General features: G+C 47.2%; 3 protein-coding genes and 2 long non-coding RNA genes across 14 annotated transcripts; 3 read left to right on the forward strand and 2 right to left on the reverse strand.

Moving 5' to 3' along the window:
• Positions 1–17,025: 17,025 nt before the first annotated feature.
• FAM43A (family with sequence similarity 43 member A) lies at positions 17,026–22,363 on the reverse strand. Its single transcript, XM_059163100.1, has one exon. It carries the CDS (start codon positions 21,365–21,367, stop codon positions 20,087–20,089), a length of 1,281 nt encoding a protein of 426 aa, XP_059019083.1. The 5' UTR covers positions 21,368–22,363; the 3' UTR covers positions 17,026–20,086.
• A 12,921-nt stretch (positions 22,364–35,284) lies between these two features.
• On the forward strand, positions 35,285–67,300 carry LSG1 (large 60S subunit nuclear export GTPase 1). 2 transcript variants are annotated; one of them, XM_059163101.1, is made up of 14 exons: positions 35,286–35,441; positions 36,920–37,046; positions 42,178–42,298; positions 42,468–42,554; positions 43,059–43,145; positions 47,507–47,567; positions 49,087–49,263; positions 54,044–54,460; positions 57,627–57,728; positions 57,859–58,002; positions 59,836–59,959; positions 62,175–62,254; positions 63,578–63,751; positions 66,825–67,300. In XM_059163101.1, exons 1-14 carry the CDS (start codon positions 35,343–35,345, stop codon positions 67,002–67,004), a joined length of 1,980 nt encoding a protein of 659 aa, XP_059019084.1. In that variant the 5' UTR covers positions 35,286–35,342; the 3' UTR covers positions 67,005–67,300. The 2 variants fall into 2 exon arrangements, with proteins under 2 accessions (XP_059019085.1, XP_059019084.1); XM_059163102.1 differs by lacking the exon at positions 54,044–54,460 and having other exon boundaries at positions 35,285–35,441.
• LOC131824705 (uncharacterized) lies at positions 58,707–81,737 on the reverse strand. Of its 5 annotated transcripts, none has more exons than XR_009350940.1 (5): positions 80,799–81,737; positions 62,124–63,649; positions 60,786–60,830; positions 59,536–59,653; positions 58,707–58,917 (listed from the first exon to the last, which is right to left on the reverse strand). It is a non-coding gene; the product is annotated as an uncharacterized LOC131824705 (long non-coding RNA). The 5 variants fall into 5 exon arrangements; XR_009350942.1 differs by lacking the exon at positions 60,786–60,830 and having other exon boundaries at positions 62,124–63,100; positions 63,213–63,649; positions 80,799–81,736; XR_009350943.1 differs by lacking the exon at positions 60,786–60,830 and having other exon boundaries at positions 62,124–62,523; positions 63,213–63,649; positions 80,799–81,728.
• On the forward strand, positions 80,462–114,352 carry TMEM44 (transmembrane protein 44). 5 transcript variants are annotated; one of them, XM_059163104.1, is made up of 11 exons: positions 80,472–80,887; positions 83,268–83,394; positions 85,498–85,591; positions 86,915–87,081; positions 87,268–87,354; positions 91,293–91,463; positions 93,237–93,365; positions 95,350–95,454; positions 100,637–100,795; positions 109,725–109,757; positions 112,307–114,352. In XM_059163104.1, exons 1-11 carry the CDS (start codon positions 80,745–80,747, stop codon positions 112,493–112,495), a joined length of 1,404 nt encoding a protein of 467 aa, XP_059019087.1. In that variant the 5' UTR covers positions 80,472–80,744; the 3' UTR covers positions 112,496–114,352. The 5 variants fall into 5 exon arrangements, with proteins under 5 accessions (XP_059019089.1, XP_059019086.1, XP_059019090.1 ...); XM_059163103.1 differs by lacking the exons at positions 109,725–109,757; positions 112,307–114,352 and adding an exon at positions 104,551–104,871 and having other exon boundaries at positions 80,463–80,887; XM_059163105.1 differs by lacking the exon at positions 109,725–109,757.
• Positions 114,353–116,228: 1,876 nt separating this feature from the next.
• LOC131824706 (uncharacterized) lies at positions 116,229–118,618 on the forward strand. The gene is made up of 2 exons (XR_009350944.1): positions 116,229–116,688; positions 117,253–118,618. It is a non-coding gene; the product is annotated as an uncharacterized LOC131824706 (long non-coding RNA).
• Positions 118,619–141,664: the final 23,046 nt, after the last annotated feature.

Genomic DNA, 141,664 nt, shown 5'->3' on the forward strand with positions numbered 1-141,664 from the left:
CTTCTCCCTCTGCCCCTTACCTTGCTGGTACTCTCTCTTGCTCTGTCCCTCTCAAATACATAAATAAAATCTTTTTTTTTAAAGAAGATTAATATGAGAGAATAAATGTTTTTTTTGTTGTTGTAAGCCATTTTTAACTGTGGTTTTATTTATTTATTTATTTATTTAGGTTTGGGGGAAATTTGTTCTATAGCTCACCATAACAATCCAGGTTTCAACTCCAAAGCTCTACTTTGATGAGGGTCACTAGCCAGCTGTGATCTTGAGAAAGTCTTTGAAACACACACTTGGACTCAGTTTCCTCCCCTGCTAAATAATAGTCTAGGAGAACTTCTGAGTCATTCTTAAGGTAACTAACCAACCATTACAGGGATTCAGGGAATGCTATCAAGATGAACTTCTGGCACAAAGAGGCCAGTTCATGACCAATGTCCTCATACACTGTATTTAAGGGACATTTCATGTGTGCATCTGATCTATCAACTCATAGAAATCTAATTCAAGACTCTGCTAGCAATCACCTGCACATGGTCCCTGAGCCTCTCTTTACTCCCCTGCTCTGTGCTGAGGCTCTCCAGAAACAGGTGAGCCTTTGCTCACACTGTGGTTCGCCGAAAATGCCTTCCCAGCCCACCATCTCCCCAAACCTCTCCCCTGCCGAAGGCCCATCTCAGATGCCTTAGACCCTGTGACTCGGGACCACCCACAGCAGGAGAAGCAGCAGGTTTCTCGGCAATGGTGGGCTGGTAAATGTGGAACAACCAGCTCTCTGGGGAGAAAAGGTTCGGATTTGCCATCTTTCTTGATTTCTGTGGTATTGGCCCTCCTCCCACAGCCGGTTTGAAGCTCCCAACAGGGCACCCCTCAGCACAGACTTGGGAGGGGACATGCACGGTCAGGTTACTCTGCCGGTACGGGCTGGCCCCAGGGCACCCCTGCATTTTGGACACCTCACCTTCCCTGACTGTCCTCTTCATCATTTTGGAATGTCGCTGGGGCCTGTCTCCCTCTCCCATCCCAGCATTTCCCTCTCAGCCCAGACCTTCTTCATCTCCTGCCTGGACTACTGGGACAGCCTCCTCCCTGTTCTCTCTGCCCGCACACCCTCCTCACTCCCCTCTCTCTCCCCTGACACCACTGAGGGAGCCTTCCTCTACCGTCACCTCATGGCCCCATGTTGCCCATCCTCGAAGTCCTTCAAAACCATGAGTTTCAAGGGGAAGGTCAAGGTTGTTGAATATGCAAGCCCTCTACGACCTGACCTCTGTCCACCTCTCCATCTTCTCATACACACACACACACACACACACACACACACCCATGCGCACACGCGAACACACACTTGCGCAGACACCCAAAGCACTTCTCTGAGGAACCATGGCGCTCTTCATGCCCCCGATATTCCTACAGCCTTCTGGCTTCTCTCCAGTCACAAATCCCACTCCCCACCCTGGGCTCATCAGCTTCACTCTCTTCCTCCAGCCCCTGTGTCTACACATTCCCATGGTGTTTTGTTGAGAACTCAATGAGGAAACTACCATGGGAAATCACAGCCCATTCTGTGGCCCACTGCCTTTCTCTCCCCTCTCAAAGCCACAAGCTCCTGGCGGGCTGAACCCTAGAGCAAGTCTCCTATTCTTCAGTGCCTGGCACTGTGTCGTGGCCTGATGGAAAAGCCTCTCTGGGTCTGGAGGAGAGTGGCACCAGGAAGTCAATGGGGTGAGGCAGTGGGAAAGGGCAGAGCCAAGGAACACTCCCACTAAAGCCTAGAATGGACCCCAACAAACAGAGATGTAGGCTGCTGAGGCCAGGGGTTGTAGAAGGAAGGGACTGAGGACTCTATAGCGGCTGCAGCTCCCAAGACCCCAGCCCTATCGATTCTCCCTATCCCTCTCCCTGGCTGGACAGGGACCCCACTCTTCCTAGTTAAAACCCCATCTCTTATGTTCTGTGTTCTTTCTGTTGCTTTAAATTGAATAATTATGGGTTCAAAATAGCTACTGGACCACATGTTAGAGGCTCTGGTCCAGGCCTGAGCCCAAGGGTGAAGGGCAGCCTCTCCCCTTTCCCCCCAAAATATTCAAACCTAGGTTATGGATCACCTAGACAATATCTCAGAGTTTAGGTAGTTTCCTTAAAATAATTACAAAAGAACCACCCTTGGCATGTCAGCTCTGCTCCACTTAGTGAGAGACCAGTTTCTTCACTCCAGCTGGTTTTCCATCTGAAAAAGGAAGTTAGTGACCAGCTGATCACAAAAACCTCTGACACCGTGGTTCTAAGTCAGTTCCTCCTCTCTGTGCCTTTTCTCATCTGTAAAATGGGACTAATAGTATCTACCCATCTCAGAAGTCTATTGAAGATTAAATGAGATAATGGTTATAAAAATACCATTGTAGGGGGATGCCTGGGTGGCTCAGCGGGATAAGTCTCTGCCTTCGGCTCAGGTCATGATCCCAGGGTGCTGGGATGGAGCCTGGCATCAGGCTCTCTGTTCAGCAGGGAGCCTGCTTCCTCCTCTCTCTCTGCCTGCCTCTCTGACTACTTGTGATCTCTGTCTGTCAAATAAATAAATAAAATATTTTTTAAAATTAAATAAATAAATAAATAAATAATACCATTGTAGGGATGCCTGGGTGGCTTAGTACGTTAAGCATCCGGACTTTTTTTTTTTTTTTCTTTTTAAGATTTTATTTATTTATTTATTTGACAGAGAGAGACATAGTGAGAGAGGGAACACAAGCAGGGGGAGTGGGGGAGGGAGAAGCAGGCCTCCCGCAGGGCAGGGAGCCCGATGTGGGGCTCGATCCCAGGACCCCGGGATCCTGACCTGAACTGAAGGCAGATGCTTAATGACTGAGCCACCCAGGTGCCCCACACATCTGGACTCTTGATTTCAGTTCAGGTCATGATCTCAGTGTTGTGAGATTGAGCCCCGTGTCAGGCTTCATGCTAGGAGGGGAGCTTGCCTAAGATTCTCTCTCTCCCTCTCCTTCTACCCATCCCCCACTCTCTCCCTTCCTCTCAAATAAATAAATAATAAAACAAAATAAAAATAAATAAAATACCCATAGTTATATCTATTAGTTATTACTTGTGAAAGTTAATTATTGTGCTGAAAGTCCTTTATAAACATTCCTAGGTGATTTAACTAAACTTTAACATGATCATAGGCATCTCAGAAATGTTAATTTAGAAGAAATACAAGAATACATTAAAGTTTCCCAAGTGAGGACTCTTCTCATCATTGGGCAAATGCAGAGATGAGACTTCAACTGGGTGAGCTATGGCAGAACTGCAGACCAAGCCCATAGCTTCATTGCTGCAATTTTATTCCCCCAGATCTAAACAGAGGACTGGCCATTAGAATCCAGGCATGCCTGTTTATTCTAAGGCTTGTCCCGAATGTTCAGTCAGCCTTTTAACAGAGCTGCTGGAGAGAATCAAAGTAACTCATGCCTGTTTGCCTTTCCCAGGTAGAGCATAACTAGGTCACTCTGGTATTCCAGAACGTCCTCTTTCCATCATCGTCGTTTTATTGGAGGTGGTGTCATTATTCAGCCCTTCGGAAGCAAGGTCAAGTTTCAGAAGTTAGCCAGGACTCACTTTGATCTTCACGATCATGGTCACACTCTGTCCAGCAGCATGCCCTTTATCTCCTGGTCTCCAAGCACAATAAAAGTCTAATTAGGAAATCTCTATAATGTCTTTGAGAACTAGTACTCTTGGAGTGGCTGAAGCCAGGGACAGCGTGACACTACACAGCTTCGGCCTGAAAATTACTGCTGACCACTGCCCCAAGCTGCCAACCAAAGAAGGCCACTCCCTTTCATTTTGCTCTGTAGATAGGCAGGGAAGCTTTATGGAGTAAACATCTGTGAGTAAATGACCATTGGCTCACGCCTCCCTGGGCCCCTGGCCACCCAGGCCCTCCCTCTGGAATCCTCCGGCCACTATACCCATGGCACGGGGAGTACAGTTTCTGTTACAGTCATTCCAACTGATGTTCAGAATAAAAAGGTGAATTCGAAGCAGCTTACTTTTTCATCAGTGTACGCTTACTCAATCTAGAAAGGTAGACGGGAATGGACGGCCAGATGACCTAGCTACAGGTGACCATCTTATCTTGCAACAGTGCGAAAATCCCTGCGGGTGTAAGACACTGAGCAGGAAAGACTGCCTTATGTCTCCCACCACCCCCAAAGCAAGAGTTAGCCAAGGCCCACAGTCCCCTGAGAAGCAGATCAGAAACCTCCTCTTGGGATTAGGAAAGCAGCTCGTTAGATAAAAGGCATGACAGCAGAGCCCACCGGTGCCTCTGTGATCAGATGAAATATCATTATTAATAAGAAAATGTTAATATTATGATTATAAAAGTTTTGATATTTGTCAATCAATTTACAGATTGAAAAACAAGCCGTTCTCAAGATTGACATCCTGCTAATACAGCCATGCAGGTCAGTGAAATGTGGAATTGTGTCCGTATCTGTTGGTAAACAGCCACTGAACCAAGCTTCTTACTGTGCTCCTCCTTCTTGTGTTACCTTGGCCATCCAGCCACCTCCTCCGGAATCCCCCTGAAACACACTCCTGGCCAAGACCCAGCAATCAGAGTTCACGGCTGGCACCAAAGGGGCCCTCAGGACATGTCCTGGGCCAGTGCCATGGCCCATGGCCATTCAGATGGGTGGGTGAACCCACCACACTGGTTGTTAAATATTTTAATGCCTCCCCTGCCTATCTGCACTGAGATGTTTCCAATGGACCAGCCTTCAGGGTTCTTGTACTCTGCACCCATGCTCTGCTCTTTGGCTTGGTGGCAGCCCCAGTCTGGGAACACAAGTCAGGTGGCTCCAGAAAGCCACAGGGCAAATGCTGAGTACCTGGCCAGCCTTTCTTTAACTGCAAGGGAGGAGTGAGAAATGTCCGCAGTGACTAGCACTTAAAAGTGACCTTCCCCCTCCACAGTGCCCCAAAGCCCCGGGTTGGGTGCCTCTTAAAAACCAGAAATAATAACACATCACAGCCACATGGGCAAGTCCCCAACCTGCCATCTGCATCCATTTCCCTCTGTTCAATCCAATGGAGAGAGATAATAACCTATCTTCGGCTTAATTAACATCTGGGCCCGCTGCTGGGAGATTCCCAAACCCACGTCTCCCTGTAATTGCAAACCTTTATTTATCTGGGCACTTTGATGACAGCCTCATAATGGGAGCTGTGGCCCCAACCCCACCCACATCCTCTCCCTTGCCATCTGCCCACCTCCCCTTTGCATCCCCCCCAACCAGCCCTCTCTATTTCCCTGCTGCCTCTCTACCCCCAGGCCCTCAGGATCCCTTGCCCCTAATCCCTCTCTCCTGTGCCGTTCTGTGCTGAGAGCGCTGGGAATGTGGAGACCGGGACAGCAGTCCCAGAGCTGCCCATGACTTACTCCCCACCATGAGATACCTGCACTTAAAGTGCCCAGCCCTTTGCTTTGCACTCAGTAGGTGCTAAAGCTTGTCAGCAGTCCTCCTTTCTCCTCCATTCTACTCTTTAATCCCCAGATCTCTCATCTGAAAACTGAGTTATTGCTGCTTCCCATGCCTGCCTCCCTGGGTAGCTACAAGCATCAGGAAAGAAAGTGGCTGAAAACTTCCTTATGTTAAGTTTTTAAGTACCACCGACACAGAAAGTCAGCCTTCTCGGAAGGAGAGGGGGTTCGGTCATGGCCAGACAGGCCTTGCACAGGGCTGGCACCTGGTGGAGCCACCCCAGGTCACGTTCTGGCCTCCCATAGTACAGATCTTGAGGAAATATTTGATCTCCAGCCCCAAGAAGGTTGGAGAAGCAGCACTCCCAGGAAGTAACAAGAGAAGGCCAGAGCAGGCTTGGCCTCCATGTGGCCCAACCTGCCCGAGACCCAGCCCAAGCCTGCCCTTCAAGTCCCTCCAAGAGGATAGCAGTGAAAATGCCTCACATCTGTATCACACTTTTCCATAAAAAGTGGTTCATAGTCTTGATATTCTTTGAATTGCACAATGGCGTAAGGTAGCATAAGAATCTCTATTTACAAACAAGGGCACTAGACCTCAAGGAATTGAACTTCTTTGTGCCAGGTCACACAGGGAGCCTTGTAGAAGGGGGTTCAATCCAGGCCTCAGAGTTGGAATCCTGTGCTTCTCCCTGGTGGTGGTGACCTCCAGAAAAGACACCACTTTGTCTTTCTCCCTCCCTTCCTTCCTTCCTTCCTTCCTTCCTTCTTTTTCCTGCCTTGATAATAGTACATTTATTTCTACTATTTGCAGGTTTATCCCTAAACTTATCAAAGGATAATGACTGAGAAGCTAATGTCATATTCCATTGGCACGTGTAACGGTAAATTTCCAGAAAATTCTGTTAGATCCCACAAGCCTTTTATAAAATACCATTTTGAATGAAAGCATTTCTAAAATGCTTTAAACAGTTCTTTCTTTTAAAATTAGATTGGGGGGCACCTGGGTAGCTCGGTTGGTTAAGCATCTGGCTCTTGATTTCAGCTCTGGTCATCATCTCAGAGTCCTGGGATCAAGCCCTGCGTCCAGCTCTGCACTCAGTGGGAAGTCTGCTCGAGGCTTCTTTCTCTCTCCCACTGCCCCTCCCCCTACTCGTGCTTTCTCTCTCTGTCTAAAATAAATAAATCTTAAAAATAAAAATCTATAATGAACTCCTCAAACTCAACACACACAAAACAGACAATCATATCAAAAAATGGGCAGAAGATATGAACAGACACTTCTCCAATGAAGACATACAAATGGCTATCAGACACATGAAAAAATGTTCATCATCACTAGCCCTCAGGGAGATTCAAATTAAAACCACATTCATATATCACCTTACACCAGTTAGAATGGCCAAAATTAACAAGACACGAAGCAACATGTGTTGGAGGGGATGTGGAGAAAGGGGAACCCTCTTACACTGTTGGTGGGAATGCAAATTGGTGCAGCCTCTTTGGAGAACAGTGTGGAGATTCCTCAAGAAATGAAAAATAGAACTTCCCTATGACCCTGCAATTGCACTCCTGGGTATTTATCCCAAAGATACAGAAGGGCCATCTGTACTCCAATGTTTATAGCAGCAATGGCCTTGGTCACCAAACTGTAGAAAGAACCAAGATGCCCTTCAACGGACAAATGGATAAGGAAGATGTGGTCCATATACACTATGGAGTATTATGCCTCCATCAGAAAGGATGAATCCCCAACTTTTGTAGCAACATGGACGGGACTGGAAGAGATTATGCTGAGTGAAATAAGTCAAGCAGAGAGAGTCAATTATCATATGGTTTCACTTATTTGTGGAGCATAACAAATAGCATGAAGGACCTGGGGAGTTAGGAGAAGGGAGTTGGGGGAATTTGGAAGGGGAGGTGAATCATGAGAGACTATGGACTCTGAAAAACAATCTGAGGGATTTGAAGTGGCAGGGGTGGGGGGTGGGATACCAGGTGGTGGGTATTACAGAGGGCATGGATTGCATGGAGCACTGGATGTGGTGAAAAAATAATGAATACTGTTATGCTGAAAATTAAAAAAAAAAAGACTAAATTTAAGTTCAAAAAATTTTTTTTAAATTAAAAAATAAAATTAAATTAAGTGTACCTGGGTGACACAGTTAGTTAGGCCTCTAACTCCTGGTTTCAGCCCAGTTTGTGATCTCAGGGTCACGAGATCAAACCCTGGGTCAGGCTCTGTGCTCAGCATGGAGTCTGCTTCAGATTCTCTCTCCCTCCCCTTCTGCCCCTCCAGCTCATGTGCGCTTGCTCGCTCTCTGTCTCTCTCAAATATATAAACAAAATCCCTTAAAAAAAATAAAATAAATTAGATTAGGTTATTACAAATGTAACACACTAATAAAAAAAAATAACCTCACCAGTACAATACAGTATAAAGTATAAAGTAACAGTTCCCCTATCCTTTCTACCCCCTGGGCCAGTGTGCAGTCTTGGCTGGCTGGTAGAGATGTTTCTGACAGGAGACAGCAGGACCTCTATTGGACCACTGGGTAGGGCTTGGAATTCATTTCAGCCCTTCCAGGAGCACTCAGCAACCACTCACACACCTGGCCAGGTCCCCCTCTCGCCTGGAAAGCAGAGCTTTCCCTCTTCCCCAGTGTCTGGGCTCCATGGAGGGAGGAGCTGAGCCTTCAGTGGGAGAGAAGAGCACAAGCATCTCCCCTCAGGTGGCCGGAAGTGAGTGAAGAAGGAACCTCCTTGTAGGGATTCTGCTCTGCCCGGCACACTGGGGAAGAATGAGTCGACCCATTCTGCAGTCTCACAGAAAAGTGTGACAGATGGCAGAAAGGCAAAACTTAGAAGAACTTTTCAAGAACCACAGCTGCCCCTCCAGGTACGGGGCTGTCTCAAGAGAGAGGTCTGCTCCCAAAGATGGTAGAAATTCCCAGACGCCCTACGGAGGAGAGAGCCCACCTCAAATGTTTCCTTTAGTCTTGAGCAGATGTTTGCAGCCTCTGTGTCTGAAAAGTTACTTGAGTTCTGGGTCCTGAGCTATTCAAAACAACCCTTAGGACCAGGTGTCAACTGAATGATGCTTCCCTTCATAAACTCTTATAAATAGCAATTTCCTCTTGATCCTCCTAAGATCTTTGCTCAAATAAACCTGACCTAGACTGCATTTCCAAGCTGTTCTTGTAGTTATGTGTAGCTAGGGGCTGAGTCCTAGCCACACACATAGAAGTTGTGTTCATCACTGCTAAGCATGCCTATTAAAATCTCCAAAAGATCATGCACTTTCTTTCTCTGTCCATTGGAAGACATTGTCTGGTAGAAGCAGGTGACCCAGAGAGACTTCTGAGACACTGGGGTAAGGGTCAGCACATGTTTTCTGTAATGGGCCAGATAGTAAATATTTTAGGCCTGTGGGCTATGATCTTTGTTGCAAATACTCAACTGTGTAATGCAAAGCTGCCATAGAGAATACATAAATGGATGAGCGAGATTGTGTTCCAATAAAACTCCAGATACAGAAACAGCCAGCAGGCCCAATTTAACCAACTCCTATTCTAGAAAGTGGTGGAGTCACAATACAGACAGAGCCTGGGCCCTGACTGATGGTTTGGCAACCAAGACTCTTCATTCAGAACAGTGCATAGGTGAGAAATAAACTCTTCCTATGTTAAGCCAGTGATTGTGGGACCTGTTAAAGCAGCTAGAATTCTTTATCCTGGGCGCCTGGGTGGCTCAGTGGGTTAAGCCGCTGCCTTCGGCTCAGGTCATGATCTCAGGGTCCTGGGATCGAGTCCCGCATCGGGCTCTCTGCTCAGCAGGGAGTCGGCTTCCTCCTCTCTCTCTCTCTGCCTGCCTCTCTGCCTACTTGTGATCTCTCTCTGTCAAATAAATAAATAAAATCTTAAAAAAAAAAACAACTTTAGAATTCTTTATCCTATTTAATTATACCCACCATATTCTATTACTTCTGGTTCATGGGTTAGGAAATAGACCAATGAGAAAGAAATCCCAAATATTAATCTGGCCTTCAGAAGTACAGGGCTGGAGAGAGGTTGCAGGTAGGAGATCTTCAAACACATCCTACAACCACCTCCCCCATCAAAAAAAAAAAAAAAAAGTTATAGAAAACTATGCTTCCTCTAGAACCTAGATCAGGCAAGTTTTGATGACTCCGTCAGAGCCTTTGAGGAGACCACTTTGACGGTTGAACAGGATGATCATCTCTTATGTGAAGCCCTCTACAACTACATCCCCTCCCCTGGATGGATTGGGGTGGGGGGGATGCCCTTCCTCTGTGTTCCCTCAGTACTTTACACATAAATTTACTATACCTCTTTTGATGTTGGATGGATATCACATATTTTGGTCTTTCCCTCTGGATTATGAGCTTCATGAGGGCAAGAACTGCTTGTGGTTTCCATCCTTGTTTCCTTCTTGTTTCCCACCTCCATTCTGCCAATTCACACTGCCCCCATCTCTCCCCCACAACTAGCACAGTGCTCGGCACACAAATAGGTGCATTATAAATGTACACAGTATGGGTTGCCCAGGTGGCTCAGTTGTTAAGCATCTGCCCTCCACTCAGGTCATGATCCCAGGGTCCTGGGATCGAGCCCTGTACCAGGCTCCCTGCCCCATGGGAAACCTGTTCTCCCTCTCCTACTTCCCCTGCTTGTGTTCCCTCTCTTGCTGTGTCTCCCTCTGTCAAAAATATAAATAAAAATCTTTTAAAGTAAATAAATAAATAAATACACACAGTAGATGCATTATAAATGTTTCTTCAGTGAGGGAGAGAAAGGAATGAATGGATGGAGACCTGCGAAAGTTAAGGTCAATATTACCTGAGTTATAGATTGGGAAACTACATCATTTATCATCCAAACGAGGACACTTTGAGAGTGAAGGGTGGCTCTGTTATAATTATGTGATGACCTCGGGCATAACTGGGACCGTCCTGAGCAAACCAGAATCAACGGCCACTCCAGCAGTAGGCTTCTCTGGATCAAGGTCTCCAGTGATACCGAGCATTCTTAAAGGAATTTGGTGATTTCTGTTAGGTTAAGGACTTTTTTTAAGCTTAAAAATAAACAAAAAAGAAACTCAGGGTACAATGGAAAGGAAAGGGTGATGTGATTTGAAGTTTTTCTTGGCAGAAATGTGGGAGGAACAACATAGCTCTCTCATTGCGCTATGAGTTTTCACTGATCATTTCACACTAATGCCAACCACAACAGCTTGAGTTTACAGTACAGCTCATATTCACCCTTGAGCACAGTCCCAGGCATACCCACAGGAACATACACACACACACACACACACACACACACACCAGTTCCATCAGGACAAGAGGACCCTAAATTTTCCTGTGTGTACTCTAACTATATAGAGGATTTCCGATAAAAACCTTGAACATCCCCATTTCTTTTTTTTTTTTTTTTAGGATTTTATTTATTTATTTGAGAGAGTGATCGAGAGTAAACATGAGTAGAGGCAGAGGGAGAGGGGGAAGAAGACTCCGCTGCTGAGCAGGGACCCTGGTGCGAGGCTCGATCCCAGGATCCTGGGATCATGACCTGAGCCGAAGGCGGGCACTTAACAGGCTCAGCCACCCAGGTGCCTGAACCTCCACATTTGTACAAAACAGTGTATAGAATTACTTTAAGAGGACTCTGTCCTAGTCATAAACATCTATCTGAAAGGTGAATTAAATTATGACTGCAAATATTTGTGGAACGTTTTGGGGAAAGGTGGATGTGTGTGTGTGGGCGCGCGCCTGAGTATAGAGTACTAACCATAGTGGAATTACTGATCTGGGCTGATAATCTCATGCTGATGAAATGAATCCCATTACAAAGAACAAATAAAATCCCTCCAGAGAGCGCAAGCAGGCACCATGCTCTCCTGCCACGCCTGATGGAAGAGATTGGGCTGTACACAGAGCCACATGGTACATGTGGGTATCTAGAGCTTCAGACGGAAAGTTAGCCCCTAATCTTTCCACATAAAGCACCCCATTTAGAGACCCACCTACTGTTTCCTATTCTTAATAGATTACTTCTCATTTTGCCTTGTTTTCCATCCTTCAGTCCTGGGAATATGTTTCATGGAAAATGTTCCTGCCCACGACACACTTGCACGATGAGGGAGCCCCACCAAGGCTCACTCATCCCAACTGTGTTATTTCAATCGGGATATTTCAGTAGCAACCACTCCTTTCCTGTACTACCCTTGACAAAACATCTGCTCTTTCATCCAAATTTTAGATTTTTGAACCTCAAAACAATCTGAAAGAACATTTAAATGTGACTGTCTCCATCTCACAGAAAGAACTGGCCCCCAAGGAGACTTGCTCAAGGTCAAGGAGCTACTGTACAGGAAAACCAGAGCTCGAACCGAATCAAGTCCAGTTCTCTTTCAGCCATACCTTATAGCCTTGTCCACAGGAAGACTGACCGCCATCCACCATAGCTACCCAGTCCTACATCTTTCAGTTAATATGGGACATTTGCTAAGACCTGAGTCAAGGCATAAGACTAATACCTCTTTTAACTTCAGCGTGTGAACATCTCCAAACAGGTCTGACCAGCCGTGGTCTCTGGGAGCTTTCTTCCGTGGCAGCAACTGCTGCTGATATGAGAGGAAGGGTCCCCCACACCTTGGTATGTTTACATATCACTGTCGGACAACCATTATGTGGTTTGGTCGAAGCACAGATGGGAGCAGCAAATCATGTGATGCTCTTTTAAAGAGATGAGCTCCTCTGCTGGAAACCAGGTGGTGAACAGTTTTCCCTGAGAATCAGGGAACATTGGGGGCAATTTGACATGCAAAGGCTAAGATATATTTCTCTACAGAGGAGGCCTTGGGGGAAGACAGACAGCAGCCATAAATAAGGAAGTGCTCATGGTTTTGCCGTTCGGTAGATGGTACTTGGGAATCATTTGCAAGCCCTGAACTGGAACACAGAACTGAGAGTGTGCTGATGCAGGACCCTGTGGACCTCCCCACCCATCCTCCTTGAACTCACATGACCTTGGAACTATCACTTTCTCTTTTTCTATATAGCCATTCAGCTGCAAGAGTGGAACCTTCAGGAATATGGCTTATGGGGTCAGAACATCTGTAATGTGAATATTTCTTCCTGCCTCCTTCCATCATGGTGCCCAAAACATCCTTCCTATTTGGCATCTTATATCTCAAAGGCTTTGAATATTCAAGAGTCCCCTATTAGAATGTTAAGTCCCTAAAAAGGCCCTTTAGGTATGGGACAGCCACTGTAGACTGAGGAACTACAGCTTGAGAAGACAAAATTGCAGACCTTACCTCTTGCAGAGAGGAGGGGAGTCCTACACATCAGACACACACCGTGGGCCCATGGCACGAAGGGAGAGGGACTCCCCACATTACTGTTGAGTGTTTCTAAAAGAGGGTAATGTGGTGTCTTGGAAAGAGATGAGGGGAAAATAGAAGCCTGCTACAAGCTCTGATCCCTGTGACACCTGTCTTTCCCTCTCCTGGGCCTCAGTCTCCTCATCTGTAGAGAGAAGGGACTGAGCTGGAGGAGTGCTAATGTTCTGTCTGGCTCTCAGGCTTTCAGCGCTAGGGAGTCAGCTGGTGACCCTTTGAGTTGAAGGTTAGCCAGTCCTGGAACAGAGCAGAGGGAGAATCCCTGACAAGCAGCTAAGAAGAAATTCTCCTAGGAGAAGGATCTTGAATTGGGGTGGGTCCTGGAGCAGGGAGTAGCTTGTCACCAGGGGAGGCAGGCAAGCATGCCCCAGGTTATCAACCTCCTCTTATTCCCAGACTTGCTGCAAGTGGGTCCTGGTCTCCATCCTTAGGAGAACAAACACTCTGCTGCCTGGTGCCCTCAGGGCCTTTGAAACTCTGCCAAGTTTCTCTCTAGTGGCTGGGTTGCTTCCAAACTTAACCTATCTCAACCCAAAAGACACAGGGAAAAGAGTATAGGACTTAGAGTCAGGAGACCTGAATTCCGGCCCCATCTTGCTGAGTGATCAAACTTAGGAAAGTCCTTTTATGGTCCTTTACCTGGCCCTAACCTGGTCCTTAGATTCAATGTGGGTCCCCATTTTAGGACCCACTATGGACTCCAAGCTTTGAGGTAGTGAAAGGGCTGCTTAACAAGCAAGTCTTGCTCTGGCTTGGTCGAGAAAACCTCTGCATTAAACTCCAGTGGGGGGGATACAGGCCACAGGGGGCTCCCAATGATGAGCCCTGGTCCCTAGAGCCCCAGGACAGAGGTTTCTTCTATTCTTCCCACTAAGGGATGGAGGAAGGCAGAAACACACTTGAACTTAACCTTTACTCCTTTTTCAATTCAGAACATTAATGCTGAAAGTCTTACTATTATATAATCCAACACAACCATTTCATTCATGAGGTCCTGAGACTAGAGGGGGATTAGTGACTTGATTAGGTTAATGCGAAGGGATTCCAGGTCACTTCAAGGCCTGCATCCAAGGCTCTTCCTGAAGGCTTTCTGCCATACCACATTATCTGAGCCTTCATTTGACTCAAATTAAAGGAATTGGGGCCATAACCTTGGGGCTGGGATGAGCAGGAATGGGACTCCAACTCCATCCAGAGCCAATTCCAAATAAACTTCCCTTCTCCAGACCAGAGTCACCCCTCCCTAGGAAGTTCAGGGAAGTTCCAAGGAAACTCTTGAGAATTGAATCTACCTCATGTAGAGACGAGGAGTCAGTTGAACCCCAATCTTCCCTCCTTCCCAAACATATGTCCTCAAAACCACACAGGGGCACCTGTGTGGCTCAGTCAGTTAAGCATCTGACTCTTGATTTCAGCTCAGATCATGATCTCAAGGTCATGATCACACGGTCGTGAGATTGAGCCCCGCATCAGACTCCTTGCTGGGCCAGGAACCTGCTTAAGACTTTCGTTCTCCCTCTCGCTCTGCTCCTCCCTCCCTCCCACCTCAAGCACACACACACTCTCTCTCTAAAAACAAAAAACAACAACAACTACAAAAACCAAAAAAAACCTTGACTCCTCCATCTAGGTAATGCCCTTGAACTTTATCAGGCCTATTCTCTTAGGCTGAAATAGAATGGTTCCTTTACTCCTTCACTGCTGTTGCCTGAGTACCAACTAGGTGCAAGGCTCTGTGTTAAGTTTGGTGAATCAGAGACACATGCCTGTCCTTGGAGTATTCAGCCAACCAGAAAAGATATGGATAATTAATAATCATGATGCAATGGGAAGATCTCCCCCACCCTCAAATTAGACCTGCTCTTCTAGGGTGAGATCTCACCAGACCAGATCTCAGGGTAGGAGCAAGAGGAGACCAGGTTCCTCTGGGGGTCGCCACTCCACCCACCAGGAACATTCTTGCCAGGAGGACACCACCTGCCCTTTCTATCTCCAACATTAGGCATCCAGCAGATACTCATTCACACTTGGTGGCAAGAATGGCATGTTTAAGAATGACTTGACAAGTGTTTATCATCAAGCATCTACCAGGCATGAAATGTAGAGGTATCAAAGAAGAAGGGGGGAGCGAATCACAGAAAAATTCCACTGCCAGTTTCTGCCATCCCAAAGTGAAAAATTTGGTTATAAGCCATGAGAATGGGAGGAATGTGAAAAGAGCATGGGTTTCAGAGTTTGGACCCTTGGGTCTTGGTCCCTCCTGTGTAACCTTGGACACGACATCTCCCCTCTAGGGCTCAGTTTGCTCATCTGTAAATGAAGGACAGAGCCCAGGGATTGCAGGACCAGGGCCAACTAATGACTGTGTGTTTGTTTGTCCTTTAAAGTTTGGGCTGCCTTTTCTTTTAGGTTTGGTTTCAGGTCTGAGCTAGGCTTGGAGGAAGGAGGAGACATGAAGACAGGATCATGAGAGAAGCCAGAGGGAAATGAGGCCTTACAGGAGGAAATGGGATGGGACAGAGCTGAAGAGGAGATGTAGAAGAGGGGGCTGTCAGAAGGGCCACCGTCTGGGGGGTAGAAACATGACCCTTGCTGGTGCCACTGAACAGACCTAGAGAGGGGAGGGAATGGGTGCCACGTTCCAGGGCCAGCGAGCCATTCCAGCCACCAACGTGGTGGTTATTCAGAGCTGCTCAAAATGGGATCACCTCACAGCGGCTCATGGTGGGGGCGGGTGGCCCCAGGCAGCCTGTGGCCTGGGATGGGCCAGCAGGAGCAGAAAAGGCCCCAGCTGACAAAAAAGCCAGATCCAGTTGTGGCCATATGCTGGAAAACCTGGTACTGGGGGTCCAGAGTGCCCTGACCTGTGGCTTCCCAGCCCTCCCCGAGCCTGGAGTAGTTTCCCGCATGTCACAAATGATTCCCAGGCGCCGGTTGCACACACACACGTCTCGCTCCGTCGTGCATCACTTCCCAGCAGATGCGAGGACCACTGATGCATACCACGTGGAGGAAAGTGTTCTGCTTATTAAATTACTAAATCCTGCTAAAAATGAGGGCAACTGGCTCCTAACAGAATTTGCATGTTTCTCATGATCCTTGGTGGACTCCCGTGCAGTTTTTTCCTGTCTCGAGTGTGATGCCAGGGGTGGGTTCTACCAGTCTGTTCCCTCTCCTTTCAAGAGCAGGGCCCTTGAAAAGCAGCTCTGTCTCTGGGAGGGAATTGTGCTTTCTCAGTCTAAAAGAACCTTTCTCATTTGTTTAAAATCTGTTCTGCTGACTCTGGGGGCAGTGGGTGGGAGGTTTGCTTTAGGAACCAGCGTGCAAGTGCGTGGAGTGGGTGTTCTCTGCAACTCTCAGTGCTGAGAAGGTTTGTAATACTACTGTTTATTTCATGCTGTCCCATCTTTCCCTCGCTCCCCATCAACGCACACCACACATGGTACAAATGAATAGGGGAGGATGTTTTTCCAGTCCAAGAAACCGTCCTCTGGGGACTCGCGCTGCCACCCGACAAGACCTCTCTTGCCACCGGAAGTCACTTCATTTTTCACGCAGTCCGTGGTGTGTTGTTGGACACAAAGGATTACTTAGGCTCGGGGAGAATGTGGAAAGTGTCTCGCAGCATTTAAAGTACCATCAGGTTACGCAGAGGAGGAACCTGAACCCCAGCTCGCAGGAAGGTAAAGCTAGATAGGATGAGTAAGCCAGACCTCAGTGCTCTCTGGAAGGCAGGTTTTATCTAAGGGCTTCGTTTTGCTTTGGGCACCACTCTTTCCCATCCGAGTGTCAGGAGCAAAGCAGTGTTTCGTTTTCATTTTTGTTTTTTTCATTCAGACTTCTCTTCTGATGCTAGTGATATCATCCCTGGAAGACTGAGATGTAAGAAGAGGTGAATCGTGTATCACCTTCGGATCTCTTCTAGAATTACAGCAGCCAGAGTGCTATGGGTGCAGTGGGGATAAAAGCCAAAAGGTAGAGCAGAGGAAGGAGGGAAGGGGAGGGCACCAGGAGGGAGGGAGGGAACTGGTTCTTTTGCAGGCTGCTTATTTTCTTCTTCCTCCTTCCTCAACCCCTAGACCCCCCTTCCCTATTTATAAATCAAATAACTGGAAAAATCAGACTTAAAGAAACAGTTGCCTTCCATTTATTGATGGTGTTGGTTTAAATGTCATTTGTCTGCACTTTCTGACCAATCGCCCTACCCCCATCAGTCACAGATAAAAGCCAACCTTGGCATTGGCATTAAACCATTAACTGGTTAAGAATGAAAACACACAGGGGCACCTGGGTGGTTCAGTTGGTTACATGCCCAACTCTTGATTTCGGGTCACGTCATAATCTCAGGGGCATGAGATGGAGTCCGGCATCAGGCTCCGTGCTCAGTGGGGTCTGCTTGAGATTCTCTCTCCTTCTGCCCCTCCCCCCACTCTCTCGCTCTCTCCCTCTCTCTCTCTCTCTCTCTCTCTCACACACACTCTCTCTCTCAAATAAATCTTAAAAAAAAGGAGGGGGGGTGAAGACACACAGACCCTGCCCCACCACCATGTACCAGCCACGTGATCTTCACCCTCTTTAATGTTCTTATCTGTTTCAAAGAGCACAGGAACTTGGCAATGTGTGAAAATAATTTCAAATGTGAAATCCAGTCATGCAAGATAGTGATGGGCCACACAGCTGCCTGCCAGGCTGGTGAGAGCTGTACAGAAAGCACATGGTGTGAGTATCTGGGGAGGGGAGGACTAGACTCTCCCGACCTCTCTCTACATGGGGGTTTTAAAGCTCATGCAATGATGTATATCTGAGGTATTTGGGCAGAGGGGTAGGGACTCTGAATCAAACCAAAATATAAGATTCAAAAGCCTGGACCTTGTCTTAATGCCCTTAAAAAGTGAATCTGAGTATTTTTTTAGTTATTTCCCACCCACTTACACATTGCTTTTCGTTCCTCAAGGTAATCTTTTCTTTATTTTCAAAGATCTTATTTATCTATTTGAGAGAGCAAGTGAGAGAGAGCATGAGAGGGGAGAAGGTCAGAGGGAGAAGCCAACTCTCGGTGGAGCTGGGAGCCGGATACTGGACTCAATCCGGACTCCAGGATCCTGACCTGAGCCGAAGGCAGTCGCTTAACCAACTGAGACACCCAAGCGCCCCACGTTTCTCAAGTTAATCTTATGCCCAAACCAACTCTGTTAATTAGGAAGACAATCTTTCACCATCCCTCTATGGTTCTAACAAATTCCAGACTCCTCAGGATCTGTGGGTCTAGCTGTCCAAAACATAATTACGACGAAAACAAAAACAGAACGGCCTCAGGACAGCATGGAAGGCCAGAAGCGGGATCATTTCTGCAACACAGGAAATGGAGCCCAAAGGGGCAAAGGGAAGAAAATAATTTGAGGAAGGCACAGTTTTGGCAGTGTCTCATTACAACTTCCGGCTGATCGGGTATAGCCAAACCAGAGACATCTGTTTGGAGTTTACAACAGAAACAAGCTCACAGAAAGCCTGCACACACACACACACACACACACACACACACACACCCCAAGCTCTACCAGTTCTTGTCTGCCTTGACCTCCACACTATTCCCCCACTGGGTCACGCTGGGTTGTAGAAGGGAAGGAAATAGGTTCTTCCGCTGGCCTCCCCACCGGCCCCACCTGCGTCATGACTCATTCGCGCCATGATCAGAACTTACCAACCTTCCCCTCTCTTGATTTTCCTCCAGGAAAAACAGAGATGGCCCCACTCCTCACAGAGCCCCAGGACACTTTCTTGAGGTCTCCGGTTGATCTTTAAAGCCCCTTGTGCTGTTTGTAAGGGAAAAGGTGACCCACAGAAGAAGGTGGTAAAACCTCAGAAGACCTTGAAAGTCACTCCTTCCTAAATTACCTCACAAGTCTGAGAGTGAGGAACAGAACTCACCCTGTACCTCCAAGAATTAACTCCGAGAGACCAGAAAGTCCACACCGCCACAGTTTACTGCATGAAGAATATGGGAGGATAGGCTCAAAGAGAAAGCAAGGGCTGGCCCCAGCCGCAGCGCCCACCCTGCTGGAGAGCGACAGAGGCCCTGGACTACGCAAACAGCGGGTTCTGGAATCACCTCCAAGCACCGTGAAGGCCAAACCCTGTCCTACCGCGCCATGGCACCAATGGCCAGGCCCTCTTCCAGCCCTGTGGCCCCCCAGAATTTTCAGCAGCACTTCCAGACGCTCACCTGTTCTGTGACATTGTCCTCTTTATTCTCTCCCCACTGGCGTGCAAACACAACCAGAGCAGTGCTACTCTTAAAAAATAACAAAATGTTTTATACCCATTTCTGTATATACAGCTGAACAACATTTTACATGTCCCTTTTGCACAGCAAAAGATATAAACATTTAGCTCTGGGAACACAGTTATATACAAAAAAAAAATGTCAAAAATACTTCACAACAGTGCAAAATATTTTACACAGTATCATGGAGGGAGATCTTTTGAGCAGAAGGAGTGTTTTTAAAGGAAAACTCCTTTTTTGTTGTTTTAAAGATATTAGACGTCTTTAACTGTAAACAAAATGCAACTTTCTTCCATTTTCCCCCACCTCCATCCCCAAACAATTATTTGAGGAATTTGGCAGAATTTCAAGGGTCTGAGTCTGAGGTAAACAACCCAAGCTCTCGCACCAAAAAGACTGGGGGCAAGGAGGTGGCATTACAGCCTAAAACGTTGCGAGAGAGAGAGAGAGAGAGAGAGAGAGAGAGAAAATGTTTTTTAATGACATGTCAATGACAGCGCTAGGCCGCTCCCTGTTACTGGGTCCGGTCAGGGGAGGAAATTAACCCCTCTTCCTCAGGCCCCAGCTGCCCCACAAACAGGAAACTGGCCAGCTGGCAGGCATCCCTTGCTAACCAGCGGGCCCTTTTCTCACCGTCTGCCTGCCCTCCACCCTCACGCCCCCAGCCCTGTCTCTCCCTCCATGCAGTCTGACCTCTCGCACATCTCCACACGCAACCTGAGCCCCGCTTCAAACAGAGCCAAGTGTGCTGAAGGAGAGGGCCAGGGTAACTCTGGGCCTCAAGTGTCCCATTTCCCCTTTCCTGAGGGCGGGCGGGGGACGGAGGAGATGTGCGTTGTCCAAAAGACAGGTGGGGAGTCACGGTGGGGCGCGAGAGGTGCGCGCAGGGGGCTGCTGAGATCTCAACCCGAGTGGGGCTCCTCTGGGTTGGCGCCGTCGTTAGGACCCGACCGGTCCGCTGCGGTAGCAGGGGAGGTGGCGTCCGGGCCCCCGCCTTCGATGGAGCTCTCGCTGCCGGTACTCTCGCCGGACAACAGGCGCGTCACCCGCAAGTCGGCCTGCAGGCTGCGCACGTCGTTGCCGAAGCTGAGTTCTCCCAGGTCGTTAATAAGCTGAGACAGCTCGGCCTTCATGTCCGAGGCGCTGCCCAGCAGCAGAGGCGGCGGCCCAGCCCCAGGGCCCAGGGAGACCCCGCCACCCCCTAGTGCCTCCTCGCGGCCACTTTCCAGTGTGTCCAGCAAGTCCCCGCATTCCAAGTGCATGGCCACCACCAGCGCTCGCTGCGCCTCGGCCTCTTCCGCTGCCGCGTCCCCCTCCTCAGCACGGTCCACCTCCTCCTCCTCCTCCAGGCAGCTCTCCGTGCGCTCCTCTTCCTCTTCCTCCTGCAGCTCCTGCTCCTGCTGTTCACCGAGCAAGTCCTCGGTGATGGAGCCCAGCTTAGGCGCGCTGCGGCTGCGTTCCACCGGTGGCTTATAGCAGCAGGGTCCGTGCAGGAGCAGCTTGCGCAGAGGCACTAGCGGGATGGTGTGCGCGCCCACCAGCTCCTGCTGCTGGTGACGCGCATCGTCCCTCCGCTTGAGCCGTTTAAATTCCGCCAGCGCGTTGGCCGACGTCTGGTACAGCAGCAGGGCCATAGCCTGAGCCTTCTCGGGCTTGGACACCAGCACCGCGTGGCAGCGCAGCATTACCGCCTTGTGCTTGAGCTCGTGCCGGTATACCCAGGCGAAGACCTTGGGCAGCCGCGCGTCTGCCACGCAATAGGTAACGCGGTGCAGTAGGTAAAGGTGGCCCGGGCGGCGCAGCGCGCGCTCCTCGGCATGCACCATGCGGATACCCTGCGCGCTCACAGTCAGCTTCATCTTGGTGCCCTGACGACCAGCCTCGCTCTTGCTCCAGATCTTGCCCACCGCTAGGTCAGTGCAGCCGTCGCCGCGCGCCTGGATGGTGGTGGCATTGCCCAGGTAGAGCACAGTGTAAGTGGGGTCCTCGCTGGTGATGTGCAGCTTCTTGCGCTTGGAGCGGAACATGCTGCCCACCCGGCTGAGCGCGCCTTCGGGGCACGCCCGCGCCAGCGAACTGAGCGCCGAGTAGTGCAGGCTCACCGCGTAGCCCTTAGGCTTGGACGCCTGCCGTGGCGGCGCCTCGGCCAGCAGCTCGAACTTGTGTTTCTTCCACGGCAGCATCTCCGGAGGGCGCCCCCGCGCAGCTGGGCGGCGGCGACGGAGCGCCAGGTACGAGCCCCGTTGAGCCACCCGCCCTGGCCGGGCTCGGCCCGGGCAAGACAGAAAAATAAAACTAAGCTGGGAGTGGCCCACTGGTAGAGAGGGGCTTAGGGAGTATCGTCCTCAGGGACCCCGCCGAAGTGGGTACGGGTTAAAATTTTAAAAGAGAACAAAATAATCAGCTGCGAGTTGGGGGCGGGGGGGAGGGCGGGGAGGAGCGTGCACAGATTTACCCCAGCCAGGGCAAGGACGAGCGCAAAGAGTCTTAGGCAAGCAAATTGAGAGAAAGACGAAATCAGAGTGGAACGTTAAAAAGAGATGCGCGCGCGCAGAGGGAGCCCCAGCCAAAGCAGCCGGGACGGGGCGAGAATATGCAGGAACTCCTCGGTGAACCTGGAAAGGGCCCCCGCGCTCGCTCGCGCTCGCTCGCGCTCTCTCTCTCTCTCTCTCTCTCACACACACACACACACACACACTCCCCAAGGCTGGAACTAGAAAGAGCGGAAACTCGATAGCGAGTGTGCCCAGGGGTCCGGGCTCCCTCCCCCAGGGGGTGCTGGAAACCGAGAGCCCCTCGGCGGGGTTGATCCCAGAATGTGCGGCTTGCCCCGAGTGCGGTCAGATGCTGCCCCGGCTGGCCGCGGCGGGCCCGGCGCAGCACTCCGGCGGTGGCTCACTGCATCTTCGCTCCGGCCGGACGCAGGGACTCGGACTCGGCGGGCTCACTGTCCCGGCTGGCTCCGCCAGGGCAGCGTGGGGCGCCGAGGGCGGGGCGCGCGCATCGTCGGCTCCGGGGACGGTCGCTACCTCATTTCTTCCCTCCGGGGCGGGGGGGTCCGACTCCGCTCCCGAGGTCCCCAAGGTCTGCTGCCCGCCCTTGCGGCGCGCCCCTCCGGTGCTGCAAGCGGTAGCCGGCTCGCCAGCCTCACATCCTTGCGGTCCCGGAGCAAGATCTCGGGTAAATATAGGCCGGCGCGAACCATTCGCTGCGCGGGGACAGGGGAGGAGCACAGAAGAGGATGCGTTTCGGGCCCGGACGCCCGGCGAGTTCCTGGTCTCTTAAAGGGACCTAGTTGCAGTCATTCGTCGAAGGAAAGGGGAAACCGGTCCAATCCCGCAATTACATCTCAAATTTACCAGCATCTCATTTATCTAGGGTATCGCCCAGACCCGGGGTTACCCCCTCGGGAAAGGCGACTTGAATTCTGACACTCCACCCTCCGGCTGAATTGCAACTCACTAAGTAAATGTGTGTCTACATCGAAACTTCTTCTTCTTCTGGGGGAAGTGGTGGAAGATGGGATTTAGACTAATTTACTATGTAAAGAGGTTGGGGAAAGAGTGGTTCTTTCCTTGTGTGACAGCTCTCTGAGAATGACTGGTGTTGTTTAATAATGTAGTTTTTCACAATTTATTTTTCATTAAAGGAAGCAAGGAAAGCCGGAAGCAAGGAAAACAGCGAGACTTATCTTTTAGGGTCTTGGAGCCCTTTCTCCACAGACAAGCAGATAGTGAGAAGTGAGATGTCCTGATGGGGGTGAACAATATTGTACAGAGTCCATAAATAAAGTGTTTCTGTCCTTAATCCCTAGCAGCGGCCCTTCCTGCTCTGAGGCCTCAGAGAAGACTAGTTTTCGGAGACCTATACCATTCCTAAGTAATTCTTATGTGTGGTTAGAATTCATTTTGTTTTCGCAGGCCAGTCATTCCGTTTTATTACATCATTGACACATTTTGGGTGAGAATTCCTAGTGAAAATCCAAATGACGTTTTTTATTTCACTAATAATACTCAGCCACCATCTACTAGGAATGCCGATCACATTATTATCCTTTTCTCCTGGGCTGCCTGAACAGCATAGCCTCAGTCCTCTAACCAGCTTGACCCTTGGCTGGTAACTCATTTCTGGGATCCTCAAACAACAAGCTTGCCTCGGTGATCTGCTCAGTGAAAGCAAAAAGACTTCAACTCTGAGTGTGGGATAAATGTCCAGATGATCCTACATCAAACTGCCAAGTTTGTCCCAGAAGAGGACAATGGAACCCCTTTCCCCAGCAGCCTCATCCCCTGAGGATCTTGGATATCTTTGGCTTCCATGCCAAAACCACTGATTTCAGAACCCCTGCAGCCCCTCCTGGAAATTCTCTGGAGCCCTACCTTTGCCAACTTTTAGCCTTTCTTTTAAATTTAAATAACCTTTCTTTAAATTCTAACCCAATTTTCTCAGACTCATTGGTGCTGAGTTTCAACGTACCTTTCCTGAGTACTTTTTGGTGTCAGGCCCTGAGCTAGGAGCAGACCCAGTTCCTGTCTCCAAGGAGCTCCCAGTCCAACAAAGGATGCAAACTGCACCCAGCTCAGGCTTCCGCTAAATCTAGGAGAGCACCCTGTGTCCTCTAGTGCCTGGTACACAAATAGGCACTACTTGATTGCTGAATTAATGAATGAGATGTGCGCGTGAACAGGAAGACAGAGCAGGCTATGTGCCCTGAGAAAGACCCAATGTACTATGAGAAGCAGGAAGAAGAGAAAGTTCGTTTTGAGTAGGAAAATCAGAACAGGCTCTGCAGAAGGTGATGTGTGAGGAATGAGCAGGCTTTCTCCAAGCAAGAAAAAATTAAAGGGCTTTCTGGATATAGAGGACAGCAGAATTCTAGAACATGAAAATGCATGCACACATGCAGATGAGGGTGGAGTTTAATGATTATAACAAGGAGAGAAGAAAGTTTCCCGGTGGCCTTTTCATGGCTAAGTCTTGCCCCAGGGTGTGATGCCTTACTTCCCAGCTGCACTAATGGGCTAATGGAGGGACACCAGACCTGGTGCTGGAATGAACTAGTTAGGGACAATAATAAGCCACTTAAGTCAAGGTGAATTCCTCTTCCGCTCGAATTCCTGGAAAATCTTGCAAAGGCATCGGGTAGACGGCATGGGCTCCAAACCGAAAAGTCTGGTAAAAAGCACACCAGATTCACCTGTGTTAAGTGACCCTTAGATGGTCCATAATCTCCAAGTCTAAACTCTACAAGTAGATGTCATGTTCAAGCGGGTACCATTTCCAAGTTGCTCAGAGGTCTGAGGGCCAGAAGGGCTTGGCGAAGACAAGAAAGGGCCAGTGGTAGGAACTAAGGCTGGTCTCAGCTTCCACAAGGGCACCCCCTTCGGCATCAGGTGGTAGCAGGGAGTGCTCGGGACTACAAGGGCAGGGAGGGTTCCACTGGCCAGCCTGGCTTCTCTGAGGCAACGAGGACATCAGTTCTGGGGGCAGAGGCCCACAGAGCTGCTCCTCTGGGCTGGTCTCTGCGACACCTGGGCTGCCTTCTCAATAAGTTTGTTTTCAACCTTGGGAGGGCAGAGAGGTTCTAGATGAACGTGAACAGTCTGACGTGTGAGTCACAGTCTGTGCTGGGACTCACAGACCCAGGAGGAGGAGGGCCAGGCTGTCTCTTGCTAGCCTGGGCCCAGGGCCTGGACCTGGGCCTGGGCCTGAGCCTGGGCTGGCTGGCGGAGTTTCTTCAGCGGGGAAAACTGGTAGCACCATCTATGAGCCCACACCATGGACCTGAGACACAGGGTAGTTCCAGAACAGAACAGGAGCCACGGCCATTGGGAAACAGGTCAGCAACTGCATCAGACCTTGGACTGGGCTTTTTGTGTGTGATGCTGCCCCATCTACTGGTGCCAGGCAGAAGTGCCATTTCATGGGCTGGTTTCTCTTCCAACCGGGTAAGGGTAAGGCAGCGGTTGAATCAACTCACAGCCAATTCACAGCAGGTTAGAAACCTGGCCTCAGACCTGACATCGAGAGTCAGCCTTTGAGCTCACAGAAAGCATTCCAGGCCAGCTCTCTCCCACCTTATTTCTTACATCATGGTCCTCGCTCTCGGGTTTCCTCCCCCAACACCCCATGGAATGCCTGTTGGCTTCGGAGATAACAAATGACTAATCTAGGATCCTCGAAGTCATTCAATAAACCTTTGTTGTGAGTCTACGATGGTTGTGATGTAGTTGCTGGGGATACCATATGAAAGCAGACAGACAGGTCTTTGCCCTCATGGGATTTATATCCCACAGATAATACGCAAACAAATAATAAAATCTCAAACAGTGATAAGTCTCAACACACACAAAAATTCAGGGCTAGGAGCAGAAGGTGGCTAGTTGAGACCACATGGCCAGGAAAGGAGTCTCTGGGCAGTAATCTCAAGGAGATGGAGTTAGCCATGCAGGAACATTCTAGCCTGTGCTGATGAGTAAGGAGGTCGCAAGGCACATGTGGCCATTGCACACATGAAGTACAGTTGGTCCAAACTGAAGTGTGATGCAGGTGTGAAACACATGTTGAATTTTTCAGACTTAGAAAAAATGAAAATGTCTCAATTGTCTCATAATAATTATATGTGGAATGATAATATTTGGGCTATGTTATGTTAAATATGCCATATTATTAAAATTAATTCTGCCTGTTCCCTTTTACCTATTTATTGTGGGTTCTAGAACACTCACAGCTATAGATCTGGAGAGCATTGTGCGAGGCTACCATGCAGGCCTGAAGGTGGGAATGAGCTCAGGGGGTTCAAGGACTCCCCAGCTTCAAAAATCCTACTGTGTGATGACGGCCTCTGGCCTTTCAGCCCTCCTCATTTCTAACTCCTATTTTATCAATTCTTTACCCTCCTCAAGACCTCCAGGATTGACATCAGCATCTGTTACAGGCTGAACTCACCCACAGGCCACACCAGGAGCCCCTGGGCCAGTTTCTGGGTCCTTTAAATCAGAATCTCCACTGAAACACCTCTGTGGTTGAACACATCCTGAAGTTTGGGGAGCCCCCTGCCCTGACCCACCTCATATCTTCCACTACCGACTTTCCTAGCCTCTTAGCCTTCCCTCTCCCCCTTTCCAGGCTCCCTCAAAGTGGAGGGGGAACCCTCAAGGAGAGTGTGCTAAGTGAGAGAAGCCAGACATAAAAGGTCACACATCATCGGAGTCCATTCATAGCAAGTGTAGGCATTAGGTGAATGCACAGTGACAGAACACAGGTGGGTGTTTGCCAGGGGCTGGAGAGAGGAAGGAACAGGGAACAGCTGCTTAGTGGATATGGGGCTTCCTTCTGGGGTGATGAAAATGTCTTGGAACTACATAGGAGTGGTGGCCATACAACATTGTGAACATTAATTATTGTTTCGTTGTTGACCTCAAAATGGTTAATTCTATGGTATACGCACCTTATCTCGACATTTTTTCCAGAATGGAAGAAGGAGGCAGAGAGAGGTGAGAGCGATGTGATGTGAGGAGCCCACGCTCCCTTGTAGGCTTTGAAGGTGGAGGGAGGGGCCACATGCCAAAGAAGGCAGGCAGCCTCTAGAAACTGGAAAAGGTCAAGACAAATTTTCCCCCAGAGCGTCCACAAAGGGGACCCTGTGACACCCTGATTGCAGCCCACTGAGACCTGGGTTGGGCTTCTAACCCACAGAATTGTCAAGCTCCCGTTGACTTACACCAAGCGTATGGTCATCTGTTACAGAGGTCGTACTCCTCCCTGCCAGCTATCTCATCTCTTCTCCTAATTCCATTTCCTCCCCCACTCACCTCAGTGAGCACCCTCCATCCTCATCACCCTTCCAAAGCTGCCCACTCCCCAGCAGAGCCAAGTTCAGGACCTAGAGCTTCTTCAAGAGAACCAAGGCAGTAAGAGCAACGTCCATGGTGTGCTAACCCCAACTAACCCACTCGCTTAGCCACATCCATACCTTCTCCCACCCCTTTCCTCCAGGCACCCTGGGGCGCATGGGTGGCTCAGTCGTTTGAGCGACCAACTCTTGGCTTGAGCTCAGATTATGATTTCAGGGTCGTGAGATGGAGCCCCACGTGGGGCTCCGTGCTCAGCACCGGGTCTGCTCAAGATTCTTTCCCCCTCCCTCTCCCTTCCACGCTGCTGCTTATTCTGTTCTCAAATAAGTAAGTAAATAAATAAAATCTTTTTTAAAAAGAAGTCTCTTTTCCTTTTAACCTGTCACTCCCAAATCCACCCCCCCACACTGATACCAAGCCACAGATTTCACCTTATACCTCCTCCCACTATAACCACTTGGTGGGTTCCTACCAACACAAGTTGCAGCCTCAGCATCTCAGCAGAATACATGAGAATTTTCAGGTCTGGTACCTGCCTACCTCTCCAGCTTCATTTGCCGACTTCCACTGGCTGACCCCTTCTCTCTTTTAAAAAGCCAGCTCAGGCACCATCTTGTCGAGAAAAGGGGCCCAGGCCTCCCTAACTCCTTCTCCATGCTCCTTGTATCTCTACCTCTGCACTTGCCTTTTATAATGTTATTGTCTTTAACTCTGCCTCCCTCACTGGACTGTGAGCTCTTGGAGAGCAACAACTACACTGAATTCATCTTTCTGTCCTCAGCTTCTAGCACAATGCCTGCCACCAAATCAGTACTCGATAAACAGTGTACAATGAACGAACATTAACCCCGTGTTTATTTTCACAGCAAGTGAACTATCACAAGCTCAGGCTGTCAGAACTGGCAGGGCTCTTCAGGACAATCTTTTTTGTTTTGTTTTGTTTAAGATTTTATTCCTCTATTTATTTGAGAGAGTGAGGGGAGGGAGAAGGACAAGCTGACCCTATGCTGAGCATGAAGCCTGACACAGTGCTCGATCCTACCCCCCTGAGATCAGAACTTGAGCTGAAATCAAGGGTCGGATGCTCAACCGACTGAGCCACCCACGTAACTCCTTCAAGGACAATCGAGTCCCCCCTCTCCTGGCTTCACAGATGAGGACACTCAGGTCCAAAGAGTGCACATGCATGACTGTACCCATTATTCAGCAGCCAAGCCCAAATCAGGTAGGACCCACTTGGCCTGAATCTCCATTCAAGGCTTTCTCCTTCAGCTAAACATAAAGCCAGAGACTTTTAAATACACAAATATGCACATTTCCTGCTCCCTCCTTCTATGAAGGGCTATATCTGGAGGGTGGGGGGCTCATGGCTTCATTTGGTTGAATGGGCAGACTCAGCCCTCATCAACCAAACACTTCCCCCCATAACCTAAGCTGCCATTTGCCGGGTCCCTTAATGGAAATTCCCCTTGTTATTAGCTGTCGCTGCCACCAAAGAAGTTGGAGTCAAGCATGACTGTCATGGGATTTACACAGTGAGACTTTGGTCTCTCTAGCAGTCAAAATCACGTCCAGGTCCATGAGACTCTGGTGGCCCACTGGGCTCCTCTGCTCAGCCTGGTGACCCTTAATTTCTCTGGGGTTTTCACTTCAAAAACAATGAGAGTTGTAGCAGTTCTTATCTTACAGGAAATGGCATAAAGAAGGACCAATGAAATTAAATGTGCATGGTAAATGCTTGGAGGTTTTCACACTGAGAAAGGATATTATGCAACTTGTGTTTTCGTTTGTCTCTTGTTTTGGAACGTCTCTCTGGGCATGTTGACCTGGTGCATCTTTAGCGAGCCTATGCAAATGAGCTGGCAAAGTTACAACTATTCCATCACAAACGGTAAGGGCACTGGCCTCGCCCCACTAGGTGCTGGGGGGATGCTCAAGGTCTCACCTTGAAGGTTCTAATCCAGTATCCGTTGTTTCTGAAAGAACTTGAGGTACTTTCGGTATGCTGTAGGAGAGGAGATACAGGTGCAAATAATGTGATCTGAGCTAACACAGGCTGAGCTGAACACAAAACACTGGCTCGGAGGGGAAAAACAATCTGCTCAGACATTGAAGACACTCATCAGGGAGGGGGAAGGCTTCACGCTCCACTGAAAGACAAGCAGGTTGCTATGGACAGAGACAGAGGAAAGGAATCCAGAGGGAGAAAATGGCCCATGTAGACAGTGGTTAGTGTTGAACACTAAACAACTAGGCCAAAAGCAGGGAACTCAAGCATACTGAGCACTTACTAGGTGTCAGACTCTGTGTTAAATGCTTTGGATCCCTCCAGATGTTTCATTCTCCTAAGAGTGTGGTGAGGTCTGTGATGTTCTCTTCACTAGAGGGAAAGGACTGAGACTTGGAAGAGTTCAGAAACTGGCCTAAGATTGCCCAGCTCTCTGGGTGTGAGTCAGGTGAAGACCTGACCCTGGAGGGCCTTGAATGGCAGATGGAGGCATTTCCCAAGCTGTGGTGAGTCACTAGGCATCTGAGCAGGGACTTGCTGTGATCAGAGCCATGGCTCAGACACCCCCATCCCCGCCCTGACTCACTGAGGGTCTCAGGTCCTGCCCCTCACTGAGCCCTGTCCTCCCAGTGTGTTGAGCCGAGAAAATTCCCTTCTAGTCCTTAGTTGCAGGAGGCTGGTTTCCGAGGGGTGCCATAACAAATTACCATAAACAGGTGGCTTACAACAACAGAAACTTTTTTCTCTCACAATTCTGGAGGCCAGAAGAAAGAAGCATTTTCCTTGCCTATTAGCTTCCAGCACTAGCCAGCAATTCCTGTACTCCCGAACTTAAGAATCTTTGTCTCTGTCCTCACAGTCCCTGTCCCCCACCCCCGTGCTTTCTCTGTGTGTGTCCAAATTTGTATCTTCTTATAAAAACACATTATTGCATTAGGACCCATCCTGATTCAGTATGACCTCCTCTTCACTTGATTACATCTGTAAAGACTTTCCAAATAAGGCCACATTCACAAGTATCTAGGGTTAGGACGATAATCTTTCTTCTTGAGATACACCATTCAACTCAAAACAGACGCCATGACAGGAAATTGCAGGAAAGAGAGAGGAAATTAACAAGTCAGACACCTACAAACTCCCGAAGTCACCCTGTGGCCCATGTTGGCCATGACGCCCCTCCTTTCACGGACCGCTGGCCTACAGTGTCTGCCGCCTAGACAGCACCCAGCCAGAAAAGCAAAGGCATGACAAAGAAATCAAAAGAAGCAAAACCTTGAGCCTTATGAGAGAGCCTTTCTCATCAGTGCCACCAGAGGCAGGAACCCGGTTGGTTTGTCCCCTCTGGAGTTGGAGGGAGGAGAAATCGTTAGCCCCTGCATGGTTAGCTTTAAAACACACAAAACCTAGCCCCTTAACATTTCACTTGTGATAACAGCATTTGTAATGAACGTTGACTGAATTTGCTAGATGGCGGTTCACGGTGCCCTCAGCCTTCCCAAGACAAGCACTGTGGGATGTCATCTTCTCCCCAGGCTATATGGTGAAGTCATGCCCTGCGATTGCCAGTCTGAGCACCCTTCCTGAGACCACCCTGTTATGTCAAATACTGGGGTGACATAGGGTAGTGAGAAGAGGAAGGGAACCTTCCAGGGTAAGAAGTCTGTTAAGCACCTTAGTGGTCATCTATTCCAGCCCCCACTTCGGAGCATGAACCTGCTTTAGAACATCCTGATGCTTGCTTGAATACCCCTGGTGGCAGGGAGCTCACTATCTTATAAAGCCGTCCACTCCATTTTTGAACCACTCTGATTATTCAAACAAATTAAACCTAAAATTGCCACTCTGTAGCTTCAACCCATTTGTTCTAGTTCTGGCTGCCTTGTGTCTAACTCAGAGCAATCTTCTCTCCCTTTCTTGTAACAGTCCTTCACATAAATAGAAATGCCCCCCACATATCCTTGGAGTCCCCACTCCCAAGGCTAGTCATACTTCCTTCACCTTTTTCTCATTCCCTTACCATCCAAGTTGACATGCTAACACTTGTTAGCATATTAGAGTAATTTAAGGGGAGTGGTCGGAAGTCCATTCTGGTTGAGTAGGGTCTAACTGGCAGTGTAGGTCATGGCTCCACCACTGACCTGAGCTATTTAACCTTGGTTGAGTCCCTCTACAGTGATTGGCTGCAGGACAACCACTAAAATTTAAGCTCATAGGGGCAGGGTGTTTGTCCAATACTGAATCCCTGGGCCTAGCGATGAACAAGTGAATGAATGAATGAATGAATGAGGAAAACCTAGCACTTCCTAGCTGCAGTAACGACATCTACTCTCCTTTACTTTGCTTCACTTTATTGGGTCTCAATTTGTGCAACTAAACGTTCAGAAAAATAGGGGCGCCTGGTTGGCTCAGTTGGTTAAATGTCCGATTTTTTTATTTCGACTCAGTTTCTGATCTCAGGATTGTGAGATGGAGCCCCAAGTTGGGCTGCGCACTGAGTGTGGAGTCTGTTTAAGATTCTCTCTCTCCCTCTGCTACTTTCCCACCCCAGAAAAGAAAAACAAATGCATAAGGTGGGAATGAGAAGTTATTGTTTAATGGGTACAGGGAAAAAAGTTCTGAAAAATAAAAGTTCCCTTTCTCACTTGACTACTGGAAGGACAAAAATAATTTCAAAGTCATCTGTGAGTAGAAATCCCTGGCTATTCCACATAAAACTACAAGAGTTTGGGGGGTCCCCTGGGTGACTCAGTCACTTGAGTGTTTGACTCTTGATTTTGGCTTAGGTCATGATCTCAGGGTCATGGGATTGGGCCCCATGTTGTGTTCCATGCTTAGCAGTTTGCTTGTCTCTCTCCCTCTGCTCCTCCCCTGCTCTCGCTCTCTCTTTCTCTCTCTCTATCTCTCTCAAATAAATAAATAAATAAAATCTTAAAAAAGGAAACTACAAGAGTTTGGGAAAAATTCATAGGTTCTAATATAATATATATAGGCTCTTGTAGCCTTTATCACCAAAGCAAAAGGTATTTTACACTTTTCATTGCACACAGAATGACTTGCACCAGCAGGCGATCAATGTTTGTTTGAAGCGATTTAAGTTAGTCACTTACAAGAACCCAATTAAGGGCTGCTAAGAATCCACCCACTTTTTACAGGGATAAATTGAGAATGGCAGATGATCGAAGGGAGTTTTCCTTACTGACTGAATGACTGCAGACACTGCCAGACTTCCATTTTCACAACCCTCAGCTTCAGGCAAACAGCTTTACTGTCCCGATGGAATGAGGTGCTGTAGAGAATGGGTGAGAGGGAGGAGCAGGGCTGCAAGCTTGCCTTGGAACCAGGTTTCTGCCACTGACCTGTTTTTGACCAAAGGGTAAAAAGAAAAAATGGAAACCCACCCACTCTCCCTTCTCCCTCCCCAGACAGATGTGGGGTCCAGGGAGGCACAGCAGTGTGGAGATGGTGAACAGAAAGCCACTCCAAAATTTGTTCCTGGGTGTGGGTGTCAGGGTTTGTAACTACATTTGTTTAGCCGAGGTAAGTCAAGGATTATGCAACACTGTCAATGAGGAACACTCACTCTCTGTTGCTATTTGGAAGCTGGATATGAATCAATATCAACAGAACCTCCTCCAGAGGTCAGCTGTGCAGAGAATCTCGGCTTCAACAGAAGATCTCAGCTATGTGGGGAATCAGGAGGATCTGACCAGTTTTCCAACATGGACCTGGTAGATGAGCATTTCCACTGTCGTGTCAAAGTGATGAGAGGAGTTTGGCTGGGTTGTGTTGTTCCCCAAAGTGTGTGGGTAGAATGGCTTCTACGGTGGGAGGGCAGGAACCTGGGCTGATTCGTCTTTGCAACACCTTCCATTTGGTCCGTAGCCAGCACTACCCTCACCACCACTATCACCACTACCAACTCAATGTCACTTTCCTCTCAATTTGGATCCCATAATCTTATCTCATCAGGACCCTCAATTGCCTTCCTCCTTTTTAATGAACCAGTCTCATAATCCCACATGTGGATTTTTACCTGCATCATCCAGTTGTTCGGGAAAGAAACTGTTCAGCTGTGAAAATTGGTACACCATGAACTACGAGGCAATGATCCTTCAGCATTATCTTATTTACTACTTCTGCAGGACAGGGATTATTCTTACCCCAATAAATAAACAAGAAAACTGAGGCTCAGATAGTTCTTTTTCCACAGTGAGAGATTTGAGAAATGTCTTGAGGGAACTATTAGAATTATTTTTGTCTTACTTATTTGTCAGGTAAGAATAATTGCTGCTATTGTGATCTTACAATGTCAGTGTCTGTCTGACTCTCTGCTAGTCTCGATTAAATTTTCACTTTATTTGGTTAAGATTTTTTGGAGCCTGTAGATAATGACAATAGAACCTCAAAGTGCTTGCTCTCTCTAAATCTCTGGAGATGACAAAATCTGGAAAAGGAAACGAGGGTGCAATCCCAAGTACCTGACTAAGCTCTAGGAATGAGATGGCAGGCTGCTCTCTCACCTACTGTTGTAAAATCCATGCAATCTTACTTTATGAATTAAGCCTTACTTTTTAAAAAAGATTTTATTTATTTATTTGACAGAGATCACAAGTAGGCAGAGAGGCAGGCAGAGAGAGAGGAGGGGAAGCAGGGAGCCAGATGCGGGGCTCAAACCCAGAACCCTGGGATCACGACCTGAGCCAAAAGCAGAGGCTTTAACCCACTGAGCCACCCAGGTGCCCCAGAGGTAAGCTTTCTTTTTAACCACTCAGCTTCAAGAGAATTCCAGGAACTGTCAATTTACTCTCTTCCATGGATCCTTCCCATATCTTACCATGGAGATTATGCAGTATTTAAAGATACACCATTTCTATGTTAGGAAATGGGAGGGAAACACATTCTGATTCATTCCTTCACTGATCTGCGGTCACTGACTTCCGGAAGCTTTGCCAACTACTACATTGCTTTTCAGCAATCCCCTGGCTGTTTCCCGAAGTTCACTCCAACTCAGTTAAGAGTTAGCTCATGGTGGGCTGGGCAGGGAATCCAGAGATGGTGGGTGATATGGTCCCAGCAGGTCATGCCCCTAATTCGCTGTGGTTGACCTTTTAGCCAGTCCAGTGCCTTCCCCTACACCGAAGGGAGTGGACTCCTCTTGCTACCCAAACCGTGGTGGTCCTTGGGCCAGAGCATTTGCATCGGCGTCACCCGGACACTTGTTAGAAGTGCAGATCTGCATTTTGAGACGCCATTCCACGGAGGATTCACAGGCATGACCAAGTCGGAGAAGCACTGGGTTCTGAAACGCACGCTAACAACCCTCATGCTTCCCTTTTCCCAGCAACATAACGAGATGACTGATGAGATCTGGGGTTTGATACCTGACGCCATACAAATTCCATCCATGGCGTGAGCAAGCTTCTTCCTCTCTGAAGCGGTGACACTGCGGTGGTTCTCACGATGTAAGCAAAACGCGCAGCACCCCACAACCCTCACCCAGCCTTCCATCTGCCCGTCGCTGGGCCATGAACGATGGAGTGGGCCCCAAAAGCCCAGGTCGCAGAGCGAGCCGGCTCCCTGTTTTCACTTTAATAATAGGAAATGTTAGTGCAATTCTAAGTGGAGTTGTTGTTGTTTAAATAAAGCATTTAAGTCATCCGGTTGGCTTTCCTTGCAACCTTGCCAAGCTCTGGAAACATTCCTGACGCTTCCTTTCTGAGCTCCCATCCGGGCCGGGATTTTTCTCCCCGGTTCACAGCTAGGAAAGACTAAGTAAACAAAAACTATTTAGCTTCTGGGCTTGACGGCGTTGGGGCCACACCTCGTGGCGCAGGCGAAAACCAGCGCCAGCCTGCGACGGCACTTGGCGCGGCAGAAACGTCCTTCACCCGTGTCTCCGCCCTTTAGTGACAAAAGCAGCTGGGAGGCGGGACTAAGACGCGGAGTACGCTCGGCCATGTTTTTCAGGTCTCCTCGTTCCTCACCGGACGTTAAAGATCGACGCACGAATCTGGAAGGTACCATTATTTTTGATTCAATCATTCTATCCGAATTTGAGATATTCGTAGACATAGCTATAGAAATTAAGTCCCTTGGACATTTTCATATTTATATTCCGTATCGGTGGCAAGGAGAGGTATACGAAGGGTAGCTTGGAGTAAGTCATTCCGCCTTCTTTTCAACTCGGGCCTCCGCTACTTGGGCTCGCTTATACGTCACTTCCGGGGACCGAGCTCTTGATACCGGAAAACGCGCGTGCGGTGCCGGGAGCGTTTTTGCCCGCGCTGTGCTGCCATGGGCCGGCGGAGAGCGGCGGGTCCCGAGACCCTCGGCCGGGCCCTTATCCGCCAGAAGACTCAGCGAAGCCGTAACCCCCGTCACAGCGACGTCTGGGTAAGACAGAGCTTATCGTGTTTCGTGGCCTTTTTTTCTAGCTATGAGAGTTTGGATGCTGCGAAGCCTCGGGGTCGGAAGTCACAGGAAAACTTTGTAGGGAAAACGGCGCCTCAGGAGGGCTCGGAGAGAGGAGTGTGTGTAAGTTCCCCCTCCGGCGGATAAGCAGGCCCAGGGCCCCGAGGTGGAGGCGGGAAAGGACGGCTAGTGTGATGATGAGGCTGTTGGGAGAGCTTGAAGCGCTGTGAATGTAGGGAGCGTCTGATAGTTGCGGAGCAGAAGACACGTAAAAGCTACTTCTTTTGGTATTGTCCAAAGGACTCCTCCTGGAGCGGCCGGTTGCCCCCAGAAATACGAAATAACTCGGATGCTTGCTGCATCCTTTTTATTCCCTAACGGTGTCGGTGGACGAGGAGCCCTGCATCTCCAGACTGTGGTGAGCCGGCCCCGGACTTCCCTGGACCTACGGATGAACACAGTTTCAGGATCCTAGAAAAATGGATGAAGTAGTCTGATGCTTGCTTTTCGGACATACCCCCTAGGTGTTTGAGATTCACTGTGCTGTGTGCGCGCCACTGTAATACCATCTGATGTCCCGCCATTGTGTACACAGTAAAGGCAGACGGGGCTCTTCCGTAGTCGTCAGGTCCAGGTGACTCTAGACACTAGATTACATTAGATCGTTTTTAGTTGATTTGGAGGGAACTTGTTACAGTATGACCTTTAGGAAGTGGGAGGAAGATTGAATATGAATTCTTAAGAATTGGATTTTGATTCTTACTCTGATTTTTTTTTTGTGGCCTTGAACCCACCACTTGCTCTTTTAACCTTCGGGTTTTTTATTTATTTGTACCTGTAATGAGCATGTAGATAGAATAGTGTTGATCAAGCTCTGGATTGCACCTGGAAATCAGTTAAGTAGGTTCCAACTAGTGGTTTTTTAACCCAACAGGATAGAACTCAAAATATCAGAGTGTATCATATGCAATAAGGTAACTTCGTTTCAGCATTTTTTTTCCCCCCGCATATTTTACTGCTTGGCACAGAATTGTACCATTTTGTGTATCACAGCATTTGAGTCACTGTGTAATCTGTATTTTTTACTGTGGGTCTCCATAAAAATTTTCAATTATGTCTGCCAGGATCAGGAGTCTAGATTCAGATTTTCTCTCTACCATTTATTAGCAGAACCTATAGACAAATTATTTTTATCTATTTGAAACTGTTTTCTTGTCAGCAAAATAGTTACAGTAAAATTTATTTCAAAAGGTTTGAAAATTAAATGAAATAATGAAGAGAACTTGCCTGTCGTATCTAAATGTTTACACTACTTAAATGTTAACTGGTATTAGCTTTGACTGTAAAGGGGCTGACACCACCCTCACGACCACGGAACAGTTCCTTGGGAGGTTAGAGTTTGTTCAGATGTCAGAAGCAGAAGAGAACAGCTGTATTATTACCCTGTGTTTTATTCATAGCTACACACAAGTGAGCTCAATGATGGCTACGATTGGGGTCGTCTTAATCTTCAGTCAGTGACTGAACAAAGCTCCCTGGATGATTTCCTTGCGACTGCAGAACTTGCAGGAACAGAGTTTGTAGCTGGTAAGTTGTTTATTCCCAAGTACATAAGACACACTGGTCATTCTTCCAGCTTTGCTGACTAGATGCAGATTTGTCTACTTGGAAGTGTTTTGTGGACCCTACTAAACTCATAAATGGGTAGTCTTTAACCCAAAGCCAGATATCCCAGAAGAGTGTAGGAAGGTCTGTCTAATCAAGTAGAATCAAGCTGTGACATTCAGAATGTACCACAGTTTTAAAATTAAACTCTAAAAAACCTTCAGATTATACATTGTATCGAGTTCAAGAAACTCAGTCTTTGTAGAAAAATGACCAATCAGCATTGTGGCGGGCAGTACCAGAATTTTCCAGAAAATGTTTTCTGATACCATTGTTAGAAGCCAGCTCCCCGGGTCTGCTGTTGTTATGTAGGCAGTTTGAATTGTATTTTAAAGCACTTGTTGACACACTGTAGTGAATTTTCCATGCATGTAATTTGTTTTAATCACTGCTCTCCCATGTTTTTCTGTATGTCTTCTGAGCACTAAGAAAAGTACCTGGCACAGGTAGCATTATAAACTATTTCTGTTGCTCTTTTGTTGTAAACCTTATTGTGCTGTTCAGCGAATTCATTCATTTATTTAAATGTTCTTATTGGGCTCCAGCTGCTCTCAGGAATTGTACTGGCTACTGAGAGTACAGTGTTGAATAAGATAACTTTGTTTCTGCAGAATTTTGTTTTAGGGGCTATGAAAGAAGTCTGTAGCAAACAATGGGATCATAAAAGATGTAGTTAGTATTCATTCTGTCTGAAGGACGGCTAGGGCCAAGCAAGGAAAGCTTTACGCTGGGACTGAGTCTCAAAGGATGAGTAGGTGTTAAGACAGGTGAGGTGACACAGGACGACGTATCCAGGCAGGTGGAGGACTCAAGCTAGTATGTGAGCAGTAGCTTACCTTATTCAGAAAATGGTTGTAAGTTGGCCTTGCGGGTACTTGAAGTACACAGGGACAAGATGTGATGCACAAACACTAGGGGGTGGGCAAGGGCTAGAGCCTGAGAGAATAAGGGCTTTAAAGGAATCTTTTGACAGGTTTAAGCAGGTGTCAAACATGATTTTAGATTTCATTGTTTTGAAGGATCACTGATGGGTTTTGAGGAGGAATGACCAGTTACATTAGTCCAGCAAGAGAAGTAGGCCAGACTGAAATAGTAATGATGGAAGAATGGCACAAAGAATCAGAACAAGATTAATAGGGAGATGGAACAAACCAGATGTTGTAGAAAGGCATGGAGTAAGTGCAAAAGAGTGAGGAGCGGTAGAGCCAGCATTGGAAGAGAGAGAAAAGGGCATAGAAAGAGAGGAAGGTGAGGAAGTAGAGTTCGTGAGCATATTGTATTCTTTTTGAGATGGTTGACTATGGCAGGGAGAAGTGCATGTGTGCATGCGAGCTTATCTGTGTAATCCAGGTTAATACCAGCAGGTGGGTAGGCTCTGGGGTAAGAGCCAGCAGAGAGGGGGAGGTTGAAAATACAACATTTGGTTTCACAGTATCAAAAACGTAAAGTGCATATTTTATGACCTGGTGTTTCCACAATATCTACACTAGATCAGTGGTTCTCAGGTGTTAGCATCAGAATTACCTAGAAAGCAGATTCCTGGGCCCCTTCTCTGGAGATTGAATAGGTATGGGTTGAGCCTGAGAATTTGCATTTCTGAGAAGTTCCCAGATAATGCTGTATTTAAACAGTGAATACTTGGAAACAACCTAAGTCTTCAATAGGTGGGAAAATGGATAAACTGTGGCATAGACATGCTATGGAATACTATGTGGCAGGTAAAAGGAATGAGATAAATGTGTGGATACTTAAGTGAAGGATGTCCATGTCCTGTTACCATATGAAAAGACCAAGTTGTGGAGTAGTACACATGGTATGGTACCATTTGCATTAAGAAAATAATCTGACTGGGTCACCTGGGTGGCTCAGTCAGTTAAGCATCTGACTCTTGATTTTGGCTCAGGGCCTTGTGATCAAGCCTCACATCAGGTCCTGCATCGGGGTGTCTGCTCAAGATTCTCTCCCCCCTCCTCCAAAAAAAAGTAAAAGGAAATAATCTGACCAATCTGTATATCTATGTGTATATTAGGAAATAACTTAGAGGCCTTCTCATTTAATCAGTAATCTCCAGGGAGAGAACTGAGATTGCAGGGGTGGGCAGAAGAAGGTTGGGAGTGGGTCAAAGAGAATGTTTGCCTTTATGGTTGAATTTTTTTAAAAGGAGAGTTTCTGGGGGCACCTGGGTAGCTCAGTGGGTCAAGCCTCTGCCCTAGGCTCAGGTAATGATATCAGGGTCCTGGGATCGAGTCCCTGCTTGGCAGGGAGCCTGCTTCCTCCTGTCTCTCTGACTGCCTCTCTGCCTACTTGTGATATCTGTCAAATAAATAAATAAAATCTTAAAAAACAAATAAAAGGAGAGTTTATGAATTATGTAGTTAAAAATTTTTTAATTTTTAGAAACATGAGGGGAAATAGAGTTTAATGAGGAAATGGAACAAAGTCTGAGTCTGGAAGGAGATGGGAATAGAATGGGGTCAAAAGGAAGCTGAAGGTTGGTGCACACAATAAGAAATGTGTAGATGAGAAGATAAAATGGTGGGTATCTAATAGTTTCAATTTTTCTATTAAGGTAGAAGATCATCTGAAGGGAATGTAGTTAGAGTTCAGGGAATGGGAGAACCAAGAATATAGAGAGATTGTCTTCCTTCTAGGTCAAGTCCTAGGACTTACCTAATGTTGAGCCCATAACATTTGTAATGACACTGAATTGTCATGTAATTAATATATATTTTACGTATCTTTGGAATGTCTGTAATGATAAGAATGTCCTTCTGTATGCTAGTAAGATAGTTGGTGCTTGAGGAATCTCAGGATAGCTTCAGGATGAGGGTTGGTCTCTAGACAGACCTAGTTGGTAATTAGAGGATTGAAATTTTTTGGCACTACCAAGTTAATCACAAAGGTAATTTAATCAATCATACCTACACAGTGAAACCTTCATAAACCTTTCAAAAATCCATTAAAACCTCATTGTTTCATACCTTCTCATCCTTTCCCTTGGTAATGCAGAGGTGATAGAATTCTGTTTCAGTTTTCTACAGTCTGAAGATCCTACTGGACATACAGAGATAGGGGTTCTTAATCTGGAAACTACATATTTCACTTGTCTGTGTGAACCCTGCAAACTGCATGCCAAATTTGTGTGTGTGTGCATGTGAGAGAGAGAAAATGCGTGTTTTTGGATGGGTCAGTGGTTTCTAAATAAATTTTTATATGGGCCCCTGGCCTAACCAAGGAGGGCAGAGTAATAAGAAATGCTAAATGTTCTTTGGGAACTCTACTTTTAAAAGATGACACAGGTAGTACTCTTTATTTTCAGCAAATAAGTAAGCATGATGTTGCGCTGTTTTGTCTTCACCCCTGGTTCCAATAACTGGAGCTTCTAAAACCCTTCCTGAGTTGGGGGTGAGAGGAGTGTCTTTTGTTATTCATTATAATCCCCTTACAGCCATTCCAGAGTTTATGTTCATGGGGTGACTTGTGGACCCTAGGTAGCTTCTGCAGGAGGCTCTTTGCACAAGGAACCAAACCTGTTATTAGAGGCTTGGAGTTCTGAAGACTTCAGTAGAGGTGCTAGAATTGAGCTTGCCACTGGTAACCAGTGATTAAATCAGTCGTGCCTGTGCAATAAAGCCTCCATAAAAGCCCATTCAGAGACTTGGCATCTGAAGTGCAACAGTTTTGGGGGACTACGCCTTTAAACCTTTGGAGGCTCATACAACTCTTGATAGTGTCAGAATATAATGGAATTGTAGGACATCCAGTTGTTGTCCGGAAAGCTGGAGAGCTCATTCCTGGTGTGGGAAAAGACACATTGGGTGTCAGGAGTATTCTGAGTAAAAAGAGTTCAGAGCCAAGAGGCTGCATTATCGTGCTACTTGGCGCAGCCCTCAGAGTAATGCTGCTGAAATGAGAACGAGAATGGATAGTTGGCTTTATCTGAGGGTTGGGAGATGAGGCAGTGGGTGCAGTGGGTAAGGAACTTTGATGTTTAGTTGGAGACTGGTTGTACTATATGGTTTTGGCCAAATAGGAAAAGAAATGAATCTGTGAGCCGGACGAGGGACTAGGAGAAAAGGAAAGACTCAAGGGGCTAGAGGCATGTAGAGATTAGACAAAGCAGAGTAGGAACATCAGCTGGGAGATCACCCTTGGAAGGAGGAATTCTGTGAAAGAATTACCAGATATGGGGCTTGAGGCATGTGTTTTTTGACTCTTGGTTGAGGATGCATGAATGAAAATATGGTTGGATGGACTGGACTAGACAGATGGAGTTCCTAAGTGGTGTTGATGGTCTGACAAGGGTAGCAGACTAATCTGCTTAAAGATCAAGAGAAACATTGCTGAAGATGTTCTGTTATCTTTGAATAGGACCTTCCCTTAGCCATTAGGTAAGAAGCTTAACTGGCTTCTCTCAGTGAGTCACCTGCCCATGGAGACTAGGTGGCTGTGTGTGAAATAGAGACCCAGAGCCCTAGAGCAGAGAGCTCTGTAGTTTGTACATGGACATGGCTTTTTTTATTATTATTATTATTATTCCTTTGAATTGTTATATAGTAGTAATTGTGAATTGAGTATTCATCATAAAACATCCTACATAAATGATGGCTGTGTGATAGCTCACCAGTTATAGTTCACCAGTTTTAACTGGAGTGAGTCTCCTTGCTGAATCTTTACTTCCCCACCCCCTCCCATTGGGTGATAATTATTCCCCATAAGTAAAATGAGATGGGTTGTACTCAATCTTTGCAATCCCTTCCCACTCCTACGGTTTCTCTTTCCTTGAAATGCATTTAGTATATGGAGTTTTATAAAATGAGTATTTGAAAAAAATGATTGGCTTTTTGAAAACTTTAGTAAAGATTTTTCTCTTTCATTCCTTTTTTGGTAGATAACTTCACTTGGAAATTATTTATCCAAGGCTGGAGGTATCTACATCAAGAAAGCTCAAATTCTGTTTTAGATGCTATATTTTTTCATTTTAAGGTAATGACTAATACCACTCAATAGATTGCCACTTTAGTTACAATACTTAATTTTCTTCTCTAAACAGAGAAGCTTAATATCAAGTTTGTGCATCCTGAGGCTAGAACTGGACTGCTGTCTTTTGAGGAGAGCCAGAGAATTAAGAAACTCCACGAAGAAAACAAACAGTTCTTGAGTGTGCCACGGAGGTGAGTTGAGCAGAAATGTAGGACATTACAAGGCATCCTAAGTATAAAATTTTTCATTTGATGTTCTCTCTTTTCCTGTTTCCTTTTATCACTGCCATTATTAAATCCAAATCCCCTGTTTTATTTTGGTAATTCACATGGAATTTTTTTTCCTCTGTGATTGTTTCAGACCAAAGTGGGACAAAAACACTAGTCCAGAAGAACTCAAACAGGCAGAGAAAGATAACTTTCTAGAATGGAGACGTCAACTTGTCCGGTGAGTGTTGGAATATAGAAAGATTGGTCTTGAAATTCTGAGCCTAGCATTTTGGTGTGTTTGCATTGGTCTTTGCATTTTGAAGGCCTGATTCTTTTAAAAAGGAAATGGTAGATTTCTTCTTTCAAGTGCAAATTCTGTGTGTGACCAGCGTTATACTGGGTACATGTGCATCTTTGCATAAAGATGATAAATTGATTACTCCACTCCATTCCTGGCCTTCGTTCCCTCATACTCTTCTCTAGCCATTAGTCACCCTGGAGTTGATCACTGCTCTCTTAAGCATTCTTCCAGAAGGAGGTGTGTGGGAGAAATTTCATTTTGAATGTCTAGGGCTTAAATAAATTAAGTATAAAATTTCAAGTTTGATTTTCATTTGGCTTAGCAGAAATTAATAACAGTTTGATAGTTAATAATTGCGATGCAGTAAATATGAGTGTTTCTACTATTTGAAACCTTCGATTATAATCTGGCAAAGATAAAAACTTTTCATTCTAAAGCCAGGCTAGAAGAGGAACAAAAATTGCTGTTGACTCCATTTGAAAGAAATTTGGACTTTTGGCGCCAGCTCTGGAGGGTGATTGAGAGAAGGTAAGTTACCATTTTCCTTTTGTGTAACTAAGACATTAATGGTATTAGATTAGATTCAGATGTTGGTAAACGCTCATAGACCCCGGGAGCGGGGGTGCTCAGGGATTAAACTATGCAAATGGCTATTGAGAATTATTATAAAAACCGAAAGTGTAATGCTGTATTTCTTTCAAGTATAGATTTTTTTTTAATTAGGTAAACATGTTAATAAGCGTGTGAGAATGGTGAATGTTCTCTGTAAGATGAGTTCTGAAGTACCTACAGTTATTTCAACAAATGTCTGTTGATTCCTATTGGAAATATGGGTGTGAAAGAGGTAGATGTCTGCTTGCAAAGAGAAAATATGTTGTGGGGGGGGATCAGGAACACAGGAATGAAGTGCAGTCTTTGTACTCAGATGATCAGTACATGGTAAATCCAGAGTGTGATTCCTGCTATGTTACAGATAGAAAGACAGTGGGCCGAGTTATATCAGAGGAAGGAGCACCTGGTAAGGATTGTGGGACTCAAGGAGTGATTTGTTTTAATTGGAATTAGTAGTGATGGTTGCACAACTTTGCAAATATACTAAATACTACTGAATCATAAACTTTTTTTTTTTAAAGATTTTATTTATTTATTTGACAGAGATCACAAGTAGGCAGAGAGGCAAGCAGAGAGGAGAGAGTGGGAAAAGCAGGCTACCTTCTGAGCAGAGAGCCTCATGTGGGGCTCCATCCCAGGACCCTGGGATCATGACCTGAGCCACTGAGCCACCCAGGCACCCCTGAATCGTAAACTTTTAAAAGGTTTAAATTTGGGGCACCCAAATCTCTCTGCCTGCCTCTCTGACTACTTGTGATCTCTCTCTGTCAAATAAATAAATGAAATCTTTTTTAAAAATAAAATAAATAAAATAAAAGGGTTAATTTTATGATGTATGGATTATATCTCTCTCTCTTTTTTTTTTTTTTTTTTTTTAAGTCACTTGCATACCTTCCCCATCCTGCTCCTGCAAGGGCAGAGAGAAGGCTGTTGGGCTGGAATATAAGGGTGTCAGGGTAACAAGGCAAATCTCTAAAGAGTCTAGAAAGTAGAAGCTTGCTGCTGACTCCCAGACTCTGTGCAGGCCCCTTTGATTCAGTTAGGCTTGAACGAGGCTCGGGAAGACCCACTGATCTCCTGGGGAACTTTTGTGGAGTACAGTGGATCTCTTCTTTAGGAGCTCTTGAGCAGTTAAAGATGTGTACTGCTGCTTCCAAAGAAAAATGGTAACAAGGTTTAACATATGGAAACTTGGCCTTGGAATGCCCCCATCTTCATATTTAACAGTATTGTTTTGTTTTTCTGCTTGTTTTTTTTGATTTTAGGTTTTCTCCTACTTCCTACATTGCCTGACTTTACTCCCTATTCCTTTTTTTTTTTTTTAATTTATTCTGGTTTCTGACTTTTATGTAAGAGGCTTTCCTCAGGTATCAAGTGACCTTTTTAAAGATGTTTATTTATTTATTTGGGGGATAGAGAGAGAGAGCACAAGCGGTGGGAGGAGCAGAGAAGGGGGTAGGGCAGGGGGAGAGGGAGAAGCAGGCTCCCCACTGAGCAGGGAGCCCAAGACAGGGCTTGATCCCAGAATCCTGGGATCATGTGTGACCTGAGCTGAAAACAGATGTTTAATCGACTGAGCCACCCAGCCAGTGTGATTATATTTAGGAATGAATTGTTAGGGCACCTATGGGGGGCTCAGTAAGTTAAGCGTCTGCTTCAGGCTCAGGTCATAATCTCAGGGTTCTGGGATCAAGTTCTGCATCGGGCTTCTTGCTCAGCAGGGAGCCTGCTTCTCACTCTGCCTTGCGCTCCCCCTGCTTGTGCTCTCTCTTGCTCACTCTGTCTGACAAATAAATAAAATATTTTTTAAAAAAAAGAAGAAGCAGCAGAAGCATTATAAACGTGATTGACAAGACTACCTGTTTGGTTGGAATTTGCCGACTGTGGACTTCACTGTATGGGACCAAGTAGGGGTCAATTTTATTCTGTTGGAATACCCCTAAGATGTTAGGATTTGTAGGGTTTTTCCCTAGAGCCAGTCAGTTTCTTAAAGAGAATGGTCTCCTGCCAAGAGCATGGCTAAACATGGTGGGTGTTAGGATGCAAAGAAGTTGTACATTTTCACTATTTGGTACATAGACTTGTTTAATCCCCTCTTCTTCTGTATGGCACCTTTTTCTCACCTTCTGTGCTTGAGGTCCCAAGTCTTCAGCTTCTCAGGTTCATTTTCTCCATAATAGAACCTAGCCTTTTGCCATTGGGATAGGAGATTGAGGAGGTATAGTTGCCTGCCTCGAAGGCACAGGGAAGCAGACCTAAGAGCTTCTCATTCAGATTGATTACAGTTCTACACTTCACCCTTGCCTAGAGACCTTGCATCGGACACTTCTTACCTGCTCCCTCAGGGCTGAGGAATATGAACAGGCTACCATATACCATATACCCAGGAATATGACTGGGCTACCATGTCTCAATTGCTGCTGTTCTTTCTCTTTGTCCTAATAAGCTTCAGAGTTTACTTTCATTCTTAGAGGTTTTGAGAGGGAAGCATATGTGTTCATTCTTTCACACTTGACAGAATGGCCCTTTACCCATGTTTTATGTCCCTAAATAAGCACCTGGTTTCCTGAGAGGGAGCTTGTTGTACTTGTTGAAACTCCTCAGTTCAGTTATTTTACAATGTTACTTGCTCTGTTACTTTCATTATGAGGTATTTCTTTTTTTATAAAAGAGCATGTTTGTAACTTGCGGTATATGGTTTTTATCACATGGAAGTGGTTCTGATTGACATAGAAATATTATTGAAGTGACTACTGCCACATTTTTTAACAGGAAATATTTATTGATGTGTTTGGTACAACAGATGCCTCCTGTTTGGTAACAGGCTAGCTAAGCCATCTGCCTCTTTAATTTCAAGCATAGTTATTGGAAAAGATTTGATGTATACCCTGTCACTGAAATGCAGGAAGCTGCTGGGACACGGAGGGCAAAACTCTGTATTCAGGAAGATAAGGCACTATTGTACTGCGGAAGCCTTTCCTGGTACACGATCAGCACTTTGCTCTGCAGCCTCAGGCAGCACATGAAGCAAGCGGTCTGAAGTTTGTCTTCTCTTTCTGGTGTCTGCTTGTTTGCGGGTAGACCTGATGTTGGTGGACCTTGCAGTTTTAGTTTATTAGACTTTGTCCATGTTTTGCACTCATTGTTGCATTTACTGTTAAATCCTCACAGTTAGAAAGTGGTAGGTAATACCTTAAAGAAGAAATACTGGGACCCACTTAATTAGAGAACTTAACAATTTGTCATTAATTAGCAAGTCTGTGAGTTCTTGGAATCACAATATTATGCTGGAAATTTATTCTGAAAGAAAATGCACTTGGATTCTTAAAGCCCTGCCTTAAATGGTAAGTTTGATTTAATACATTTCCTCCGTGTCCAGTCTAGTTGCATAAACATTACCTCAGAACAGGCTAACCAGACTCGGCTTTTTAGGAGACCGCTGTGAGCATGCCTGCAGCTTATTTCCTTCTGGTGGCAGCTGGCCACTAGCGCATCTTTCCTAGCCATGGAGGCAGAATGAAAGGAGGATCCTCCCAGAGCAGTGGGAGATTTATTCTCAAAGCGCTTGGCTACTCTAGTCCCCAATGCATTTGTGAGGGCTCTGAGGAGCTTGCTGTCGGCTACAGAAAGTTTTCTTGTTGCTGCATCTTCTGTGTGATGCAGAAGTTGGACTCCTTGGTCCTGCTTCAGTGTGCCATCTTAAGTTGATATTTTTCCCGTTTTGTATTTTAGCCATTTAAATGCCGCGTTGTTGAAACTGGTAGATGATGAGTTGCTAGATTTGTTTTTTTCTCTTCATCCCTGGGCTTAACTAAGATACAGGCTTTGATAGTGGCAGCTGTCAGCAAGTGATTTATTCATTTTCTTTTGAGGCCTGACCACCAGTGTAGATTAGGTACTGAGTACACAGTAGACCTCCCCTTGGACTGAAGTATTTGGAATACTTTTACCTCACCAGAAGAGTTTACTAGAAGATACAGTTGAAGCTTTAGAATGAAACATCAGAGGCTCTCTAGCAAGAGAATGTTATGATTACAAGCATGTCCTCTGGTCCAGACTGACTTCCCATTCCAGCTCCATCACTTAGCAGCTGGTGACCTTAGACAAGTGACTTCACTGTCCTATGCCTCAGTTTCCTCATAGATAAACTGGGGGTAATTGTACCTTAAAACGTTAAATGTGTCAAATGCTTAATGTGCGGAAACTGTTTGCTATTGTTATCATATGGTCAGTGTTGCACCTCACAGTGATTAGAGTATCTCCCCTTTCTTTTTCAGTGATATCGTGGTCCAGATAGTAGATGCTCGAAACCCACTCCTGTTTAGATGTGAGGATTTGGTAAGTGAAGTGTGACAATTCAGATGTGGAGTTCTTGGAGCTTCAGCGGGAGGACAGCATCACTGGTAGCAGTCCCTGCTGGCAAGCGTTCAGTTCTGTCCTCTAGCTGTGGTTTAAGGAGGCCTCCTCATGCGTACTGCTGCTCCTTATACAGGTGTCTTCCTTCAGAAACTAATATTACCATCTGCAGGAAGGACAAACACATGACTTTTCTAGCTTTTAGTTTAGAAGCCAGTTTGTTAATAGACATTTACCAGTGTTTCTCATTTTTTAAGAGACATCAGCTGAACTGGCATTGTATTTACTAGTCACAGCTTACCCATACTATTAAGTTCTCTCTCTTCACACCTTAGTTATTTCCTCTTGTGATATTTTATAAGCAAACTAAGTTTGTAAAACACCAGCAGGAGTAACAATTAAGGAGTAAAGGCTACATGAAATGAAATACAGGTTGTAAATTAATAAAACACTGTACACATGTGAAGTATTCCTATTAGTGTTTGAGTCTATAATAGTAATAGTCCAGAATATTTTTTTTAAAGATTTTATTTATGGGATGCCTGTGTAGCTCAGTTGGTTGAGCATCTGCCTTCGGCTCAGGTCATGATCCCAGGGTCCTGGGATCAAGCCCCACACAGGGCTTCTTTCTCAGCAAGGAGACTGCTTCTCCTTCTACCTGCTGCTGCTCCTGCTTGTGTGCTGTCCTCTCTCTTTGACAAATAAATAGACAAAATCTTAAAAAAAAAAAAAGATTTTATGTATTTATTTGATAGTGCACAAGCTGCGGGGAACAGCAGGCAGAGGGAGAGGGAGAAGCAGGCTCCCCACTGAGCGGGGAGCCCAGTGTAGGGCTCAATCTCAGGACCCCAAGATCATGACCCTAGCTGAAGGCAGATGCTCAAACAGCTGAGTCACCCAGGCACCCTGCTGCAGAATATTTTTAAATTCACTGGTGAGGGACAAAAATCAGAATGCTAAAACTCTTATGAAGTCTGCTTTTATACCTTGTTTCCTAATGAAGAGCTGTGGTTGGGAATTAATTTCAATTACTGGGTCTTGTTTTTCTTTTAGACTTCAAAAAGTATTTTTACATGAAAAGATGAGATTATATTGGCTGTCATCACTTGGCTGAAAAATAGTCCCTGCTGGCTGGGAAATATCCTAATTTTGCATTTCTTAAACTTTTGTATAAAAGAAACAACTCAGCACTATTAAAGAGAGGAGCTACATTATTTAAAGAAAAAGAATCTGTTATACTTCAGCAGGGTAGGAGAGTATTTCCTTTTACCCTTTCCAGTTGCTAATGTTGAGGGTATTTTTAGGTATATATTGTCTAACTTTTTCAGAGCTTGTTGAGAAGGATCAGTAGAAAAGTACCAGGATGGAAAATCTTTAAATTAGGATTGACTTAAAACTGAGGGCAGTAAAAGCTTTTAATACTATATGGGGGCTTTCTGTATAATTAGCCCAATTTTCACTTGTTTGAAGAGGCTTTTCTAAATACCTTTGTCTTGCCTAGGAATGTTACGTGAAGGAAATAGATGATAATAAGGAAAACGTCATTCTGATAAATAAGGCCGATTTGTTGACTGCTGAGCAGCGGAGTGCTTGGGCCACATACTTTGAACAAGAAAATGTGAAGATTATCTTCTGGTCAGCTTTGGCTGAAGCCATTCAACTAATTGGTGACTCTGAGGTAACCCTGCGAGACTTTTTAAGGTTGCGTTTCTGGGAAGAAGATTTCAGTTTCTGGTTAGTAAGCTTTGTTTACTCTTATTGAAGATTATTGGGAATCCAAATGCTCTGATAGTAGGGTGATGTATAGAAAAATGAGCCACAAGGTTACTTTCCCTGGTTGTGAACGTCTCTGGGGCTGTATGGTACACACTGATACAAGCTATAATTTTTATTTTTTTAGATTTTTTTTTAAGATTTTTTTATTTATTTGACAGAGATCACAAGTAGACAGGCAGGCAGAAAGGGGGGGGGGGGGAGAAAGCTGACTTCCTGCTGAGCAGAGAGCCCGATGCAGGGCTTGATCCCAGGTCCTGGGATCTTGACCCAAGCCGAAGGCCCAGGCTTTACCCACTGAGCCACCCAGGCACCCCTATTTTTTTAGATTTTTGACAGGAAATTGTATAGGAAGTCTAATAATGACTTTGTAATTGTTTTTAATAGGAGGCGGTACAACCGAAGGGTTTAACTCTACTTCTCAGGACTTGATTAGAATCTCTTTTTCAAAACAAACAAGTGAAGTAATCCTAAAGATATACCATGTTATCTTGGTTTTTTTCTTTTAAGATTTTATTTATTTTTTGAGACACAGAGAGAGCACAAGCAGGGGGAGGGGCAGAAGGAGAGAGAAAAGGAGAAGCAGACTTCCTGCTGAGCAGGGAGCCCCATGCGATGATGCGGGGCTCCATCCCAGGCCCCTGGCCTTATGACCTGAGCCAAAGGGAGATGCTTAACTGAGCTACCCAGGCGCCCTATACCATGTTTTGTTTTCTTTTGTTTTGTTTTGTTTTAAGATTTTATTTATTTATTTGACAGAGAGGCAGGCAAGGGGCAGGGGGAAATAGCCTCACTGTTGAGCAGAGAGCCCCGTGTGGGTCTTGATACCAGGACCCCAGGATCATGACCGGAGCTGAAGGCAGAGGCCTTAAGCCACTGAGCCACCCAGGCGCCCCAATATACAATGTTACTTTTTAACCTAAATTTTACAGAAACAGTTTGGAGTGTTTTTGTTTTTGTTTAAGTAATTTCTGCACGCAGTGTGGGGCCTGAGCTCATAACCCCAAGATCAAGAGTCACATGCACCATCAACTGAGCCAGCCAGGCACCCCTGGGGTATATTTTCTAATAAAAAATATAACTATTAGCTAATAATAGCTATGAAGTACAATTAGTAGTAGAATCTTAGAGCTGAAAGAGACTTAAAGTGATGCCTTTTTCCCTAGCCTTTTCCTTTCATCTCTGTCAACCATCTGTAGGCTATTTTGTATGTTGAGCTGAGTGCCAGTGAACAAAATGCCCTCCCCTTGATGAGTTTACAGGTAGCTCTATGAATTCCTTCCCTCACCTTCATGGCAGACAGTCATATAATCTCTGTTATTTATCTGTGTTAAATGATAGAGACTAGGTAGCTCACTCTTTCTTTCTACCTTTAGAAAGTTCTTCAGTTCAGTGAAGCCAAGGCAGCCTCCCTAGCCTTTGATCTATGGACTCTTCTTTGTCCCCTTAGTTCTCTCTGTGTATATTTTCTGGTGTCCTACTCATCATGGACACAGTGTCTGGGACACTGTTCATCTCAAGTGCCTGTCTCCCTGTGTCAGGAAACACTTAAGAGTTGGTGGCACCTAATTGTGTGTGTTAATATTCAGAGGGATGACTATGTCCTGTGACCAGAATACTCCCAGTAATTCTGTTTTTGTTTTTGTTGGTTCACCCCATTTCAGAGGAGCTGAAGCTCGTGGCTCATTTAACCTGTGAACAACAAAATCCCTCAAATATTTTTTAAAAAAGAAAAAACTTATGCAAATCTGATCCCATATTTACATGTGGAACAAGTTTTTCATTTTGTGTTTACCTCAATTTAGGACATGTAATTACTCTGAAATATTGTTAGAGATTTAGGGCTAAGATAGAGAATTCATTTTGGTTTTACGGTTTGCTTTTCTCTCCTCTTAGCTTTGAATCTACAAGTTTTGTGTGTTTGTCCTCTATATTCTTTCCAGTCCTTAATAACATTGGTTTTTTTTTTTTTTTTAATATTTTATTTATTTATTTGACAGAGAGAAATCATAAGTAGATGGAGAGGCAGGCAGAGAGAGAGGGAAGCAGGCTCTCTGCTGAGCAGAGAGCCCAATGCGGGACTCGATCCCAGGACTCTGAGATCATGACCTGAGCTGAAGGCAGCGGCTTAACCCACTGAGCCATCCAGGCGCCCCCTTAATAACATTGTTAAACAGATTAGGACCAAGGCTTTTATGAACTTACTGAGCCCCCCTGTAAGCATTTTGATGTGATGAATACAGGTGTGTTCACAAGGATGTAACAATAATAATTATTCCATTATTACTACTGTTAATAAAAACTACTAATATTAACTACTGTTAATAAAAACTAAACCATAGGGCAACCTGGGTGGCTCAGTGGGTTAAAGCCTCTGCCTTGGGCTCAGCTCATGATCCCAGAGTCCTGGGATCAAGCCCCGTATCGGGCTCTCTGCTCGGCAGGGAGCCTGTTTCCTCCTCTCTCTGCCTGCCTCTCTGCCTACTTGTAATCTGTCAAATAAATAAATAAAATCTTTAAAAAAAAAAAAAAAAAACCTAAACTAAACCATAGAAAGCTTATTCTGTGCCAGTTACGTTGTCCTAAGCACTTTATACATTGTATTCATTTAATCATCTCCGCAATAACTGTAAGTGCTTATTATCCTCATGCAGTCAGTCTGGCTTCTTGGGTTGTCTTCTTAACGGTTATTTCTGTGTTTCAACTCTTTTCTGGAGATGAGTGTTTTAAGGAAATTTTTTTTAATAAATACTTATCACTGTATTACTTAGCCCTGATGTATCAACCCCATAACTATAAAAAATGGAAAAAAGATAGTTTCTATATAGGTGGTATTCCCTGAACTGTTTTTTTGTTGTTGTTGTTTTTTTTTAAAGATTATTTATTTATTTATTTGACAGAGAGAGATCACAAGTAGGCAGAGAGGCAGGCAGAGAGAGAGAGAGGAGGAAGCAGGCTCCCCACTGAGCAGAGAGCCCGATGCGGGACTCGATCCTAGGACCCTGAGATCATGACCTGAGCCGAAGGCAGCGGCTTTACCCACTGAGCCACCCAGGCGCCCCTTCCCTGAACTGTTAACCAACTAGTACCTTGGTGACTGTCTTTCTAGGACTCCCAGCTGCCCTGTAGACTTGCTTCCATACCCAGTTCTGAGTTGGCAGAGCCTGGTTAATGGAAAATACTGTTTCTCCCTTTTTAAGTTAGCCGTCTTTTACTTCTCTCAAGTCTTCTGAAGTGTCTGCCATTTTTCATGATCTCCTGAGACCAATAACCAGCTACTGTTGTGATATCAAAGCTAGCATCACATCTGTCATTTGACTGTCAAACATGAATTTATTGGAAATAGTTTGATAGTCACTGTTTCCTCACCTATATGAAATTTGGTTCTTCCTTTGCAATTGTTTGACCCCTTCTTACTTGGGGAAAAAAAAATTTTCAGATTTCAAGCTGAGTACTTTTGTTTTCTCTTGGCTATCTGTTAAATTGCACTCTTTTCCCCCCACTAAGGGATTGATTTTTCCCATCTTTTTATTTTTAATATAACTGGCACAAAGTTCTTTTGTTGTCTTTATCATTTTTTCTGAACCTAAACTGCTTCTAGTTTTAGTAGTTTTTTTAATATACATTCACATTCAGTTCACATTATTGTTTTCTGTTTCTTTGATATTTTAAACAATCCAGAAGAGCTCATAATGAAGACATACCGTCTTTATATTCATTGCTCTCATAGAAATTGCTTCTAGTTCTGTAGTTCTATTATAAGCCATGCTGCCATGTTTCTTTTTGACCTGCCAGGCCTGAGCATGAAATCATGCCTATTTTTCCTAACATTTTGTTTATATCTCTACTTTCCTAAAATTTAGGATACTTGTTTAACTGAGTTCATAGTGTCCTCTTCTGTGATGGCTACTCATTCTAACACTAGGTAATTTAGAAATGATTTAAAGTTTGCATCACTTCTAAATCCAAACCCAGACCTCTTGTTAATTCAAATTAATAATACTGTATATTGTCTTGCTTTTGCTTTATTATCAGTAGGAATTCAAAAGAATTAACACATCCTTGAAGAGTAAATGATTCATATCTTTCTCTTTGCTTATGTGCGTAAGTTTCACATGTGGAGTTGAGTTTTTTTGCTTCTGCGTTTCATCCAGAGGGAGCTGTGCTCCACAGTGCTTTGACTTATTAAAGGCAATTACAAAGGAATAGCAGTTCCCTGTAACATGCAAATCATGGTCTTTAAAAATGGAAATGTAAAAAGAAACTCAAATTATAAACCATGCCCTTGTTTTGTGCAAAGAAGAGAATGTTAAGTATTTTATCATTAATGAGAAATGCTTTGTTCTACAGCCTGGTGCAAAATAATGTACTGCTAAAGAAGTCAGCTTGACACCGGCTTTTTCTAAACTCTTGCTTTTTTTAGAGATGTATCTGTTACAAACATGATGTGTAAAGTGAAGGTCCACTGCTCCTCCCATCCCCAGAGAGCACCACTTCTGCTAGTTGGTTGTGTCCTTTCACCAAAAAGTTTACCATGTCTCCCTGTTTTCATCTTTTCTGGTCTCCTTCATAACTTATCCTATCCTGTCTTCACCTGAGATAACCAGCGCTGAGTACATTCACTAGAGTGGAAGGTGCCGTTGTCATACACTTCTGAGCTTTGTTGGTTTCTGTCCTCTCTTCAGGAGCAGGTGAAAGGGGATGCTGGAAAAACCAACACAGCCGAGTCCGAAAAGTCCAGTTGTGATGAGGCTGTGGTCTCATGCAGTGAGCCCAGACATCTCCCAGACACCAGTTCCCTCGCACTCAGTGACGTTGCCCCTAGCGATGAAGACTCCAGTGAGTATGAGGACTGTCCAGAGGAGGAGGAAGAGGTTTGGCAGACTTGCTCGGAAGAGGATAGCAATCCTGATGAAGAGGCCTGTGGCCTGGACTGGCAGGGAAGCTGTCCTGTGGATTCTGAGGCTCAGGGTAGGAAGACCCTGCAGAAGGAGTGCACACACAATTTCACCCACCTGGTATCGAGGCAGGAATTGTTGGAGATCTTTAAGCAGCTGCACACTGGGAAGAAGGTGAAAGACGGACAACTTACAGTTGGACTGGTAAAATGAAATAGGTCCTCAGATCGTTACTACATGGGTACTTTTTTCTTTCTTTCTTTTTTAAGATTTTCTTATTTGAGGGCTGCCTGGGTGGCTTAACTGGTTGAGCATCTGCCTTTTGCTGAAGCCCTGGGATCGAGTCTCACATCGGGCTCCCTGCTCAGTAGGGACCCAGCTTCTCCCTCTGTCTCCTGCTCCCCCTGCTTGTGCTCATGCTCTCTCTCCACCTCCCTCCCTCCCTCTCTCTCTCTGACAAATAAAATCTTTTTTTTTTTTTTTTTAAGATTTTATTTATTTATTTGACAGAAATCACAAGTAGTCGGAGAGGCAGGCAGAGAGAGAGGGAAGCAGGCTCCCTGCTGAGCAGAGAGCCCGATGCGGGACTTGATCCCAGCACCCTGAGATCATGACCTGAGCCGAAGGCAGCGGCTTAACCCACTGAGCCACCCAGGCGCCCCAAATAAAATCTTTTTAAGAAAGTTTTATTACTGGAAAGAGAGAAGCGGAAGGGGCAGAGGGAGAGAGGATCCCAAGCAGACTGTGCACTGAGCATGGAACCCAAAGTAGGGCTTGATCTTGGGATCCTGAAATCACGACCTGAGCCAAAACCCGAAGCCGGACGCCCAACCGGTTGTACCACCCACGTGCCCCACCACATGGGTGCCTTTATTTCTGATCTTGGTAGCTACACTGGACCCCAAGAGATCAACCAACCTTTTGGCATCATAGGGAACATTATTGCCCTCTTGTTGCCTGTTGGCATTGTGGGAATAGCTAAAGTCCAGCTCAAAAGAATGAACGCTCTCAAGACTTAACATTGGTTACAGCCCTGTTTATATCAGTTATCTTCTCTTGTCTTCCATTTCAGCCCTACCAGTCCTGTGACTTACAAAGAGGTAGCAGAATGAGAACGCCTTCAAAGTTGTCTTCAGACTTCAAGTTCAATAATCTTAGGCTTTTGGTGTCATGTGATCCTTGCCAACTTGTACTGTAAATATTCCAGGTGTATTTTAGGGAAAATCCCAGCATCTTTGGGCCAAGTAAAACGTGACTGCTGCTTTAGTTGCATAAGAACAAAGGGAGGGGCACCTAGTTGGCTCAGTGGGTTAAGCCTCTGCCTTCGAATCAGTTCATGGTCTCAGGGTTCTGTGATCCAGCCCCTCATTGGGCTCTCTACTCAACAGGGGGCCTGCTTACCCCTCTCTCTCTGACTGCCTCTCTGCCTACTTGTGATCTCTGTCTGTCAAATAAATAGAATCTTAAAAAAAAAAAAAAAAAAAAGAATAAGGGAAAGGAGATCCCATCCTTAGCTACATATACACTAGTTCTAGAGGTGGCTGTGAGAAGTGCTACCTCAAAGATGTACAGCACAGCTCCAGAGGCCCCATCTTTAGCTAAGGAGATGTTAGATGTCAGAGAAGGTTATTGTAAAGGTCTCTCATCCAAGAGAACAAAACCATGAGGGAAAGTAGATCATGACAGGTTTAAAATCTTCTAACTCTTAAATTACATGCCAAGTATAGCTAATCCTAATTGTTTCAAAGTGTGCTCCCACCCACCCCCCACCACAAGCCTACTTACAATGATTATAGTACGTCAACGTTTCACTTCAGAGTGCTAGTTAAAGGAATTGTCCCTAGAGCTGGGCAGACCTAGTATACTGCCTAGTTACAGTGGGATGGACTCACTTGCTGTGAAGCTTGGAGAACTTAGGTCATTTCCCTCAGCATCAGAGCTTCAGCTTCTTTTTTTTTTTTTAATATGATTGCTAAAAATTCATTTTTTTCATGCTACCAGAAACCAGCTTCCCTAAAAGCTAGTTTCTTTCTCACACTTAGGGAAGTACTAAGCAGCCCCTCTACTTTCTGAATGTTTTGCTCTAGAAATCCCAAGAATAGGTTAATTTCCTCAGACTACGAACATTTACTGGTCATGTGCCACAGGCCAGGCATCCTTTTGGTCCCTAGCAGTATATTGGGAGCAGACAGACCCAATCCTCACCCTCCCAGAGCTTGGAGTTCCAGGTGTGGTGCGTGTGAGAATACATCCTGCAGCCTGTAGGAGTGTGTAGTGAAGGAGCCTGATCTACAGAAGGTGGGGGAGAGAACAGCTACAACAGTGGCCTCCCCCCAACTCATGCCATCAAAACAAGTAGTAATAAGTCATATAATCAAGTTACAAACAAACACAAAACATGAGAATATTGAGAACGATGAGCAGTCATCTGAAATCTTTATGTAAGAGGTTTCTCACCTGAAAGTATAATGTGAGGTTTTGACAAAGTGACCATGGGAGGGCCTTCCAGACAGAAGGTAAATGCTCAAGCAAAGCCTCAGGAATGGAAATATGTTCGTGGAACAGCAGATAACAGTTTGTCTAAGTGTGAAGAGGAGCGAGAGCAAAGACTGGAACAATGGATATTGTCTGTAATGAGGCCTAGAATAGAGGTGGAAGATTTGGGGTTTTATGTTTAGTGGAATTGGTATTTATAATCTTCCAGTCACACTGATAAAGGATTCTTAGAAGTAAGTGGGAATTGGATTTGGAGGTACAGGAGGAAGCCTGAGGAAAAACCTGGAGCAAGGCTGCCATGAGAACCCTAATATTATCCTGCTAGGAGTAATTGAAGAGCTTTAAGAGCTTGCTAACCCATATCAAGTCAATGTGCCACTTAAAATTTTTAACCAATCAAAAAAAATTTTTTTAACCAATAAGACAAATTTCCTAACAAGTCATTAAAAATTAAAGATTAATTGTATGTGGTGGTGTTTAAAATGCCTGTCTAATGCTTGACTTCACCCACAGTGTGAAAAACACAGCAAAAACAGCGAAATGCCTGTGAGATGGGACATCCTGGGGAAAGCTGGGAACAGAGGGCTGAGGTTTATCGTAACATCTGCTGTTACAGCAAGACCTATAAAAGTAAAATGTGCTTAGCTTGACTATTGATCACTGCAGACAGTGATGAGGAAGAATTTATTTACCAGGAAACTTGTCTGAATAAATACACCCATACCACCGGGGAGAAGATTGTCAACAAACAGCATCTATTTCAAATGTTTTAAAGCCCCCAAACACTTACACTACTGTTGTCCTTTGTGTGTATTTACTTTGGGTTCGACAGAGGTAGTGTTTGACTCTTCAGTAACTGAGGTGTCTCTTGCAGGTGGGCTACCCAAATGTTGGTAAGAGTTCCACAATCAACACCATCATGGGTGACAAGAAAGTGTCTGTGTCTGCCACACCTGGCCACACCAAGCATTTCCAGGTATTTCTGCAGCATCGACTTCTCAGATTCCTCCCTCTGGGTGCTTCTTTGAAGGTCCTTGCTGCTCGTGTGCTGGTCTTTTCCCTTCCTCTGCTTTGTGCCCAGCATAAACTTCTCACTTATCTTTCAGACCCTCTATGTGGAACCTGGCCTCTGCTTGTGTGACTGCCCCGGCCTGGTGATGCCATCCTTCGTCTCTACTAAGGCAGAGATGATTTGCAGTGGAATCCTCCCAATTGACCAAATGAGAGACCACGTCCCCCCTGTGTCACTAATATCCTTTCCGCTTTATAAAAATTGGTTATTCTTGTGTATATTAGGGCTTCAAGTTTGTTTGGGACATTGCTTTGCATTGGATAAATTCACAAATGCTATTGAATGGAAAAACCTGAAATACTGGCTAGTGATCTAAGTTTATACAGTGAGGTAGCCTCAGGACTCTGGGAGGAAGACCTCATGTCCCGATGGCAACTGTGTCTCCTGTTATCAGTGGGAGAGCCCGGGCTTTGGATCTCCGCTCCCAGTTGAATCCTGACACTGGTGTTAGACTATTTCTGTTACCTTTGTAAGCTTGCATAACCTTCCAGAAACATTCCTCTCCTGAAAAATTCCAAAAAACTACTTCACAGTTGATGATCTCACAGTGAGAATTGTAATCATTTCAGCCAACATTATTGCTAGCTTACTGTGCGCGCCACACAACACTTACCAAGTAATCTCATTTTAATTCTTAGAGCAGCCCTTGACGTGGGTACTGCTGCTGTTTGCATTTTTTCAAGCTTGAGGAAAGTCAGGCACAGAGAACTTCAACAATTTGCCAAGATCTAGCAGCTAGTAAGCAGCTGATTAGGAACTCTGTCACCTCCCAGCATAATGAGTTACCTTCTGTGAAGCATCTAGAATAGTGTCTGACATGAAAAAAGTACTCAGAGACAAACCTTTTAAGAACCATGGCGTCCTTCAAAAAAAAAAAAACAAAAGAACCATGGCGTCTTAAGGTTTTACTGTTCTTATAAGCCAGCATGTTTGCCTGTTTACTATTCTGTGTGTGCTGGCGGGAGACAGGCAACTCCCTGAGACCAGCACACTAATCTGTTAGTTCCTAGGTAGGGTAAGTTACAGTTCTTGACATGATCCTTCATGACCTCCCTGAAGGCCACAGCTTTTCATGCACCCCAGTTTAATTTCTCTTTCTGTAAGAAAATGAGGAAGAAAGAATTCATTTAGGATAGGTAAAATACAGTGTATTGCTAAAATAGAATAGTACACAATAGTTAAAAAGACTGCACTGCATTAAGTCTACCTGTAGTGACCTGGGTAAATCTGAAAACATTACACATACGCTCTGACACCATTTCTGTAAAAACTGTCATCTTGCAGAACCGTACTTTGAATTAATAGATACTGGTGAATGTCAAAGTCTGCAAAGTGGCCTAGTGACTGCACACAGACTCACATACCTCCAGGGGGCGAGGTGGGGCTGGTACAGTGTTTGAAAGGTTTGCATTTTCAGCACCTTTTTTTAAGATTTTTTTTTTTTTTTTTTTTTTTGACAAACAGACATCACAAGTAGGCAGAGAGGCAGGCGGGCCGGGGGGGTGGCGCAGGGAAGCATGCTCCCTGCTGAGTAGAGAGCCTGATGCGGGACTCGATCCCAGGACCCTGAGATCATGACCACAGAGCCACCCAGGCTCCCCTTCAGTACAGTGTTTTAATAGATGACATTGTTACTGCCTCTTGATAGATGGGAACACATGTTACACTAAATGCTTCTCTGTGAATTAGTAATCAGGTATGTACTGAGTACTTATCACAAGCCAGGTTAGGCTGGGTTCCATGGAGGCTATAGGCATCAATCAGCTGTGGATCCTGCCCTTGCCAGATTCAGTTGGGGGGATGGTCAGATGGAGCATGTCCATGAATAACTGGTACAAGGTAGCATGGGATTTAAAGGAAGAAAAAGTATTCAGAAATTTGTGAGTAACTACCCTTCTTTTCTGGAGAGGTAAAAGTTTCTGTCCTGGAAGTGCTGAATTAGGAAGCATGTGTCTGAAGCTGTGGTGGGGAGGGGTTCAGTTCAAGGGAATGGATTCCTTGACAAGCCTATGTTTGCCAGAATATTCCAAGACATGTCTTAGAAGCTATCTATGGCATTAATATCATCAAGCCTAGAGAGGATGAAGATCCACATCGACCTCCAACATCAGAAGAACTATTGACAGCTTATGGATGTGAGTTGTGATTTATTTTTAAAATATGAACGAAAAAGTAACAATATAGTTAATGAGAGACCTACTTCTGCAAAGATACAAATTCACATTATTCCTTAGTATTTGCCATGTCCTTTACTTTGTTGGTACTTCTGTTGTCTCTGTTGGCCTTGCCCACAAGCTATCCTGCAGGTGGGTTCAGAGTGCAACAGTGAGGGAGGGAGAGCTGACCACTGCCTGAGCAGTAGATTACTTAAGCGCTTCCTGGAGTTAGAGAAGGAGATCATTTGAGTCCCTGGACGACTCTTCAGGTCTGCCCTTTGTGGACCTTGACAGTAGCAATCAGTCCCACTCCAGGGGAGACATGATTTCCCCTGCCCTCCTGGTCTCCGGCCCCTCCCTGTAGGAGGCCTACATGCAGACAGTGTCAAAAGCTCTGGGGGCATGCCAGCAGCTGTCACATGTGTTGAAGAAAAGGCCCTTAGGGCATTCACTGGTTTATTAGTACTCAGGTATAGACATGCATTCTGACTGAAGCCATGTTGGCTTTTTCTGGAGTCTTCTCCCAAACAGAAGTGAAGGAATGTTAGGAAGAAAATGAATATGCTGTGATAGTAGGATAGGAGAGTTTGGAGGGCAGCATGGAAAAGGAAGTCCTCAGAAATTGGGACAGAGTGGAGCATGGTCAAGAAGGGGACACAAAACAGTCTCCCTTGCTTCCATCGGTCCCTTGAAAACCTTGTTTGACTTTAAAATGAGTCAATCACTCTCCCACCTCTGTGTCTTAACCCAGTGCTATGTGGGAGCTAACTGCCTATCATTCTTCAGCTGATTGTGGTTTATTTACCTTAAATAGAAACTTTAAAGGTGGTCTGGAGGAACCTTTGTCTACCTAAAGAGATAGCAGTGTTAGAAACATTTCCACACATCTGTGGCATACATGCCTTTAAAGGAACTGCCACCAGCGGGGAAGGAATTCAGTTTGAGTGATTTGATACAAAGAGAAAAAAAAACCTGTATTTTTCTCACAGAGAAAGGTGATTTGATATGAAACACACTTAAACCAGAACTTGAACTTAGGTTGAGAGACTTTTATTTTTTTAAGGTTTTATTTATTTATTTGACAGAGAAGGAACACAAACATGGGGAGTGGGAGAGGGAGAAGCAGGCCTCCCGCTGTTGAGCAGGGAGCCTGATGCGAGGCTTGATCCCAGGACCCTGAAATCATGACCCTAGCCGAAGGCAGACTCTTAATAACTGAGCCACCCAGGCACCCAACATTAAAAATTTTTAATAGCCTTTTTTTTTTTTCTTCCCTTTTTGTCTTGATGGGGTTTGGTGTTTTACTTGGGGAGAGTCTTCCCTATCTAAGGACAAAATTGTTTCCCTCTAATATCTTTTTCTTAATACTTTAGATTTTTAATCTGCCTAAAAGTATTTTTTTTATATTATGTGAACTAGAGTTTTATTTTCTTCCAAAATGGCAGAGCCTGCTACACAGCTAGTAGGTGAGGAAGCTGAGTTTTGAACCCCACCTGTCTCTGCCAAAGCCTATATTCTTAACCACTATGCTCTGCTACTCCCTCTAGTTGAGTCAGTATTAGAGGGATCTTTGCAGTATGTTTGAGAAGCTGAAAAAAGCATAGCTAGATCACTAAACAAGAAGAGACTTACTGATTTCCTTTGGTGTTGCTAATAATAGTGACAACATAGCATTCTACAGGTAGCCTCCATGATTAAATGTTCATAAAATGAAGAGATGAAAGAAATAACTGGAGAAGAGAGAAATTGAATGTCTCTGTTACCACTTGGTGCTAGGATATCAGAACAGTATCGTATGTTCACCTGGATTGTCAGATGTCTTTATAGTGCTAACCAGATTATATTCTGCAGTGATGGTTGCTTTTTGAATGCTAGTGACTCAAGGGTGCCTAGGTGGCTCAGATGGTTAAGTGTCTGCCTTCGGCTCAGGTCGTGATCCTCCAGGTCCCAGGATTGAGCCCCATGTTGGACTCCCAGCTCAGCGGGGAGTCTGCTTCTCCCTCTGCCTCTCCTCACTGCTTATGCTCCCCCTTCCCCCCTGATCCCCCCACCCCCAGCCAAATGAAAGAAAATCTTTTTTTAAAAATAAAGCTAACAAGTCAGGATGCCTAGTTAGTGGGGTAACAGACTAAATTTCCATCACCTGGTTGTCTTTGTTGTGACTTCGGTTTTGCACCGTTATTTGCCTAAACAGACATGCGAGGATTCATGACAGCGCATGGGCAGCCAGACCAGCCTCGGTCTGCTCGCTATATCCTGAAGGACTACGTCAACGTAAGTGAGCCTGGCTCCTTGTTGCTCTGGAGTAGATAGGCCTTCGTTCTCACACTGTGCTTTTAGATGCCGGCAGCCTGTTAAGTTAGAAAGGAGATACTTCCTCACTGAGGTTGTGTTGTCAGAGAGGCCACATGGGCAAGGTTCTCGCGGCTCTTCTGGGTAAGGGGATCCACAGCCTTGGCCAGACGTTCTTGACCAGGGCAGCTAGCGTCATCTGGACCTGGCATGTCACGAGCAGCGTAAGGCGAGGCAAGAGGGCGCTGAACCTGTCATCGGTGAAAGTGAGAAAATGGTGCCTCTGGCTTTTCCATCTCCCACAGCCCTTGCTGGTTCCTGTGACAGCTGTGTCCCCGCCCTCCCTGCAGTGTAGCTGGTCATGTGCCTTTCTCCCTGCGCATGCCCTCATAACAGCAGCACTCCCAGCGAGCCCTGCTGAGGGCAGTGTGAAATGTTTTCTTTGTGTCACCTCGTTAAAAATACACAGCGAGTCTATGAGGTTATTATTCTCATGTTACAAATGAACAGTTGCCAAGTTTGGGGTTTTCCTTGTAAGTAAAATAAGAATTAATAGTACCTATCTCATGAGATTATTATGGGAAATAAATGAGAAAAATACAAGTATGTGGAGACACACACACCACTAAGCTCAGGGCCTCGCGCATAATTAACCCCCAATAGTATTTATGGGTTAAGCTGAATTCTTTTCACAAACAAAGCATTCTGGATCTCCAGTAATAACTGGTTATGAGGATTTGGCTTTGTTTGGCCTTCTCAGTGCCATGTCAGCAGAGCTCTGGCAAGCACAGGAGTCAGATTGGGCAGCATACCCTCTCGCCTTCAGTTCTGGAAGAAAGAAGTTAGTAGAATATTCGTATGGATAAATTATGTATTGATTCACCATTTATAAAACCACGGAAGATGAGTTAAAACCAACCACAGTTTATAGAGTGCTTACAGTGGGAAGTGGAAAATCTGCGCCCAGTGAGCAACCACGGCCAGCCCAATGTCCCCATTAGTATCGTCCCACTTTGCAGTTGTGTCCTGGTTTTTGTTTTGGAAAATATTTACCCTAAGTCTACTCATGTCAGTGTACTGAAGAACACTTCTGTAGAAAATGCAGACAAGGTAAAAAGGAGCACAGTCGTGTGTTCGTTAGGGCTGTGGTTATAGGTGACAGAACTCTGCTCAGCTCTCTGCAACAAAAAGCAGGAAGCTTGCCAGAGGGTGCCTGGCGGAGATAGCTTCTCAGAGGTCTTTTTCTTCTGGGATAACACACAAGGCACCTGTCATGTGCTGTTACTTTTCTTGTTGTCTTTGTAGGGTAAACTTCTGTACTGTCATCCTCCTCCTGGAAGAGACCCTGTGACCTTTCAGCAGCAACACCAGCGACTCCTAGAGAACAGAACAAATGGTGGCAGACTGAAAATACATTCAGGCAGAAGTAAAAAAGTAATACAGATTGAAAATATAGTTGATAAAACTTTTTTCCATCAAGTAAGTTTTAAAGTTTTTCTTTACTTTCTGATCCAACACATTTTATATAGCAGTTTTGTTGAAATACTCATTCACATAGCATAAAATTCATTCTTTTAAAATACAATTCAGTAGTTTGTTCTATATTCAGAGTTGTGCAACTATCACCATAATTTTAGAACATTTTTTCATTCTAGAAAGAAATACTATACCCATGAGCAGTGACTCACCATTCCCCTCTCCCCCCAGCCCCTGCCAATCCCTCATCTACTTTCTCCTAGATAGATTGGCCTATCCAGATAAATAGAATCACCCACTCTGTGGTCTTTTATGACTTGCTTCTTTTATTTATTTATTTATTTATTTTTATACAGTTAGTTGTTTTTTGTTTTGTTTTGTTTTGTTTTTTTAAGATTTTTTATTTTATTCATTTGACAGACAGAAATCACAAGTAGGCGGAGAGGCAGGCAGAGAGAGAGGAGGAAGCAGGCTCCCTGCTGAGCAGAGGGCCCGATGCAGGGCTCTATCCCAGGACCCTGGGATCATGACCTGAGCCAAAGGCAGAGGCTTTAACCCACTGAGCCACCCAGGTGCCCCTATGACTTGCTTCTTTAACTTGGCATCATGACATCAAGGTTCATCCATGTATCAGTACTTCTTTTTTATTGCCAAATAATATTCCATTGAATCGATAGACCACATTTTTTTTATCTGTAGATGAAGTTTGGCTGTTCTTTCTTCTGTGCTACTGTGAACATTCATGTACAAGCTTTTGTTTGAACATAAGATTTTTCAGTTCTTTGGGGTATATAATTAGGAGTGGGATTGCTAGGTCCAGTGGTAACTCCCATGTTTAACATTTGATTTACCACCAAACTTTCCGAAGTAACTGTGCCATTATACATTCCCACCAGCAGTGTATGAGGGCTCTAATTTTTACATCCTTATCAGTATTTCTTTTATATATATATATTTTTTAATTTTTTTATTTAATTTTTTTTAGATTTTCTTTTTCTTTTTAATTCATTTGAGAGTGATACAGAGACAGAGCACAAGCAGGGGGAGAGGCAGAGGGAAGGGGAGAAGCAAACTCCCTATTGAGCTGGCAGCCCAACTTCGATCACAGGACCTAGAGATGATGACCTGAGCCAAAGGCAGATGTTTAGCCATCTGAGCCACCCAGGCGCCCCATTACCAGTATTTCTTTTCTGTCTTTTTCATTTTAGCCATTCTGGTATATGTGAAGTGATATGTCATGATTTTTATTTGTATTTCCCTAAGGATAAATGATGTTGATAATCTTCTCATGTGCTCATGAGCACATGAATGTCTTCTTTGGAGAACACTTCTGCTGTTGAGTTATAAGAATTCTTTATATGTTCCAATATAAGCCTTTGTCATAATATGCAAATATTGTTTACCATTAAGTGGGTTTTCTGAGCCAATACATATTAATTTTAAAGAACAAATATATATGTAGAACAGTTAAATCCTATAACTGTATTTAATATATTTATTAAATGCTTTTGTGACTGCTACAGCCAGAAAAGTTGGGGTGGGGCAGGGGTCATCTGTATCCAGAGAATGAGTCTTACTGTATTTATATGATGCTTTATTTGTGTCCCTCACACCGTTTGTTAAGGTGGGCCAAGCAGATAGTATTGTCCCCATTATTATCTACCATTGAGGACACTGAAGCCCACGGAATTTAAGTGACTTATTCAAGGACACTTGTCTTAAATGGCAAAGCTGAGATAGAACTTAGATTGTTGTGGCTCCTGGTTTGAATTATTTTCAGTCTTACCAATATTTAGAAGGAAATTTAATGATATGCAGAAAGATTACAGGTTCTTCCTTGGGCCTGCTATTGTTATGCAAAACGTGTAAATGGAAGTTTTAAGTGTTTACACAGTGTTTCTAAAGGTCATGTGCAAGAAAGCTAAAAAGTCACAGATACCAAAGCTTTAGCCTCTAGAGTAACATTTTACTATTATAAGAAGATCATGAAATACTGCTTTGCATTTCCAGGATTAGGGATTTCTTTTTTTTTTTTAACCCAGTAAACTTAAAATTTGTTTAGTTCTTTTTGTTTGTTTGTTTGTGTTCCACTTAAGTCACAAGTTTACAAAAACTTTTTTGTGCACTTTCTATGTGTGCCTACTATGCTAGGACCTAGGATACCAAAATGAATAAGACACTGTTTACAAGGAGGTCACATTCTAGCTAAGGGGAGATGGGCAAGTTAACAAATAACATGACACACCAGGTCTAGGGCAGAGGTGTAAGTCAAGTACTTTGTGAACCCAGACTAGGGAGCAGTTCCTCCTGGGGCTGGGAGGAGAGTAGGTGAGTGAAACTACGGAGGGGTGATGAGACCTCAGCTGGACTCTGACAGACAGCTAGAAATGTGCCAGGTGCAGGGAGTAGTGAGGGCACGCCCTGGGCAGGGGGAGTAGTCTGAACAAAGGCATGAAGAGATGGGGGTGTAGGTTCTCTGAGTAAACAGTCCATGCTGTCAGTAGCCTGTGCACATTGTGAGGGAATAGGAACTCGATTCCCCAGGCTGCAGGGGCTTGTGAGGACAGGAAGAGGAATATGTGATTGGAGAAGTCTAGTGGAAGCCTGGAGCCTGGATGAGAGGAGTGTTGCAGACTCCTCTCACTTGCAGTAAAAGTCAGTGAATACCAGGGTTAGAGCCGGGTGGTGGAGAGGAGGGGATAGATGCACCAAATCCTAGAGCCTGCAATCCAGAGAACTCAGTGGCTGGGTGTATGCAATACACAAGGAAGGTAATGGGAGTGCTCTGTTGTGGCTAGTGAGAGATGGTATTTGAAGCTCTGGGACTAAGCAAAGTTGAGAACAAAGAATGCACTGAAGACAGAATGCTGAGAAACTTATTTAAGAATGGGGAGAGAGAGGCACCTGGGTGGCTCAGTCAGTTAAGCGTCTGCTTTCAGCTCAGGTCATGATCTCAGGAGGGGAGCAAAAAAGTGAGGAGAGAAAGGAGCGTGAAGGAAGTGGAAGTCTGCTGTCTTAGAGTTCTCCATAAGTAATTCTGTGCTCACATCTCAAATAATGCTGTCTTACTTCCTAGGAAAATGTGAGAGCTTTGACCAAAGGAGTCCAGACTGTGATGGGCTACAAGCCAGGGAGTGGCCTGGTGACTGCAGCTACTGTGAGCTCTGAGAGCAGGACTGGGAAGGCCTGGAAAAAACATGGCAACAGAAATAAAAAAGAGAAAAGTCGCCGACTCTACAAGCACCTGGATACGTGAACATGGGCTGTGACGTAATGGCATCTGCCTTGTGCATCCAGAATAGAAGAGGAGCTGTTCTGGCCTGCGATGCCGTGGCCACACCAAACAGTCTGTATCCAGATGGAGAGGCTCGTTGGGGCATAGACTCTCACACAGTCATCTTGGAGCCCCAGAAACCTTGTCCTGTAGAAGGCTGAACTTAAGATGAGGGAACGAATGAGTATATGTGTGCGAGAACAGATACACTGATGCATACTAATTTGTAAGTTGGGGTTTTTTTTGAAAAGTACTAAAATTAAATTGCCACTGACAGATGTTTTATTGGTTCATGTAGATACACTGCCATTTGGACATTTCACATTCTTTAAACAGTTTGAATTTGCAAGACATGACTGGGATTTTAGATGGCTTCTTTGGGGAACATTAGTTAGGTTAATGATTCTCAACCTCACACATACCCAGCACACCCCTGGGATGACAGAAGGCATATCAGATCTTGGAATAGGAGACTGGCGTGTGTAGTTTCCAGAAACTTCTGGAGAGCACGACCTTCCATGGAAAATCACCATCAACATGAGCCGCTACTATAGAAGGAAGCAAGCGGTTTTTTTGTGGCTATCTGTAGGGGTGAGAAAATCGGGGGATAAGCAGCTAGATTTTGTTTTAGTCATAGGGATCCCTGATCACCTTGGTACTTATAACCATCAAGAATGACAAAGATAGGCAGCAGCAGCTCTTCCTGCCCACGGGTCCTGTCCCCGTGCTTTAATAAACCACCATTTTGCACCAATGACGTCTTAAGAATTCTTTCTTTAGTCGTCGGCTCCGAACCTCCTCACCCCACCGAACCTGACTTAGGTTCTGGGACTTCATCATTTTTGGCGAGCCAGCCAGGAGATTTGTGAGTCTTTACATTTGGACTCTGAGCTTCGGTGCAAAATTGGTGAGTACCTTCTCTCCTTTTCCTGTACTCTCATTCCAGGGCTTTTTCAAGGAGTATGGTCTTATTGGAACACTTGCATGTCAATTGCTCAGGCTGTAATCCTCTAGCCCGTGGCTACTCTACGGGGAGGAGAGCGTCTGCCTTTTGGCTGTAAGCTAGTACCCTGGCCAGAATGGCAATAAGACCCAGAAACTTGATGGCCTCACTCTATTCCTGTTCTTATAGAAAGTTGTCTCTCTTGGGCACGGGACAGCCAACTAAGTCACCAGGACGGCTGCCAATCTTAAGACTCCCGTGTGAGGTTTCCTCCTGAATGATCTAATGTGATCCCCTCCACATGCCCGGTCTAGCCACTTCTGGCCGCGGGACCTCCACTGGGAGCCGGCCGAAACCAGCACCCGATTGAATTAAAACGCAACCGGGGACCGTTTCCTAGGGAAGTTGGCTGTAAGGACCACATGTGTTGGAATGTCGCATAGACCATGATGGATTTCAATCTTTACTGTTTCTCGTCAGTGTCTTCTGCAAACCGCCTAAAGCTAAAAAAAAAAAAAAAAAAAGAATGACAAAGATAGGGGCACCTGGGTGGCTCAGTCAAACGTCTGCCTTTGCCTCAGGTCATGATCCCAGGGTCCTGGGATCGAGTTCCATGTCAAGCTCCCTGCTTTGCAGGAAGCCTGCTTCTCCCTCTTCCTCTCCCTCTTCGTTCCCCCTACTTTTGTTCTCTCTCTTGCTGTGTGTGTATGTCTCTCTCTGTCAAATAAATAAAATATTGTTTAAAAAAGAATGACAAAGGCAGTTTACGTTTCATAGTGCCATTGTGTGTGATAAATACACCATGGCTGTTTCAGCTTCTCACTTTATTTTTGTCTCCGCTTTTCTTTGAGCCTCATTATTCCCTTAAATCAGAAACCTACCTTGTTTTGTAGGTAGGTTTGTAGGACCTGCTTGTTTTGTGTGATAGGTATTTTTGAAACTCTAATGGAAGTTATGGATGCTTTCTCCAGAAAAATGCACATTTCCATAAAAAACACAGACACTCAAAGTTCATCTATGAATTCGCAGTTAAGCCTTGCCCTGTGTGGCCATAAGGACTTTTAGATCTATTTGAAAATATCTTCCACCTAGAGAATAAAAAAGTGTACTTGTTCATTTAACAAACCCTCCTGTCTGGCAGGAAAGGGCACTAGAAAATGGCCCAGCAGGAGAAGCGCCTGAAGCAGGAAGGACGTTAGCAAGAGCCGCCACACGGGGCCTTGGAGTTTATGGGGGGATTCTGGATGTTTTCTCAAAAGTACTAGATAAGCCGAGGAAGGGTTTATAAACAGGGGATTACTGTTTTCTTCTTTAAATGCGGAGCGAAAAGTTACTCCAGACCAAGGTTGAGGTAGACTGAGAGGAGGCAAAGCTAAGAAGGTTCTAAAATGGTGTTGGTCCATCTGCAATAATCTACTTCTAGTCATTTTAATCTGAGAAAAATGAGACAGAATTAGTAAAAAAAAAAAAAAAAAAAAAAAAGCTCATGACAGGAACAGCATTGGCATGTTAAAATATACTTTGTGCCTGGGTGGCTCAATCGTTCTGCATCTGCTTTCAGCTTAGGTCGTGATCCACTCAAAACCCCACATGGGGCTCCCTGTTCAGCGGGGAGCCTACTTCTCCCTCTCCCACTCCCCCTGCCTGTGTTCTCTCTCTTGCTGTGTCTCCGTCAAATAAATAAAGTCTTCTAAAAAAAAAAAAAATACATATATATATATATATATACACACATACATACGTATACTTTGTTCCATTTACTGAAGAACAGGCACACAGTTGTGTGGGAGAAAACTTCCATACTGAATGAACAAAGCATGTACAGATTTAGAATAAGTTTTGCTTTAATGATAATGTAATAGCTAAAACATGAGACTTTACAGAAAAAGTAGGTACATATGCTTCCATGCTCTTATTTTTGTAACAGTTTTACTGAGATTCATATACTGTACAAAATCACAATTTAATGCACACAGTGTAATGGTTTTTAGTATATTCAGAGTTGTGTAACTTAACCACCATAATCAATTCTACATTATTGCCACAAAAGGAAACCCAGGACCCTTTAGCTATTGGGTCCCAGTCTTCTCATCCCCTCAGCCCCAAGCAACCACTAATCTACTTTATATAGATTTACCTCTTCTATACATTCCTATAAATGGAATCACAAGCTAAGTGACCTGTGACTGGCTTTCACTTAGCCCATGTCTTCAAGGTTTGTATGTATTTTAACACCTCTCAGTACTTCATTGCTTTTAATTGCCAATAATACATTCCATTGGATGTATGTATATACCACATCTTGTTTATCCATTTATCACTTAAAAGACATTTGGGTTTCCAGGGACATCTGGGTGGCTTCAGTCAGTTAAGGGTCTGTTTCAGCTCAGCTCATGATCCTGGGGTTCTGGGTTCCTGTGATCCAGCCCCGCGTCAGGCTCTGCACGCAGCGAGGGGTCTGCTTCTCCCTCTTCCTCTGCTGCTCCCTCCACTTGTACTCTCTCTCTCTCTCAAATCATTAATAACGATATGTGGGTTTCCACTTTCTGTTATATGAGTAATGCTGCTCTGAACATTTGTGTGCAAGTTTTTGTGTGGACACAGGTTTTTAAATCAGGTATATATCTAGGAGTGGACCTGCCCTACATTTAACCTTTTGAGCAACTACTATTTCAGAATGGCTATGCCATTTTATTTACATTTCCCATCAACAGGTTCTAATTTCTCCATATCCTTTTTTTTTTTTTTTTTTTAAAGATTTTATTAGAGGGACGCCTGGGTGGCTCAGTGGGTTAAAGCCTCTGCCCCCAGCTCAGGTCATGATCCCAGGACCCTGGGATCAAACCCTGCATCAGGCTCTGCTCAGCAGGGAGCCTGCTTCCCCCTCTCTGTCTCTGCCTACTTGTGATCTCTGTCTGTCAAATAAATAAATAAAATCTTTAAAAAAAAAAAAAAAGATTTTATTAGAGAGCACAAGCAGGGGGAGCAGGAGGGGGAGGAAGAAGCAGGCTTCCTGCCTAGCAGCGCTATCCCAGGACCCTTGGGATGGTGACCTGAGCCGAAAGCAGATGCTTAACCGACTGAGCCAACCAGGCGCCCCTAATTTCTACATATCCTTGTCAACACTTGTTACTGTCTGTCCTTTTGTCTTAGCCATCGTAGTGGGTACAAAGTGGTATCTCCTGGTTTTGATGTGCATTCTCTTAATGACTAGTGATGTTGAGCATCCTCTCATGTGCATACTGGCCACTTATATATCATCTTCGGAAAAATGTCAGTTAAAATAGATCCTTTGCCCATTCTTTAATTTAGAGTTATCTTGTTACTGAGTTACAAAAGTTCTTTGTACATTGTAGATACAAGTCCCTTATCAGATCTGTCATTTGCAAATGTTTTCTGCCATTAAATAGGCTGTCTTTTCATTTTCTTAAATAGTGTCTTTTGGAACACAAGTTTTAATTTTGCTGAATTCCAAATGTATCCATTTTTTTCTTTGGTTGCTATGTTCCTGGTGTTAAGTTTAAGAAACTGCTGACAAATCCAAGGTTTACTAAGATTTACCCTCTATGTTCTTACATAGTTTTTACATAGAGTTTAAAAGTGTTAGCTCTTAGATTTACGTCTGTGGTCCATTTTGTGTTACTGTATATGGCATGAAGTAGATAGACCAGCTTCATTCTTTGACATGAGGTATCCAGTAGTCCCAACACCATTTGTTGAAAAGACTAGTGTTTACCCATTGAATTGTTTTGGCACCCTTGTCAAGAATTGAACATAATCGTGAGGGCTTATTTCTGGATGTATACCCTTTGGTATTTAACTTCGTGAGTGTGGAACAATTGTGAAGAGCATCTGACTCAATTTTCTGTTAAGAGATGTTTGTGTGGGGGCGCCTGGGTGGCTCAGTGGGTTAAGCCGCTGCCTTTGGCTCAGGTCATGATCTCAGGGTCCTGGGATCGAGTCCCGCATCGGGCTCTCTGCTCAGCAGGGAGCCTGTTTCCTCCTCTCTCTCTCTCTGCCTGCCTCTCTGCCTACTTGTGATCTCTCTTAAAAAAAAAAAAAAAAGAGATGTTTGTGTGGATGCCCCACACCACTACACGTCCCTTAGCCCACGGTGGGGTCACCTGCAGCCCCAGTGGGCAGTTCCTGTGCAGGTTTTTCCACCACAAGCCCTGTATTCCCTGCTTTCCTTTCTCCTGCCCCACAGGGCTTGCTCAGCCTGCACACAGGGCAGTCTAGAAGGGCTGGGGCTGTAACACCCCCAGAACCACCACCAACTGGTAAAGAACGGGGGCTGGTAAGTGCCCCAGCGTCTGTCACTTGGTGCACACACTGTACGCGTGCCTTAACCCTGTCCTCAGGGGAGCTGAGCCCTGCCTGCCCACAGCCAACCACCCTCTCACTAACTCACCCGTGGCCTTTTTCCCATCCCTCACTTTCTCCACTCCCTCATTTCTGCTTCATGCAGAAATGCAGGATTGCCTCCCAAATAAACTAAACTTAAGGGATGCCTGGGTGACTCAGTTAAGCATCCAACAGTGATCTCAGCGTAGGTTGAGTTCAAGCCCCGCATTGGGCTCCAGTCAAGAAAATTAACTAAACCTAGGTCCTCTGCTTAGATAGAGTCTGGAGAACCAAAACTAGAACACCCTGAAAGGGGCTTTCTGTTTTCATCTTGGCTTCTGCCCACAATGTGTCTCATTAAGCATCCTTTCGATTTTTGGGGGGTATTCTCACCCATTTTGTAACAGTTAGTACTTTACACTTACAAATTCCAGTCGCTGACATTATCTCTATTGTTTGGAATTTCTGCCCAGCATTTTATTACAAGAAATACACCGCCCTTTTAAAGTAGAACCTGCTATATATCTGTCGTCTGCTTACTTTTCAGGAAACTAGAAGGAAGTTAAGGTTTTGGTCAAGATGCCAGTAGCCACATATGCTTTCTTTGAAGGTAAACTGGAAAATGTGGCAGCAAGCCAGAAATCTGCTTAATGCCACGCCTCTAACTTCTTTGTGGGGAGAAGTGAGGAAAATCATTCAAAATACCCACCCGTAACCATTTATTGTCCGTGCATTCCTCATACTATTGACCAGTTGAGGGCCCTACAGAAAGGAAAGATTTTGCTTTCAAAAGACTGATATGGGGTGCCTGGGTGGCTCAGTGGGTTAAGCCTCTGCCTTCAGCTCAGGTCATGGTCTCAGGGTCCTGAGATCAAGCCCCATGGAATCCCGCATCGGCTCTCTGCTCAGCAGGGAGCCTGCTTCCTCCACTCTCTCTCTCTGCCTGCTTCTCTGCTTACTTGTGATCTCTTTCTCTGTCAAATAAATTTTAAAAATCTTAAAAAAAAAAAAAAAAAGACTGATATGAAGGGAAAACAATTTTGAACAATCTGGAAGTGAAAGGCATCATGTAAGTGGAAAGTGCCCAGGACACAGTAGACTCCGAATACATCTTGTAAATGTTGTATTGAAGTACATATTACTGAAGTGTAATATGTATACAGAAAGTGCACAATTGTGAGAGTATAGGTAAGCTGACTTTTCACAAACAACACATTGATGCAACCAGCACCTTGATGAAGACACGGAAGGTTCAGCATTTCATGCCTCCTTTCAGCCACAAACTGATCTTCCCCAGGGTAACTGCTATTCTGACCTTTTCACCAGATTTTGTATGACACACACACAATCTAGTGTGTCCTCCTCTATCTGGCTTCTTCAGTCCAACATTGTGAGATGTGGCCACAGTCTTATATATACTTATATAGTGATAGATCTGTCATTGCTGTAGTTTATGGTTCTATTATTGATGGACATGAAGAGGTTTTTGCAAGCTTGTGTTTTTTTAAATTTTAATTTATTTTCTAGAACTGTGTTTGGGTCACAGCAATATTAGGCAGTAAGTACAGAGTTCCCATATTTGACAGTCCTCATGTAGGCACAACCTGTCCCATCCTCAATACCCCACACTCCAGTGGTACATCTGTTAACAGGGAACCTACACAGACATATCATTATTCTCCAGAGGGTTCTGATTTTTCAAAGTAGGGCTGCCAGGGCTCCTGGGTGGCTCAGTGGGTTAAGCCTCTGCCTTCGGTTCAGGTCATGATCTCAGGGTCCTGGGATCAAGTCCTGCATCAGGCTCTCTGCTCAGAGAGAGCCTGCTTCCTCCTCTCTCTCTCTGCCTTCCTCTCTGCCTGCTTGTGATCTCTCTGTGTCAAATAAATAAATTAAATATATATATATATATATATATATATATATATATATATATATATATATATAAAAGTAGGGCTGCCGTAGATGTTGTAATACAGGAGTTGTCAAATAAAACTTTCTGGCCACAATGCAAATAAATGTTCTATAATCCAGGGCTATTTTATAGGTAACCACAGCCAATGTTGACTATTAGGCACTTAAAATGTGACTCGTAACAACTTCAGAAGTTAACTGCTAACAGTAATGACTCTTAACTCTTGCCCAGCCCAATAATCAAAGGTCAGAATGGTGAGAATTTTTTCATGAGAGTGGGGGAGGAAAAGGGTGGATTTCACATTTATAATTTGTACATCTTGGCTACTTCTAAAGTAGCAAGATTTGCAATAGTTAGCAAGAGTTAAATTAGCAAGAGTTTCAAATATTCAAGTACTGAATTCTACTTAGTTGGCTCTTTAAAAAGGTGAGAAACCCGGCTGGCTCAGTCGGTAGAGTGTGAGACTTGAGTCTTGGTGCGTGAGTTTGAGCCCTGCATTGGGGGTAGAGATTACTTTAAAAAAAAAAAAAAAAAAAAAAAGGTAAGGCTTTCCTTGATGTAATGTTTCAACATCCATGAGTTCCATTAGCCCCTGCTTAGCTTCTAAGCTTTGTGAAGTAAGTGACTTTAAGGAGCAGGATGTTATTAATAAAGAACTTAAAGGGGAAGAAAAAGCACAATTTTCACAAGACCCAGCAGTGAGTTGATGTGAGTTTGAGTTTTAAGTAGAACCCCGGGCCCCAGGAGTCCTACCACCTGCTTCCCTCATGACACTCCAGCGTGTCCACAGTAGGCCTGACTGGGATTTGGAAATGCCATTATTTCAAAACGCATCTGCCGAGCAGTGGTTTCTCTGTCTTCCTAGCAGGTAAATCACACTGGAGAGAGCCTTTTTTAGTGTTGCTGCTTGAATAGCAGCCCCAAGCCCTTCCTCTAAATAGTATGCCCCACAGGAACGCTGGCAGGGGGGTTAGCATGTCCTCAGAAGGGAAAGCAGCTGAGCTGCAGGCCTGTGTGTGTCCCCTCCCCCACCCCACCTGGTGGCTTGGACCTCCAGGCACCCGTGGCCCTAGCCCCTGCAGGACAAAGTCCAGGCTGTTGCAGCCCCTCCCTGTCCAGGACAAAGCCCTTGGGCTCACCGCTCCTGCCAACAGGAAATGCCTCTAAGCGGGGGAGGGAGGACCTGTGTTCTGGTCCTTGTGTTAGCTTTTCTTTTTGGCAAGCTCTGGACAACGGCCAAAGAAACAGGAGCTTTAGCTTCTGGGCAGGGCTGCTGCAGGGCCTCTGAGGAGCCCAGGAAAGGAACTGATCCACTTCCTGAGGGCCCACCGAGTGAAAATCCTTTTAGAAGGTCCTGGCCGAATTTGGGAGGGGTTTGCACAGCAGGGAGGGCATGGGTTAGCCTATATAATCCCAAGTGTTGCAATGGATGAAGTCCCACTTCTTTGACAGCTGGGTGGCTCACCCGCCATCCGGCCTGTCTCCTAGTGCCAAAAGCAAGCTTACTCCCCAAAGCGCCCCTCATGGGGTTCTTAAAAGCCCTCCCAACACACCGGCACGCACAATGGTAGGGGCACAAAAGGATCTTAAACACGCTCTAACTACAGTACCTACCACATTTGTATGGGCTGTTTAAAAACTCATTCAGTTGGGGCCATCTGGGAGGCTCAGTCGGTTAAGGGTCTGCCTTCCGCTCCGATCATGATCTCATAGTCCTGGGATCGAGTCCCAGGTTGGGCTCCCTGCTCAGCAAGGGAGTCTGCTTCTCCCTCTCCCACTCCTGCCTCTCCCCGTACTTGTGCTCTCTCGCCCCTTCTCTTGCTCTGTCAAATAAATAAATGCAATCTTTAATAAATAAATACAATCAATTAACTGGGCAGTGCAGTCGGTTAAGCATCCGACTCTTGGTTTCAGCTCCATGATCTTGGTTTCAGGCCTGATCTTGGGGTCCTGGGCTTGAGCACTGAACTGGGCTATGCTCTCACTGGGGAGTCTGCATGAGACTCTCCCTCTCTCTCTGCCCACCCCCACCCCCTGTCTAAAATAGAAAAATCTTTTTTTAAAAAATCCATTCATTCATTCAGTAACTATTGGAGGAGTACAGGCCCAGTGGCTTATGTCCCTACAGGATCAGGACGCAGAGCAGCCTGGGCAGGGAAGATTGCCTCGGGAGGCTCCAAAGCCCACACTCTTCCCGTTGCGTTTTCCTGTGAGCCAGCGTGTCCAGGGACTGGCAAGAACTCCCCACAGTCTGTCCGCCCCCACTGAAGGCCATCTCCACAAGCTGGAGTTTCTCATAAGAATCTCACAGGAAGCCTGTGGGAAGTCGGCATCATAGGCTGAATAGTGGCCCCCCAAAATACCAGGTCCCAATCCCTGGAAACTGTAAATGTCCTCTTATATGGGAAAAGAGTCCACAGACGTGATTCAGTTAAGGATCTTGAGATGGGGAGTAGTGTGGATGATCTGAGCAGGTCACAAATGCAGTCTTTCTGGGAAAGAGGCAGAGGGAGGAGATCTGACACAGAAGAAAAAGGGGGATGTGAGTGCAGAGGGAGAGATGGAGTTAAGTGCTGAGGCCTCGAGCAAGGAGCACTGGAAGCCACCAGCCGCTGGATAGAGCGAGACAATGAATGGATTCCCTTCCTAGAGTCCCCTTGGTTGTGGTCCCCGGAACCTGCTTTCAGAACCGGAAGGGAATATATTTCTGTTATTTTAAGCCACTCAGAGCGACAGGTAATGGATCAGTGCAGATTCCAAGCACTCTTGCCCAGAGAGCTGGACTCAGCAGGGGTCCTTTCTGACAGGTGGCTGAAGGATCCTCACACCTCACCGCCCGGAGGGACCGGAGAGGGGACTCCCTCCGAGCTTAACCCCTCAAACGAAGGGTTTTTAGTCTGGGGTCTCATCCTGCATGAAATCCATAGTGGCATTTCAGGACTTCCACAAATTCCTAAGATTGTATGAACAACCGCGTGAGTGTGCACACAGGTTCTTATTTTTTGCGGATGAGGTTTTCTCCACAAATTCTCAGAGTTCACTGAAAAGGCTGAGAACTAACCGCCAGAACGAAAAACTACTGAGGGGTCCAAACTTGGTCCAGGGTGGGGTGGGGAGGAATGAAGCAATTTCTCCAACCTGCCCGGGCTCCAAGGGTTTATACTGAGCCTGAGGGACAAGGAAGTCTTCATAAGAAGCAAACCAATTAAATTCTGGTGTCTTCAAGCCTCAACGAGGCAGAGCCCAAGGCAGCCCCTACCCTACAGGAGCCCTGTGAGAGGGTGACAGGACACAGGCAGGGTATGTCCTCATTTCAGCGAGATAGTGCGTGGAACAGATTCTCTTTTGGGAACAGTAGGTAGGCCACGTGACCAGAAGAACCCGGGATCCAGGCAATCACAGGTCAGTATCCACACGCACGCCCGAAGAACCCACAAAGAACCAGCAGGCCGGGCCTGCAGACTGTGGGTGTTTTTTATAGCCTACGAGAAACTCGGCTACTATATTTTTTCTTTTTCCTTTATTTTTTAAAGATTTTATGTATTTGAGAAAAATTGAGGGAGATTTTTCCTTTTGACTTAACCTTTTTTTTTTTTAAGATTTTTTATTTATTTATTTGACAGAGATCACAAGTAAGCAGAGAGGCAGGCAGAGAGAGAGGGAAGCAGGCTCCCCGCTGAGCAGAGAGCCCGATGCAGGTCTCAATCCGAGGACCCTGAGATCATGACCTGAGCTGAAGGCAGAGGCCTTAACCCACTGAGCCACTCAAGCGCCCCTTAACTTAAACTTTTAATCTTGCCTTAGTTGTCTTAATCATTTCCATATTTTGATTTTGGCCCCTTCTGTTGAATAACATATTTTCATTTGACTTCTATTTATTCTATTGCTTCTTTTTTTTTTTAAAGATTTTATTTATTTATTTGACATAGAGAGAGAGATCACAAAGAGGCAGAGGCAGGCAGAGAGAGAGGGGGAAGCAGGCTCCCCGCCAAGCAGAGAGCATGATGTGGGGCTCGATCCCAGGACCCCAAGATAATGACCTGAGCCGAAGGCAGAGGCTTTAACCCACTGAGCCACCCAGGTGCCCCTATTCTATTGCTTCTTTAATGTCTCTCTCCTACTGGACTGTAAACACCATGAACGTAGGGACTTGACTGTTTTTCTCAAAAACGTGTCCTCAGAGGCACCTGGGTGGGCAGTTAGATAAGTGTCTGCCTTCCGCATAGGTCCTGGAATGGAGCCCCGTGTCCGGCACCCTGCTCAGTGGGGAGTCCACCTCTCCCTTTGCCCCTCCCCCTATCCTGCTCATGTTCTCTCTTGCACTCTCTCAAATAAATAAAATCTTTAAAAACAACAACAAAAAAAAACCTGTGTCTTCAGCTCCTAGCCTGACATACCTGACAAATAGTGTTCCATTTCTCCTGTGAGTGGTCATAACTTTAAGCATAAATTAATCTGTAAAATAATGTAGCCACTTTGCAAAACCATCTGGCAGTTCCTCAAAACCTCAAATATAGGGGCGCCTGGGTGGCTCAGTGGGTTAAGGCCTCTGCCTTCGGCTCAGGTCATGATCCCAGAGTCCTAGGATCGAGCCCCACATTGGGCTCTCTGCTCAGCGGGGAGCCTGCTTCCCCCTCTCTCTCTGCCTACTTGTGATCTCTGTCAAATAAATAAAAAATCTTAAAAAAAAATAAATGAAATCACATTTTTTAAAAAAAACCTCAAACATAGTTACCAGGAGTCCCAGTAGTTCCACTCCTAGGGACACGCCCAAGAGAACTGAAAACCTCTGTGCACACAAACCCTTTTACATGAATGTTCACAGAGGCATTATTCATAAAAACCCAAACAAGCAAACAACCCAAGCATCCATCAACTGATGACTGGATAAATAAAATGTGATGTATTGACACAATAGATTATTATTCAGCCATAAAAAGGAAGGAAGTTCTGACACAGGTTGTAACATGGATTAACCTTAAAAACATTATGTGGAGGGCGCCTGGGTGGCTCAGTGGGTTAAGCCGCTGCCTTCGGCTCAGGTCATGATCTCAGGGTCCTGGGATCGAGTCCCGCGTCGGGCTCTCTGCTCAGCAGGGAGCCTGCTTCCTCCTCTCTCTCCCTCTCTGCCTGCCTCTCCATCTACTTGTGATTTCTCTCTGTAAAATAAATAAATAAAAAAAAAAAAAATCTTTAAAAAAAAAAAAAAAAAAAAAAAAAAAAAAAAAAACATTATGTGGAAAACAAAAAAAAACATTATGTGGAGTGAAAGAAGAGATAGAATTTCCAGAACAGAAACACCTGGGTGGCTCAGTCTGTTAAGCAACTGCCTTTGGCTCAGGTTATGATCCCAGGGTTCTGGGATGGAGCCCCACATGGGGAATCCTTGCTCAGCAGGGAGCCTGTTTCTCCCTCTGCCTGCTGCTCCACCTGCTTGCGAGTTCTCTCTCTCTCTCTCTCTCTCACACACACACACACACACACACACAAATAAATAAAACCTTTCACTAAATAAATAAATAATAGAATTTCCAGAACACAAAAATTGTAGAGACAGCAAGTAGATTTGTGGTTGCCTAAGGCTGCCATTGTGGAGGGGAAGGTAATTTCTAAGAGCACTGGCTTCTTGGCAAGTGATGAAAATGTTGTAAAATGAGATAGTGGTAGTGGTTGTACAACCCTGTGGACACCCTAACCACCACTGAATTGTAAATTAACAGGGTAAATTTTGTGGTATATGAATGAGAAGTCTGTAAGGCTGCTATTTAAAAACAAAACAAAAACCTAAATGATAGGGTCACCTCCTTGTTTAAGCAAATTTACTAAAATCAACGAGGAAATTTTAAGATTATCATAGCTTTGTTTTCAAGTACAGCTCTATGTACCAGCATTGTGTGGCAATGTGGCTGGGAGGGGACAGCAGGATGGCCAAGACCACCGCCCTCCTCAGCTCGCTGGGGCACCTTCCAGGGTGACTTTCTGGAAGTCTGGCTTGGGGACTGCGGGGTAGGAGTGGGTTGTGTCCCTCTGCCTGGCCCCCCACCGCCCCCTGTCCGTTATACCCTAGGATCAGACCTCCCGCTCCCGCCGGGAGCCGCAGCACCCAAGCGCTGCACCAGGCGCGAAGTAAGGTGTATTGTTCGGCTCAGAAAAATGGAGTGCCTTACCGTGACCCACTCGGTTCTGGCCGCCGCGGCGGGGGGCGGGGGGTGACCGCGAGGGGTCCGTCCGGGAGCGGCGGGCGCCGGGGGGCCGCAGCCTTTGTGCGGAGGCCGCTGCCGGCTCCCGCCGCTGGGGGGCGGCCTCCTGCCCGCCGACCCCCGACAATAGCGCGCCGGGTGGGGAGCCGCGCGGTCCCGGAAACTTTTCCCCCGCGCCGCCGCCGCCGCCAGCGCCCATCTCCTGGCCGCCGCCGTGCGCTCAGCCGGGGTCGCCGCCGCCTCAAGGGGCACCAGCCGGAGGAAGGGGGCGCGGGGCGGCTGTGCGGGAGGCCGGGGCCCGGGCCGGGCGGAGCGGGAGAGCCATGGGGGAGGCGGCCAGCCCCGCGCCCGCGTCCGCGCTCTGGGACTGGGACTACCTGGACCGCTGCTTCGCCCGCCACCGCGTCTGCATCTCCTTCGGCCTGTGGATCTGCTCCTCCTCCTGCTGGATCGCCGCCCACACGCTGTAACAGGGACCGGACCGGGCGGCGCGGGGATGGGGGCCGGGTCGGCCGCGGGGGGCGCGGGGCGCTAACCTCCCCCTCCCCCACCAGCTCCCTCCTGGAAACCTGGAGGGAAGGGGACAGAGAGGGAGGAGACAGGAGGCAGCGCAGCTCCGCAATCGAAAGGAGCTTTCAGGGGCGGACTGGAGTCGGACAGGACTTCTTTCCCGATTCCGCGCACGGGGAGGCTGGCGCGCGGCCCGCGGGAGGAGGCTGGGTGGTGCAGTGCATGGGGTCCGGGGCGGCAGCCGAGAGTCCGGGGTTCTATTGTCAGCGTCTCCTCGCCGACTGGCGGTGTGAGCTGGGCAAGCTGTCTGAGCCTCGATTTCCTCACGTAGATGGGGTTGATAACTCATGGGTCGGATGGCAGGATTAGATGAGTTAGTCCCGGTAAAGCTCTTAGTATCATTAGCGCTCATTAAACATCTTTATTACTGCTCCCGCCCTGCCACCGCCTTTGGCAGAGGCCAGGACCTAGGACGAGGCTCCCTGTGTTTCTGGCATCCCTTTGCCCCAGGCCCTCTGATCTGCAAGGAGCTGGCGAGGATCTGACTCTAACCACAGCCTTTGCCCTGTCCAGCATCTGGAGCCGGTTGGCCAGGTGGTCACCGTAACCTGAGTCCTAAGCTGGCTGAAGTCTGGCCCAAGATGGCCTCCAGGTCTCGGGCCACCCTGTCCCAAGCTGGTGCTACCCAAGTGTTCCCTGGCAGCGGAGAAAGGAGCAGCACCCCAAGGGAGGCCGGCAGTGGCTCAGCTTGGGCACCCCATGGACATTCCACTCCCTTGTGTGATATTGCTGTGGAAATTTGGCAGCGCCCCTACCCAGTCACTGGAATGCAAAACAAACAAACAAACCTTAACACTTTTACTGTGGGCCCAGTGTGGCATTTATTAACTCACCCCATTCTGTTACTACTCCCATGCACTCAGGGTTCTGGAGATTCTGACAGGTTAACTAACTTGCGCAAGTGAATGGAAAGAACGGATCCCCCAGACTCATAGAAAGGGGCAGGCTTGTGAGGATGAGGCAGCCTAGGTGCTTTATTAGATATTTTCCTGACCTGGAAACTCGGATTGGGAGAGGTTAGGTACCCCCCCCAACCCATCCCGCAAATGCCTCCTCTGCTTTTTCAGCCCGCGTCCTGTCTGGACACCATCCTCCCTGAGCCCAGTCTTATCTTCAGGGATTGTATGTTTTCCAAGCTGGGCGTGGCCTGGGGAAGGGTCCCCCAGGATCCCCCTCCCTTGACAGCAGGGAGCAAAGCCTCCACCTTCGAAGCCAGAGGGTCTGCCATGAACTCACCTAGTCAGCATAGACTCATCTTTTCTCAGCTCTCCAACGTGAGGGTTGAAATCAACTGCTTCTCATCTGAGTCCGAGGGTCTCTAGAGTCTTTGCTCTTAGACTTTGAATTGGTGTCAGGAGCCCAGAGCCCAAATGAAAGGTTTCTGTTCTCACTGCGAGCTTTGGGCTTTGCTGGCAGATCAGGAAACCACTGGGCACCCAGCAGCCTTCCTTTCTCCTCCATTGTTCCCCAGGGCAGGCCCTCAGAACCAGCCAAACAGTCCTGATAACGTGGAGTGAGTTACATCTTGTGGTTGAAGGAAATGAAACAAGAGCTGCAGGGGTGCCTCAGTTTCTCCATAAAATGTAGCGTGGAAACTTCTAGAACAAAGTGTTTCTGAGATCCAACCCAGTGTTTCTGAGAGATCTCTCACCCCTTCCAGGCTGTTGTGCCTTTCTGTGCTTGTTCTGGGGGAAAGGGGCAGGGCAGGAAAAGGGGAGTAAGGAGAGAAGACAGCAGTGGGGGCCCCTAGGGAGAAGTCAGCCCAAAGTGCCATGGCCTCTTTAAGAAGTTTTGTTCTCTGTGTGTGTGTAAAGAACATGCTTAAGTTGGGCAAGGGCTGGCAGAAGCCAGGCCACCCCTCTGCACGGACAGCTTTGAAGGATTTCCCGTGAATTTGAAAGGAACAAGTTGCCTTTTTAATTTGGGCAATTACTTTTATAACTGGCATGTTTCCTTTCAGTAATCAAACCTGACAGTTAGTTTGTCAGCACTGAGTGGTAGGTCATGAACTTGAGTTGGCCTGATTTGTAGGAGGAAAGAAATTCCTCTTCATTAGAGAGGCAGGTCTGGCTCCTGTCATGGGCTCGTGCTGTCTTTGATCCTTGATTTTCCCATCTGTGAACCAAGTTCAAAAATACCTGCTGAATCCCTGGGGAAGAGAGTGCTTCACAGGGACACAAAGTCACAAGTGCCCTTTTCAAACACCTGCTTTGGGAATCCAATTTTGGCTGCTGTGTCCTGTCCATACCCACCCACTCCCCTATCTGTTGCTACAGGCTTCTCTATCTGAGGTGTGCGAAGAAATCCGGACAGGACCAGTCAGTGCTGTGCGTTGCCTGCTGCCTCCTCACCAGCCTGTGTGACACCATCGGGGCCATTCTGGCCAGACAGCTCACGATCCAGGTGCGTCAGGCCCACAGGTGACAGTGGCTTCTGTCTGGTTCCATCACTGTCGAGAGGCGCTTTTGCCTCCGACCTGTACCCGTTGGTCTTTCTGCCCCCCATCCGGGGCTCTTGCCCTGATGACCATGTGGCTCACTGCTCAACTCCTTCGAGGCTTTGCTAGAGGTCAGCTTCTTGGTGAGGCCTCCCCTGAGCACTTGTGCCGACCCATGCCCTACCTCCACCACAGGGAACTCAGCCCCTTCACCCCACTCTGTTTTTTCCCATAGCTGACCCTCAATACACCCTCTGCTTTCCTTACTTCCTGTGCTTGTTGCTTTATGGTAGGCTAACCCCTACTAGAGGGTCACCTCCCCAGGGGCAAGAGTTTGTACTCACTACTTTATCCCTGTCACTTCAAACAGCATCTGGGACGGAGCAGATGCTCAGTAAATAGGGATGGTTGTGGTGATTGTGTTCAGAGCCTCAGCTCAACAGGAGCGGCTGAATGCTTCTCCCAAGCAGTGATGCAGGCTTTGGGGCAAGTGATAAACAATGTCAAGCTTGCCCACGGTCTAAGCCCTCAAAGCTGTGTAAACAGGGCCTATCCCAATAGGCTGGTGCCCACCCAGGTGGATATGACAGAAGGCAGCCTCATGGCTGCGACACACACTGGGATAGTTCTAACCCTTCTTCGAATAATATTGTCTCACAAACAAAAACAACCTTTTGTTTCTGGTGCCCATTCTCATTTGCTGACAGAATACAGGGAGGCCCAGCTCCATCCGGGTCATAATAGCTGATGTTTGTTAAGTACTTCACTGTGAGGGGCCCCTGAGTGGCTCAGTCAGTTAAGCGTTTGCCTTTGGCTCAATTCATGGTCTCGGGGTCCTGGGATCAAGCCCTTGCTCAGCGGGGAGCCAGCTTCTTCCTCTGCCCCTCCCCCCAACTCATGTGTGCCTGCTCTCTCTCTTTCAAATAAATAAAAAATTGTTAAATTTTTATTTTATTTATTCATTTGAGAGGGAGAGAGAGACAGAAAGCACAAGTAGGGGGAGAGACAGAAGCAGACTCCCTGCTGAGCTGGAAGCCAATGTGGGACTCGATCCCAGAACCCAGAGATTATGACCTGAGCCAAAGGCAGACACTTAACCAACTAAGTCACCCAGGAGCCCCTAAGTAAAATCTTTTAAAAATAAATAAGTAAATACTTCACTGTGTACTTGGCACTGAGGGCTTGTCTCCTATTACTTCATTTAGTCCTCAAATTATCTTATGACCTGGGCTCTCTCCTTATCCCTGTTTTACACACATGGATCCTCAGGCTTAGAGGTTGAATAACTTTTACAAGGTCCACTAAGCAGCAGTGTCAGGATTCAAACTCCAGAATCTATTCTTTTATTTGTTTATTTATTTATTTGAGATTTTATTTATTTATTTTGAGAAGAGAGCTCACATGCACACGTGAGTGGGGGGGGTGGGGCCAAAGGGAGGGGAAAGGGGAAAGAATCCCAAGCAGGGAAAGAAGCTCCAAGCTGAGCATGGAGCCCAACTTGGGGCTCAGTCTCATGACCCTGAGATCAGGACCTGAGCTAAAATCAAGAGGTGGACGCTCAACCCACTAAGCCACCCAGGCACCCCTGCAGAGTCTTCTGTGAACCAGTGACTCCACTGTCAGGGTAGCTGGTACCCTGGTAGGTAGGAGCTCCGTTCCTCCAGGAGCTGGTCTAAGCATTTTCCATGTATTGCTCCATGTAATCTGCTTAGCACTGAGGGAGGCACTGTTATTATCCCTATTTTACAGAGGAGGAAACTGAGGCCCAGAGAAGGCCAGTGGTTGGGCTAAAGTCCCACAGCAGAGACTGGCCGTGCACTGGGAAGAATGTGGAGTGAGAAAAGCAGGGCTGGTTCTGCTGGTGGGCCTCTGCCCATGGGATGGGTCACTCACACGCCACACCCCGCCCCCCCCCCTCAGTCCAGTGGAGTTGATAACCAGCCTTTCCTGGGGGCAGTAGGCGGCTTCGTTGGGATCACCACAGTAGTGGGAGAGGAGACCCAGGATGAGAGGGGCTGCGGAAGCTGGCGAACGTTCGAGCACCAAGAGTCTGTCTCCTTTTCTCCCAGGTATTCACAGGTGCCTACCTCGCCACTGCTGACTTGGTGAACTTTGTCTTCATCCTTTTCCCCATCTGCGGCTGCCAGTGGAAGTCTCGTCGCGGTGAGTGTGTGCGCCTCGCTCCTGTGTGTTCATCCGCTCTCCTCAGTGGGCCCTGTGCTCCTTGTCATGCCTGAGCCAGGCCTCTCCTGGGCGCAGACAAAAGAATGAGCTCCTCGACCCCAGTCAGAGAGGAGGCAGGGCCCTACAGAACCATCCGTGCTGCTGGTGAGACGGTGTGCACACGCCAGCCATGGGCAACCAGAGGGAAGGTGGGGCCTGTAGGCATCAGGAAAGGATAATCCAGGTGAAACGGGGGCTGCAGGGAAAGATAATCCAGGAGAAAAGGATCATACAAGCAAAGGCCAGGAGGTGGGATAGGACAAGGCTGAGGGGAGGTCCCGAGCTATCTCACGGTGCAAGTCCAGGATGGCCAAACAAAGCCCCGTAACTTCCGGAAATGGATGCCAGGAGTAGGCGTGGGCCACCTCGGCCCAGCGGGGACTGCAAGTCACTGAGCGGGGATGGGTCACCCTGACTCTGTGGGATTGGGCCTTCCTGAGAAGGGGCAGCAGTGTGCCCAGATCTGTGTCCAGAAAGGGAGTGCTTGCCTCAGTGGGGTGAGGTAAGATGTCTCCAGCTGCTCAGTACTGCCTAGAAGGGACATGTTCTTAATAGAATCTTCAGAGACCTGGGGTGCCTGGGTGGCCCAGTCAGTCAAGTGTCTGCCTTTGGCTCAGTTCAAGATCCTAGGGTCCTGGGATCATGTCCTACATCGGGCTTCTTGCTCAGTGGGGAATCTGCTTCTCCCTCTGTTTGCCACTCTCCCTGCTTGGGCTCTCTCCTCTGACAATCCTCTGACAAATAAATAAATAAAATCTTAAAAAAAAAAAAAAAAAAGGAATTTTCGGAGGACATCTGTCTTATATTTCAAGGACACTTCCAAGACCGTGCTCCTTTTTTGCTCGGTTTTGGGCACCAGCACAAGCATGGTAGTGCTTTCCCTAAGGCTGGGCCAGTTCGGCTCTGTGCTAGGCTCTGTGGAGAATCCAGAAGCTACTGGGGCATGGGCCCTGCCCCCGGGGCTTCCAGTCTTGTTGAGGCTACTCTGTGCACAGATACATGTGAAACAGAACGCTATGAGAGGGCCGAGCAAGGAGAAGAGCAGCAGTCGTGAGGGTGCATGGCCTGGGGTGGTGGGGAGGAGGGACTTCTCCAAAGAGGAGGCACAGCCGTGGGGCCTTGAAGGGTGGGGAGGATCTGCCCCACAGAACAACTTGGGAACCCATTCTGGCATCAGGGCTGGGCTGACAGCTGGTTTGCACATGTCGCTGTCCGTCGAGTTCTAGATCCCAGGAGCCTGTGGCATTTTGCTGTTTGTTGCAGGTCGAGGCTCCCAGGAGAGGACAAGGAGGCAGCGGCTCAGGGCCAGTGTATTTGCCCTCGCCCTGCCGCTGAGCCTGGGACCAGGCTGGGTTCTCTGGGCCACCACCCCAAAGGCCTCAGGCCCCATCCGAGGGTCCCAGCGGAGGCTGCTGGAAAGCCTGCTGCAGGTGAGGCTGAGCCCAGGAGGACATGGGGGTGGGCGTGTCCCTTCACTCCTCACGGTCCCAGCAAATGCCCTGGATAGGGGTAGGGTTCAGGCTTACCGTCACTGGGAGGAAACCACTAAAATTGGGAAAGGATGGGTCTGGGATGTATGGACTGTCTCCTTAGGCCACTGTCACCTGTTCCCACAGGACAATACTGAAGTCCTCGGCTACCTGCTGGGTGGCATTGCTGTCTTTGGCTCCTGGGCTTCCCGGATCCCCCCACTCTCCAGAATCGTGAGGCTGGGTCGGGGCTGGGACTGTGGGTTACCATGGCAGGTCTTGGGGCCCTTGGGAGCCTCTTCCAAGTTCTAGGTCCTGGGGTGGATACTTGTGTCACTTGTGTATTTTGTGTGTGTGTGTGTGTGCATTTCCACACGTGCAGGGGCTGGTCAGCCAACGCAGGGGAGCTCATGAGGCCTGCTAGGGCCTCTCACGGGAGAACCCATTGTGTTCTCTCCATAGTGAAGAAAAGCAGGCTGTCAGGGAAAAGGCACTGGGGTTCAGATGTCTGTTTAAGATATCCCATTAGGAAAATGAGATGGTTTCAGAGGAGAGCATCACACAGCCGCCAGGCTTCTGGATTTCCGGGAGCATCTCAACACGGAAACTTCCCGGGCATCTAGGCTGAGGGAAGCTCCGTGTTGGCCGGTTCTGGAGGGGACGCAGCCGTGACTTGAGATGCTGTGCTCACCCTTGGGAAACTTACAGTCTCGTGGAAAGACACAGAAATGCAAAGCAGGAGAAAAGTTCAGAGAAAGAATCAAATGTTTGGGGTTTCAGAAGGAGAGAGGGCTCCCATGCTGCTCCAGTGAGTGAGGGTGAAAACGTCACACTGCCAGGCGGGGGTGGGGTTGGGAGTTGGGGGCGGGGAGTGATGCCAGGGCTGCCTCAGCATGGCTCCAAACCAAAGGGAAGCCCGGAGGAGGCAAAGGTGAGCATCACGGGCTCCTCACTGCCTCTAAAAAAAATCACTTTCTCCAGAACATCATTTAATAGCAGTTCCAGGAGAACAGGATTCGGGGATGGCAGCTGCTTCATTGGTCATTTGTGGAAAGCAGAAGCCTGGGGGGCTGGCTGGGAACCCCCCGGGCATGCCAACTCCAGATCAGTGGAGGGAAGTGTGGGAATCCCTGGGACATGCGACTCGAAGACCTTCAGAGGGACAGGTGCCTGCCTATATCAGTGCCCTGGGGCCACCGTAAGAAAGGGTCACAAACTTGGGACAACAGGCTTCAAGGTTCTAGAGGCCTGCAGACCAGTGTCCAGGTGTCACAGGCCCGAGCTCCCTCTGGAGGTGCTAGGGAAGGAGTTTTTTCAGGCCTCTTCCCAAGTTTCTGGAAATTTCCTCGGCTGATGGCTCCATAACTCCAGGGTTCACACGGCATTCTTCCTCCCTGTGTGTGTCCTCATGCGGCCTTCCCTCTGTACGTGTCTGTGCTTCAGTTTCCCTATTTTAAAGACATGGTCATACTGAGCGAGGGTCCACCCTAATGGCCTCATCTGAACATGGTCATCTGCAAGGCCACGTTCACTGGCTCTGGAGGTTGGGAGCATCTTTTGTGAGGGGGAAAACAAGTCAACCTCTGCATCAGGCACCTAACATAGTCCCATGACTGTGTCCTTCCTGTTGTTCATTTTATTCACAGCATTTGTCACAGCCTGAAGTTAGCTCCTTCAGTTATTAACCAAGTTGTTGGTCCCCATTAGAACACAAGCGCCCTGAGGGTAGTGGTCTGGTCTGTTTCATTCCCTCTGTATTGCAGGTGCTTGGAGCCCGCCCCCCCGCCCCCCCCCCCCCCCCCCCCCCGTGGTAGGTGCCAGAAGACACTTGTTAATGATTGACCTAATCTGGTCTGGGAAAAAGGAAACTTGTGGAAGCAGGAATTAGAAGGGCTTTCTCAGGGCACAAAGAGCAGTGCTGTTTTCTGTGGTCTTAGGGAAGAGAACCAAAAGCAAGACTGGAAAGAGATTATGGGTTGGGGGGGGCCTCACATTTATAATTTAGATGCTTCGCATAGTTTCTGGAATGTAGAAAGTGATCAGTATCATTATTCCTGTTTTAGGAGGGAGTGGGCTCACCATCACTAAAGGCATTCAAGCCTGATAGCCCTTGGCAGGCAGATAGAGTCAGGTCGTGTTAGGGATTAGATTGGGCAGTCTCGCAGGCACCATCTCTGGTCCCAGGCAGAAGAGCCCGCAGCTAAGTACCCCTTGTGAGGGAGAAACTCAGCAGGGTTTGGGTTTTCTGGGAAGCCTAGACAGCATGGCTGTGAATGCTAGATTTCCTAGAAGCTGCTTCTAATTTACCCCTGGTGCGAGTGCTGAGGAACAGAATGGTTGGGTGGCTTTGGTGGAAGAGGTTCCCATTCTTCCGGAAGTGACACACCCCCTGACCAGTATGGCCTCTGCTGGCAGCACTGGGAGTGTCGCCATTGCAGGATACCCTACCTGCTTCCAGCCCCCAGCACGGATTTGCCAGGCAGCCACGGGGCTGGACAGCGCCCCTGGGTTCTCTGTGACCAGCCAGACAAAGCCCACAGGTGCTGAACCTGCCACATGCCGAGTCACCAAGCCTACCCCAACCTAGAGTGGGTGCTCAGCACCCACGGTGTGTCCAGCATGCCAGCAGATAGAGCCCCACAGGGTCTTGTGCCGACAGTGAAGAGAGACTGAGTGTTGAGGTCAGTGGGAGCCAGGAGTAGGTGGACACATGAGTGACAGCAGAGAGCTCACCCGGCTTGGGATCATCCTAAACAGCAGCAGGTACAAGGCCAAGGGGCAGAAGGCAGGTCCCTGCGCTGGCCCTGCAAGTTACCTCCTCTCTCGAGCCCTCAGTGTCCACAGTAAATGGAGCTGGGCAGGCTGGGGGATCCCCCAGGAGTTCTCATCACAGCAGTGCAGACTGCTGCTTCCTGGGCTGAGTCCGGGGTGGCTGGAGGGCCAGGGGCCCCCCGCCCCCCACCCCAGCCAGAGCACTGGTGGTCTCTATGAACCAGTCTTCTGGGCATGGCCAAAAAAACACAAAAAACAAAACAGGGAGCCGTGGGGAACCAAACTTGAATAAATGCAGAGGGAAGGGAAACATTCCCAAGCAGTCTTTTCCAGAGTTAAAATAAAAATGGGGAAAATCAGCCAAACCTTGCTTTTTCCTCTGGGTTTTTTTTTATTATTATTATTCTCTAATCATAGCCTGTATATCTCTAAATTCAATTATTTAATAAGTAAAATAAATTATATGTAATTTATATTTACATAAATTTTAATATACCGTGTGATTATATATAATTATAAATATGTAGTATTTGTATATATACATATAAATGTATATATAAAGTGACTTCATACCTGTAAAGGGTATTTAACATATGAATATTGAATATGGGTTATTTGCCTTTTTTTTTTTTTAAGATTTTATTTATTTATTTGTCAGAGAGAGAGAGCAAGAGAGAGAGCACAGGCAGACAGAGTGGCAGGCAGAGGCAGAGGGAGAAGCAGGCTCCCTGCCAAGCAAGGAGCCCGATGTGGGACTCGATCCCAGGACGCTGGGATCATGACCTGAGCCGAAGGCAGCCGCCTAACCAACTGAGCCAGCCAGGCGTCCCTGCCTTTTTTTTTTTAATCAATATTGTCATTACTCATTCTCCAAAAATAATCCCTGACTTCAAAACTTCCAGGACCTAATCTCTAATGTTCCTGGCCTTTCCCGGCTGGCCAGATTCAGCACTGACGGTCTCAGGAAGAGACATCAGTCCCTGGCTATTCAGAATTCTTCTAATTCCCTCCCATTCTCCCAGGTGACATTAATGAGCCCCTCCCCAGTGCCGGGTGTCAGGGATGCTGAAATGGAGAGGACGCTCTCAGGAGCCCTCTGTCTGCTGGGATGCGTCATGTGTCATGGGGCCTGGATATGGGAGTTTCTGCCCCTTAGGGTGGAGGTAGTATGAGAGTTTTCCCAGAGTTGAGTTTAAGCCAGGTTCTGAGGCATGAATAGGAGTTCACCAGGCAAAGGAAGCAGCTTGAGCAAAAGCATTATTAAAGCAGCACCTTTAGGAACCAGCCATGGGCAGAGAGAGGGCTGCCATGCCAAGAGCCTAGGTCTTAGAACTCAGCTCAGAGGAAGCTGGGGAGTGACAGTGTTCCCCCCTGCCCAGCTCCCTTTTCTTTCTGTCCAGTGCCAAGGTAAGGCGTTTCCCTCCATCCACCTGTGGACCCGGCTCCTGTCGGCCCTGGCTGGCCTCCTCTATGCCTCGGCTATCGTGGCCCATGACCGGCGGCCTGAGTACCTGCTTCGGGCCACGCCCTGGTTCCTGACCTCTCTCGGTCGAGCTGCACTGGACCTCTCTGTATCCACCTGGGGTCTAGGAGGCTTGACTGCTCGTGTCTCATCTCCTCCCTGTCCCTGTGGTGCCCTCTTTCCCTTTTGCTAGATGGAGCTCTCTCCCAGGGGTCAGGGACTAGGGTTGAGCCCTGGGGCAGATAGATGCAATTGTAGTTATTTGCAATTTTGTATTTTGTTTCCTTGATGTACAAGTAAGAGAAGGAATGATCTCTTGGCTGGAGCACTGCAGAGCAGCGAGGGGGAGTGTGCAGGTTCCTGGCCCTGGGAGCAGAAGACCCGTGCACCGGTCTCATTGCTGCTCCTCCCCTGGGCAGGGCCCCACCCTCCCAGAGACCCGTTTTCCTCATCGTTGCCCTTTCTCACAAGGCTAGGAATGGGCTTTGTAAGCTGACGTGCTGTGCAGGGCTAAGCATCCCCGTTCTCTTGTCTTTGGCCTGGGCTGGGGACGCAGAGATAAACTCACAGGGGCTGCCCTTTGTCAGTGACTGCTGAGCACCCTTCTGGTTCCCCAGAGGGTGTTGCATGAGGCACGGACACCCGAGGGACCTTGACGTGAGAGCCTCAAGGGCAAGCTAAGCTCAGAAGGTGGGCAGATAGAGAGGTAGACAGTGGGTAATTTGTGTATGAAAACGTGTGGATTCATCATAAATAGTTTAGAAATAGTTTAAAAGGGTGATTTTTCTCATGGGCTGTATTTGTTTTCTAGGGCTGCCATATTCAGTTACTAGAAGTTCGTGGCTTGAGACAAAAGAAATGTATTCTCACAGTTCCACGGGCTACACGAGTCCAAAGTCCAGGCAGAGCCGCACTCTCCTAGAGGCTCTGGGAGAGAACCTTCCCTTCCTCTTCCAGTTTCTGATAGCCCCTGATGCTCCTTGCCTCTGGTAGCGTAATCTTATCTCCTGCCTCAGTCTTCACAAAACCTCTTCCCTTCGTTTATCTCTGTGTGTCCTCTGCTCTTACAAGGACTCTAGTCATGGGATAAAGGGTCCATCCTAACCCACTCTGACCTCATCTTAACTATATCAGCAAAGACCCTTTAAAGAAAACAAAAAGATTTTATTTTTAAGTAATCTCTACACCCAGCAAGGGCTCGAACTCACAACCTCCCCCCGCCACCCCAGATCAAGAGTGGCTCATTCCCCAACTGAGCCAGCCAGGGCCTCCAAGACCCTATTTTTAAATAAAGCCACTTTCTGAATTTCCAGGATATGAATTTGGGCGGCGGGATACTATTCAACCCATTCCGTGTACTGTCCCTGTAAGCCAAGCCCTTCAAGGAAGATGTTTTCAAAATGCTTTTGTATAATGAGTATTTGCTGAGTATTTACTAAATTCTAGAGGCAGGGTCTTGCTGGCTGCTGGGCCCTTGCCAGAGATATGTAGAGAAAGTCAGACTCGGCTCCATTTATTTATTTTTTTTAAGATTTTATTTATTTATTTGACAGACAGAGATCACAAGTAGGCAGAGAGGCAGGCATGGGGAGGCGGGGGAAGCAGCCTCCCCGCTGAGCAGAGAGCCCAATGCTGGGCCCGATCCGAGGACCCTGAGACCATGACCTGAGCCGAAGGTAGAGGTTTAACCCACGGAGCCACCCAGACACCCCAGACTGGTTCCATTCTTAAATGAGCTCATGTCTGTTCTGGAGCCAACCCTGGCAGAATCATCCCATGAGGTAGAGAGCCTGGGCATAGGGGGGCCTCAGAGTGCAGAGGTGAAGGCAGCCAGGGGCGGCTGAAATGCTCTGCTTCCTTGGACCTTAACTCTCCCTCTCAGATCATATTCCTCTCCTGGGTGATGAAGAGCAAGATGAGACGGGCCTTGGGATTTGCCCCGGAAGCCAGAGAGAGCCCGGACACCCAAGCCCTCTTGACCTGCGCAGAGAAAGAGGAAGAAAGCCAGGAGGCAAGGTCTTGCCAGCTGGAAACCTGCTGGTCCCGCCGGGGGCTGCATGTCCCTGGAACTAGGACACTTGGTCACTTTAAAAAACTACTGTTTATGGAAAAAAGAAAAAAAAACAATGAACTTTTTTTTCCCAACACTAAGGGTGCCAGTAGGATTCTCTGTTTTTCCAATTACAACGTATTTTTTTTACATTTTTTTGATCATTTAATAACTTTAATATATTTTTAGCAACATAGATGGAATAGTCAAATGTCCATGTATGCTCTTTAGCAATTTACTTCCATATATATATATATATAAATTAAATTAACAGGTCGAATTAGAAATAATATGATTTGCCCTCATAGTTTGGAGAAACTTGTATTCCCACTTTCACATGCATCTGTGACGTGTGCATCATCGCCATCACTAACACAGCCTTATTTCAGTTGGTATTGCTAAAAGCTGGCCTTTCAAAGTGTTGTTTATGGTTGTGTCTGCCATTTACAATTACGTCAAACCAGCACATGTGTTTGTCCCCTTTTCCTGACTCAAGAAGGTGACCTCTGTAAGTAGGCAGAGCTTCTCTTCTCCCGAGACAGTTTACCTTTGTCAAAAGTCCTTGGTTCCCAATAACTGAGAAGTCACCTCATGATATAGCAGTGCTTATAAGGACTGAAACAAAGCAGCTCTCACTTTTCTAAGATAATTTCTTGAGGAAAGACATCTCGCCTATTGCCTGGGCTCCTCACTATCCTCGTTTTTCTCTCAGAGAGCGTAAAGGAGACTCTCTGAGCAAACTGGGCCACTCCTTCGAACGTTCTAGATTTAACACGGAAATCTGACTCAGTTCATGGAACAGAAGGTAGTGGGGCATGACCAAGGTAGAGGAGTGTTGTAAGTGCTCGGCCCAGAGCTCCCATGTTCCCAGCAAGGCTCTAACAGGAGGTTATTTTCATTCCATTCCAGAAACCTAGCAAATTGTATCCCCAAAGGGAGCCAATGTGCGTAAAGAGAGCCCCATGTGTCTTGGTGTTCTGAAGGAAGTAGAGCCTTTGCAATGTCTTCTGTAGCTTTTTTTTTTTTTTTTTTAAGATTCTATTTATTTATTTGAAAGAGACAGCATGGTGGTGCAGGGGGAGGGTGAGAGAGAGAAGGAGATTCCCCACTGAACAGGGAGCCCAATGTGGGGCTCTATCCCAGGACCCCAGGATCATGACCTGAGCCAAAGGCAGACGCTCAGCTGACTGAGCCACCAGGCGCCCCTCTTCTGTAGTTCTTTCCATGTGGTCCCTGGACCAGCACTGCCCACCGACTCGTTGGGGGTGCAATTCTAGGGCTCCACCAGCTCCGCCAACTCTGAAGCTGAGGGTGTCTTAATGCATCCATTGGATACTTCTGATGCACACTAATGTCTGGGAACCACTGGTTATAAAAGTATTTATTTAGTGCCTACTGCAGTGATTCCCAGACTTTGCCATGCTTTAGAATCATCTGGGGGGCTTTGAAATACCAGGTCACACCTCTACCAATGGTTCAGAATGTCTGCTGGGGGTGGGCAGAGCTAAACATTAGCTTGTTTTTCTTTTATGATGCTCGGGTGACTCTACTGTGCAACAAAGTTTGGGAACCACTGACCTACTGTGACCTCAAAGAGATAAGAGGGGATGCCTGGGTGGCTCAGTCAGTTAAGCATCTGCCTTCTGCTCAGGTCATGATCCCAGGGTCCTGGGATGGAGCCCCACACTGGGCTCCCTGCTCAGCGGGGAGTCTGCTTCTCCTTGTGACCCCCTCCCCCTCACTCTCTCTCTCAAATAAAATCCTAAAAAAAAAAGAAAAGAAAAGGAGATAAGATAATATCTTCTAGGAAGCAGAAAGTGAAATGTACCATGAAAGGCCAGAAAAAATATTTTAGGGATTCTTTTGAACAAAATGGGATCTTGTTTTTGGAAAAATGTCTCCTGACTAAGAATTCTTTTTTTGTCTCTCCACCTCCCCTTAAAAGAATTCAGATTGGGTGCCTCTCACTACACTTCCACCCTGCAAATCACTCAGGACAATGGCAGCCATCAGTCGCTACTTGGAGCTGACCATCGAGCCGGTGCAGCAGGTACATGGCTGTGGCCCACAGCCAAAGCACGAGAAGGGTGGGAAATAGTCGTGGAAGGCTTCTTGGAGGAGGTGACACTTTAGCTGCGGGATGGGCAGAATGAGGCAAGAAAGCATGTTAAAGGAGGAAGGAGCTCTCTAAGGCCTCAGTGGAGGCCAGGTGAAAGACTGGAGAGGAGGCAAGGGAGAGATTGTCCCACTGTGGAGACTGTCATCCTCAGGGGCAAGAGTCCAGGAGGCAACAGGACCAGAGACTCAGGGTCATATGTGCCTTTTAGAGGCATCACTCAGGCAGTGCTGGGGGGCAGACTAGCTCTCCATGCCAGCTCTTGTGCTATCTCCGGTGTGCGTCCTGACGCCTTCCCCTCCCTCAGTCCCAGTCCCGGCAGTGTCACCACATGGCATCCCACACTTGCCACGTCCAAACAGAACTTGGGATGGCCACGTCCTCTCCCTCCGCCGTCCTCTTCCTGGCAGTTGGTCAAGCCTCAGACTCCTCTCTCCCCCTCACTGCATGTCCACTCCATGTGTGAGTCTCCTAAATACCGCCTTTAAAATAGAGCCAGCAGCCTCCTACCTCATTACCTTCTCCACGGTCAGTCTTGTCCCACCCCCTCCACCTGCAGTCAGCAGCCAGAAGGGGCAATTACATCATGCTCCTTTCTGGTCTCAAACCCCCTGGCTTCCCATCTCATAGAGAAGAAAATTAAAGACCCTGGAGCCCAGCACTCCCTCCCTCCCCACTCTCTTCCCTCTTCACTCACTCCTCCTAGCTGCCTGGGATTTCTCTCCATTCCTGTGCCTAGAATGCTCTTCCTCAGGTTGCTTTTATATGGTGCCTCCTTCCGGTCTTCCAGACTTCAGTTTAAACATCACCTTCTCTGGGGGACTCAAGTCTGTTGAGCATCTACCTTTGGCTGAAGTCATGTCCTGGGATTGAGCCCCGCATGAGCTCCCTGCTCAGGTGGGGAGTCTGCTTCTCCCCTCTGCTCCTCCTCCTGCTCATGCACTCGCTCTCTCTCTCTCTCTCTCCCTTTCTCAAACAAATGAAATCTTAAAAAATAATAATAATAATAAATGTCACCTTCTCAAAGGCCATCCCTGACTACACACTCAAAAGTAGCCTCTACCTGTCATATATCTCTATTTTTATTTGGTTTTTTGTTTTGTGTTTTGTTTTGGGTTTTTCTTTTTTTTTTTTTTTTTTTTTTTTTGAGGGGGAAGCAGGCTCCCTGCTGAGCAGAGAGCCCGATGCTGGGCTTGATCCCAGGACGCGGGAATCATGACCTGAGTTGAAGGCAGAGGCTTTAACCCACTGAGCCACCCAGGCATCCCAATATATCTCTATTTTATTGCCTTTTTAAATGCTCTACAAAGCACTTCTCACTATCTTTTACTTTTGTTTTTGTCTCTCTCCTTCTGAGATGTAAACTTTGCCTCCTTCTATCTTGTTTGCCCAGCCACTGGTGCATGTGGCCCTTGGTAAAGGATGTTTGGACGTTTTGGAGCAGGCTTGGAGCTCAGTAGTTGTGGCCCCCGTGGGATGGGCTGGTGCTCAGAAAGAGTTTGGGCCTGAGAGATGGGTTTTCCTCTCTGTTCTGTCTCCTTGGAAAGTGGGCACAGGTAACTCCAGGATGCCAGTACCATTCAGAGAGATTCAGAGCATGCTTTCACAGTGAAGAGCCCACCTAGGCTGTTAAACCCTTCTTAGGATGGAAAGTCTGGGGAGAGAGTAGGGAACCTGGCAGCATCTGGGAACATTTGGCACTAGAAATTTTTAAATTATCAAACTTTTGAAAAATAATAGTGCAAAGCTTGCATTCAGTCTAACCCTTCCAGCACCTGACTCTTGAATGGATTCCTGCTGCAGAACAGACTCCATGAAAGAAAAGTGTGTCCCTCCTTTATTCTCCTCTACTGAGGCATCTGGCACATTTTTGAGCAATACACTCCCTTGGCTTCTTCCTTCTGTGTCCACCAGAGGGCCACTGCCCTCTGTCGCTGAGGCTCCCAGCAGCCAGCCTGAGAGCCGAGGTCCAGCCTGGGGAAGGATGCTGCTTCTCTGGGCTCTAGGGCCACCACTCCCAGTGTGTTTATTGAAAGCTAACTACTTGCCAGTCTTTGAGACAGTAGTAACAGCTGTCGCTTCTGTGATGCTTCTTATGCTGGTCATAGCGCTTAGATTACTGGACTAAGTAACCACAGAAGTGATCCCTCTGATCTAAGGGCTTCCTGTACATGAACTCATGTAAACCTCACAGCCGACCCCTAACCTCATTTTATAGATAAGAACGACAGGGCACAGAGAGGTTAAGCAACTTACTCAACGTCACACAGTTTGTCAGTGGCAGAACCAGGATTCAGACCTGTCTGTGCCCTTGCCCCCCAGGCAACACTGCCTCTTACTTGACATAATGTCTGACACCAAGTAAGCATTTTATAAATGGTTGGGTTTTATTTATTTTTTTTTAAGATTTTATTTATTCGACACTGAGAAAGAGAGAGCATACAAGCAGGGGGAGCAGCAGACAGAGAGAGAGGAAGAAGCCGATTCCCCACTGAGCAAGGAGCCCAATGCAGGGTTCAGTCCCAGGATCCTGGGATCATGACCTGAGCTGTTTAACCTACTGAGCCATCCAGGCACCCCAATGGTTGGCTTTCAAATTATTATTAATGCAAATTCTCATAACTATTATTGTTTCTATTGTTATTATTGAATAATTAACTGTTGTGTTACAATATTTTTTTTAAGATTTTATTTTATTTATTTATTTGACAGACGGAGATCACAAGCAGGCAGAGAAGCGGGCAGAGAGAGAGGAGGAAGCAGGCTCCCTGCTGAGTAGAGAGCCCCATGTGGGGTTCGATCCCAGGACCCTGGGATCACGACCTGAGCCGAAGGCAGAGGCTTTAACCCACTGAGCCACCCAGGCGCCCCTGTATTATGATTTTAAATTGAGGCACAGGGAGGGTTAAGTAATTTTCCCAAGATCTCATACTTAGGAAAGCATAGGAATGGCTTTCAAGCCTGCCTGAGCCTGGGACCTGAGCTTTTTTATTTTTATTTATTTATTTATTTTTAAAGATTTTATTTATTTGACAGAGGGAGATCACAAGTAGGCAGAGAGAGAGGGAGCAGAGAGGCAGGCAGAGAGAGAGAGGGGGAAGCAGGCTCCCTGAGCAAGGAGCCTGATGCAGGGCTCGATTCTAGGACCCTGAGATCATGACCTGAGCTGAAGGCAGGGGCTTAATCCACTGAGCCACCCAGGCGCCCCAGACCCGAGCTTTTTTAAGGAGAACATGTTCTCTGTGCTCATTTCATGCCTTGCTCAGTTAGCCAACTTTTTTTCTTTTTTTCATGACAATGTCCTGGGGGGCAAGGTTGTAATGAACTAGGTCCCTTGTTGCCATGGGCATCGCTGTGTGTCCTGTCTGCACAGCTGTCTGGGAGTAGACAACAAGGCCCACAGGGATGCTCACTTGTCTTCCCAGCAGTCCCTCCTTGGCACTGGGCCCAGGAAGAGGTTTCCCAGGAGATGCAGCCGAGTTTAGGGGGAGCTCAGGGGCTGAATGCTGTGGGGTCATGGGGATCAGTGACTTGGAATATTTGAAAACCCAGTTCAGGTGTCATCGGGCCCTGAGGAATTTACAGACTCTAACGTTGTTGCCTGGGGCACCTGTGCTCCCCATCCCCAGCCTGTCTAGCCAACTCTCACATAAACTATGCATGTGACCCACCCGGGGCTGGAGCCCTGTGTGATTTGGGGCCCAGTATGAGTAGCCAATCTCATGTGTCCGGGACATTCACATCTTAGTCCTGCGGACCGCCCCCCGCTTCAAAGGAGACAAGGCAGGGAATAATATCCCCTTTGCTGGATGAGGAAACTGAGGCTCCAGGAGGATGCGTTTCTTGCCAAGGTGTGTGGTTCACTGTGGAAGAAGTGGTTCTAGAAGGCAGGCTGTTCCACTGTGGTATGTCAATGGAACAACCCAAATCCCACCTGGTTCTGAAACCCCGGCCAGCAGGGCTTTGGGGATCTCCAGCAGAGTCCCCAGAGCCCTGTGGAGGGCAACTCTCTCCTGAGATGGATGGATGGATAGACGGACAGACAGAAATCTTCCAAGTTTCTTCCTCACTTTTCAGAGCTGCTGGTGGGTATGAGGCCATGCAGTGCGTTTTGGCAGTAGCTCTCCAAATCACAAAGCTCATACCCTCTGATCCAACAATTTGGCTTCTAGAAATGTATCCTTTAAGTACCCTGAAACCTTGGATGTGTAATAGAATTTCCTGCAGCCAGTGTTGTAAAAGCCAGAGATGGGAAATGCCCTCAAAGTCCAGTCAGTAGAGGACGGTTTCACAGTTTGGGAACACCTACAGGATGCCACGAAAGGAACAGAAAGAGCAACAAAGCCACTGCTGTAGAACGAGCCCCCGACATGTTGTGAAGTGAGACAACTCAAGTTGCCTAGGAGAGTGTAGATGTGTTGCCACCGTGCGTGGAACTAGGGAGCTGTGTTATCTGCATTTGCTTGGATATGGAGAGATCAGGAACCGGAGCCTGGCTGCTCCTGGGGAGAACTGGGCGGCTCCGCATGCAGGTGGGGGCCGACCTTGCATTCTACACCCTTCTGTACCCTTTTAAAGAAGATTTTATTTATTTTAGTGAGTGCATTCTACACCCTTCTGTACCTTTTTTTTTTTTTTTAAGATTTTATTTTTTTATTTGACAGAGAGAGATTACAAGTAGGCAGAGAGGCAGGCAGAGAGAGAGAGGAGGAAGCAGGCTCCCTGTGGAGTAGAGAGCCCAATGCGGGACTCGATCCCAGGACCCTGAGATCATGACCTGAGCCGAAGGCAGTGGCTTAACCCACTGAGCCACCCAGGCGCCCCCTTCTGTACCTTTTTTAGAAAGATTTTATTTATTTGAGTGAGAGCGCGAGTGCATGAGTTGGGGGAGGGGCAAATGAAGCCGTAGATTCCCCGCTGGGCAGGAAGCCCCATGCGGGGCTCAACCCCCAGGACCCTGAGATCATGACCTGAGCTGAAGGTCAAGCCGCTTAACCCTTGGAGCCACCCAGGCGCCCCTTGTCCCCTTTGAATACTAGAGTACTGGAATGCTTTGACAATTCAAAAATAAAGCAAGCTAAGCCTCCCTGCCTGCCCTTCCCCATACAACTTGCAGGCAAGCTGCAGCACCTCCAGGCTGCCCGGCGATGGACAGATGAGCCCCGGAGATGCCACCCTGCAGGAGCCCCCCTCGTACCCTCCCGTTCAGGTCATCCGGGCCCGCGTGTCTTCCAGCAGCTCCTGCGAGGTCTCCTCCATCAACTCGGACCTTGAGGTACACGCTCACCCACCAGGTGCATGGCTGTCCCCCACTGCCACTTGCCGGTACCTCCGCGGGGCTTGCACTGCTGTTCCCGAGGCTGCCCACGCTAAGCTCACTCTGGCTGGCCGGTGAGCGAGCACGCAGGGCTTTCCTGCCCCCAGGGGCGCGCACGCCCAATGGACGGTGAATGAGCACGCATGGCGCTCCCGCCCCCGGAGGCACTCACAGGGGGCGGGACTGAGAGCTTCCCAAGTCAGATGAGTTAGGGCCTCAGGGCATGTTGCAGTGCTGTTTTAGAGTCATCCGCATGTTCAAGTCTTAAAACGCACAAGTAATCGATTAACGTTCAGAGTCTTGAGTGTTCCCGAACTCATTTGACCATGGAGCATCTCTTCCCCGGCAGGAGCACCCACTACCCTCATGGCGCTATCAGGGTTGCATACAGGAGCCCCTTGCTGGGCACCGTGCCCAGCACTTTGGCAAACTTCGCCTCGTTTTGAGTCTTTGGATCTGTGAACAAAACACAGGTCATATTTTGGATGCCACACATGGCTGTAACTCTCGGGTCCGAGCTGTTCGGTCACTGTCGGTCCCCCAGCTGTGGTTCCCAGCCCGGTTCTAGGAGGAAGTTTTCCCTTTGCCTACGGAAAATGAGAACAAGGGCAGTGTTGTAGGCGTGTGATGGCAACGGGAGAGTGGCCGCTGTCTTTGGTAGGGCTTGGCTGGGGAAAGGAGGACTGTCCTTCCTCCGGCGTTTGTCTTCTGCCATCTGGGAGTTAAAGTGCCCTTTTATAAAATGATGATAATACAAGTGGTAGTTGTGTTGAGGTTTGGGTTTGGGTTTGGGTTTTTTTAATGGCCTTATCTGGCCAAATAGTTCAGTTAGCCATCCTGGGTAACTATCCTAAACTTGAACTCGTTGTGGACCCCCAAATCCAGAAGACTCAGAGCCACTGATCTGTGGATACAGTCCAGATTCCTCAGTGTGAGGTTCTAGACCTTTCACGGCTACCCCAGCCTCATGGGACTCGGCCTCCTCCCTTATTACCTCAATGTCCGCCCTGGCCGTGGGCTGTTCCCTGTACCCAGGCCTCTGGGCCTTTCTCCTTGGGGTTCTTCCTGGCCCATGTATCAGAAGCCTACCCAGATGTCACCTGCTGGGTGACGGTTCATCCCGCCAACACACACACGAGATTAATGGCTCCTTTCTGTGAATGCCAGAACATAGATCTCTCTTACACAACTTCCATTGTTGGCTGTGTCCTGTGGTGAGCTGTAGGGACTTGTCTCCCCAACAGGCTGGGCATGAGTTTTTTGGGACTAGGGCCTGAGCTGCACTCATATTTCTCTGTCCCTCGATTTCAAAACACAGCGGGTCATTGAGAGCTGGGTTTTGAGTGAGGAGTTCTGCACCAGACCGAACACCATTTGGGGTCTATGTATCCCTGTGTCATTCAGTATTGTATATTTCCTGGTTCCAGTCTCAGAATTTGTAGGACACCCACAGCACATGACTTGGCAGCCTGGGTCTAGCAATCTTGGCAGAAATCTAAAGCTGGGCGGGTGGGGGGTGTGTGGAGATGGGGAGAATGAGCCTGATGGCTAAGTGTGTTCAGTGAGGAGGAAAAGACAGTTAAGTCAATGGGTCAGGGAGGGGCTGGGGAGACCCAGCAGCAGTATTTGCTCTGTGAAAACAAAGGCAGCCAAAGTTGACGTAAGGACTGGACAGTGACCTTGAAAATTTGGGAAATTTGTCTTGGTGGTAGGTTTGGGCCTTTCTGTGATTTGTGGTCCTTGTCCTTCCCCGATTCCATTACCTCTATCTTTCTAGACACTGATTTTTTGAAACTATCTGAGTACAAAGGGGTTAGGGTCACACTTTTAAATTAAGCAAATGGCAAGGAAGGCTTTTGCCTATGTTAAAAGGAATATAATTTTTGAAGCTCACCTGCCCCAGCCAGCCCATGGCACAGTCCTTCAGCTTCACTCTCAAAAGCACACACACACCACGAATGACAAAGCTACTGCGTCCTGTAAAGAAATAACTTAGAATTTCACTAGATACATATGCTACCAGATCAGACGTATTGGAAAACTCCCAATATAGATGGTTCAGTAGATGAGCGGGAGATAGTGCAACAGCTGTGGGATCCGTGTCCTCAGCTGCCCGATCTGTGTCCTCAGCCGCCCCACCTTGTCTGTGTCTGTCTTGATAGCTTCTGCTTGTCCCCTCATACCCGTAAGTGAATGGCATCCCAGCTCCTACCATGGAGGCCTGGGAGCCCCTCTGTGTGGTTAAAGTGATGTGTTTATCTCTCTGGTGGTGCTTTATGATGTTGTAACTCTCAGAGGGTGGCTTTAGGTCCATGTGCCGGGCACATACCAACCATGGTGAATATCTGCTTCTTGCAGCGTTAGGGAGGCAGGGAAGCAGGCGGCCATCCCCACAACACTTAGTTCACTCGTGCCTGCACACCGTCAGTCAGGATGATTGTTGTGATCGCTGACCCTGAGGACACGTGGGTCGCATGCCAGACGCTGTGTGCTCTGTACTTTACACGCTCCGTGTAATCCTCCCAACAGCCCTGAGGCAGGTACCTTAGTTATTCTTTTTTTTTTTTTTTTGACTTTTTATTTATTTATTAGAGAGAGAGAGAGAGAACACAGGAGAGAAAGCTAGTGGGGAAGGGGTGGAGGGAGAGGGAGAAGCAGACTCCCCACTGAGCAGGGAGGCCCACACAGGGCTCCATCCCAGGACCCTGAGATCATGACCTGAGCCGAAAGCAGATGCTTAACTGACTGAGCCACCGAGGTACCCCTACCTTTGTTATTCTTGTTTTCCAGAAGAGGGGACTAGAACTCAGTGAGTTTAAGTAGCTTGCCCAAGAAAGCATTCTTAATAATAGTAATGATAATAATCATGATAAAAATAAGAGGGAGCAGACGAGGGGTTCAGCCCCAGCTCTGTGTGGCCCAGAAACCCTGCTGTTGACTGCCGCAGTGCCTTGGCCAGGACTCCTACCGGGGAGGTCTGCAGGACCAGGCTTATTATCCAGCATTCCCAGTTGACAGAAGAGAAACCTGACTTGCTGTCCAGGACTCTTGCCACCCGCCCTGTGCTCCGCGTGGGTGCTCAGGGCCAGAAAACACGGGCTTGTAATAAATTCGGTAACAGCAGAACAGATACAGATAAGACAGACAGATAAGGCCAGGTGAGCTCACGTGGAGGGAGACTTCGGATTATTTTCACCTTTCCTTAAATGTGGAGGGCTGGGTTGGTCAGGGCACCCGATGGATGATGCCAAAGCTTTCAGTGTGACTAATGACCCTGGAGGGAAGCCTTATGTTTGGACCGTGTGGGCTTCTGGGCATCTCCGCAAGAGAGGCACGCTGCACAGAGACAGGATCCATGGGTTCATTCGCTCACTCACTCGCCCACTCAGCACGAGGCTGCCCGCTCCTGCAGAGCCACCGAGGGCGGACTGAGCAGATGCTGAGGAAGGGTGAATGTCCCTGTGGTCTGCAGTGGGGGCTGTGGCCCTGAAGGAGCAGGGCTTTTGGGAGTGGCCTTTTCCCTTTCTAGAGTAGCCAGTATCTGACTTTCCCCCCGTTGCTGAAACTTCCTGTGCCTTTCTCCTCTCCTTTTTCCTCTCCTCTCCTCTCCTCTCCTTTCCTTCCTCCCCCACCCCGGGATAGAAGAAAAGATTGAAGTCCAGCTTTGTGATGAAAGAATGTCTAGTCATTTTTCCCTCTGTGCTCCCTCGCAGTGCCATCGATCTGGAGAAAGAAGCTTTGTAGAAATTTTAGAAGAGGCTGTTTCTGGCTTTGGAACAAAGTCTGTGTCTTGTGTACACTTGTGTATACATGCGTGGGGGTCAAGAACAGGACGGAATGCCAGATTGCTCTGTCTAAAGAGGGTCAAGTCCATGTGTGTCCCTGCTAATTCTGTGTCTAAGGCTGTTGTTGGCAACCGAGACCGCTCATTCCCTCTCCAAACCCTGCTTTCAGCACCAGCAGACCAGGACAGATTCCTTTGGCTGTTTGCTATTCTGAAGACCAAATCATTCTTTTAAGGAAAAAAAAATTATGTGTGTGTGTATGTGTGTATATGTACAAATATATAAAATGTATATGTACACATATATAAAATATATAAAATATTTTAAATACATATTTATTATATATAAATTTATATTTATGTATATATTTATTGCATACCTTTTAAAAATATATATTTACATTAATGGGCTATAAAAGTGCTAATTTTAGAAGAAAATACATGTAAGTATGAAGAAGGAGGCCAGACATTCCAATAAGTACCAAAGATCAAGATCAAGTTCAGGACATACATTCTGCCCTCCAGGGAACTGTGTCCTACCCAGACAGCGGGCACCACTTACAATGAGACCATGAGAAAGAATAGTTCCTGAAAGGTGTGTTCAGTCCGCTCATTCCCCCAGGGTGAGCAGAGAGGCTCCCCTGGTCCCCAGAGGGAAATGAGCTGTGCAGGACAGGGCACAGACTCGGGCTTCTCTGGGTTCTCGCTGACCTGCCAGGTGGCCTTGGGCCCCCACTGGACTGCTTGAGTTTCAGCTTCTCCTTCTGTATCTAGGAATCCTGAGACTTGTGCTACCTGCATTACAGGGTAAATAGGAGGATCAGGTGGGGGGCAGCTGGTGTGCCCCACACAGTGTCCGTGGGAAGCAGGCTGGAGGCGGGCTCAGGTATGACCTCTGGGCTTCTGGCTGTGGCATCAGTATGGCAGCACTCATCCTTTCTCTGGGCCTGCTCTGAAAGTGGAGACAATGATTTTGGGAAGGCTGTGAGGCTCCGCCAAGGTCGGGATGTACTGTTCCCATAAATGTTCACTCTGAAACCCCAGCTCTGGACCAGGCCGTCTTTAAGGTTCTGTGCAGCACCATGACCTTGAGTGTAAACGTGTATTATGGAGAAGGCAGGAAGAGTTCGGGCAGGTGGGGAGGAGGAAGGCGTGGGGAGGTGAAACCCTGCCCCATCTAGGGCAGGTGCTATAGAACAGCTTAACGAACTAGAGAAATAGAAAGGGTACCATTTGGAAGCATATCGTGTAAATTTTAAAAGTCTATAAGGTTCCAGTTCAAAAGGAAATTCACTTAATGAATTCTGGGAGAAAATCATAGCTGATGTGTACCTGGCCAATCTTAACACTTTATAATTGGAAGAAACAAAAAAACTTTCATCATCTTTGGTCCTGAGTCCAACACCGTGTCACCTCCCCAGTCTTGGGAGAAGTCACTTCTCCCTAAGTGTAAGAGGACGAAGTCTAAAATGTAAGCCTGGAAAGTGACCATGTTTCCTCAATGGTTAGGACACACCTCAAAGCCTACAGAAACAAAGGAAATGTTGCCCCATGCCTTGTAGGTGGGGGGCTATGTGTTGCTTTTTGATTTCAGAAGCATGAAAAAGTGTGCTTTTAGAAAGGAGCTGAACTGACATATTACCTGCTGTGGTTCATGGAGGTGGTGAAATCAGCATCCTAAAGACAATTTCAAGACCGTGGTAATGCCCACTGACGATAAGGGAGAAAAACTGTTTGCACATTTTGGTTTGTGTGTGTATGTGTTTGTGTGTATTTCAGAGAGCTATTCAATACTGTTCATGAGGCTCTTGGAGTAGAATTATGGGATAGAATTTATTTTATGTTTATTTTTAAATTTATTTTGTTTTTGAAAAAAATTCCTGAACAGAAATTAACACATTTTGCTCTTGAATCACCAGAATATGTGATTTATTTTCACTTTTGGGGATGTGGAGAGAGTTCTCAGAGACACTTGGGTTCACTGTCATTTTTGGCTTAAGAAAGAACTTCAAAAAGAAATCCCGACTACTACTGCCACTAGAGGGCACTCTTCTTAAATTTTTTTTTTTCAAATTATTTATTTATTTATCAGAGAGAGAGGGAGAGAGAGCAAGCATAGGCAGACAGAATGGCAGGCAGAGGCAGAGGGAGAAGCAGGCTCCCTGCCGAGCAAGGAGCCTGATGTGGGACTCGATCCTGGGATGCCAGGATCATAACCTGAGCCGAAAGCAGCCGCTTAACCCACTGAGCCACCCAGGTGCCCTTAAATTTTAAACAGTGATGGCGAAGTTTGGAAAAGGAAATTTCAAGCTTTCTTGCCAATCCAGTTGGGGGACTCTTAGTTCTGTTTGCTTGGCTTTAAATAAACTTTTCAAATTTTGGAATAATACGTAGTACAGAAAGATCCTGTGTGCCTCTGCCCAGTTCCCTGTAATGTTAACATCTTACACAAGAATGCTGTTTGTCAAAACTGAGAAATTAACACTAGTACATTACTATTAACTAAACTACAGACTTTTATTTGAGGTTACCAGTTTTCCCATCAATCTTCGTATTCTCTTCTGTATTTGATTCTTCTTCTGCGTTTTTAAACAAACACAGCCCCTCACTGTGTAAAATCAGATTACTATTGCTACTTTGCATGAACATCTGTATTTTCGAAAGAAAGGTAAAAGTAAGCAACTTTTCTTTCATTTCTTTTTTTTTTTTTTTAAGATTTTATTTATTTGACAGAGAGATCACAAGTAGGCAGAGGCAGAAAGTGGGGGCGCAGGCTCTCCTCTGAGCAGAGAGCCCAATGTGGGGCTCATTCCTAGGACCCCCAGACCACGACCTGAGCCGAAGGCAGAGGCTCAACCAACTGAGCCACCCAGGCGCCGCTCTTTCATTTCTTTTTATTTGTTTCATTTGTTAAAGTTGTTTCACTTTTCAACCCCTGCATCCTCCCAACATTTCTGTCATTCGCAGTATGTTGAACTATCATTTTAGTAATTTCATATCTTCTCCAATTCACCCTGTTTTTTAAAAATTTTGGTTTGTTTTTTTTGTTTGTTTGTTTGTTTTGTTTTTTCAGTTTATGTCTCCCTCCCACAGCAGGCTGTCATTAAAAGATGAACACCGGGCGCCTGGGTGGCTCAGTGGTTAAGCTGCTGCCTTTGGCTCAGGTCATGATCTCAGGGTCCTGAGATCGAGTCCCGCATCGGGCTCTCTGCTCGGCAAGGAGCCTGCTTCCTCCTCTCTGCCTGCCTCTCTGCCTACTTGTGATTTCTCTCTGTCAAATAAATAAATAAAATCTTTAAAAAAAAAAAAATAAAAAAAAATAAAAGATGAACACCGTGGAATTATCACGAATCTTGTTAGGTCTAATAATTGCACTGTTCTAATGATTTTTTAGAAAACGTCTTTATTTATGAGAGACATGTTGAAATATTTACAGATAAAATTATTTATTTTAAAATACTTAAGCAAATAAAAAAATTGGAGAGCTAGAGCAGATAAAACAGGGTGTGTCCCTGGGTGTTCATTAGATATTCTTTTATTGGTATATGGTTGAAAATCTACAATTAAAGAGTTGTTTAGTGTGCCTGGGTGGCTCAGTGGTTTAAGCCTCTGCCTTCAGTTCAGGTCATGATTCCAGGGTGCTGGGATCGAGCCCTGCATCGGGCTCTCTGCTCAGCGGGGAGCCTGCTTCCTCCCCTTTCTCTGCCTGCCTCTTTGCGTACTTGTGATTTCTCTCTCTGTGTGTCAAATAAATAAAATTTTTTTAAAAAGTTGTTTAAAGTGGAAATTTAAGGGGCGCCTGGCTGGCTCAGTCCGTAGAGCATGCAGCTGTTGATTTTGCGGTTGTAAGTTAGAACCCTTCATTGGGCATAGAGATTACTTTTTTAAAAAGCGTTGGACCTGGGGCGCCTGGGTGGCTCAGTCGGTTGAAGCCTCTGCCTTCGGCTTGGGTCATGTTCCCGGGATCCTGGGATTAGGCCTCTCATCGGGCTCTCTGCTCTGCAGAGGACTCTGTGCTCTGCAGGGAACCTACTTCCTCCTCTCTCTCTGCCTGCCTCTCTGCCTGCATGTGATCTGTCTGTCAAATAAATAAATAAAATCTTTTTTTAAAAAAAGCGCTGGACCTTCAACTTAAAAAAATAATAATTTAAAAAATAATTTAAATTAAAAAAATTTTTTAAAGATTTTATTTTATTCATCTGAGAGAGAGAGAGAGAAAGAGAGTGCATGCACAAGCATGGGGAGTGGCAACCAGAGGGAGAAGCAGGCACCTACGGCACAAGGAGCCTGAAGCCAGACTCGATCCCAGGACCCTGGGATCATGACCTGAGCTGAAGGCAGATGCTTAACCGACTGAGCTACACAAGTGTCCCTAAAAAAAAAAATTTTTTTAATGGAATTTAAAAGAATTGAACAGTAGAGGCTTTGTTTTAATGTGACAAAGCCACATCGTCTGGACTGTGCAGATCGGCAGCTATTCGACAGACAGATAAGTCTGCTGGACATCTGCAGATTCATGACTCTATGTCGGAAACACGTATCTCCCAGGCGCTGCATGAGGTGCTGGATGAACAAGAGCAGACCATCCTGCGAAATTCCAGAACCTGAGTCAGACATACTCGAGCCTTGGGGTGGAACCACCCATGCAGTAAAGGCTAATTAAAACTGGATCTTGGCTGGTAGAAAATACTCTGTATTTTCAAGGGGATTTTATTTGCATCTCTTAGTTTTATGGGTTTGAATTGACTCATCTCAGCCATGTGGTTAATAAACGGAAGATTTATTATTATGCCTGATAATAATAATAACTTCTAATAATAGTAATTTTAAAATCTAGTACAGATTATAATTTTTCCAAGAACCTGCAGCCCTTTGTAATTATCGCAATTATCCTATTGATCATTTAACTAGATTGTAGCCACCAGGAGCTGCTGCCTTTCTGCTTGCTCAAGTCCTCTGTTCCTCTGCCCCCAGATCACTGCAGGGCCCTGCCGCCTTGCTCACTGGGCAGACCGTGCTGGCGCTGAGCCCTGCTCTGCTCTGCTCTGTGACGCTGGCGAAATCTCGCCAACACTTGTTTCCATCTCTCTTTTTATTCTGCAGCAGAAGTATTGGGAAGCCCTAAACTCGGAGCAGGTATGGACAATCATACTCTCTCTATTCCAGAAGGGACGTCCTGTGGCTTGATTCCATTTCCTGTTTTTGTGAGCCCTTCTTGGATGGCTGGGCCCATGCCACATTCTTTTAGGTAAAGAAAAAAGAAAACGAGAGGCAAGTCTGAGGATCAGGGGATTTTCCAGCCTCTCTCAGTTCCAAGTGCTTTCTGCTGTGCCCCAAATCATCAGGTAGGGACTCAGAAGATGTGGAACCCCAGGAGAAGCATGGTTTGGCAGACAAACCCGTGGACAAGCCGAGTAGCAGCAGGTTAGCGGCGGTGGTGGTGGTGGTGCTGGGGGCCGGCTGCATCCCCCCACACCGTCCCTCTGGGACCCTGGGCAGCGGGTGCTGTGTCCACACCTCCCTGGCCTGCAGGGGAGAGCTGAGCTTGTCTGATGACAACTACCTGTGCTGCTCATCTCCCAGGATTCTTTCTGGTAAGGGTGGAGATCATCTTTTGCTCAGATTTTCTTTTTGCCTGGATTCCAGCAATGTTTTCATTGCTTAAGATGAGGTTTCAAAACGCAGTCTTCCAGGAATTCGGAAGAGATTTAAAATGTTTCAGAAGCTTAACCCACTTCAAAGAGTGCACTTAATTGAAGAGGCTGGCTGTTTGGTGGCCTCTGAGTTGGTCAAGAGCAGAAAGAACAACTCTGGAGAAGCTCTTTCGGGAGCTGGAGCAGTGATTCTGAAATATTGTGGCGCTAAAAATCACCTGAGGCACTTGTTAAAATGTCAAACCTTAGGTCCCAAACCAGAGAGGGGCGAGGATGGATGCCCAGCATCCGTCTTTTTTTTTAATGGGCACCTTGGGCTCTTCTGGTGAGATTGATCACAGCCCGCTCCAAGAGCTGTGATCTGGAACGTGGGCCTGAGCCTGAAATCAGCATTCATCACAAAGCATACCGTCCACCCTCAAAGAATGAAACAGGCCCCTACCTCCGCCCCTGGGCACCTGGGCGGTGGAGCCTGCAGGGCCAGCGGAGACTCTTTGGGGATTTGCTTGTTATCTCCTGCCCACATCTGCAATCACGCATAGATAAGTTAGCGCTTGAAGTGGCTGGCACAGCCCCAAACAGGTACGGGGCGGGGGTGGGGGACCAAGCTGCAACAACCCGATCAGCTTAGTCCTTGGCCCGCAGGGTTAGGGGAGGAGGTGGCCTTTTTAACATGATGCTTTTTTAGGCACCAAGTAGTGGAACTCAATTCAGTTATCAGTAAATCACTAATTGAATTGGGCTCTTCCTATTTCAAACAAAGCCACGTTTTGTATTTTATAACTGGCATGCTGCGTGCATTTCTCTCAGTAGCTCAGGGAGCCCTACAGACCTTATCTAGGACCCTTACGACTGGACTGTTGGATTGAGCTTAAGTTCGAGCAGCTGGCAGTGTTTTTCTTGGAGGGCAGGCCATGACTGGCTGTTTCCTTGCCCGGCTAGGCATCATCTGGCCTAGGCAGACACGATCTTTTCCTATGTTGTTTCCTGGGTCTCTTGATACTGTCAAATGTGACCTTGTCACTCCGAGTTATCAGTCATAGAAACTCAGAAATTAAAGAGATCATGTTTAGTTGCTGATCCAACACCCCGGCTTACCACTCGAGAAACTGAGGCCCAAAGAAGAGAAAGCAAGTTAGTGGCAGAAGGAGGACTTGAGTCCAACTCCCGCTTGCCTCCGTGGCTGGACTCACCAAGAATTCCCTGCTCTTGGCCCCATGCAAAGTTCTCTCTCTCCTTGGTCACATGAGAACAAGAGGAGGTCTTTGCAAACCATGTATCATCAATGCTTATATGACTTGCTTCTCTTTTCTCAACTTTTTGCTCTTAACCTTTCCCATACTTGTGTGAGTCAGAATAATAGAATAATCACTGGCAGTGACCACCTTCTCAATTAAGTTTTAAGTGTTTGCTTTGGACAAGTCTGCTGAGCCTCAATTTTAGAGGAAATGACATGGTGGGGAGGAGGGCCAGGTGGCAAGGGCAGACCGGTGCTCTGCTCATAAGGAACTCATCCTCTACCTAAAAGGACAAGGCAGTGCCCATGTTCAGCTACAAATGACTTGTACAGTCAATACAAAGAAATAAGGTTGTGCAAGCTCAATGGGTAAAAGCAGTCAGAGTAGGCTTCCTGGAAGAGGAGGTACCTATCTGGGCCATAAAGAATGGGTTGAATTTGCCTGTCTATTCCAGGAATGACTTAGGCATGGAGGTGGGAAGTCTTGGGATAAAAGGAACATGACTCATTCTCACTAGAGTAAAGATGGAAAAGGGGGCTGGGGAGTGGGTCTGTCGGGGCTGGGGAGTAGCTCTGTCGGTTCCGGGTGGTTGTCTGTTAACTCCTTGCTTTAAAGTTGTATGTGTCCCATGAGTTCCTAGAAACGCAGGCCTGATTAACCTGCACTTACTGTTTCTCCTTGTCTGTGCCTGGGTTGTGAGAACCAGGACTGGAGCTGTTGTTAGCCGTGGCGAATTGTAAGAGATGGGAAGCATCTGTTCCATCCAGGTACCATTTGTGTCTTTTCTCTACAGTGGGACCCTGAAGACGTAAACCTTGAAGGGAACAAAGACAACGTAGACATGCTCGGATCCCAGGCACACAGGGGCTCCATGGGGCCAGTGGTCTTGACGTCTGATGAAGAACACCTAATGCAAGGCCATCAGCTCAGAGCCCTCAGCCAAACGTTTGTCAGGAATGGAGCAGGGATCAACCTGCAGTGACCCCCATGGCAGGCATCTCAGCTTCTGCAGAGGTGGCTCATGAAAATGAGGAGCTGGGTGTGGTCACTGAGCTTGGCTGCTGTGTGTTGTGGCTCAGAACAGAGCGAAGACTCTGGGTCCCGTGGATAGACCTGGGCATGCGCAGTTTGGTCTGAAGATCAGAAGTTCACAGACCACTCTTGCTTTGAAGTAGAAACTTTCATCTACTGGGCCCTCTCTTCCTTTTCCCTTCCGATTCAGCCATCTTCCACATCTCTGCTAGGTGCCAGGAATGAGTTCATCTAACAAGCAGCTCCTATGTTTGGATCTCCACGGACCCCCATTCTGCAAGTCCAGGAGATGAGAAGGGTGGGCCCGTATGCAGATCTAGGACACCCTCACCAGTACTGAGGGGACCTGGCTCCCATCAAAGTTTTCTGCTTCTGGAGTTTTCTGCTGGAAGTTGGAGATGGGACTACTTGGTCGACCAGAAGTTTGTGAGATCATGGTTATTGAAAGGGCAAGCTAAGTTCATTGCTCTAGGTGCCAGGAGCTGCTCCAGCCCGCCCAAGGTGTGTGCTGGCAGGGTTTGCAGGTGAGCGGGCCTGTCTGCTTCAGGAGCTAACATGAAAGAGGCATGGTGGGAGGTGTTAAATTCAAGCATAGTCATCTCATTTTAGCATTATTTTGATACCATGATCACGGGAGAGGGGAAGGTTGGAGGGAATGGGGCCGAGGTGGGAGTGAATAAATTTACTGGAGTAAGTCATGATTGAGTTGGAGCATCTCACTGTGGAGTGCAGAGATGTCTGAATCCCAGCACAGCCACAAAAGCCAGCCATGAAGGGAACTGGAAGGCGTGTCAAGAAACATAGCTTTGCTCCTGGCTGGCCCCTCAGAGCCTGTGTGACTTAGTTGCAGTTACCCAGTTTCTCCAAAGGCGTAGTTTAAATCCCAGCAGCATGAAGAAGGGGATGCCTCAGGAAAGCAAGGGGATTCCACAGACCTCAGCGGAGATCTCAATTTTTTAAGTGGCCTCTGAGCTAGAAGAGAACTTAAAGCCACCCTATTTATCCCCTTTATCCAACTGCTCTGATCCCTTGGTGTCTTGAAATGGAGTTTGCCAAAGCCAGTTTTGCTTTGTGCTCTTAACCATGGAAGCTGTTCTTGGAAAGGAGCTAAGAGTTGGGGTGGAGAGCGCATTCCGGAAGAAAGCCTACAGAGGACTGGACCCAGGGAGGGATGGAATCCAGTCCAGGAAAGAGGAAGCTGATGTGGCCGGAATGGATGGCGCAATCTGGGCTAGGTGGTGAAGAGGCTGGCAAGGAATCAGACCACACAGGCAAGGGAGTTAGCACTTAATACCGTGGCTCATTGGCAGCCATGAGCAGAGCTAGAGTAGGAAGGTGACTGACATGCCTCCGGTAGGCCACAGCTTTTTAGGAAGCAGAAATGTAGTCATGGGCACAGTATGAACATGGGGAACATATTTAACTGGAGCAATAGCAGCAGGGCAGAAGGTGGGCTCATCTTTAGAAAGGCAAGAAGGCCCAGGGATAGGATACAATCTCTGGACTTTACCTTTTGCATATCCTCCTTCTCTCAAGAGGAGGCTGGCCCATGCTCCCAGGGGGTACCAGAAACTGCCTGAGTCTTAATGAAATGGCCATTTACCCAAGAACATCAAATAGTCTCGCTGATTTAAGCAGCACAAACTACCTGAGTCCCAGATGTTGTCTGTCTCCCTAGTTCCCATCGTCCCAGCCTTGCTTCACAAACCAGTTCCTCATGTTGTGGTCCAATCTTGTCTCAAAGCTGAATCCTGAAGAAGTCTCTTCACCCAGAGTGAACTATTAAACTGAAAACTTTGGAAGCAAACTTTGGCCTCCTTGTTCAATAAGAACCTGTCTGTTAGGCAAAGCTCTGGAACCCCAGAGCCTTTGTAAAGAGGTACCAACCCAAAATCTTTTCTCCTAGTCGGAGTGTCCCCGTCCTGGGCCTCCATTGCAGCCTCATCCCTGTTGGACCAGGAGGATAATGGGAGTTACTTGCCCTGAAGACTCACTGAGCAGTGAAAGGGTTACCTACAAGGGAAAAGGCTGGGAAACAAACCGTCATCATCTTCTCTCGCCCACTCATCTGGATGTAAGTGATGGTTTAATGTGGCCTCAGTTGTGCTGCCTATTATCTCCGTGGCTTGGAGCATGCTACCTAACCTTTGTGAACTGAGTGAAACAATACCTATCTACAATGCCTGTTGTGAAGACTAAGTAAATCAACATACATGAACTCTCAAAGTAACCTTGAAAAGGGATTAGTTTCCATTCTCCCTAGACCTGCTGGGCACTTAGGTGCTCAAAGGGCTGTCAGTAACAAAAAAATATCAGACTCACAAATAGAATGATCTTCAGAGGGTTGAATCCCCTCGACAATCCTAATAAATGATTATGTAGCCCCAACTTAAGATCTTCCCAGAAAAAGAGAGAGAGATTTCACTATTGTATATTCTGATGTCTGTACCCTTTAGGGAGAGTTCTGATCACTAAGACTTTCTTAAAATCCTGTCTAGATCCTGAAAAACCACTATCTCCATATCTCCTGTGAGCAACATCTGAGGCCACACTCACATCATGTTTGTTACCATGGGATATGAGCCCAGACAGAGTAAGGAGAGGCACTCGGGCAAGGCGTGTCACTGGGCTCTAACTCCCAAATCTGATTTGGCGTAATCCTTCTCAAATCATTTTTCTTTCTGGGTCACAGTCTCCTCATCTGTAAAATGAAAGGCCAGCTTTCTTTCTTCCCTGCTGGTGAATTTGTTTTCCACAGAAGATGGACATCTTTATAAACTCTTTTAAGACAAATTTCAGATTTACTTTGAAAATGGGATTCAATATATAACCATAGTTCTGTTTGGATTTTGCTATCCAATGAAGATAAAATCTGTCTTTGTAACATGAAGGCATCATGGGATTTGACATTTAAAAATTTTGCAGAGTCCTTTCAATACTGAAAACCAAAAACTATGCCACCTTGCTTCCAAACTTGAGGATTTTGGTGAGTTCATTTAGTTTATTAAGAGGCCCTATTATTGGCAGTTTATTTTGGCGAAGTCACATTCTTGCTAAACCATGTCTTATATTGAAGGAAATATGAAAAATATTTTCCACAGTGTGAGAAAAAGACCTGGCTCAATCACTGATGTCTTAGGAGTGTCTCAAGACTGACTTCAGAATACTTTCAAGATGGTCTCCACTTCTTCTTCCGTGCCTAGTTGATCATTCTTGGCACTTTCCAACGATGTGAGCATCGGTCTACTCTCTCCTACTTTACAATGTTACCCCCCACCCTCACCCCCCGCGCCATGTTCAGGTCAATGCTTTGGCGGAGAAGCCTCGGCGTTGAAACAAGCCCAGATACGGCGCAAGGCTGACGCAGATCTCTTCAAGCTTACACTACCTTTGGATCCGGTAGAAATCCAAAGGTCACCATCAGGTGAGAGGGACGTTCTTAAACAAGAAAGAAGTTCAAGAAATGGTGCTAAATCGAATGATTTGGAGAACATCGGCTTTGCTTTTTCCGTACCAAATTCTGAAAGCTAAACAAGGCACCAGGCATCCTGAACTGCTTCTTCTGGGTCAGACACGTCAACAGCGCGTTAGCGCTTAAGTGCCTTTAGATTCACTGCAAACTAATCTGTTCCTTGGAGAACGCGTCACCCTCTCCCGACTCCGCCAGGCATTTTCTACCGGCTGCCGGCACGGGCGGCCGAGGGCGCTGCTCTTCTCCCGGGTCCTCTGAGTCTGCAGCTAGCTGCGATTACAGATAGGGCTTAGCCCCAGTGGCGAGCGGTCAGGGGCGCTTGCCCCTCCTCACCCCCTGCGGACCCAATCAGAACTGAATCGTGCCTCCTATTGCCGACCTCCTCCCGGAGAAGGGGCCAAACCCCAGCGTCTCGCAGTGCGCTCAGACCACCGCCGGCACTTCCGGGAAGGGAGGCGCCGCGGGGCTCAGCGCGTGCGCACTCCGCGGCCACCGCCTCCCTCCGGCTCGGCCGCGCGCGGTTTCCCGCCTCGCGGCGCCCTCGCGGGGTCTGGGGAGGGTCGTCTAGGGGCTGCTGGTGTCTGGATCGCCATTCTGGTGTTTTAAGGGGATCGTTCTGAGAAGATGTTGCCGTGACTAATGTAGTTGACACCACCGGACACCAGTTTACGGTATACTGTACATCAGTCTTGTGTTTTAAATACACATTAAAAAAAAATAAATAAAGGTAGTGCGGGTAATGTTTGTTTTCAAAAAAGAATCAGGTTGTAGCAAAATGTTTATGAAGAAAAAGAACAGTGCCCTGCTCCTCCCCTCTGCCCTCAGCAGCCCTCTTTCTCAAGCAACTGTCCTTTTTCTTTCTTTTTTCTTTTCTGTTCTTTTCCCTCCCCCCCCTTCTGTTTTTCCCCTCCTTCTTCCTTCCTCCTCCTACCAGTTTTTTTTTTTTTTTAACTTTATTTATTTGACACAGAGAGATCACAAGTAGTCAGAGAGAGACCGGGGCGGGGGGGGGGGGGCAGGGAGCAGGCTCCCCGCTGAGCGGAGAGCCCGATGTGGGGCTCGATCCCAGGACCCTGAGATCATGACCTGAGCCGAAGGCAGAGGCTTAGCCCACTGAGCCACCCAGGCGCCCCTTCCTACCAGTTTTAACCTGCTGCTTGTAGTTTTCTCATTAGGTTTGATTTCAAACACGCTTTTTGGCTCTCAGATTCTAAGATTATACTTTTTTCTCTTAGCTGCATTATCTCCAGCTTGCACGAATTCTAGGCTAATAAGAAAGAGCAGCTTCACGTGTGTACTGAGCACTGTGTATAAAGAACTGTCTTCACATCCTGTGGGTTGCTATGGGATCAGCCTCCAGTGCCAGAGCTTCGTTGGTTATGTGGTGATTCCTAAACCAGCTTCCAGCTTCTGAATCCAGCCTGGTCCAATTCACATATTCCTTCAAGGCAGGCTGGCAAGTTCCACTCCTGTACTCTGGACTTGACCTTTCCCTTCATCCTCTTACACCTCCCCCGGCCATCCCTACTTAGCACTTGGAGCATCTCCAGCGCAAGTTTGAGGAATTTGCAAAACACACAACTGGACAAAGTGCCCTCACCTACTGCAGCCATTTTGGCCTTTCCCAGAGATATCCTGGCCATAAAAGAGCTGTCCATAGGCCTTTCCTTCTAACTAGTAATTGCACGTGGTGAATATGTCTATTCCAAAGCTCCGATTTGTGTGGCACCTGTTCAAATATAGTCTCTTGGGCTCCACCCCTTTGTGATTTCCTAGATCCGGGCAAGACCTAGGAATCTTTACCAAGCTCCACAAGTGACTGAATCCATTACATGGTCCAGCACCACTCTTTGAGAAATACTGCCCTAAGGAAATTACTTTAAAACGGATCTATTTGCATGAGGTGTTCTCATAAAACTATTTAGGACAGAAAAAAAAAAGTTGTCAAGTCCCCATACCCACTGTGGGTATTGCTTCAATGAAGCAATGATATTTCACCATTAAATCTAAAAGATTAAAAAAAACCCCAAAACCTGAAAGATTGGAGAACCACAGCCTGAAGTATTAGACCTTGAATTACCTTAAAATCATCTAGTTCACTGCCTGAGTGCCTTGCTCATTCTCACAAATGTATAAGTAACTTTGTCATGGATATGTTTATGAATTTTATACTTTTAATGCTTTCTACATTTTTTTCAATTAGTATATATTTATTATATAATTAGACAAAGAAACTTATAAATACGTATCTGGTCCCCCAAATAGATGGAGAGGAGAGGGAGTTGGGGGAAATTGGAGGGGGAGATGAACCATGAGACACCGTGGACTCTGAAAAACAGTCTGAGGGTTTTGGAGGGGCATGGGGGTAGGAGGTTGGGTGAGCCTGGTGGTGGGTATCAGGAAGGGCACATATTGCATGGAGCACTGGGTGTGGAGCATAAACAATGAATTCTGGAATACTGAAAAGAAATTTTAAAAATAAATAAAAATTTTTTAAAATCTGCATAAACATTAGAAAAAGTGAAATCCATACGTAACTGTACTGTTTATTGTGCGTGCATTTTTTTTTTTTCAATAAAGGCTGATTCTTTCTACATCTAACTCCCTGGCTGTAGATTCCAAGTTGATAAACACCTGTGCATGCATTTTTTTTTTTTAAAGATTTTATTTATTTATTTGACAGAGAGAAATTACAAGTACATTGAGAGGCAGGCAGAGAGAGAGAGAAGGAAGCAGGCTCCCTGCTGAGCAGAGAGCCCGATGCGGGACTCGATCCCAGGACCCTGAGATCATGACCTGAGCCGAAGGCAGCGGCTTAACCCACTGAGCCACCCAGGCGCCCCTGTGCATGCATTTTTATCTTGCTCTCCATGTGTATGTAGAAATTCTTATTCTTAGGATACAAATGCCCAGCTGTTTAGGAGAGAAGCATCATGACTCAGCAACTTTTCAATGGCTTGAGGGGAGGTGAGGAGTATGTATTTCCAGGTGTATATGTATATGAAAATAGAGAGATACAGTAAAGGAGATAAACTGAACGACAAGTGAATAGGGGTGAACGGTGTGTTTGTTTGTTGTATGATTCTTTCAACTTTTCTGTAGGTTTGAAGTCTAACTGCGTCAAAAGTTGGGTGGGGAGGGTACAGGAGTAAAGCCTCTCATAGTCAGCCCCACCAAGAGATGGTTGTCTGGCTGTCCGGCTGTCTGGCTGTCCAGCAGTCCATCCCACTGGTCAGTCAGTGGAGGACCCTGAAGCCTCTGGGCTATGCAAAGCAACCAGGCAGATTCCTAGGGACTGTTTTTCAAGCAGCTTCCCTGTGTGGCTGGAGTCACCGCCCGCTAATTGTGGGATGATGTCCTGACACAAGGGATGGACAGATTCCAGTTTGTCAGGTCCTGAGAAAAAAAATAAGTTTTCTATCTTCGACACCCTTGATAAGGCGCCTCCAGGGACATGAGTAATTGTCAGACCCTGGGGATGAACCAGAGCTAAGAAAGCTGGACAATGGAAAGCCCTGAGCACCGTGACAAGGAAATTCTTCCCCTGAATTGCCTTTTCCTATTGAGATAAGATAATACACAATAAAGGACCAGGCTTAGAAGTGCTGCCTCTGATCCCAGGGGGAGCAGCCTGAGCGGAGGTCCCCAGTAGGGCTTGCCCTGGCCTGCCACAGGGCAAAGTCATTGACCTCGGATGCAGAAGGCCAGCAGGCACGTCCTGGTCCCACCACTCCCTGGCTGTGATGATGAGGGAACAGAAGGCTGGCTGAGGACAAAGCAGAAGCGGACACCCTGCAACCTTCCCCACCCCCACTCCTGAGTGGGACATTCCTTAGGAATCTCCCAACTATCTTAACGTTAATACCTTGCTAGAGGGGAAAACAACCTTAATCTGACAATGGCAAGGCCTGAAGGCCTTGGGTAGATACTCCTATGAATGTTCTATTGAAACCTCCCTTTTTTCTTACCTCCCCCAACTCTGTTGTAGATAACCTGCCACCCCTCCCAACCCCTGGGCAGCAACTCTTTCTGCCCATTGGTCCTGTCCCCCTGCTTTAATAACCCCCTGTCTTGCACCAAAAATGTCTCAGGAATTCTTTCTTGGTCATCGGCTCCGGACCTCACCCCACTGAACCTCAGCTATATTCTAAACCTTCATCAGTGAGACTGATTCCTGCTCTTCTTCTTAAGAAAGTTCACTCCTCTCTGACCTGCCTCCTCATTGGGCGCCACACACTGCAAACTGACCACGAATGGCCTTTTCAGCTCCTAAAGGCCAGTGAAGTATCAGTTATTGTCATGACTTTGTAGGCATGAAGCAACTCGTTTTGTCGCCCCCCCCCCCACTTTTGAGTCCACCTCACCTGGATGTCTTTTAGGCCTTGACTGCACTTTTATTCTGAGATTGTATGAGTAAAGCTTCTTTGAACTTCTAAACAGGCTGGATTGAGATATTCTGAGATGCTCCCTTTTTCCAGAGCAAACCAAGAGAAGCAGAAGGTGTCACCCCTTTGATACCCCTTCACCAGAAAATAAATCCCCACAGGCAAGTGGTGACTCTCCCATGCTGGCCTGAGGGAGGGAGAGGTGAGAGGGAGCTGCTGAGCTGACCCTGGTCTTGTGAGCTACAAGGGAGGGCAAGCGGGCCTTCTCTCAGTCAGAGATGTGGCCTTGGCTTCTTGGGTGAGGTAGAGCAGAACAGGGAGAGCAGAGAGAGAGAGCTGTGCCTTTGACCGGGCTTCAGGAGGAAAGGATTGAGCTGAGTGAGTTGTATACGTGCAGAGCTCCCAGACACCATGTCTACAACCCAGCTCCACCACCACCACTCCAACCTCTCCTCGAAGAGGTTTTGGGGATGATGCACCATTGCCCAGAGATTTGGATCGGGAGATATGCCAGGGCTCTTCCAGACTTAAAAATCTACTAACCTGTCCTCTGCTCGCTAGCCACGGGACCTTGGACATGTTTGTTAGCTTTGTGAGCCTTAGTTTTCTCAGCTGTAAAATGGGATTATTAACATTTACCCCACTTACCACACAGAGTTGTTATAAGCACCCGCAGACCTAAGATGAAGTTCCTGGCGAAATCATAAATGTACTCCTCTCTCTCTGTGTACTCTGTCCCCAGTTCTGGGCTGACCAGGTGAATGCCTAGAGAGGCTGAGTGCCTGCAGTGGGTCAGAGCGAAGGTCACACGTGCTCAAGGGATGAACACTAAATCAGATTTCACCAGCCATCGTCCCTCTATGGTGACCCTTATGGCTCTTTGAGTCTTCTCTATCTCCTGTCTTTACTCTACCCTTCTTCCTTCCCTTGTGCTCCCTCAGCTAGCACTTTCTGAGAGATTCTGCATCCCAGATATCTTGCCAGGCGGCTGGGGGAGTGCACAAACCTTATGCCTTGAGACTGTGTGTCTTGCCTGGGGCTGGAGAACCCAGAGCAGGGACAGGGATGAGGCGAGCAGTGGTCTCAGGGAAGCTTGCGCTGTGGGTTCACAGGGTAGCAGTCCTTTGGCTGGGGACAAGGCTGGAAGAGTGGGGCCCACACAAGGCAAGTGTTCACTGAGAACCAGATATTTGAGGCTGTGTTTGAAGAACAGATGATTTCCACCTCCCGCTTGTGTGGGTAAGTCTGGAGCCCCATGGACTTTGATTCTCTGCTCCCCTGTCCTTCACCAGCTCCTTCCCTCTCTTCAGCTTCTACAGGCAGCTTCTTTCTAGCCAGATGATCAGAAAGCTAGCAGCACATCCTAGAATCACTGCTGCCAGGGGTTGTAAAATATTACTATGAAATCAAGGCAGTAATTCTCAACCCCGGCCAGGCACCAGAATCACCTGGTGTTTGGTTTGGGTTTTCTTTTTTTTTTTTTTAAAGATTTTATTTATTTATTTGTCAGGGAGAGAGGGAGAGAGAGCAAGCACAGGCAGACAGAATGGCAGGCAGAGGCAGAGGGAGTAGCAGGCTCCCTGCTGAGCAAGGAGCCCGATGTGGGACTCGATCCCAGGACGCTGGGATCATGTCCTGAGCCGAAGGCAGCTCCTTAACCAACTGAGCCACCCAGGCGTCCCTGGTTTGGGTTTTCTTTTAATCCAGGTTTCCTGGCCCCACCTTTTGTATCTTCTGATTCAGTAAATCCAGGACAGGAGCCCTGAGATTGGTACGGTCTGCTCTCACAAAACTGAGGTGGAAATATCGTCACACCCACTTTGCTTTTCCACTCTCTCCCTAAGGACCGCACACGTTTTATTGCGGGAAGCTCAGCATCGCCTAGAAGATTCCCACCTCACTTGGGGTCGCCGAAAACCCTACGGGCTTAGCTGGTCCCCAAAGTGAAGGAGCTGCAATAGGGTTAGGTGGGACTAGTCCGGCCTCATTCCCAGAAGGGAGAGGATGGGCAATGGACGTCCACCACTTAACTTTCCCATGCCTCACTTACCTCATTTGTGAAATGGGAATAAAAACAGTTCTTCCTTCGTAAGCTAGGCTAAAGGAGCTCAGAGAACATAAGGGCACACAGTGAGGGCTCAGTGATGATGGCTGCCTGTGGTTAGGGGAGTGGGCTCTGGAGCCAGCCGCTCGGGTTCGCAGCCTGCCAGCTACTCTCTGTATAACCTCTGTGTCTCAGTTTCCTTCTCTGTACAACAGGGGTGGTTGTGACTCTCTCCCAGAACTGTTCTTGGGTGTTATTAAATGAATGAATAAGCTCAAGGCAGTGAGATCAACACGGGGCAAACAGCACCCAAGACAAGACTAGCCGTTGTCGTGACTTCTGCCGTGACCTCTTGCGGCCTCGTGGTGTCAGTGTTGGACACCGAGCCTCTCACTTCGTTGCTGTTGCCCCCGGGTCCTGGCAGCCTTTCAGGACCAGCTGTGGCCCTTCCAGAAAGGTCAGCTGCCTCCCCCTTTGCTACCAGTGGCCGAGGGTACCCTGACTTAGTCTCCTAAAATAGCTCACCTACACAGCCTCCTCCCAGGAGACCGGCTGGCCTCATGGTGCTGAGTCAGACCCGGATCCAGGCCCTTCAGTTGGCAGTTCCAGATTCTCCATTCTCCCACCCTCTTCCCCACAGAGACCAATCTGCGCCCATAGCTTTTCTGTGACCATCCTGGACTCTAAGGATCTGAGCCTATCCCCCCTTCCCCAATGAAGCTACTCTTTTTTTTTTTTTTCTTTAAAGATTTATTTGGGGATGCCTAGGTGGCTCAGTCAGTTGGGAATCTACCTTCAGCTCAGGTCATGATCCCGGGGTCCTGGGATCGAGTACCGAATTGGGCTCCTTGCTCAGCGGGGAGACTGTTTCTCCCTCTGCCTGCTGCTCTCCCTGCTGTGCTCTCTCTCCCTATTTCTCTCTCTGACAAGTAAATAAATAAAATCTTAAAAAATATATATGTATATATAAATTACTTATCAGAGAGATAGAGAGAGCGGACGCGCACGAGCAGGAGGGGCAGAGGCAGAGAATCTTAAACAGAGTCAGTGCTGAGCATGGAGCCCAACGAGGGGGCTTGATCTCATGACCATGAGATCACACACTGAGCTGACACCAGGAGTCCCTCTTTCAACTGACTGTGCCACCCAAGTGCCCTGAGGCTACTCTTTTTTTTTTTTTTTAAGATTTTATTTATTCATTTGGCAGACAGAGATCACAAGTAGGCAGAGAGGTAGGCAGAGAGAGAGAGGGGGAAATAGGCTCCCTGCTGAGCAGAGAGCCTGATGTGGGGCTCGATCCCAGAACCCTGGGACCATGTTTGGATCATGATCTGAACTGAAGGCAGAGGCTTTAACCCACTGAGCCACCCAAGCGCCCCCTGAGGCTACTCTTTCAAAGGAAGTTACCAGAGTGAGTCTTGGGGTCCCCATACCCCATTTTGTTCAGAAGGCTGTCTGTTCTCTGTGGCCCCAAGCTATTCACCCTCATGAGGAAGATTCCCCAAGAGATTACCAGGTGTCCAATGGGCCTCCTTCTACTGGAAATACTGCCAGGGATCCTGAGGCGCTTTTTTGCTTCTTAGAGAAGAGGAAAGAATCTCTTCTTCAAAATCATGTCGTGTGTAGTTTTTAAAAACCCCACATGTATTTCTAATATGCAGCCAAGGTAGAGAACCATTGAAATAGGAGGACTGACACCTAATGGTTATTAAAACTCACTCGTGCCAATGGCTGTGTGCTTATTCCCTAAAGGCTGCCATTCCTCAGAACATTTTTTTTTAAAGATTTTATTTATTTATTTGTCAGAGAGAGAAAGGGAGAGAGAGTGAGCACAGGCAGACAGAATGGCAGGCAGAAGCAGAGGGGGAAGCAGGCTCCCTGCCGAGCAAGGAGCCCGATGTGGGACTCGATCCCAGGATGCCGGGATCATGACTCGATCCCAGGATGTGGGAGCTGCCCAGGAAGGCAGCTGCTTAACCAATTGAGTCACCCAGGCATCCCCTTCAGAATATTTTGATACTAAAACAATGGAATCGGGGTGTGTGTGGGGGGTCTGCTTATCATACGCATTCTCACATTCTGCTGAGTCCATGGCTCTGGAGTGGAGGAGTGGGGGGAAATCCCGAACTAGTGAGAGGCACTAGTGTGGACAAAGTGGGTGGAAGGCTGCCCACTCAGCCGTGCCTAAGCAGGGAGTTGTGTGAGGCCCCGGAGTGGAGGCATCCCAGGGAGAATCAGGACCTAGAAACAAGAGTGCAATTCTCCAAGCTAAATTTTAAATCTCTTGCCAAATAATATATCTCCTATCTGGCTTTTGGAGCATATTTTCAGATGGGAGAAAATGTATGTCCAAAGCAGGAACCCCAGTATCAGCACCCTCCATGAGAGCGGAGGTGAGCCCCTGGGAAAGCAAGCCAGGAAGACAATTGCTGCCGCTAGTCAGTGAGGAAAGCCTCGGGCTCCGATGACCTCATGGCTCTTTTCTGTCGCCGGTGACCGGACACTCCCTTCCCCTCTGCCCACCTCCACCCACAGGCATATCAAACAGATGACCACATGAGCACGGGGGTGGGGGGAAAGTGTTCCCCATCGATAACACACATTGTCACGTGCTGCTGTGGCCTCATCTCCCGAAAGACCCGTGATGTCAGGCTGAGTGAGCCTGAGTGAGGTCAACGGGAACGTTCTCTCCCTGGAGACGCAGGAATTTTTTGGGAAAAGTCGTACAAGGGCAAATGCCTGGTCAGGCCTTGAATTCTCTGTGTGAAGCCTTTAGCTCTGACAGCTCAAGTCACATTTGCTCCTTGCCTTGCTGGGCATGGTTTTGTTTTTCTGAGCACTGTGCGTTGTGAGAGGTAAAAGAGTATTTTCCTCGGGCCCCAGAGGAGTTAGGCGGGCAGCCTGTCCAGCCAGGAAGCAGGTAATTACTGAATCAGAGGAGCCTCAGAGCCAGATTCCTCAGAAGGGGTCTCGCCCAGCTCTCTGCATTCAGGCAGTGACCCTCAGTGACCTTTCCAAAGAACTCAGGGAGTGATAAGGCACTCGGGCTGTGGGACCAGAGCCTCCCCGGTATCATTGGTTCTCCACATAATGCCAGAGGGTCACCCAAATCAGTCCTTTCCCCGCATTATCATGCCCTCAGGCCTCTGACCGCTCCCCAACCTTCCCGGGCTCCTGCTTGGCTAAATATTTGGGAGCCAAAACAATACCCTCACTGGAGCAGTAGTGCGGGAGTGCTGGAAAGTCACGTGATTGGCCACACTGAACCAATTTGTCAAAAACCATTTTCCTTTCACTCATCACCTCCCCCACACCCCATGATAAGATAGGGTCCCCAGAGCACAATAATCCTTTCCTGAGATACAATGTAGAGGCTCCTGAGAAAAGAAACAAAAGTGAGGCTAATTTTGGCTTTTCTGGGACTTAAGAAAAAGAGGCAGGCAGGCCCCATCCAGCTCGAGGAAGCCGGGGTGGGCCTGGTTTCATTGCTCCAGGGTATCTGCTCAGATCACACGGGGGATTTGGAGAACAATGCCAGTGGGGTGGGGACGATGGGAACAGGGTCTCGGCCCCAGCCATGGAGCCGGAAGTCTGGTCCAGGCTCTGGAGAGGTCTCTTAAGATGACAACCCATGACTTCAGACTTGAATTTTTTTTAGCTGCAAACTCCTCACCATGGCTCCCCAACTAAATTATCAATGAGTTAAGATTCGGGGATTCCTTACAAACCAGCAGCTGTCCTCATGCTCTTCCAGGCTCTGTGACACCCTTATAGTTGTAGGTTACCTTTGGTATGCATTAGCACTTTTTTCAGGGGTGAGGATCCTTGACTTTCCTCTGATTCTCAAAGGGATCTACCATCCAAAAAAGATGTGTACCTCTAGAAGGAGCGTGAGGGCCGGGCGGAGCTCCCGTCCTTCATGGCAATGCTGGTCAGATTCCAATGTGCGTTAGAATTGGCTGGGTATCAGGTTAAAACATAGTTAAACTAGTAGGTCTGGGTGGGGTTCAGAGTCTGCATTTCTGACCATCTCTATGTGACTCAGAGTTTGCTGGCCCCCAGACCACATGACTGAGTGGCAAAGCCTGAGGACCCGCAGTGAGCCTCTCGCTCTGAGCCCGGATCATGGCCACAGCCTCCTGACTGATCTCTTGTCCACCCTCCCGACGGCCACCAGAATGACACAATTCTAATTCCGTTCTTCCTCCTTCTATCCCTCCCAACCCCACCTGAGCTTCTATGTTAATTCATGGCACCTCAGAATCCATAAACAAAAGGTTCCTTGATTCGTTTTCATCCTGTCTTTTCTCCCGTTGTGTTGTTGCAATAGCAGTTCCTTCCTTCTTGCTGGATTACAGAAGGGCAAGGACTGGGGGGAGTCAGGCCAGTCTGAATCCTGTTCCTGCTATTTACTAGATTTGTGACCACCTGATTCCAGTTGCTTCACATGCACAAGGGGAATAAAAATATCTTCCTCATGGAGTTACCATGAGGAGCAAATAAGATGGTGTATACAGAGCGTTTAGCCCTTACACAGAGCAAAGTCTCGCTAAGCAGTGGCTCTCGGGACTTAATCATATGTGCCCTAGAGTTTCCATTTGTCCCGTGATTCCCTGCTTGTTCTCCCACTTCCCTCCCCCACCACCTCCCCCTCCTCCAGTCCTTTCCGGTCTCCCCAGGTGCCATCCTGTCTTTCACCCCAATTGTAACACTGCGGATGATTTCTTTCTCTGTCCTGCCTACAGCCGTGGCCAGCGTGGTCTGAGGCACATATTAATAACTGTCACTAGCAAAGTCTTCTGCAACGGAATTGTGCTCTTATTTCTTTTGGTTGTGCATGTGTAGTACATACCTGTAATACCTACTCCTTCGCCACAATAGATACATACGTATTATTCTATTATTCTATAATTGGAGCAGTTGGTTTGGTTACTTCTTTTTTTTTATTTAATTTTTTTAAAGATTTTTTTAAAATTTATCTGACAGAGATCACAAGTAGGCAGAGAGGCAGGCAGAGAGAAAGAGGGAGGAAACAGGCTCCCCACTGAACAGAGAGCCTGATGCAGGGCTCGATCCCAGGATCCTGGGATCATGACCTGAGCCGAAGGCAGAGGCTTTAACCCACTGAGCCACCCAGGCACCCCTGGCTATTTCTTTTTTTTTTTTCCCCCAATTAATTTAATCTTCAGTCATATCTGTGACTTCTGCCCTAACAAGCTGCAGATCTCAAGAGAGTATTGGAGGAGCATGGGCTTTACCTTATATTGGGATCAGTTCACTCAATGAATATGTCTGGCATCTTCCATGTACCAGGTACAATAATGATGGGGTGAAGAGCATCACATTTGCTTAGCAACAGCACAGGGGCGTGTAGCCTTCCTTTGGAGGGCATTGGTTCTAGGACAGCTTCTGCCACTTAGGAGAAAACAGGGCCTGTGCTGTGCCTCTCTCAGTCAGTCCCATGGTGTGCCCTCAGGGAGCCCATAAATATGATGATCGGCGTCAGACCTAAACAAGTATCCCTTGAAGCCATTTTCCAACTGCAGATGTTTGGGCAGAAATACCTCATTCTCTGCAACATTAGCCCTTCTGAATATTTGTACTCCCATCCAAGCCTCGATTCCCCCCAAATAAAGACCCCCCCAAGTGGTCTTTGTAGTTTAAAGATGTTGCTGATCTTTGTCTTGATTCTGTGGGGTAAGTGGGGTAGAGTTTGATACCCATTTTTTAAAAAAGATTATTTATTTATCTACTTATTTGAGGGGGGGGCATGCACAATGGGCAGGAGCAGAGAGCAGGGAGAGGGGCAGAGGGAGAGGGAGAAGCAGACTCCCCGCAGAGCAGAGAGCTAGCTGCTGGGCTTGATCCCAGGACCCCAGGATGATGACCTGAGCCCCTGAGCCAAAGGCAGACACTTAACCAACAGAGCCCCTTAGGCACCCCTAAATCCCCCTTTTTTTTTAATGACCCTCCCCGTCATGCTTCGCCCACCTCCTCCGTGCGCTTCCTCCTCCCCCTCCTCCCGCCGCTCCTCTAGATCCCCATTTTTTTTTTTTAAAGATTTATTTTATTTATTTATTTGACAGACAAAGATCACAAGTCAGCGAGAGGCAGGCAGAGAGTGAGAGGAGGAAGCAGGCTCCCCGCAGAGCAGAGAGCCCGATGCGGGGCTCGATCCCAGGATCCTGGGATCATGACCCGAGCCGAAGGCAGCGGCTTAATCCACTGAGCCACCCAGGCGCCCCTAGATCCCCATTTTTAAGTTGAGTTGCCAAAAGCTCAGAAGAATGAAGGGGTCAACCCAAGGTCTTAGCAGGTAAAGTAAATACACAAAACCCCAACCAGACCTGCTGACTATACGTCCAGCCGTTCTTTCTGTTGTGACAGGATCTTGGGTCTCTTAGCTCGGAAAAGATGAAGCAGGATATCAAAACCACCCCACATCGTCTTATTCCTGACAGGGTCAGGAAGGGGCCCTGGTGAGGCCTCACAGCTGTGGGAGATGTGGGGCTGGAGGCTGGGTGGCCCTTCCATGTGTCAGCTAGCAGGAGAAGCAGCTCGAATGTAGGGGATAGACATTACACTTCCTGCTGGCCTTTCTCTCTGATTCTGAGCTTTTTTTAAAAGATTATTTTTTTATTTATCTGACAGAGATAAATAAATGACTGCCCATGGGCCTCAGAAACTTGCTGGCCTTCCACCTGGACCTAAGGCAGGAAGGCAAGCAACATCCCTCTCAGAAGACAAGTGCGCTGAAGCGGGAGCAGATTTTCTTAAAAGATGTGGCTTCTCGTAGCTAATTCCTATCCGTTGTCCCTCAGCTTTTAGCTGGGCTGTACTCACTGGGAATTAGGGCTCCTCTGTCCAGCAAGATAGTAGCACCTGTGATTACTGAGGTCACCAAAGGTAAAGTGACTCAGAAAATAAGTCCAGCTGCCCTTCCCCTGTGAAGATGTCCCTGCATCACTACCTTTAGGATTAGGAGTGATGTTTATTGAGGATACCCAAGAGTTTTCATTGATGGGGAATATAAAAATTTCCATTGATCACTTCTCAGTCCTTTTCAAGGATTAGGGTTCACAAGCTTCGAGCTCCAGTCCCAGCTCTGTTGCCAACGAACAGGCCAGTGCTGGGAACTGGGTCTCTCTGCTGAGGCCTGTTGTCAGGAAGGCTCCTGTGGACATTCAAATCAACTGGGGAGTTTTTTTAAGCAATACCTAAGCAGGGTTTCAGATTCTTAATCAATTGGTCTGCGTGAGGTTGAGAAGTGGTATGGTTTACAAGGTCTCCCTGGAAATCTATCGTATAGTCAGGGTGAAGAAGGAGGACGGGTTCATTTCTGAGCTCCCCTGAAGAGCTGGGTAAAAACTCAGGTGTCCATTTGGTTCACTTTCTGCAATGCATCATGGGGCCACTCCAGCCTTTAGACTCAGTCATGAAAGACAAGAGCAGACAGCACTGTACAGAGGCCACAGGTCAAGTCCCTTATTTTAAACGGCAGAGCCCCTGGGGAGCAATGGGCCCAGGCACACAGCCAGGCCACGGAAGCAGATGTCCAGGCGTCCCGCCCCTAAGCCATTGACCCTGCCTTAATGCCACACAATGCTGGAGGAAGCCAGGGGACATCACTTTTAAAATAACACTTTTGCCCACAGACTCCTGCACTTAATAACCATGTTTCCAATCCCCAGAGAAGCTGGATGTTATCATCACAGAGAAACAAGCTACAGGTGGAAAGTAGACTTGGTCATATGGCACCATGAGAACAAAGGTGGTGTCAATGAAACAGAAGCCCTTGTTTCTTTCCTTTTCACCTTGACTGAGCTGTTGAGAAGCAGCAGGGCTCAGGTGTTGTGAGCTCCACTGAGAACAGGCGCATGCCTGTCTGCGTGGCTCCTGCCCCCTGGATGTCCCAGGAAGAAGAGAGAGCACCTCCTGCCCGGTGTTCAGATGTGAGCTCTCCCAGCTGCCCCCTGCCCACATCATTCCCTCTGGGTAGGGGGTGCGTAGGAGGGGATGAGAAGGAAAACCGTAAGGCCTTCAGTTGTCCTGTAGGTCAGCAGAACAGCTGCAAGGTGCCCTGGCATTGAACTGCAGCCTGCCACCCTCCAAAGTCATGCTGGCTCCTGCAGACCTCGGCGTATCACCACGCATGTGTATTTATGGCTGTTTACAAAGAGCGAGAAGACTATTTCTGTCCCACTCCACGATGTCATGTAGATTTCTTTTTAGCTTTGCTCAGTGGAGAATCATTCCTGAAGCCCTTCTGTGATTTCACGACCCCTTCCCACTCAGCTTGAAATTCATTTAAAGTCACAGAGTACATTCGGCCGCTGCACCTCTGGTAGACACGTAGCAAGCAAAGAGTTTGTCCAGCCCAGGAAAGTGGCTTTGTGTGGCTTGCCTTGAACGTTTCAGCTGATGCTTCCCTTCTAGGAAAGGATAAATTTGAGGTGCCTGGGTGGCTCAGTGGGTTAAGCCTCTGCCTTTGGCTCAGGCCATGAGCCCAGGGTCCTGGCATCGAGCCCCACATCCAGCTCTCTGCTCAGCGGGAGCCTGCCCCACCGCCCCCCTCCACCTGCCTCTCTGCCTACTTGCGATCTCTCCCTCTCTCTCTCTGTCAAATAAATAAATAAAATCTTTAAAAAAATAAATAAAAAAAGTGGAAGAGCTGGGCTGCAACCTGGAACTTGGAGGGAAGTTCCACCTCTCATCATCTTTGCTGGTCTCATAATATCTCTTCAGCAATAATCTGGAAACTTACCAGGAAAAAAAAAAATCATGGAAACAATTAAACCCTGACAAATGACAGCTTCTTCGGATATCGTTTAAACACAAAGAAATACAAGGAACTCAACTGCTGAAGCTCCTTGATAACATCAAGGAAAAAGAGTCATTTCACATAAATCTCAGAGATGATGTCATCTAAACATACAAGCAGTTTGTGGAAGTTCCAGCTCATTATGAAGGAAATGATTCTTATAAATAGTTTTGATCTAGAGATACTGTTTGGCGTCTTCAAATCACAGATTCCTGAAATAGGAAGACCTACCATGGAGGTCATCTGATCAGGGCATGCTGATCCTACAAATATGGGGCAGGGCGAATGCCATCCTCAACCCCGTTTCCGGGGTGCCACATACCTGCTGCTGCTCCAGCATTTTGAATGTTACAGTATTCCAGATTGAACGGAAGCTTTTTCTTGTGAACTGAGAGTCGGGTTTTTCCTATTTATAAAATAAACATGCTCATTATGAAATTTTAAATAATGCAGATGAATAAAAAAAGACTTACCAGAAATCTCACCACCCAGAGATAACCGTTGTCAGCATTTTAAGAAGCATCATTCAATTACTTCTCTATGCACGTCTGTTTACACTTGTATAACCACGGTTTTGTAAAATTAGGACGAGAGTCTAAGAATGTGCAGTTCTGTCACATTCTTTTTTTGTTCACGATTTGTATAGATCTCTATTTTCACTTTAACAGTTTCATGATAAACCTTAATATGCTGTATGAATACACCTTAATACAGTGAGCCAGACCCTGCCTGAGGGATTAGTGGTTCCCAGGTTTTTGCTAACTTGGGGGTTATCTCCTCCTTCAGGGAGAGAGGTCATCTTGGTCACCCTTGGGGATGAATCATGTCTGGAAACTAAAAGTAGCTTGCTTCCTCTCCAGTGGTGAGGAGAGTGAGTGTGGGGCTAAGGCTCCTCGGAGAGTGAGGGCTGGGGTGGGGGTGAGGGGCCCCTCACTGGGAAGGGGAATAGAAGGGGGATTTTGGTCTCCTGGAGAAGCTACCGTGCTCCAGGTGGAGGCCTCAAGGAGAGGGCAGTGACTGGAGCCCATCTGACCTTGCTAACCCACCCCGCCATGCCCAGAGCCACAGCCAGAACCAAGGATGGTGCCAGTGCCTGGCCCAGGACTCAGTTCAGGCACGCCAGCTGTTGTTGCATGATCCGGACTCCGCTCCCAGCCCCAGAGAGCGAGGTGGCTACCTCATTCCTTAATTCACTAAATGAAGCCAAAGTTTCATTCACTTCCGGTTTGGGATACGGATTATTTAAACAACTGCCACTCTGTCACGAACTCTTCCCCTCACAATTATAGTGAGAGATACCACCACATCCATTAACTCCCACAGGTGCTCTCTGAGGCAGGCACTGGGGGGGGCTCCAGCACCCATCCACACTCTGGGGACCGCGTGGTCTGCAAATGTACCACCACCACCACCACCACCATCATTGGTAGCTGAGGAAGAAGGCAGATGGCAATACAATTTTTCTGCTTATGCCTTTTCCAACTTATCCAACTCTCTCCTTGGCACAGACTCCTCTAGGTGGAGTTGCTGGGTCTGTGGAAAAATGCTAAACAGATCTTGCAGGAATAGTGGGTGGTGCCTGGGAAGGCCCAGCTGGCCCACTGCTGAGCGCCTTCACAGGGTAGAAACCCAGTGTAGAAGTAGCCGCTGTCCAGGGTCTGGCCTTGAAGGTTCAGAAACTTGATCTCTTCAGGGCCCTAATGTTCATGGGACTCGGAAAGCTGACTCACTCAGAGGAGACCGGAGGGGATCAAGCAGAATGCCAAATGATTAATTTATAATGAGACGTATAAATGCCAGGTGAAGCGGACATTTGGGTCAGCCTGACCAGCCTGCTCTTTCTCACCATGGGGAGTCCGCTTGCAAAGTCAAATGGAAATCAGGAAGCTAATGGTGCCCCTAGAATAGAGTAATGAGAGTTAGTTTGGTGATCTGAATGGGGGCCCGCTGCAGTCACTCCCACACCAGGGTGATGGACACGTCTCAGGTGACAAGGGTTGCAAAGGGAAGTCAGGTGAGAGACGGCTCTGTGGCTAAGGTGAACCCCAAGCCCTTCTCCTTATAGACGGCTCTCTTCTTTCTGGCAGTCTCCAGGGTCTTGGGGACTCATAGCTTTTCTTACAAACAAAGAGGGGGCCGATGGATCAAATGACAGCATAGGGCCCTATTTTTTTTAATAGCCTATCCATATCTCACTTTTCATCTATTCATTTACTTATTTAAAAGTGATGGTTGGGTCTGTTCAGGTCCTGGAGGACAGCAGTGAGCAAAGTAGATAAAATTCCTGCTCTTGCCGAGTTCATATTCTAGTGGGAGAGGAAAACAATAAACATATAGCCTAATAAATACACAAAAATCAAAGCAAATATACCAATGAATAAATAAGACAATGACTAACTGCAAAACCTATATGCAAGATATTAGATGGCCATATTTGCTATGAATAAAAATTAAGTGAGGTAAGGAGTTACAGAATGATTGGATGGGGGGAATAATTTTTATAGGGGGATCAGGAAGGTCTTTCTAATAAGGCAACATTTGAGCAAAGATCAGACTATACAGATACTGGGGGAAACGTATTCAGGTGGAAGGAACAGTACATGCAAAGGCTCTGAGTCCCAGCACCTGAGTGGATCAGTTGGTTAAGTGTCTGCCTTTGGCTCCAGTCATTATCCCAGGATGCTGGGATCAAGCCCCACATCGGGCTCCCTGCTCAGTGGTGAGTCTCCTTCTCCCTTTCCTCCCTGCTTGCGCCCACTGTCGCTCTCTCTGTCCCTCTCTCTCTAAATATCTTGGGAAAAAAAAAGAATAACTCTGAGTCTAGAGCAGACCAACAAAGAAGCCCGTGTGGCTAGCCTATGTATGTATGTGTGTGTGTGTGTGTGTGTATACGAAGGGAAGATGTGATAGGAAATGGGGTCAGAGAAGTCATGAGGTGGGGGGAATCAGATCATCTAGGGCTTTGCAGGCCTACATTGCCAAAATTGGATTTTTTTCTGAATTATATGGAAGCCACCGAAGGGTCAAATAAATTTACCTTTTATAAGGAGTTTGGCAGCTGAGTGGTGAACAAACTGATTACTCATGTGAAAAAAACAGAACATTAGGAAAGGGACCTTGGCCACTGAGACCTCTGTTACTCAAAGTGTGACCTGAAGGCCAGAAGAACTGGCGTCACATGGAGCTTGTTATACGTGAAGAAACCTGGACTTCATCCCAGACCTCCTGAATCAGAATCTGCATTTAAAACAAGATCTCGGGGCACTTGGGTGGCTCAGTGGTTAAGCATCTGCTTCCACCTCAGGTCATGACCCCAGGGTCATGGCATTGAGCCCTGCATCGGGCTCCCCGCTCAGTGGGGAGCCTGCTTCTCCCTCTCCCACTCCCCGTGCTTGTGTTCACTCTCTTGCTGTCTCTCTCTCTATCAAATAAATAAATAGAATCTTTAAAAAAATTTTTTTTAACTAAACAAAACAAACAAGAAGATCCCCAGGCCATCTATGTCCACACAGAAGCGTGAAAAGCCCCAGTGTAGACCATCCTCCTCATTTTATCAGTGATGACACCAAGTGTCAGGGCTGAGGCTTAGGCCCGGGTCTGTTGACTCTGGCAAGCCTGCTTTCTATGACCTTAACATGACCATGAGGCCAGTGGATAATTAGTCAATAATTGACTCCATCCTTCCCTCTCTCATCACTAAGGCACCATCCCATAATCATATATAATCATCTCGCTAAAGACTTTTGCCCTTTTAAGAACTCAAGAGCTAGTCAAGAGAAACTAGTAAAAGACTAGGCTAATCTATTGTAATTGGCCACCTACAATGACTGAAAAACAAAACAAAACAAAACAAAACCCTACCGTATTACAGGTTCAACAGTCCTATTTTTCCCCCCTGCCCCATCTCATCATCTGCTGAGATTTGCTGGAAACGCCCAGGATGTTTAGGTCGAGTACCCCCTGAAATGTTTCTTCCTCCAGAAGGGTGGGAAAAAGGACAAATTTCATTGTCTTCTCAGCAGAAAATTCCCCTATGGCCTGAAGCAATTAAAAAAATCTCTACATGGGTACCACCCTAGGATCTTGGAGATTAGACATAGAAACCCAGGTCATGTCCCTAAAGGGAAGAGTGGAGATAGGAAGGACTATTTTAAGGGGTTGATAGGGTGAATGACTGGAAGTTTCTACAATGGAAAAAAAAAAGGTGGGGTTATCATCTCTGTCACTGCTATTATTGTTGTTATCAAAAACTTGTAAAGAGTGCTCCTAAATGATTGTCCCTTTAAAACAATAAAGGAGCTGATGGAGCCTTCTGTGTGCTTTTGCCGAGAGAATACTGCTGTTCACCAGCAAATTTGCTTTAAGAAAATTGGCCGAGAGATGACCATGGGGACCCAGGCAATTCCCAGAGCAAACTAGGTGTGTTGTTCGAGGACCGAAGAGGGTCAGAGGGCCCCATAAAGAAATGGTTCTGGCAGAGTTGGAGGGAGCTTCCAAGGGAAGCAAACCACCCTCTAGAAGGCCCTTTGAGCCATCCAGGTGGTAGCCGCAGGGGAGAGGGGAAGCCGGGAGAGGAGGGGTGGGAGGGAGACACTGCGGAATGCGACTTCCATGAGGGGCAGACAGGAGGGTTTGAAGATGTCTCTCAAAGATCAAGCCTGAGGAACTGAGGGGTTACCGGGAAAGTGACTCAATTTCTGTATTAGCCTGGGCTCTTGGCACTAGCTGCCGCCCCCCCTTCCTCCACCCCTCATCTCAATATTAGGGGCGCCAAAGACTTATTTATTTCCCACTCCTCTAACAGTAAGATGTGGGTGGCACTGGTGAGGCAGGGTTCCCATACAGCTCTCTTCCAGAGACTTCAATCGGCATCCTGGCTGGACCCCCTGCTAACTTTGCCATCTTGGAATCCTTTGCTTCCAGCCAGATGGACAGAAGAGAAAGTGAAGCTTTGTCCCCACCACCATGGATGGCAGTGATCCATCACTTTCACTTGTTTTTGTGGGTCAGGATGATTTACAAGGCCCCATCTAGCCCCCAGGGGCCGGGAAAGCTGGTTTAGACATGGACCCAGGAAGTGAGTCTGGGTCGGGAACATAGCCAGTGCGCAGCCTGGGGTTGACTCCCCCCAACTGGAAGGTTGTGCCGCCCACACCTGAGCTGCGCTGGGGGGGCCGATCTTCGGGCAGGGAGCGTGCCCTGCCAGGAGAGGGGACATGGTTGGTGTGTCTTCACTGCAGATCACACACCAGAGCGCTGTCTGAACTGTCCTTGGTTAGGGACAGCTTGGGAGGCTGCCAGAGGCTACTGTGGCTCTGGCAGTGCCCCCTTGTAACCAGCAGAGCCCTGAACTTCGCTGTTGACTGTGGCCAGGTGGTGCAACCTTTAGTCCTCCTTCCAACTCTGAGATCTGATGACAAATATTCAGGGGCTTTGAATTCCCATCCTGACTCTCTCAAGGGTGTCTCTTCTTCCTGGATCTTACTTTCCCAGCTGCAGAGGGACTGGATTGGCCCAGATGACCTTTCCTGTTCTTTCCAGACTCGAGAATCTCCTTCTCCTTAGGGACTAGCTTGCACCAGCACATTTCCAGCTCTCCCCAGCCCTTGGAAAGGAACGAGGCCTGAAAAACTTGGAGTGACCACCGTGAGCTTTGACCCAACCGGACCCTGCCCAAAGTTGTGTAACAAAATCAAGAGATTCCTTCAGCTGGGTGTTTAGTAGCTGATAACTATCCAAAAAAGAAAGAAAGAAAGAGAAAAAAAGCAGGACCTGAATAGATACAGAGGGAGAGCCACAGGCCTGTGCTGGGAGCATAGGTCAGATTTAAGGTCACAAAGTGTTCTGCCTGCTTGGACCTCAGTGAGAGGTCCAGAGCACGAGCAAGGCCCAGAGCATTCATGGATATGAGAGTGAGCCCATCCCATCAGGGTCCCAGTGGGCAGCAGGTGCCTACTCAGAAGTGTTTAACAGGAGGAAGTGGAGAGAATAGGGGCTTCATGAAGGAACTGTTTGCAAAGGTATGGCTAGAGTGAAGGAACTAACACAGAATGGCCAGGTGTCCAGAAATAGGACCAGACCCAGAGGATCAGAGGAGCGGATGGTGTGCCTGAGGCCTTGACAACTTTAGCCATGACAGAAGGGCTTCCCCACAGAAGCCAGAGCAGCAAAGGCCGTCACCGTTGTTGGAAGAGCAGTCCAGTGGGGAGCAAAGCAGTGCGGATGTGGTGGGAGGCAGTGGGGGAAGCAAGTCGACCTGGAATGTCTTGCCAGTGCCTCCCATTGGTTGAGCCCCATAGGAAGCCAGAGGAACAGGGAGCCCGGTGTGACAGTTAACAGAGGGCACAGCAAACAGAGGGCACAGAGCAGGGCAGGGAACGGATGGGGAGACAGGTGGAGAATATGGAGGACTCCGGTCTCAGAGCTCACCCCGTCTTTCTCCCCAACAATGTGAGAAGAGCCTGGAGCAGAGTGGGAGGGGGGCACAGTCCCAAGGAAATTCCCAGCCACGTGGCTGACGACAGCAATAAATATGAAGGTGATGATTTTATCTTGAGTCTTATATAACCATATTCTCCTGCAGTAAGATGCCATGACAGGGGGCATCCCACAACATGGAAGGAGCCAGGTCAAATCTTCTCTGTCTTTCATTTGAGATTTTCTTTAGACACAGATTTGGACCCTGTTCTCCCTTTTTCCTGACCGGTGACACTAGCTGCTCTCAGACCTGTGAGAGCTAGGAGGGGGATAAATTTAGACCAGAGGGTTATTATGCTGGAGCCAATTATTTTAAAGACTTGATTTTAAACATGACCTTGACCTCCTTGCCTTGCATAACTGCGTATTCCCTGTCCTGGGCTTGACCAACTTCTCAGTCTCTTGCCCCCATACTCCTGTGTACCTCCCACCCCCAGCAGCTGTGAATAGTCGGTGTGTACAATGCGACTGGGTGTCAGGCTGTAATCAGTTCCCACTCTGTCAGATACCATCACTGTCAAAACAAAGTCAGCTATGTGAAAACCCTCGCCATTCCGCCTGCCTCCTTTTGGAATGCACTGTTCTGACTGTAAGCACAAAGCAGCAATTTACAAGCCTGAGTTGCTGCAGAAAACAAGACACAAAACCAAGCAAATGAATATGACTAGGCATAGCATGAAATTCAGAACTGTAAACTGACAGCGATAGAATCAGGAATCGGGTGACATTTTGATATTAATATACATGAGCTGGGAGAGCCAAGACACCAGACCTTAGGTGTTTCTTTGATGGCTTTGCATGGCCACATCCACTATGGAATTACTGTCAGATCGTTTTCGTACAGCACTTTTAGAAGTTTTAAAACTAATGAGTATGTGCATTGGCCATGTCTCTTAGTACTATAAAAATGGGAGAAGGTGTAGAAAGATTTTTTTTTCTTTCTTTCTTCTCTCTCTCTCTCTTTCTCTCTCTTTTTTTTAAACTCTGTAGCATAGAGTACTAGTTTCAAACTCCAGGTCACAACCCAGAAACAGTTCATGCAGTTCAATTAATGGTCAGCATTTTTCACAAAATTTCACAAAATGGAGTAAGAACAGAATATGAGCATGGGAGTATATTATACACTAAAGTTAACTAGTGCACAATACACACAGACAAACATGTATTGGCTATTTGTGTAGGAATGCCTCTTGGCTGTGGGCTTCAATTTACTAGAGCTGACTCCTCATCAGGACACTTGGGCCTTTGTTCCAACATAGCTATTAATCTCCTTAAGTGGCCTCCTCTAGACACGTGTCCTCTGTGGTCTTGGTATCTTCTTGTGTAAAGTGATCCATTTGGCCCCAGTGACCTCAGGGCCTTTCCATCCCCCTTAACATGTGTTTATTGAGCACCTACTAAGTGCCAAGCTCTGGGGATTTAGCAGCAAACAAAGACCTCGCTCTCACTGAGTTTATATTCTGGGGCTGGGGCTGGGGCTTTCGTTGACAGACAATCAGCAAACAAAGGAATAGATAAAATGCTGAGGGATGACAGGATAAGCTGCAGGAGACATCTGAAGGGTGTGGGCTTCGTGGTTTACCAGGAGGCCTTTCTGATAAGGTGGTACTCAGTGGAGACACTGAGAAAGAAAGTGAAGGCCTCCAGCCCAGCAGTTATCTGCCAAGGCTGGAATGTGCCTGCCTTGTTCAAGAAGAGGCTAGAGCAGCTGGAGCAGAGTCAGGGGTAGGGGCCGGCTGACAGGGCAGAGAGAGAGAAGGCCAGGGTCAGGGGAGGAGAAGCCCCCTGATCTGACTCATGTCACAAAAGGATCCCCATAGACTTGAGGAGGTGAGCTCAGGGCCTCCCCTAACCCTCCAGAATTGAGATAATGATGTCTGGCCCCAGGATGGGGGAGGGGAGAGGGACGTAGATTTTGGAAATAGAACAATTTAAGATTTGCTGATGGTTTAGATAGGAAGCAAGGGCAGAAGAAGGATGTAGGATGAATTCAGGGTGTGAGGCCTGAGCAGCTGGAAATAGTTCTGATTTAGGGTGATGAGGAGGCTAGGAGGAAAGGCTTTGAGGAAGGGAGGGTGAGGGAAATGTGAGGGAGGCTTGCTTCTTAGCCGCGCGTGTGGTGATGGATGTCAGTGGTACTTGGTGGTCTGGATCTGGGAGAGGCATTTGGGAACAATCACAGGACGAGCCGGAAGGTCAGGGGGCTGGATCCACGGCCCTCTCGGGAGGGGCTACACGGTGATTAGAAGAGGCCCCCGGGGCTGGTCTCCAGGCACCCCCCCCCCCAACTGTCAAGGGGTCCTAAAAAATGAGGAAGAACCAGCTAATGTTATTTGACTCTCTGATTCTTTTTAGAAGAGGTTGCTGAATGAGAAGAGGAAAATCTGAAAAATGTGGGTTTTGTTTTGACATAATTAGAATGGTTTTCCTACCCATCATTGCTAAAATTTTCATTCCTGATTACGACGATGATAGCTTCTTGCATAAGGCGAGGCAGAAGATTCCTGGTGGGTTAAGTGGAAATACACACATAGGGACTGACTCAGAGTTTCTTCCAGTTTCTTGGTGTTGTGAAAAAAGTGGGTAATGGCAGCTTATTTACTTTCAGCCACCACTCAGACCGGTGATGGGCCCCAGGCCTGGAGGGCCCCTGCAGACCGGATACCCCCCCAACTCTGCTCCTGTCTGCCCGCAAAAGGCCCTCTTGTAGTGTGACAGTGGGGACCAGGTCCCGAGCCTGGAAATCGCTCCTTCCTTCCCAGGAAGGGCAGCTTGAAGCCCTCAGCCCACGCCTCTTCAGTGTCTTCTCAGGCTTCAGGACTAGCTCTCCAGCCAGGAGTGGAAGAATTTTCAAGTTGAGGAGGATGGAATACAAGCCAGGGCTCATGAAAACTTGTCTTCTGGGGGGAATATAAAAAAGAAAGTTTGGGGGGGGGGGTGTCCAAACTGCAATGTTCAGCAAAACCAGTAGGGACACAGGGGATGTCTGTCTGTCGGTGCCGGATCTCAACAGCAGCTCCTATGGGCCCTTGGGATCCGGGGGCTGGAAGGCTGTGGTGGCCACACGGAGATTAGAGGGGAAAGCAGACTGCTATATTAGGAGCAGCCACAAATGGAACTAGCAATTTTTGCACCCCAGGAAAACTTCCTAAACTGCCCCCCGCCAACCACTGCCACCATTGTCCTCTGCCGCCTGGACCCCTTCCTTCCCCTGGCAACCAGTTCTCTGATTCTATGGTGACTTGTCTGGGCAACCAAGCCAGACCCCGTGCATTCCAGAACTCTACCCTGGGCCATCCCCTTCCTTTCTTTTTTTTCACCCTCTTGGACCTTCGACCACCAAACTCCCGAAATGATTACCCTGCAAGACAAGGGGAATTTGGAGGCTCACCACCCAAGAAACTCAGTGTAGTTAAATATTGTCTGAATCAAAAAGGGAGATGTGTTGAACATTTTGAAACCTTCTGAGCGTGTACTTGTCAGGCTGAGGGAGGGGCAGGTAGCTCTTCTAACAACCCGTGTGGAGGAAGGAGGGGGCAGGGCAGGGAACAACACTGGGGCCAGAATACAGCCTCACAGAAAGTGGGTTTTTGTTCCTGGCTGTAGGACCCTGATCAGAGTACATAGTATTTTGAAAAGCCCTTCCTTAATTTCCTGGTACCTGTAGTACAGGAACTAACCTTGTGGCTCCTCATTCAAAGTCTCATATCATTTAGACCCTTCACAATAATAAATCAAATCCTTTTCACTATTTCCTGTATGGCACACACACACACACACACTCTAATGTTCTATCCACTATGGCTACAAGTGTGGCTGCAAAGTCTTCCCACATCTCTCTGGGAACTTTGTCCAAGCCTTTCCTTTGTCTCTTGGCTCTCAAATCCACCTTCCTAAACCCTAAATTAACCTGGGCTATT

Source organism: Mustela lutreola, chromosome 2 (genome assembly GCF_030435805.1).
Source record: "Mustela lutreola isolate mMusLut2 chromosome 2, mMusLut2.pri, whole genome shotgun sequence".
NCBI lineage: Eukaryota > Metazoa > Chordata > Mammalia > Carnivora > Mustelidae > Mustela > Mustela lutreola.

What these genes read in the sequence shown, in the direction of transcription:
- FAM43A (XM_059163100.1), bottom strand. Translation starts at nt 21,367, where the DNA reads ATGCTGCCGTGGAAGAAACACAAGTTCGAGCTGCTGGCCGAGGCGCCG.
- LSG1 (XM_059163101.1), top strand. Translation starts at nt 35,343, where the DNA reads ATGGGCCGGCGGAGAGCGGCGGGTCCCGAGACCCTCGGCCGGGCCCTT. An exon ending in TGTTTAGATGTGAGGATTTG is followed by an intron (nt 47,568 to 49,086) that starts GTAAGTGAAGTG and finishes TGTCTTGCCTAG; the next exon opens with GAATGTTACGTGAAGGAAAT. An exon ending in GACAACTTACAGTTGGACTG is followed by an intron (nt 54,461 to 57,626) that starts GTAAAATGAAAT and finishes TGTCTCTTGCAG; the next exon opens with GTGGGCTACCCAAATGTTGG.
- TMEM44 (XM_059163103.1), top strand. Translation starts at nt 80,745, where the DNA reads ATGGGGGAGGCGGCCAGCCCCGCGCCCGCGTCCGCGCTCTGGGACTGG. An exon ending in GAGCTGCACTGGACCTCTCT is followed by an intron (nt 91,464 to 93,236) that starts GTATCCACCTGG and finishes TCTCCCTCTCAG; the next exon opens with ATCATATTCCTCTCCTGGGT. An exon ending in CCATCGAGCCGGTGCAGCAG is followed by an intron (nt 95,455 to 100,636) that starts GTACATGGCTGT and finishes TACAACTTGCAG; the next exon opens with GCAAGCTGCAGCACCTCCAG.